General features: G+C 33.6%; 12 protein-coding genes and 1 long non-coding RNA gene across 15 annotated transcripts; 8 read left to right on the plus strand and 5 right to left on the minus strand.

Moving 5' to 3' along the window:
• The first annotated feature begins 10,707 nt into the window (after window positions 1-10,707).
• LOC105783358 (dolichyl-diphosphooligosaccharide--protein glycosyltransferase subunit 1A) lies at window positions 10,708-14,517 on the plus strand. The gene is made up of 10 exons (XM_012608765.2): window positions 10,708-11,169; window positions 11,398-11,442; window positions 11,581-12,215; window positions 12,295-12,442; window positions 12,522-12,698; window positions 12,993-13,061; window positions 13,192-13,281; window positions 13,471-13,629; window positions 13,722-13,946; window positions 14,147-14,517. Exons 1-10 carry the CDS (start codon window positions 11,074-11,076, stop codon window positions 14,336-14,338), a joined length of 1,836 nt encoding a protein of 611 aa, XP_012464219.1. The 5' UTR covers window positions 10,708-11,073; the 3' UTR covers window positions 14,339-14,517.
• A 97-nt stretch (window positions 14,518-14,614) lies between these two features.
• Window positions 14,615-16,445, minus strand: LOC105783367 (peptidyl-prolyl cis-trans isomerase FKBP18, chloroplastic). Its single transcript, XM_012608777.2, has 6 exons — window positions 16,142-16,445; window positions 15,993-16,063; window positions 15,834-15,920; window positions 15,600-15,749; window positions 15,437-15,496; window positions 14,615-14,879 (listed from the first exon to the last, which is right to left on the minus strand). The coding sequence occupies exons 1-6, from the start codon at window positions 16,398-16,400 to the stop codon at window positions 14,817-14,819; spliced, it is 690 nt and encodes a 229-aa protein (XP_012464231.1). The 5' UTR covers window positions 16,401-16,445; the 3' UTR covers window positions 14,615-14,816.
• An 8,215-nt stretch (window positions 16,446-24,660) lies between these two features.
• LOC105783379 (MLO protein homolog 1) lies at window positions 24,661-28,412 on the minus strand. Its single transcript, XM_012608801.2, has 14 exons — window positions 28,281-28,412; window positions 28,143-28,200; window positions 27,781-28,049; window positions 27,581-27,697; window positions 27,435-27,495; window positions 27,227-27,312; window positions 26,567-26,641; window positions 26,379-26,467; window positions 26,244-26,293; window positions 26,119-26,159; window positions 25,864-26,037; window positions 25,745-25,780; window positions 25,531-25,659; window positions 24,661-25,111 (listed from the first exon to the last, which is right to left on the minus strand). The coding sequence occupies exons 1-14, from the start codon at window positions 28,398-28,400 to the stop codon at window positions 24,713-24,715; spliced, it is 1,704 nt and encodes a 567-aa protein (XP_012464255.1). The 5' UTR covers window positions 28,401-28,412; the 3' UTR covers window positions 24,661-24,712.
• A 2,545-nt stretch (window positions 28,413-30,957) lies between these two features.
• LOC105783394 (uncharacterized) lies at window positions 30,958-33,324 on the plus strand. The gene is made up of 5 exons (XM_012608824.2): window positions 30,958-31,165; window positions 31,942-32,050; window positions 32,277-32,373; window positions 32,682-32,768; window positions 32,918-33,324. The coding sequence occupies exons 1-5, from the start codon at window positions 31,105-31,107 to the stop codon at window positions 33,050-33,052; spliced, it is 489 nt and encodes a 162-aa protein (XP_012464278.1). The 5' UTR covers window positions 30,958-31,104; the 3' UTR covers window positions 33,053-33,324.
• Window positions 33,325-33,783: 459 nt separating this feature from the next.
• Window positions 33,784-36,175, plus strand: LOC105783386 (glyceraldehyde-3-phosphate dehydrogenase B, chloroplastic). Its single transcript, XM_012608811.2, has 9 exons — window positions 33,784-33,951; window positions 34,030-34,143; window positions 34,255-34,422; window positions 34,527-34,694; window positions 34,801-34,961; window positions 35,071-35,132; window positions 35,221-35,270; window positions 35,366-35,772; window positions 35,862-36,175. The coding sequence occupies exons 1-9, from the start codon at window positions 33,853-33,855 to the stop codon at window positions 35,995-35,997; spliced, it is 1,365 nt and encodes a 454-aa protein (XP_012464265.1). The 5' UTR covers window positions 33,784-33,852; the 3' UTR covers window positions 35,998-36,175.
• Window positions 36,176-47,931: 11,756 nt separating this feature from the next.
• Window positions 47,932-51,724, plus strand: LOC105783398 (serine/threonine-protein kinase/endoribonuclease IRE1b). Its single transcript, XM_012608837.2, has 6 exons — window positions 47,932-48,264; window positions 48,455-48,689; window positions 48,885-50,302; window positions 50,407-50,579; window positions 50,698-50,944; window positions 51,158-51,724. Exons 1-6 carry the CDS (start codon window positions 48,140-48,142, stop codon window positions 51,606-51,608), a joined length of 2,649 nt encoding a protein of 882 aa, XP_012464291.1. The 5' UTR covers window positions 47,932-48,139; the 3' UTR covers window positions 51,609-51,724.
• A 573-nt stretch (window positions 51,725-52,297) lies between these two features.
• LOC105783405 (glucan endo-1,3-beta-glucosidase 12) lies at window positions 52,298-54,016 on the plus strand. Its single transcript, XM_012608848.2, has 2 exons — window positions 52,298-53,771; window positions 53,857-54,016. The coding sequence occupies exons 1-2, from the start codon at window positions 52,433-52,435 to the stop codon at window positions 53,886-53,888; spliced, it is 1,371 nt and encodes a 456-aa protein (XP_012464302.1). The 5' UTR covers window positions 52,298-52,432; the 3' UTR covers window positions 53,889-54,016.
• Window positions 54,017-65,296: 11,280 nt separating this feature from the next.
• LOC105783432 (uncharacterized) lies at window positions 65,297-67,706 on the plus strand. Of its 2 annotated transcripts, none has more exons than XR_008196630.1 (7): window positions 65,297-65,584; window positions 65,751-65,864; window positions 66,540-66,605; window positions 66,842-67,003; window positions 67,099-67,172; window positions 67,268-67,340; window positions 67,435-67,706. It is a non-coding gene; the product is annotated as an uncharacterized LOC105783432 (long non-coding RNA). The 2 variants fall into 2 exon arrangements; XR_001130081.2 differs by having other exon boundaries at window positions 65,308-65,584; window positions 66,948-67,003.
• Window positions 67,707-71,400: 3,694 nt separating this feature from the next.
• LOC105783413 (probable protein phosphatase 2C 27) lies at window positions 71,401-74,891 on the plus strand. Its single transcript, XM_012608857.2, has 4 exons — window positions 71,401-72,422; window positions 72,765-72,959; window positions 73,512-73,717; window positions 73,993-74,891. Exons 1-4 carry the CDS (start codon window positions 72,231-72,233, stop codon window positions 74,543-74,545), a joined length of 1,146 nt encoding a protein of 381 aa, XP_012464311.1. The 5' UTR covers window positions 71,401-72,230; the 3' UTR covers window positions 74,546-74,891.
• Window positions 74,892-75,248: 357 nt separating this feature from the next.
• On the minus strand, window positions 75,249-78,408 carry LOC105783424 (uncharacterized). Its single transcript, XM_012608873.2, has 9 exons — window positions 78,182-78,408; window positions 78,023-78,049; window positions 77,864-77,943; window positions 77,048-77,120; window positions 76,661-76,718; window positions 76,117-76,168; window positions 75,951-75,975; window positions 75,782-75,873; window positions 75,249-75,579 (listed from the first exon to the last, which is right to left on the minus strand). The coding sequence occupies exons 1-9, from the start codon at window positions 78,275-78,277 to the stop codon at window positions 75,549-75,551; spliced, it is 534 nt and encodes a 177-aa protein (XP_012464327.1). The 5' UTR covers window positions 78,278-78,408; the 3' UTR covers window positions 75,249-75,548.
• A 5,234-nt stretch (window positions 78,409-83,642) lies between these two features.
• LOC105783453 (F-box/kelch-repeat protein At5g42350) lies at window positions 83,643-86,568 on the plus strand. Its single transcript, XM_012608931.2, has 2 exons — window positions 83,643-83,867; window positions 84,470-86,568. The coding sequence occupies exon 2, from the start codon at window positions 84,550-84,552 to the stop codon at window positions 86,287-86,289; it is 1,740 nt and encodes a 579-aa protein (XP_012464385.1). The 5' UTR covers window positions 83,643-83,867; window positions 84,470-84,549; the 3' UTR covers window positions 86,290-86,568.
• A 698-nt stretch (window positions 86,569-87,266) lies between these two features.
• On the minus strand, window positions 87,267-91,545 carry LOC105783463 (U-box domain-containing protein 44). 2 transcript variants are annotated; one of them, XM_012608939.2, is made up of 4 exons: window positions 91,093-91,545; window positions 89,909-90,463; window positions 89,502-89,811; window positions 87,267-89,101 (listed from the first exon to the last, which is right to left on the minus strand). In XM_012608939.2, exons 2-4 carry the CDS (start codon window positions 90,461-90,463, stop codon window positions 87,525-87,527), a joined length of 2,442 nt encoding a protein of 813 aa, XP_012464393.1. In that variant the 5' UTR covers window positions 91,093-91,545; the 3' UTR covers window positions 87,267-87,524. The 2 variants fall into 2 exon arrangements, with proteins under 2 accessions (XP_012464393.1, XP_012464403.1); XM_012608949.2 differs by having other exon boundaries at window positions 89,909-90,467.
• A 13,824-nt stretch (window positions 91,546-105,369) lies between these two features.
• Window positions 105,370-106,770, minus strand: LOC105786799 (uncharacterized). The gene is made up of 4 exons (XM_012613277.1): window positions 106,479-106,770; window positions 106,100-106,238; window positions 105,667-105,898; window positions 105,370-105,483 (listed from the first exon to the last, which is right to left on the minus strand). The coding sequence occupies exons 1-4, from the start codon at window positions 106,768-106,770 to the stop codon at window positions 105,370-105,372; spliced, it is 777 nt and encodes a 258-aa protein (XP_012468731.1).
• Between the last annotated feature and the right edge of the window lie 8,902 nt (window positions 106,771-115,672).

The following is a 115,672-nucleotide window of genomic DNA, read 5'->3' on the forward strand; positions in this document are numbered from 1 at the left end:
GGGAAAGATACGATCACATTTGATGCAGTCTGTAGTGCGTTGTATAGATCTGAGACTCGAAAGAAAGATAAAAAAGATCACAGAGATACAACTACAAAAGTTTTAATAGTAAGAGATAGTTCATAGCAACAAATCTGGTAGAAGGAGTAAGTCCAAAGGGAGACCTGCCAAAGATGAATGTGCTTTTTGTCGTGAGAAAAGGCATTGGAAAAAGAATTGTCCTAGGTTACAAAAGGGCAAGGTTATTTCTGATGCATGTGTAGCGGAGCATGATAATGAGTCAGACTTTAGCTTGGTTGGCATGGCAATGACTTGTCATACAGATGAGTGGATTTTGGATTCAGGATGTACTTACCATATGTGTCCTAATAAGGACTGGTTTTGTAGTCTTAAAGAACTAGAATGTGGAGTTATTTTTATGGGCAATTATAGTGCTTGTAAGACAATGGGAGTAGGTACAATCCAATTGAAGAATCACGATGGCTCAATTCAAGTCTTGACAGATGTTCGCTACATACCTAGCTTGAAGAAAAACCTCATCTCATTAGGGGTTCTAGAATCTAAAGGGCTCACAATCACTTTGAGAGATGGATTACTAAAGGTAGTAGCTGGGGTATTGACGGTGATGAAAGGCACAAGAAGGAATAACCTATACTATTTAAATGAAAGTACAGTTATTGGATCAACATCAACAGCATCTGCAAAAGATGCAGATTCAGAGGCTACCAAGTTACGGCATATGCGATTGGGACATGCTGGTGAAAAAGTTTTGCAGAGTTTGGCGAAGCAAGACTTGTTGAAATGTGCAAATTCTTGCAAATTGGAATTCTGTGAACATTGTGTTCTGGGCAAGTAGACGAGGATAAAATTTGGTTGAGCAATTCACAATACAAAAGGAATTCTGGACTACGTTCACAGTGATGTGTGGGGACCTACTAAAGTGGCTTCTTTGGGAGGTATGCACTATTTTGTTACTTTTGTTGATGATTATTCAAGAAAAGTATGGGTGTATCTAATGAAAAGAAAAAATAAATTTTTGGATGCATTTCTGAAATGGAAGAAGATGGTGGAGACCTAGACTGGTCGAAAGGTCAAACGACTTTGATCAGACAATGGTACTGAGTACAAGGATGATCCATTTCTACAAGTATGTCAAGATGAGGGAATTGTGCGACACTTCACTGTTCGAGATACACCACAACAAAATGGGGTGGCAGAACGTATGAATCGGACTATACTGGAGAAAGTTCGATGTATGTTGTCCAATACTGAATTGGGAAAGGAATTTTGGGCTAAGACAATTACATATGCGTGCCATCTAATTAACCGGTTGCCATCAGCTGCAATAAATGAAAAAACTCTTATGGAGAAATGGGCTGGTAAATCTACTACTGATTATGATTCTTTACATGTTTTTGGTTCCACTGTATATTATCATGTAAAAGAATCTAAGTTAGACCCAAGAGCAAAGAAAGTATTATTCATGGGTATAACTGGTGGAGTAAAAGGATACCGTCTCTGATGTCCGGATACAAGGAATATTGTTTTCAGTAGAGATGTGACTTTTGATGAATCAACCATTATGAAGAACAAGGATTCACAAAAGGATAACAAAACCAGTGGAGCTTGAAAAGGTTAATGATGATCCAGCTAATATTGAAGGGACAAATGATGAAGAAGTTTCGACCCAAGAACTTCTACAGCAACATGATTCAATTGCATATAGGAGGCCAAGAAGAGAGATTCGTATGCCTGCTCGCTTTAATGATATGGTGGCCTATGCACTTTCAATTGCAGATGATTATGTTCCTTCTACTTACACAGAAGCAAGAAGTAACCCTAATGGTGTAAAGTGGAAGCAAGCTATGAATGAAGAAATGCAGTCTCTTCATAAAAATAGGAGTTGGGAGTTGGTGACACTACCCAAAGGAAAGAAGGCAATTGGATGCAAATGGGTATATGCAAAGAAGGAAGCATTTCCTGGTAAAAATGAAGTTCGATACAAGGCTAGATTGGTAGCAAAGGGTTACGCTCAGAAATGCAGTCTCTCCAGTTGTAAAGCATTTATCTATTCGAATTTTGCTAGCCTTGGTTGCGCAATATGATCTTGAACTAGTTCAGGTCGATGTGAAGACCGCATTTTTACACGGTGATTTGGAAGAAGAAATCTATGTGACTTAGCGATGTGGATTCAAGGTTGCTGATAAAGAAAATTGGGTTTGAAAACTGACAAAGTTGCTTTATGGATTGAAACAATCTCTGAGGCAGTGGTACAAGCAATTTGATCAGTTTATGAAAGGGCAAGTTTAACAGTTGAAGAAGGCACTATCAAGTGTTGTTGACAAAGGCAGAGAGAATTGTGTGAAGATAAGATTATTTGAATCAAATCTTCAAGGTGGAGATTATTGGAAATCATCCATATTTATAGAAAGTCAAAGATATGGGTATCAAAAAGATATGGGTATCAAAATCTGGGATTTAAGGTACCAAAAGTGGGATTGAGATTTGGCATAAGATAATTGCAATTTTGATCCCTGAACATCAACTATAAATAGGCCTAACTATTTCTCTTCTTCATCATCCCAAATTTGCCATTCTCTACTAAGGCATTGTTTTCTTTCTCTCCCTCTTTGTAAATTCTCACTTGTATTTTGGAGTGAAATATATTTGGTAGTGCCCGAGGACGTAGGCAAAATTTGCTGAACCTTGTTAAATTCTTGTGTTCTTTATTGTATTATTCTGCATGAATTGTGAGTGTGATTGTAGTGATTTATTGTGATATTAAATTACGATTGAGGGATATTCTAGCTAGGAAAGACCTGGTACTTAAGCGATCCTTGTGATCCACCTCTCTTTCCTGGGAATTGAACTTAGTGTGATTTTTTAGTACAATAATTTTACTCTTTTACACGCTTCCACACAACACCTACTAACACTAATTTGTGCCTAAAAAGACTAATGGCTGATACAACTTACCTTTGTTGTCACCTTGAGGTAGAGACTGGCCTTTATGCTAGCCAAGATTGCCCAATAGCCCTACAGGTTTAGCAAAAATTAGAAATCAATTGGGTGATAAATCAAGCAAAGAACTCCTTGGTAAGTTGGATTAGACCATTATTCAATGGGAGTAATTATCTAAAGCTAATTATTCTTGTAGCAATCTGGGCAATTTGGCTCTCAAGGAATAGGTTGGTGCATGAAAGCAAACAACAAACAAGTTCTAATATTTTTACCTTTGTATTGGGTTATGCTAGAGAATTAGAAACATTGGCAGGGGAACAGTTAAAGCTTAACCCAACAGAGTCAGTGGGGTGGCGACCTCTTTTTAAAACTTTTGTTCAAGTAAACTTCGATGTGAACTTCCACAAGGATCTAGAAGCGTCAAGTACGGGTATTATCATCAGAAACAATGAAGGATTTATCATGGGCACAACTTGCTTATGGAATTGTTACATACCTCATGTTCTAATTGCAAAGGCCTTAGCAAGCACCCAAGCAATCAAATTCGCTCAGGAGTTGGCTTTCCAATGTGTAGAAGTAGAAGGTGACTCATTGGTCGTGATAAAAAAGCTTAAATCGACATGTATTGACAGATCAGTGATTAGTAATTTCATCTGGGAAGCGAAACAAATTTCTGTGGGCTTTGAAAGAATCAAGTTCCAACATATAAAGAGAGGGGGAAACCGAGTAGCCCACCTGTTGGCCAATGAAGGATTTCGGGTTTAGGGAGGTTTAGTGGATCAAAGAAGCTCCGACGGTGGTTCAGGGAGGTTATGAAGAAAGAGAGGCAGGACATCCATCATCCCAGCTGAATGTCACGAAACAAATGTGTTGAGGAGCTGGAAGGTCTTATTCATTCTCTTGTAGAAGAGTGATTGTCTCGGATTTGATCTGGTTCGTCGTTTTAATTTGTAATCTAAGATTTCGTACTGGAATGGGAAGATTCCTAGGGAATAGAAGAGGAAAGGATTTGGTTTTCTTTAATTTTTGTTTTTCTCGACTTGCTTGAAAACGTGTACTGTCTTTACTTTATGATAGTTACTTTTCTCTTTCTTTACTAATAAGAGGATGCCAATTTGCATTAAAGAAAAACACTAGAAAGTAGGAAAAAGAATCGAGATTCGTCTATTAACCACTTGGGTTTTTTGAACTGTATAAAGTTATATTTTGCCTTTTCTTTCTTTTTAAGGAAAAAATAGAAGAAAATGGTTGATTGAAGAATCTGTATCCAAGTTTTCTTCGTAAAATAGAAATGGAGTCAATCTGGAAGCCATTATTGACGGTGAGTTTCTAAAAGCATCTTAAATTTAATTAATATGCATTAATTAGTTAATAAAAAGGTGATTTGGACGAATATTTACTGTGAATAAAATAAAATAAAAATGATTAAAGGTTGATGGCACCGCTCACCACCATGAATTATGGACCGCCAATTTTTTAATTCAGCCATGGAAAATGGAATTACTGCACATATTTATTATAATCGGTTTGCTATATTCTTTGCCAATATTGCACATATTTATTATAATCGGTTTGCAATTGTCGGCCATACCACTTTCTTTGCCAATATTGCTACAAACCATTCTTAATTTCATGTTGTCGATTAAGTTAAATCTCTATAATAATTGGGTTTAAATTTTTATTATTCAAATATCAATCTATATTTAGTAATGTATAAATGAGGGTTTTTAAAATAATATTAAAAGAATAATTATGTATAAAAATAGAATGTGAAACAAATAAATTACGAAAATAGTCGTAGGTAGCATTATCCAACTTTTTCTCCAATCATGACGTTTTAAAAAAAATTTATTGGTATCGCTTGACACAGTATTGACAGCAATATATATGTTTAAAAATACATGTATGTTCACAAGTATACACGGTGGATAAAAAATATGAAAACAAATATTTTTTTTATCGGTGTCGCCTGACACACCGATAGTACTGGTTTATTTTTTTTAAATAGCTTGTTAGAAAATAATTAAAAAAAAACTGTTTTATCTTATGGTCAAGCAACACTGGCCTAACGCCTACCATAGATGTGACCAATCGGTCATGCCTTGGTACAATCGAGGCACCTTTTCCTTTTTTTTTCATCAACTTTTTATTTTTTTATCAACCATTCTTTTTAAAATTAAAATGGTATCATTGATGTGTCAACAACATCAATAACAAATGTATATTTTCATATTTTGAAATCATCGTGTATACAATATAAAAATACTGATAATTTCTAAAAATGTATTTATGTATCGTCACAATGTCAAGCACACCAATAAATTTAAAAATAAATATTATAATTACAGCATGATTAAAAAATTAAGTAATACCGCCAACCAATCGATGACACCGAAAAACACTATAACAAATATTTTTTTCATAATTAATTTATTCCCACCTTAAAATAAGAGATTTGTGTTATATTAGTTGAAAATTTTATGTAGGACTTTAGTTAGTCTAAGAATCTTTAACTCAACTAGCCATGAGGAATTTAATAAAATACCTTCCCGTCTCTTAAGTAATTTCATTATTTCTATAAATTTAGAAAATCAACCTACCTTTTTTATTTGCTATTACAAAACGAGTTATAAATTTCATTAATATAATATAAATTTTAGTTTGCAAAGTTTAAACATTTTGTGAATTTTTAGATTTTAAGTTTTTAAAAATTTTGAAATAATTTTTTTTAAATTAAGATCAAGTTATGTAAATATCGAGAATTTAAATTGTTATTATATCAATCAAAATTATATATAATTGATTGAAAATATTAATTAACGTGATTACTTGTTCTTAGTTATTCATTTCCAAAATTAACTGAAATTAAAACCCTAAATAGAAGTTAAGCAAAAAACCTTCAATTAATTTAGGAGCGATCGAATTTTACAAGGTTCCTAATTCAAAATTAAGTTTAATTCCAGCCCTAAAATAACTCTTAGTAACCAACCAAGACATTTAATTTACAATTAATAAACCCAACTGGTTTGATTAATTATTTAGGTATATATGTTTGGAGAGCACGGGTAATTAAATGAAAGTGTAATTATTGAGAAAGTAATTACACTCTTTTGTAATTATAAAGAACTGTAATTCCTTAGACATGTTTGACTGATAAAGTATAATTACACTCTATTCCCTTATATCATGTTTGGTAGTACAAATTGTAAGTACATAGTTACATAATTCATGTTTTTAAAATATTAATTATTATAAAATATTAGTATAATAAAAATAATTTCTAAGTGAGTAAAATAAATTAAATCAAATTTTCATATGTATTATTTTAGTCTTAAAAGTAGTTGATAAACACGATTACTAATAAAAATTGCATGAAAACTAAACATAATATGCAATTTTATCTAATTGTTCTACTGCATATTTGTTGGGTTATTCACTTTATAATATTTAACATATGCTCCTTATCATCATCTATTGATCATTGACTGAGGTAATTATCATCCGAATTTAAATTTGCGTCGTTAAGTTTAGGGGTGAGCAAAACTCAATTAGATTCGAAAAAATAGAATAAAATTTGAATTTCGAGTTGATCAAATCGAGTTAATCAATTTTTTTCGAGTAAACTTGAATAAGTAATTCGAGTTTCAAGTTCGAGTCGAGTTAAATTTTACAATTCAAATAACTTGAATAATTCAAATAACAGATTGGTGTAAATACCTCTTTGGTCTCTATCAGTTTTGAAAAATGAGCAAATGGGTTTCTCTTTCAACAAAAATTACACAAAAATTAAAATATTTATAAAATTCCAAATATTATATTTTAAAAAATTAAAGAATATATAAAGAAAGTTAAAAGTTTAATTTTTTTGAAAAATAATTTTAGGACCTAAATAACCTAACTAATGATTCAAGTTTATCATACAAAAGTATCTTCTTCTTTTTTTTCTTATTTTGCTTTGAAAAAGTTTTAAAAATATATGGTTTTAAATTTGTGTGCTCTAACATGGAATTTGTTATATTGTAACAATATTTTAATTTGACATGTTTAATTTTTTTAATTTAACTCGAACAATTTCACCCGATTGGATTAAAAAAAAATCAAATCGAGTTAGGATGATAAAATAGGACTCGACTACTTGATTAACTCGAATTTTTTATTCTTTATTTGATCAAACACTCGTCCCGAATTAAGATTATCAAGATTTCCTTCTTCCATGTATCCTATGAAGTATGAACCATCTCAGTTCCACCTATGGTTGAAGTTATGAAATATGTAACATGCTCTTATATTATACTAAGGTGATGTTGTTAATATGAGAAATATTCTTTTAGAACAAAAAAAAATCTTCTCAACCATATTTCAAAGCCTTGAATATCTCAAACTAAAGAGTTTGCGAGTTGTCTATAATACTTGTGTCTAGCACTATTTTTTCAAATGGTATCACACCCTAGGATATGATGCAAGAAAATTTTTTCTATTTACATAATTAGCACCAATCTTATAATATTTGGGTTTACAGTTCAAATAGTCTGTAGCTTCAATTATAAAAACTTATATATACTTAATTTGGAGAAAGACTTATACTAGGTCATTTTCTATTTTATTATACGTAAATTAAATAAAAATAATTTATAATGTATAATGTATAATCTTTATAAAAGTTTTATAAATTGTCCAAAAGTATATTATTTTTATAATATATAACATGGACAAATAAATAAGTTATGTCCATATTTGGTCATAACTTTTTATAAATAATTTTTTATAACACTATTATAACATGTAAATTATTTTATAATAAACTTTCGACCATTACTTTAGAATATTTTTAAGATTTAAATAATGTATTTTTATAACTTCATAAAACACACACATTATTTTTATAATATAGTTTTTTAAGATTTATAAGATAAGAAAATTTTGACCATTACCATCCCAAACACCAATACATGTTCATGTTTATAATATATTTTTTATAACTTGTATAAAAATAATTTTTTAAAATTGGATTTAAGTGTAATTTCTCCAATTCTGACATTCACACTAAGAACTGGGAAGTGTAATGAGATGTTCCAATTACACCCAATTCGACGAGACCACCAATTACAATAATTATCCAAACATGCCAGCCTTACATAATCACAAATAATTGCACCAAAATCCAATTATTATACCACTTTCTAAACACTACCTAAATGAATTTTCCCAATGCAATTAAAAGATTTACCTTTTGTCTTTAGCCAATTATCAATAAATTTAATCCAATCAGAAGTTTATTTAAAGATAAGTTTAAAACAACTAAAACTAAAAAGGGTAAACTACCTAGTTAGTCACTCAATTTTTAGGGTGCTTTCATTTTGATTACTCAAAATGAAATTCTTACAATTTCACCACCTAACTTTAAGTACTTTCATTTTAATTATCCAAACGTTAAATCTTTAATGGTAGTTAACTGTACACGTACATCATGTTTACACTTTCATTTTGGTCACCCAATTCCTATGTCACTTTCATTTTGGTCACTCAAAAAATATCTTCTTTTAGTATTGATCGGGGTAAAAAAAATTAATAATTAAAGTGAAAACAATAGAAACTGAAATAATGCACTAAACATTATTAAATTGTACTTGTTTATCCCATTGTTGAAAGTTTTAATTTTTTCAATATTGAAAATTATCAAAATAAATTAAATAAATTATTGAAAAATTTTATCCCTTGAAAGTGTTAGTCGATTTGTTACTATAATATTGAAATTAATTAATTTAATCTCCTAAAATTTTAATATTTCAAATTAAAATCAACTCAAATAACTCATATTTAATAATTGTTTACGAAAAATAAATTTATGTTGACTATATGATCTTGAATTTTCCATGCTAAACTAAAAGTAAAGAAAATCCTTATAATTAATTAAATTAATTAATTTTATCTTTCATGCCAAACAAAACTCATAACTTTTTTCATCACTTATTTACCCAAACAAAGAACAATCAATTAATTTAATTAATTGTAAGGACTTTTCTCTTTACTTTCTTAACATGAAAGATTGGAGATTATATAATCAAAAGAAACTTAAAATTGTGAGGCAACTATTAAATATGAGTTGTCTTCATTAAAGATAATTTGGAAACATAAAATAAAATTTTAAAATTTAGAAGGAAGTTAAATTAATGACTTCCAATATTATAGTAACAAATTGGATGACGATAAAAATTTTAAAAATTTATTTAATTTATTTTGATGTTTTGAATTTTAAAATTTCAATATTAAAAAAAGAAATTTAGATTTTTCGGCAATGGGATAAACAAGTATAATTTGACAATTTTTGTGTATTATTTTAGCTTCTACCACATTTTTACTTTAATCCTTGATTTTTTTTACCTCAACCAATACTTAAAAAATGATATTTTTTGAGTGATCAAAATGAAAGTCACCTAGAAGTTGGGTGACCAAAATGAAAGTGTAAATATGATGTGACATATATAGTTAACTGCGTATTAGAGATTCAACGCTTGAGTGAGTAAAATGAAAGCGCACTAAAATTTTGATGATAAATTGCAAGAACTTCAATTTGAATGATCAAAATAAAAATGCAGATTAGCGAATAAGTAGTTTACCCAAACTGAAAATTAGCTCATTAAACAACTCATTCTTTAACATGACTTTTGAAAAAGATTGAAGGCATCTGATAAGGATAAAGACGAAGAAAATCATGTGCTAAAAATAAGTAAGGTCTTTAAATTAAAGATTTTAGATTATAGAGTTTGGACCCTCACTCACCGTGTCTATTTTCTTTTTCCCACTTTATACTCTGATTTCTATATGAGCCTACAAATAAAGAGGGGTTTAATAATGATAATAATATCCATGGTCCTCTTGTTTGACCCTGCCTACCATTGCAACCCTAGTAGTGATACATGCTCCTCTTCCTTGATTCCTGGGGCTTAAGCAAAGCAAAATTATCATTTAAGTGGAAAGTGGAAGGAGATGATGACACGTCTCTTCCTCCTGAATTCCCTCTTTCAGTTTCAGCATACTGCCTATATGAATCTCATCTTCCTCCTTCCTCAAGATTCTGCCTCTTATACATTCACATCAATCATCTATCAAATCCTTGCTTCAAACTCCAATCCCTATCTGACACCACACTCATCTCTTGACACAATGATGTATCAAGTTACGTATTATCCATCAAATAAGATAGTTGATGAGGTTTAAATTTTATTAGTTGTTAATGAGTACTTAATCAATTAAATCTACCCATCACTTCTAAGCATCCTTTTAGATAGGTGGTGTGTTTAAAAATAATGGTTGCGATGGTGAGATTAGATACTATAATTGTGAGATAAAAAGAAAATAAAATGCACTCCATTAAAACGCACCGCCCATTCAAGAGGGTTTTAAATATTATGTTCCATCATACGAGCATATTAATTGAGATTTGAGGGTCCAATCCAATCATTTTCCCAAATGAAACGAACCTGAAAGAGGAATTTTCAGCAACAAATTAGAAAACAAAGAAAGAAAAGGCTCCTAGGAATTGTTCTAAAACTTGGTTACGCAATTAAACTAAGCCAGCAGGCAGAGAGCATAAGAGAGGAATGTGAAAGATAATGATTCACAAAAGCCAAAAAGCTGGAAAGAATCAAATGAGTGAAAAAAGTTATAACAATCTTTAATCATCTAAGTCTAGTACAGTAATGAACAATGACCTTCAATGGGGTCGACGATAAAAGTTGAAAGATCACTCGGAAGAATCAAAGTCCAAAAAGCTCAAGGATTTTGAGAAACAACGTGCCACTGCCAATGGGTTTCGGAAAAATAATTACTTTCTTTATTTGTTTGATGGAGGGTATAGTCCAAATGCAAAAAGCCTGATGATTGATTGGATTTGGATGAATTTGAGGTGGGCTAATGCTAGACCCATTTTCAGAGATTGTACTCGACCCATTCATTCATCTAACCACTTCAGTTCAAATTCAATTCTGAAACTTATAAACACAAGTGAAGCGAAGAGATGAGAGAGTCTCGATCAAAAACAAACAAGCGTAAATACTGCTGTGAAGCCGCAGAGGTTTGAAGTGAAGTGAAGTGCATTCTGGCTGGTCGACAATGGGGATTTCGAGGTTTGTTTTGCTCGTGTTTACGATCTCAATGCTGGCATCCCCGGCACTCTCCGATCTGGTTCTCTCCAAAGTCGATCGACGTGTGAGTTTCCATCTTCTCAGTTCAATTTTCATTTCTCTTCCTTTAATGGATTTATTTATGATGATTATGTGAGTTCGGTTCTCCGATTTATTCACTGCCTCTTCCTCTCCGTTTTCCTGTTTCTCAAACTTAATATCCTGGGTTGATCGAAATGCTTCCATAGCTGTGTCTCTACCATCTCTTCAAACCGTACCTTCTATGCTAACTTCGTTTCGTGTGGTCTTGCAGATTTATTTGACATCCCACATTGTTCGAATTTCTTCAACTTTAGAGGTGCTTCACAATACTTTCTCTTTTTAGTCTCAAGTCTCAAAGTTGCTAATGTTACCTCTTTTTGATTCTTTGTTCAAATCACTATCTCCTATTCTTAAACTTTGCTTCTCTTACAATGTGCTGTTATATTGTTTCTAGGTGGAGAATGCAGGTCCAGAGACTGTGTCTAAGGTTTTGTTGGCTTTTCCTGACCTTCAAGCCCAAAACTTGGCATATTTGATGGCTTCCCCGCATGAAGCCAAAGCGAAAGTCAAAGTCTCTGTTGTTTCTTTCCCTATTGATGTCGTCAAACCAGAAGATATGCCTCCTGGTGTAACATTCTATTCGGTATCATTGCCACAGGGATTAACCGTGGGCGCTAGCTTCACTTTTGATGTTTTGGCTGTATTTACCCAGGCCTTGCGACCCATGCCCGAGCAAATCGGTCAGGCTGATATTCAGCTTGTACTGTACCAGGATAGTGCATACTATCTGTCTCCTTATGTTGTCAAGGTCCAGTCTCTAAGTCTTAAGGTGCCTGATTCTAGAATTGAATCCTATACAACACTGCAGAGCACAAAGGTCCAGGGTTCAGAAATCAAATATGGTCCTTATGAGAATCTCCCTGCATTCTCATCCTCACCTATAACAGTTCATTTCGAAAACAATCTGCCCTTCGCAATTGCTCAGGAATTGGTGAGAGAAATAGAAATATCCCATTGGGGTAATGTGCTGGTCACTGAGCATTACAAGCTCATCCATGGTGGTGCGCAAAGCAAGGGTGAATTTTCCAGGTTACTTTCATATGTTTTCCTTCACAGTTTCTAGTCTAGGTTGGAGATTCGTTTCTGATGTATTACCTTGACATTACAGGCTTGAACCCCAAGCCAGAGAAAATGTTCAAGGTCCTTCAGCCGTTAGGTATCTTGTTGCACATTTGCCTCCTAGGGCTCATTCTGTTTACTACAGGGATGCAATTGGCAATATATCTACGTCCCATCTGCGGGGTGACTCCAAAAAGGTTATATTGCAGATTAGGCTTTAAATAGTATCTGTGACCTGATATTTCATTTTTACTGAAGTGCTACTCGTCTTTGCAGACAGAATTATTGATCGAACCAAGGTATCCCATGTTTGGTGGCTGGAGAACAGCTTTCACCATTGGATATGGCTTGCCACTTCAGGACTGTTTGTATGAATCAGAGGGGAGGCGCTTTCTTAACATTACATTTAGTAGCCCAATGATTGAGTTGGTTATTGATACTCTCATTGTGAAGGTTGGTAGCATGTCTTTCCTTAGGCCTCAGAATTATGGTGCAAAGAAATGATGGGAAATGTCCTTCCCAACCTTGGCTAAAACTTTGACTTAAAAAGTGTATTTAAGTACGTATTACAACTATTATTCAACTAGGATATTATAATGCTTTGTCCTTCAAGTACTCAAATTGGCACCTATGCTTCATTAGAATTAAGATATTTGCATGTGTAATATAGGAATTGCAGTCTGGTGAATAAAAAGAAAGTTGCTTTCTTAGCAGCCTTACTTTTACCTGGTACTTTGACTTTTATAGGTTGTGTTGCCTGAAGGTTCCAGTGACATATCTGTAGCAGCTCCATTTTTCATGAAGCAGTGGCAAGAGGTATTAGAAAGCTTAAGATTTGTGTTTGTATTTGACCATCTTTTTTTTAACCTAGGGCTCGTGTTTGAGTTGAATTTCGAATCTGAAGTTTGTTGTCTTTTATGTATAATGTGCTTATGGTTGTATGCAGACCAAAATCTCCCACTTGGATATTGTTGGTAGAGCAGTAGTTGTGTTGGAAAAGACCAATCTTGTGCCAGAGCACAATCAATATTTTCAGGTACTCTTTTGTTCTCCATGTTCAATTGAAAAGGCATGCACACTGGTTCTAGCATATTAGTTTGAAGCCTCTACTCTGGTGCCTCCATATATAGAATTTTGTATAGTAGGATATATCATAACCCTATATTTTACAGGGTTATGTACTTTAATGGTTTACTGTTTGTTCTTGTGTTTGTTTACCTTACAGGTCTATTACAAATTCAACAGATTATCGATGCTTAGAGAGCCACTGATGTTAATTTCAGGAATTTTCTTCTTTTTTGTTGCTTGCATTGTTTACATGCATGCTGATACATCAATCTCCAAGTTTTCTGCTTCTTATTTAGCTAAACAGCAGTGGGAAGAGGTGAGTAGGATATCACTATGCCATTTACTTGGTTCACCCAAATCACCATCTACAAATGCATTGGTTATGGACTTTGCTTTCTGCAATTTCAGGTTCGGGTTGCGATTCAGCAGGTTCATAATATCATATGCCGGTGCTTGGCAACACATGATAAGCTGGAAGCATCTCTACGCGACCTTTCTAGGACAGGAGAGGTGCAAGCTTGTAAAGCTGCTCGAAAATCTACTGATGGTTTGTTAAAAGAGCTGTCAAAAGAGTTGAAACCGTTGATGACCTTCTTGCAATCTTCCCCATCAGCTGTTCAAGTATTATCCAAGGTTCACTTGTCTTTTACTTGTTTCTGTTTAGTTTGATATCCGTCTTTTTGCATTTTTAGTCTTACTCTGAAGAAGTTTGTTAATTAAGCCTTCATAGGTGACAATGTTTTCATTGCAACTCTGTTTGCTGTGGATGTCAAATTCTGATTTGCATTTTAGGCAGTGTTGTTTAAGTGATTACTTTGGTGCTGTCTCTATAGGTGGAGGAGCTCGTGGCTAAGGAGAAAGAATTGCTAGAAAAGTTGATGGCAAAGCACTCAACAGCAGTGGAGGCCTATGAGAAGAAGTCAGGGGCCCGGGATATTGAGAATCGGATTGCTTTGCAGCAACAGAAAATTACAGCATTGAGGCAGGAAGTTGATGATCTTCTCGAGTTCATTGATGAAATATGAAGTAGGAATAATATTTTGGTCCAAACTGCAGAATTTTACCTCCAATCTGCATCACTTTGTTTCACTGTTTCAGTGCTTTCTTTTGATTCTTTGTTGAACATTGTTTCTTCCTTAATCTATATATGCAAGCGTCTGCCCAAATTATTTTCGAGAAGAAAAAGGGTAGACATTTAAGTGAACTTCACCTACCTACACCCATCAGCCATGGCCTAATGGTCCTTACAGTAGCAGAGGAAATTTGGTAAGCACGTTATTATTATACCATAAAAAGCGATATGGTACCCAAAAAAATGAATTCAAGATGTATACATGAACTTGAAAAAATTTACACAAAATAATTATTAGTACATTAAAACAATCATGACACACCCATACACATGGTTTAATTAGCTATAACTTATGAATAAGGGCAACTCGAATGTAAATTGTATAGTCCAATATATTAATCAATGGAAAGTAGGAATGCAGCAGGTGGGCCTTAATTCTCCGGGGGTGGCATCACTTGCAAAAGCTCAATATTTAGCTCGAATTCGGCTCCTGGCTGCAGAAATTTAAAAAAAAATGAATGAATTATTTTTTGGCCACAATATGAATGATATCCTACAATCAAATCTACCATCAAAGTCTTGTACTAGGAGTTAGATTGTTGTCCCCTTCACTCAAAAACTGAGTAAATTAATTTTTATATGTTAAATTAAAGAACAAGCTGGTTCTTTATATTAAAATTTTATATATTTCTATCATTAAAATTAGCTTAACTGACAAAATAATTAAATAGTCACACCTAACATAGTGCATGTAACTACATGTAAGGATCGGGTTTTAATAGTAAAACTAGATGACATTTTAACAGAACAACTAATTTACTTTTTAATTAACATATAGAGACTAATTTACTCATTCTTCGAGTTGAAGTCACAAAATGCAATGATTTTAGGTCAAATCTGCCTGTGTATTTTAACTTGTGTATTAACTATTCTTCTTTTACAAAGCTATCCAATTAGCAGACACAGTAAGCTTGTGCTTGATGAATGGGGGAATAACTATTAGGTAGCCTCACCAATAACAAAGCTTTGCATAAGATAATTGGGACATTACCGGGATCTCATTCATTCCTTTCTGCCCATAGCCTGCCTCTGGAGTAACAATGACAGTCCTCTGAAAATTAAACTAAAACCATGAGGTGGTGATGACAAAAAAAGAAGGGAAAAAGGTCCCAAACTACTAAGGTGACTGAAAACAGAGGATTCTTTAACCAAACCTTGCCCCCAACTTTCATTCCTTCTGTGATATAATACATAGCTGGTGGGGGCTTTGGTGCGGCTTGTGCTGAAAACAGACCATTTGGATTATCTACATATTCCCGTTTCCTTTCCTTCCCTGGAGTAGCTCCAACCTTGAATTCATATGGCTGAGTAAAAGATAACACCAGTGTTAGACTTTGAAGATGATGTTTGTTTTTTTTTTTAATTGAAGAAAACTAGTGTGGTATAACCTGGGCAATGATGCGATTCCCAGCTAAAAGCTTAGACTCCCGACTTGAAACAGCAGTAATACCACGATATATGCAGTCAAAGTGCACCTGAAATAGCAAACAAAAGAAAAGGCAAGGAAGAGTGATGAATATGAATCCATGAATTACAAATTAAGACACCTGTACAGTTGATCCTTTCTCTGCTACTGGACCCTTCCCTTCCACAATATCATAGTACTTCAATCCCTCGGCTGTTGAGTTCAACAAAAAAATGGGAATTAATTGTAGAAAGAAACAATGCAGAAAAGACAATGATAAAAGCAACTAACGGGTGGTGAGATAGTCTTCAATGGGGATGGTCTTCTTGTTGCGTCTCTCCCTGGCTCCCGCCTCAGAGAAATGGGGCAGTGGAATGAGAGTGAGAGTAGGCACTGAAGAGAGCAATATGGCACTCCTTCTGGAAATGGGCACTGATACAACGAGATGGTTTGTGTTTAGGGTTTGATTGGCAGTGCATTTGGGGCAGAAGATTAGTTTATGAAAATCAAGGATCCATCTCTGTAGAATAGTGGCTGAACCTGAACCCATCGTTTCTCTTCTGTTAAAAGCTTAAGGTCGTTACACCTTTAGACACCAAACCCCATCCATTTTCCTCCTCCAATTACCTTTATACCCTTCACCCAACTCTTTCCCTACAGTTTTTTTTCTCTTTTAAAACTATGAATTAGTTATTTAGTATACATTTGTAAATTGCTTTCGAAAAATGATTTATGAAAAGTTAGTTTTTTTGAAAGTTAATATTTTTTTGGTAGTTGAATAAATTTGTATAAAATATTTTTCTTTATTTGACAAATGCCATAAATTTTTTCATAAAAATTGTTTTAAAATGAAATAAACATACAAATGAAAATTTATTGTCTTTTCATTGTTTAGTTAAATTTATTTTATATCTATTAAATTTATATTTTACATTATTTTTACATATATTGAAATGATTTATTTATAAATAAATATAAATATATAATAGAACTCAATTATTAAACTAGAATATTAACAATCATAAATTGAAAACAACTAAAGCCGAGTAGATACTCTTGATTGTGTTATAAAAAACAAAAAGCAAAGATTAAATAATAATAAATTAGCTTCCAAATCATAATTAGTACTACAAATTAATACTAAAACATACATAATATAGAAATGTTAACCCTAATCCCTAAACCTACCTAATATTTCTAGCCATATAATCAGTCCACTTATATTGTGCAATTTCATCTCTCTTAATAGATCATTCTCTTGCTTTTTCTCTTTCTTCTCGCTCCATAAGAGTTGGTATTGTCAAATCAGACTCAGACTCCTCATATAATACTTGACTAATTAAATCATTAGAATCAACTCTCATTATATGATTATGCATGATACAACAAGCCAACACTATATCTACTTGGGTTTGGAAATTTCAAAATGGTTCAGCATCTAACACATGAAATTGTTTCTTCAAAATCTCAAAAACGCGCTCAACAGTGATTTGCAATGATGAATGACGAAGATTAAAAAGTTCATTTGCATTTTCTGGCCTCTGATCACAAAACTCTTTTAAATGATATTGGACACCACGATATGGAGTAATACATCTATTTTGGATGCCATATCTAGCATCAACAAGATAAGATTTACCTACGATTTTACAAAACATAATTATTACTGATAAATTATGAGCTTAATTGAACTATTTTGTATAATTAATGTTAATTCTTACATTCCGGAATTCTAAATCCTCTTAGGCGTGCAAGTGGATTACTAAAAACACGAAAATCATGTGCATTACCTTTCCAACCAACTAGAACGTAGAAAAATTTTAAATTAATTGTAATGACAGCCAATACATTTTGTGTTGTCCCTCCTTTACGGCTACTAAGTATAAAAACAAGTTATTTCTTATTCTAGGGCATAACATGGAATTTTGTAGAGATAATATGTTTTTCCCCAGAATTAGTTTGTCTTTAATCAATATTTATATTTTAACTAAAAAAGCTTTTTTTTTCAAAAATGGAAGTTTTAAACTGAAAAAAAAAAAGCTTCATTTTTATTTGTTCTTGGTTTTGTTGTGTTTACCACTCAAGATGGACAAGAAGATATGAAGCCCATCTATGGGACAACAGTTGCAAAAAGGACGAACAGAGCAGGAAAGGATGAGAAGGTTTTTGGAAATTTTAGAATTACTTTTTACACCATTTTAAATTGAAACGCCTTTACAAAGAGGAAATGATTACATATAAAATGGGATCCAAAAGAAGGGGGAAGAACTGTTGTAATAACTAAACCCAAGAATTCTTCACCTCATCATCTTTGTTTTCTATTGTTAATATAAATCACTTCAACTCAAACAAACTACCAAAAACACCCCATAAGAAAAAATCATCAGAAACATTAGAATTTAGAAAGCTTATTTATTTTCATCAATGATGCATTTTATCAAACACTTTCTAAGTTGAACCCAATCTTTACAGAACACAAAAGAATCCCAAGACCTCCAAAATTGCCATTTGAAGATTGACCAATAAATTATTGATTATCATAGGGCCATAAACAATTTATTAACCAATCAACGCAATTTCAATCTTGGACTCCTCAATAATGAAAAATTGTACTTGCAACTCAATCCAGTTGCTTAACCTTTCTTTTCTTTATACTCGATACTATATAATGACCTAAAATTTACGGGCATCGGAAAAGTATGATATCAGGCCTCTGTCTTAGTAAATTGAGTTCGAAAATAATTATTAGAAATATTTACGAGACTAGTTGTGTGTTTAATTAGGTTTTAGATAGGTGAATTTAGCTTAATTAAGAGTAATTAGGAAAAGGGATTAAATTGAATAAAGGGTAAAAGTCTAATTATAGATCAAAAGAAAATAAGAGGGACTAAATAGGTAAATAAGCCAATGGCTTAAAAGTAGGCAACAATACATGGAAAAATCTTAGATTTTTCTTGATTAATATTATAAAATATTATTTAATTAAAACATTATAAATTATATTAATTAAAGTTAAGATATTATATTATTGGAAATAAATAAGATAAAGACAATTGTATGGTAATAAAATTTGTACATGTGTAATATATGTATTTGTACACTTGTAATATAATTGTATATTTTCTTGAATTTTAAGTAAAAAGATATTTATTGTTTATTATAAGTATTAAGTTAAGAGATATTTATTAATTAAATAATTAAATTATAAGATTTTTATGTGATAAATAAAATAAATGATGATAAATGCATGGTATAGATTATATTGTACATTTATAAATAATATAAATATATATATATACGTGTGTACATTTGTAATATTATTATTTGTTGTTAAATAGATTTTATTAAAATAAATAAAATAATTGACAAATAAATGGTATAAAATTTATACAAGTGTAATAAAATAAATATGTACAAATGCAATTAAACAATTGGTTTACTTAATATTTAAGCATAAGATATATTATATTAATATTATATTAATTATTTAGTAATTAAAAACAATAAAGCAAATAAAATAAAGTAAAAGAAAGAAACAGAGAAGAAAAAAGAACAGAAGCTCTTTCGAAAACGGGGAAAGAAAGAAGAAAAGAAAGAAAAAGGAAAATAAGGTTTTAAAGCTTTAAAGGTAAGTCAATCAAGTCCTTTTCTTTTAATTTTGATGTTTTAGAAGTCTTAGAACAAAGTTTTGTTGAAATTAAGCTAAAATTTTGTAAGTTCTTAGATTTTTGAACATGATTCATGTTGAACAAATTGTTAAATTAGGGGTTTGGTTGATAGAATTTCTAGTTAGAATTGATAAAAGGATTAAATTGTAAACTAGGTTATAAGTTTTACATATTTGGGATTAAGTTGTAAGAAGTTTTAAATTAGGGTTTTATTATGAATATTGAATAGTTGAGTTAAATATGGCAAAGAATTAAGTAGAAAAGAAGTACAATTAAGTTAGAAAAGTAAGTAAACTTAGTAGAATTAAATTGGGAATAAGTAGGAATTGAATAAAATTTAATTGTTATTATTATTATTTTTATAATTTAATGCTGTAATTAATAGTGAAAATAATTATTATTTTCATAGCTAACAAAGAATTCGAGGCATCAACATCGAAAGGAAAGAAGAAAGCTATCGAGGACTAAAACGGGAGATTTACGGTTTGTATTACCATAATTCAAGTTATTATTATTAAATGTTAAATTTTAATTTATGTGTTTGGTAAATGAAATGTGAGGTAAGTGTTATTATTATTATTATTATTATTATTATTATTATTATTATTATTATTATTATTATTATTATTAAGATGAGTGGGAATTAAATGGAATAGTTGATATGAATTAATATTTGAATTGTTTGTTGATTGAAAGCGGGAAGTGAATTTGAATCGAATTGTGACTGATATTAAATTGAATGGAAATGTATTGAGTTGTGAAAATGTGTGAATTTATGGATTAATTATTGATTGAAAGGTGGAAAAATGATTGAATTGAAAATATGAGAAATTGTGATTGAGTTGAGGTTATATGTGATTTAAAACCCTATTAACTAGTCAGGCTGAGTCGGATATAGTTGGCATGCCATAGGATTGGAAGAGTTCAGGGATACTTCGACCTTGAGTCGATGAGACACTGGGTGTCACTATATTTCTTCGGATAGATTCGATGAGTTACTGGGTACCAACTTTCTTCGGCTTGGCCGATGAGACATTGGGTGTCAACTATTGCTTCGAATTATCCGATGAGGCACTGGGTGCTATACTAGAGTGTTTGGTTGGATTCGTGTATCCGCCAAAGTCCGAGTTTTGTTAATAGGGTAAATAATGAAATGATAAACTGAATGAGTTGATCAATCGAGCTATTGAAATGAAATGAAAAGTTGAATTGTGAATTGAAATGTGATATGAGATTGAGAAATGAATCTAAGGTTCATGATGTGTTCAAAGCCCAAATTGTGGATATATGATATTAATTGATAAATTGTTATTGTTGTATTATGAAATTTGAGTTTAAACTTGTATGTATGATTTGTGCATGATATGTGCATGATATGTTTGATGATTATGTTTTATTGTTATTATTATTATTTGAATTATGGTAATACCACTGAGTATGAAATACTCAGTGTACGGTTGTTTCCGTGCGCAGATCGATAGAAATCAAAGGTTCCGGTTCAGCATTCAGATCAATCCCGACTCCAACATAAAGATTTTTGTGATATTTTCTTCCTTAAGTGAAAGTGGCATGTACATAAGGATTATAATGGTTATTTTGGTATGTTTATATAATTTTGTTGTAAAGTAAGATTTAAGTAAATAAATGCCTTGGTTGAAATACTGGAATTGGGTTGATTGTGTTTTGAAATTTGCAGGGGTTTTATGTAAAAATAAGCAGAAATATTGTCGAAATTTTTTTAAAAAAATGAATGAAGCCAATTAGCATAAATTTATATGAATTTATAATCATTTTATAATATGTTTGTTATTTATTTAAGAATTATTTGTAAATTGTCTGAGATATCCGGTAATACCTCGTAATCCTATTCCGACGACAGTTTGGGGTTAAGGGGTGTTACATACTAAGCTCCTTAGGTTTTAAGATAAAATACACAAAACTTTAGTACACCAGTAGAGACAAACTTGGAATAAAGATAATAGAAGCAAATATCAATAAACTGCATAAGAAACCAACAAAGTGAATCAAAGCAACCAAGCCAACTTAAACGCCACCCAAAGCATTAAGAATAAAAAGAAGGGAGTTGTACAAGATATATTGGCAAGTATTTACTTTAATTGATTTACGCAAATCAGTTTAGCCCAAAGTAAAAAAATATATAATAAAAATAATAAATTCACTTAAAAATAATAAACAGACCTATTTCGAATGAAGCAATTAGCTTCCATTTCTCTAAAAAAAATAAGTTGAATGCAAAACCTTGATATGAAAAAGACAATGATGTACCTTGATAAGACTAGAAAGATCGTTTTTGTTTTTGTTTTTATTTTCATTTTTGAGGGTTTCTTCGAAATGCAAACAAGAAAGGAAGACTTGGTAAGAATGACGGTCAACCGACAGAGATGATAAGGCAGAGATGAGGATGTGAGGCCAACGGGTAGAGATGAGGAGGAGAGGTGGAGGCCGACGGATAGAGATGACAAGGAAGGGAGAATGACTGTTATTCAAGTCTGTGATGAGAGTGAAGAGGAGAAGGGAAAATGTCTTACGGGATGAAAATCAATAAGACATTTTCCTTAAGAATGCATTGGTTTTACCCCTGTTTTGGAGAATGTTTTCCTTTGAGAATTCATTTTCCACCAAATAAACACCGTAAAACAATGAAAATATTTTACTGGCAAACAAACGAACCCTTAAACTCATTGATTTTGAAACGAGATCGGTGATCAAATTAGTCAGGTCACCAATTTTTGATTCGATGGTCAGTCTAATTTTAATTAAATAAATTATTAAAAATTATAAAATTTGAATTAACTATCAACTAAATCAATTTTTATCTTGATTCAACTGGTTCGTAGGTTAACTAGTTCTTTCCCTTTCTCTAGACTAATGTAAGATAATAATAATAATCCTTTAACAATAATTGATAGACAAAAGTTAATGACGATTTGAAAAGAAAAGATATAGAGTGTAATGTGGGTGACAAAATATTTGTAAGAGTGTTGTCTTGAAAAAGATTCTTTGATTTGATAAGAAAGGTAAACTAAATTTGATACTCATTAGACCTTATGAGCTACTTGAACATATTGGTCAAGTGGTTTATCGATTAGCTTTACTATTTAATGTGGATATGATTCATAATGTTTTTCATGTCTCTATGTTAAGAAGATATAGATCAAACTCATATCATAACTTTTGAAGAAGTTGAGATTTATCTTGATTTAACTTATGAAGAGGAATTTGTGAAAATACTTACTCAAGAGATCAAGGAGCTTAAAAATAAAATAATTCCTTTGGTAAAGATATTGTGGAGATATCATGATATGGAAGAGACAATGTGGGAAAATGAAGATACGATGAAACAGCAACATTTACAGCTATTTGAACCATACTTCTTAAGGGAAGGAAAGAAATGTAATGCCTTTAAAACTCTGAAGTTATAAATGGTACTATTATAAAAGATTACAGGAATAAACTTGTAAATAATGAGCATTGTTTTAAATATCTCACAATATATTATTTTTCTTTCATTAAGAATATTAAAATCTTCGTATAGAAAATCACATATTTTAGATTGTTGCTTGAACAAGAATTTTGCATGCCTAAACTACTTAACCTCCAACGAAATATTGAATACGTATTATGAAACTAAAAATAATTATAATAAAATAGGTGACAAAAGAAAGATAAAATATGAGGGAATATTTCTTCTTTTTTTAACTTTGGATGCGTGCTCTATTTATAAAGCTTAAATCACTACCCGTTACAAATACATACATAAAAATAAAAATAAAAAAATAGAACACCCTGTACATTTTTTAGAAGGTACAGGAAAATAAAATTTGAGGTTACAAACTAAAGGTGTGCATGGGCCGGGTCGGATTTAGATCGGGTTCAACTAAAAATTTAGGCTCATTTGTTAGGCCCGGCCTAAAAAATTGGCTTAAAATTTTGTTCAAGCCCGACCTAGATAAAAATGTTAAAACTCGGGCCCGACCCGGCCCGTCCATATTAATTTTTATATAATTTTAATATATATATGTAATACATCAAAAATACTAAAAACATCAAAACAAATGTTTCTCAACAAATTGAAAATAAATTTTAAAAAATATATATACTTAAATAACACTAAAATAGATGTAACTTAACAAGCAAATGCCTCTAAAATAATAACAAAATTAACAATAAAATAAGTTTTATACAATATCCAAACAATAACAATAAAATAGTAGTAACATAATAGTAAAATGGTAGCAAAATAAGGAGAAAACAATAAGAAAATAATATTAAAAAGTAAAAAAAAAAAGATTTTTTTTGTTATTTAGTGAATTCGGGTTGGGCCAAAAATGCCTTGTCCGAGGTCCGGCCCTTTTTTAAACGGGCCTTATTTTTGCCTAAACTCTTCCACATTTCGAGCAGTCCTTCAGACTGGGCCGGGTGGCCCGACCCATAATCAGATCTATTACAAAACATAAGCAAATTTAGGGGTACACAGGGGCACACCCCGCCCCGCCCAAACTGTGGAAAAAATTTTCAGCCCCATTATATTTTAAAATTTTTATTTTAATATTATTAAAAAAGGAAAAATTTTGTGTTTAGCCCTCGAAGTTTTTAAAGTTTTTTATAATTTGATTTCTTTTATAGAATTTATAATTTTAGTAACTAATTTAATAAACTAATATAAAGTAGCATCTAAATATTAATCTAGTAAAAACAAAGTTCAATAATTGTAATACTAAGTATGAATAGTATCTAAATATTAATTAAGAAACTTAAATAATTATAATACTTAATACAAATTGAGTATTAAACTTATTTTTTATTTATTTTGGGATTAAGATTATTCCAAATTTAAAATATATAGTTGAAAGTAGACTTAAACCATTCAACATGTATATTTTATATAAATATATTTTCCCCTTTCAATAATTTTCACTTCACCCTAATTACGATGTTATAAAAGAAAAGTTTACCGCAATACTTGGATTAAAAAATATGATTGTTTTTCATAAAAGAGTGCATGAGAGCTTCAAGGCAAATTCAAATTTTGTTTAATTGTTTATTGTACTTATCCCAATAAAAAAATTTGATTTATTTTTCATAAATTATAACTATTGGTGAGTAATCCTAGCACAGAAATTAATTAAGCAATTTAATATTGTTTGGATTACAATGGAACTAGTGAATTAACTTAAGGCTTGTCAAAGGAAAAATCAATATTATGTTGATGATGATGATCATCATCATCATCAAGTTGTGTTGAATGTTGAGGAGGAGAAAGTGCGGCAGCTTCAATATCAGAGAGATCAGTGTCGGAGGGGTAAGAGAAGTTGGAATGGGTGGGGGAATTAAGAACCCCATCGGTTTGATCACTGGCGGTGGACCTATGTTTGTGATTGTGCAGAAAGTGTAAAGGCGATGTCCCTCGGCTCGGTGTGGTGTTACCGCTCATTGACACCGACATTGGGCTACTCATCCCTCCTCCTCCCTTTTCCTTCTGCTTGTTTCTCTTCTTGGCAGCCTTCCGCCAATTCTTCAGAGCTTTGGCTGTTTGCTCTTCGAATATTGCAGTTTTCATGTGCGATCCCATCTGCATTCATTCCAACATATAACTCAACAACAGATCCATCATCATAATGATAAATGTTAATGCGTTTTGGTTCAACCCAAAGTTTTATGGGTTCACAAGTCAGAAGAATACGTCAACAAGTTTGGTAATTCTTGACCAGGGTTTTATCTCTTTACTCTGCCAGGAGTCTTACAAGTTTATAGAACGAAAGTGACTCGTAGTGTCTTGGCAAGGTTAAAGTACTCAAGACCTCTAGCATATAGAGAATCTCGAAGGAGGGTATCACTTGAGTTAAGCACTCTGAACTTGTAAAGCTTTTGACAGAACAGGAAAACAAAATCCTTATTGATGTGCTTCTCAACCTGTAAACTCATGGGAGTTTCAGCAAAACCAAATCACATGGACAATTAATAATGATAATCACTTGTTCTACTACTCACTTGCGTCACCAAGGAATAGAGCGGGAAGGTAATGTAGCTGCATAGAATTTGAAGGAACAGCCCAACAACCACCCTTCCCACTACAAAGTACGGTTTCTCGTGGATACAAGAACCTAGGCTGTACTTAAACTGCACCATAAAACATATGAATCACTGTATATGGAATTTCAGAATAAATAGAGTCAAACATTGAATAGAGGAAGACACTACTTACCACTACCCAAAGGAAATATGCCATCTGGAATGCATTCTGCATAAATATCAATCAAACTTAATTAATAAACCAATAGATGTCAAGCTGGTAATTAATTAAGGAAAACATGATTAATTTACCTGAAATAATGTATAATGTATCAAGAAGAGAATCCACCGGGGTCGATTAAACCAGAAATACTTGTTATTTGGCTCCACCACTGGTGCCCCTCTTACCACTGCACTCCTTTCCTGGATTTCTTCCGCCATTTCCATTATGATCAGTTCAAGCTTTGTTCCAACCAATACAAGTATCTACACAATTCACCAAATCTTTCTACTTTTATTTCTCAATCCATAACAAATAAAGTTTAATTAAGGATGTGGGTGGCTTACAGTCAGTGGGACTAAAGACAACCAGGTGAGAGTTTGCCATTCTGCATGCACCACGTATATTATATTATAAATACTCCATTTATTAATTTATGATATGCTAATCAGAAAGGGGTAGAATTACAAACTGTAAACGTTTAGAAGCAAGAAGATGATAGCAAATGCCCACAGAGGTGTGCTGCAACATCCCAAAAACCAACAACCAATAAATTTCAGAGTAGCAATATAAAGTTAATTTAAATTTAAAGTGGCTTTAAGCAGACCTGATACCGACAACGACTTTGAAATCGTCTTCCATGGATCTTTTGATGTATTTATGGAAGTCAAATTTTGTGTTAGCCGCAAAATGTGCCTGCATTAACCATTAATATTTGGTGATTAAAGTTGAACTCACCAGCTGAGCAATTTGCTAATCAAATTATTAGATGATGTACGCCGGCCAATTACTTACGTTGATAAAGCCATTGCGCATGGTCAAATAGTCCACCTTGCTCACCGAACCAAAGAATTGCCTGAAGAAGGCCACCTATAATTATATTTTTAGATTTTTTTTATTCCAGCTAACCAAATATACTCAAAAGTAAATTTTATAAATCCCTTTCGTTTATTAATATATCAAATATTAATCAGAAATGTAAAACTGTAAAATTGCATAACTCTGTTTGTCTCTCTACTTATTTACACTCCAATTTTACAAAAAAATTTATTTATTTAATTTTGTCTCTTTTATGCTTTGAATTTACGTTATTTGTTAAATCACCTTCAAATAAATGAAAAGTTTAATGTTTGTTAACTTTGTTATGCCACACCAACAATTAATTAACTTTTATAATTTTAATTTTTAAATTTAAAAAATTAATTAATTGTTGCATGATATCTATACGTGTGTCACTTCAATAAAGTTAATAATTTTTTATGTAAATTAAACGAAGGGTCAATTAAAATGAGAAAGGATTATATGAAACTGTAATTTCACATTATCCCTATTCCTTTTCAATAAGAGAATGACAAATCAAATTTTTCCAACTAATTTTTAACATTTTTAGTTGGATTTGAAATTTTTTAAAATTAGGTTTGACGAAGAAGTTGGAAGAAATTGGAAGAGTCTTACTATCCATCTCATGCCCGGAATTGTGGAGAAACCAGAATGACGTTTGACGAAGGAAGTTTGATGGGTTAATCTGAACCTTGAAGGATCTGATGTGTAACATATACAAATGCAAGTATCAATATCAATCACAATTTCCAAACTTTTTTCTTTTCCATACAACCTTCATAATTTAGACCTAAAAGGCAAGGCGAAAAGTAGAAAGACTAACCATTTCTGTACTGATACTCGAGAGTTTTAGTTTCTGATTCCCAGGACTCCCATTTCTTCATCTGTTCAAATTCAATTCACCACAACTATAATATCAGCTCTACAACCAAACCGGTTGATCTTCAAGGGGAAAAGAAAAGAACTTACTTTGGCCTTAGCCATGAGAATGGTGGCTACACTGTAAAGAACATGAAAGACAGCAAGCGCAAATATGAATATGTGCAAGTCGTGCATCCCGCTTTGTGTAATCAGGGCAACTTTACCCTATCATTTCATACAGAAATTAATGATCAGGTTAATTATCAACAATGTTGAAAATAGATTAAAAAAAAGGGCCGGCGGCATACTTTAGGGCAAGAATCTTTTCCTTTGGATGAAGCCAAGACTCGACGCCAAACCATATCTTCAGCATAAGAAAGTAACTTTCTCCGGCGATCTTCATCGCCGCCGCCGCCGCCGCCCCCTTTGTTGCCATCTTTACCACTATCTCCTGCATACCCAGGCTTCCGTTTGCATGGAAGCATCGTATATCCTATCTTTTCTGGGATACATATCGCTGGAATGGAATATGTTCCTATAGTAAGTAGTAAGGATATGAATCCTAGTAGCATCAACTCTGCAAATTATAATGGAATTTAATTTATTAAGGATTAGACTGCATTTTGCCTACAATATGATGAACAAGTACTATATATATATATAACCTAACCAGCTTTTATTTTCTCTAAAGCTTCCATCATGGCTTTCTTCTGGCGTTTTTGAAACCACTGCATGTCATCAACAAAGGTTATAATCATAATCATAATCATAATTATTAGTATGAAATTTTCATTAGTAGATTAAATACCTTTCCCAGAGAATGAATTCCATGTTCTATGAGTATAGATATGATCACAAATATTGCACACACAACTGCAACAGCCCATGTTGGCGTTTCCTCCAGTGACCTTTCCTTAGGGGTAGCCATTTTTGCAAAAACCAAAACGCTTAGTAATGTAAAAGTATAACAAGAAGGCGGAAAGCATATAAAAATGGAGTGAAGAAATGCAAGTGGGCAGCGCGTTTGGATTTGAGACACGGTTTCTATGAACAAAAGTTTGTCATGATTTGCATGGTTTTATGTGGAAGGTTGGTGATGGGCAATATGGTGATCTAAGTTAACAATCCCGTAGCTTAGGACAATATAGAATCAAGCCGGCCAATGCAGCCAATCCAAGGGAGAGAATTAATGTAATAAAGAAACAGATATTGGGATCCACCGGTGGTTATTTATATTCAATTATCACTTAGTATTAATCAACACCCATCTGATATATATTATATTTTGTCTGAGATTGAAAGGTGTTGGACTGTCTCAAAACCGTGGTCCACAAGCCTGACTTTCTCCGGGCTGAGAGTTAGACGATATAACGGCCGAACAAAGTAGTTGACTCGATTAACTCGACAACTGCTTGAAATTGATAAAAATAAAAAATCAAGACAAAAATCAATAGTTAAGCATGTTCAACCGGTTTAGTAATTTTTAAAGTTTTTTATGAATTTTTATTACTTATTTAATTATTGTTGATTCAATGGTCAAATTGATTGAACTGATTGAATAAAAAATGAGTGGTTTGATCTGTTCAACCACCAGTCTAATTATTAAAATAGTAAATAAGACACGTTGAGATTATACACCACATCATCACCTAAAATTTTATATAAATTTTTAAGTAATGATGCAGCATAATCTTAAAATGTTTAAATTTTTATATTTTTAAATTTAAATTTAATTGTCAAATTTAAGTGTTAAATGAACAAAAAGAGTACATATACTAAAATGAAACTAATTACAAAATTAAGAGATAAATATTATATTATTCCGTATATTTATTAATGGATGTGGGATTTATATTTGTGGATCTTCCTAAGAAAAATATTCTTCATTACCTGGAGGGAGGGAGTTTAGAACACGTGTACCTAAGGAATTTTACTCCTTACACTTTCTCTACTCCCCTTCTTTCTTTAACTAAGTACTAGTACAATATTTATTTATTTATGGGTCCTATTAGTTCTAAAACATAATGATTTTTTCCTTCAACTTAGAAAAATTTAAAATATTAATTTTTTATAAGTTGTATACTTTTAAATCATTTGAAGATTTTAATGTTTTAAAATATTTTTATAATTTTATTGAAATTCTAAAATTTTAAAAGTAATTAAATATTGATGTACATGTGACAATCCACGTATATGTTACATCAATAAAGTTAAAAATATTAATTTTTCCATTTATTTTAGAGTGATTTGACAAAAAAAATTAAAAATTAAATGGAGATTAAAATGATTTTTATGTAAAGTTGAAGAGGGGCGAAACTAGGGAGCTGACAGGGACCTGGCCCCTCTAAAATATAAAATTTTTAAAAATTTAAATTAGTAAAAGTAAAGTTGTACTTTGGCCCCCTAAAAAGATAAAACTTTGATTTAATCCTTTAAAATTATAAAGATAGAGGTTATTAAAATGGTAAACAATTTTTCGACTTACCTCGAAGTTGAAGTTTTATCGTACCAAAAAGATCATACAAACTAAAAGAAACAACTAATATGTAAATTTAATTGATGACATATATATATAGCAAATGAGATTGGTTTGTTGGGATTTATTTAGTATAATGGTAGATTTGTAGGGTATTAATGATGAAGGATTCAAACATATAATAAACCTTGTTAACATATAATAAATTTCACTGTCCATTTTGTTTTGTATTTCTTGTTAACATGCGCCTTCTATAATTAAGTTTGAACATTCTTTTGTTTCTTAGAAGGTATTGAATACAGCATTGCTCCTCAGCTTCCTATTTCCTATTTCCATTGCTAGAGATGACCCCATCAAACATCTTTTATTTTAAAATTAATATATTGATAATATATACAGTGGCTAGTGAATTGGACAATCTTAAAATTAAACTCACTAAACTTAATTAACCGTCCATAAAATTATATAATACCTAAGTTTTTGTTACTATCTGTGTATTAATTCTTTAAAATTTAAAATTTCTCATTAAATTTGTTAAATTAAATTATACCATTTTCATAATCTTTTATGCAAACATATTATTACACGGGTAATACCATGTTAGTTTACTATTTCCACATAGTACTTATAAAAAAAAGTTGTATCATTTTAATTGATGGATTTAAATGATAAAGACTAAGAATAATCAAATCGGAGAATAGAGACTAAATCCAAAACTTATACATAGTATGAGACTAATAACAAAATTGGTCAAACAGATTTAACTGGTTCCATTTGGGTTATGATTGAAATTTCAAAATTCAAAAGATAGAAGAACTAAAATTGACAAAATTAGAGTAAAAAGACTAAATCGAAACTTATGAAAAAAAATTTTAAACAATTCAATACAAAATTTATTATTCTAGGTCCAATCCAATAAGAAGAAGGAAACAGTCCAATCTAAAAAGTTAAGAGATTGGGCCGAAAGCAGAGCAACAGATCCACGGCGAAATTTGGTCGTCAAGCTCGTAGCTGAAGGGCAAAAGGCAGCATAGGTATCATCGAACTAACTCGTCCGCTCGCTCACTCACTCACAACTCAGGAGGAGTAGCAACGGGGTTGGATTATTTATTTTGTTTCCCTCCTCGTTCAACTGTCTCGTTTCATTTCTTAAAAAATGACTACCCTTTCAAATTCTTTGGTTTTATCGACAAATCCTCCCCTTCAACTATTTTCTGGTAACAATCCCTTCACATTTCGTTTTTCTTCACTCTTAATTGTTTTATTTATAATTTTATTGTTGTTCATGGTAATTGATTCGATCTTTTTAGCTTCTTTTATTTTTAATGGAGTACGATTTAACGTCTAATGCATCATGATTGAGAAAAAAGAAGAAAGTTTCTTAGCAAAATATAAATCCATGCTCGCTGTTTCCATGGACTTGGATTCATATCTCAGTGTTGAAGTTGTTGATGGGTCTTAGAACATTGGCACCTTGAGGCTATTGATTCTAAACTAATCTCCTATTTGCAGATTCAAGCCTATAATTTATTATATTTCCTAGCATATTTGTCTTCTTTTTTTTTGTTTTTTTTTTTTGGCATGCTATTAAACCTAAGGTAATATTGACTGCAAGTGCTGTCAGGTAGAAACGAAAGAAAGATGCCAATAGGATTTGTTGAAAGTACTTTGGTTGTGGAATTAATTGTTAGGCTTTATTTTTCGTTATTTCTCATTTTAGTTCAGCATTTTACATCTTTTGATGCAAGAATCTGGGTTTAACATCAATTCAAATTTTCAATTTTAGAATTTGTTAAATCATAGCATCATCAACATGTTATTTTCCATCCTCTGAGATCATAAGATTGTTTTACCTTTGAGATCATAGCATCATTAACTCTAATTTTTGTTCCATCCAAGCTATGTTTTGTGCATTTACAAGTGCACCATCCATTTGGTTTTAAAAGCTTTGAAAGGCTGTTCCTTACCTTCCCTGCGCAAATTTTTTTGCTAGGTTCTCATGGGAGTGCCAGCTCCACCAACTTGGCATTCAATTCTGGTCATTTAAGGAAACTGCATATTTCTACCTCTAGAAGGCCTCTCACTGTTCAAGCTTCATACAGGTATCATCTTTCAGACAATTTGAGCCAAATAATGAATGATTATTCCTGTTAATTTTCCTATAACTGGGAGATAATTAAAGAAGTACTAGCAACCGTATGCTTAGGTTTGTGTGTGTGCTTGTGTACGTGCATATTCTGTTCTCTCTTTTGTGTTTTTTTGATATGTTCTGTTGGGAACATTAGCATGTATTATTACCCAAGTTGTCGGCTTCATATGTTCTTACAGTGATGGCGAAAGGTCAAGCAGTGCTAATGCCTTTGTTGGAGGTTTTGTTTTGGGAGGGCTCGTGGTTGGTGCACTTGGTTGTGTATTTGCCCCTCAGGTGATATTACCGTTGCAAATTGCTGTAGAAATTATACTAAACTATCTCCTTGCTCTCCTTTATGTATATTTGTTATTTTGACCAATTAAAAAGCCCCCATATAATTTTCAATGGATTACACTCTACAGCTATAGTTTCATAATTGACTAACTCCCCCCCCCCCCCTTTTTGATGTCTAAAACATACAGCCAGAACTCTGGAAACTATTTATGTTTGACTATTATTTTTCCTATGTCAACTTACTATTAATGACTTATATGATGGTGATTGTCGACTACTTAGATTCTTATGCTGTTTGCCTTCTATAGATCAGCAAGGCACTAGCTGTAGCTGATAGTAAGGACCTTATGAAGAGACTGCCTAAATTCATATATGATGAAGAAAAAGCTTTGGAGGTGAGCACTTACTCTGTTCAGAGTTATTGTCCTCTAAATATTGGAATAGCCTGAGTAGTGTGTGCTTTGAAGTTGATGGACCAGCATTTATGTGTTGTCTAAAGTTTATGGGTTTAAAAGCAGAATAATGAGTGACCTTTAATGTGTAGAAAACTCGGAAGGTACTGACTGAGAAGATTGCTCAGCTGAACGCTGCCATTGATGATGTTTCCGGTCAGCTTCGATCTGAAGATGCCCCGAATGGAGTTGCTGTAAACTCTGATGAAATTGAAGCTGCCATATGAATTGCCTTACGAATGGTGGTTTAACTAGTCTGTTTTAATTTTCCTGTTTTCTCGACAAAACAGTGTAACTCTGTCATTTGAATATGTGGTGATTGTTGCTAAAAACATGAATACTTTAAAAACTTTTGCCGTACATGAAGGTAAGATGCTCAAGGTTTGCGACAAGTTTTTCAGAGCAGCATTTGAGGTGTTTCCTACTTGTAAGGTTGATTTAATACTTGGAACAATCTTTACTTAAAATAAATATCCTGCATTTGATGTTTGGAAGAAAATTTTAATCGAATCTCTTTGTTTGGAAATAGAATACCCCTCTCTCAGTCTCCGATGTGGGGTTTCATTACTATTAGCCTCAAAATTAGTTTATCCTTCGAACGTACAATGACATGGATATTTTAATTTCATCTAAATGTTCACCACCATCCAAAATAATCTCCTCGTAGCCATAAAATTATTGCTTGTACACATCTTGGGCACTGCTCCATTGAGCTTGAGTCCTTTCTCTCTTGACGACTTGCAGATTTTTTTTTTTTTGTGGTCATTTAACACAGTGCAAAACTGCTAATGCACTTGAGAGAAATGACAAGGGATGGTGCTGTGGCTGAAATTATGAGCTTCAGTTCTCCCATACAATCTTATCACATATATCTTGAACACCCTCCATATTCACCACACGTTACGTTAATTCACTTTCAACCATAATTTATATCCAATGATATATTAACCAAAACACCAAATTCAAGTGTATAAATAGTAGTGGGGAGGTTCGTTGATCTTTTAGTTTTTAACTACAGCCATCAGCCATGGCAACAAACGCTGCTTTAGCTCCTTCAAGAATCCCTGCCAACACCAGGCTTCCATCTAAGACCACTCACTCTTTCCCCACTCAATGCCCTTCCAAGGTCTCCCTCTTTCTTCTGCTTTTTGTTGCTCTTTAATTTGCTTCAGGGTTTTATTTTCATTTCGGTTTTGTTGTGCAGAGACTGGAAGTGACTGAATTCTCTGGACTTCGATCCAGCTCATGCGTCACCTTTGCCAAGAATGTTAGAGATGCTTCCTTTTTCGACGTGCTGGCTGCCCAACTTAGTCCCAAGGTTCCTGCACTCTTCTAAATAACTTTACTTTTTAAGAGATAAGATTATCCTGCTAATCTTACTACTGTTGCATATGATAGTGCTGATGGCTTGAAACTGTTTGAAATTTAGGGTGTAGGGGTACCATCAACATCTGTTAGGGGAGAAACAGTTGCCAAACTGAAGGTTGCAATCAATGGATTTGGACGCATTGGCAGGAACTTCCTCCGATGCTGGCATGGCAGGAAGGACTCACCCCTCGAGGTTGTTGTTGTAAATGACAGTGGTGGTGTCAAGAATGTAAGTAACTTAAGTTTCACTTGTCATGCTTTATAAGAGCTAACCTATGAGGTTTGGTTTGATTAGTTTCATTCATTAAACTGCGGTATACAATATAAACACAGGCTTCACACTTGCTGAAATATGACTCCATGCTGGGAACTTTCAAAGCTGATGTGAAAATAGTTGACAATGAAACCATCAGTGTTGATGGGAAGCCCATCAAGGTCGTCTCTAACAGGGACCCTCTCAAGCTTCCTTGGGCTGAACTTGGTATCGACATTGTAATCGAGGTAGGTCCTTTGCCCTTAAGTGCCCTTAAACATATCCTGCAATCTATTATTCAGCTTGTTCTAAAGAGTATTAATTATAATTGATCATTTGACATGCACCTTAAAGGGAACTGGAGTCTTTGTAGATGGCCCTGGAGCTGGAAAGCACATACAAGCTGGTGCCAAGAAAGTTATCATAACCGCTCCAGCTAAAGGTGCAGACATTCCAACCTATGTTGTTGGAGTCAACGAAGGGGATTACGACCATGAGGTCTCGAACATCATCAGGTCAGTTTTGAATGAAGAGTTGCATGCTAATAGAGCAGTAACGAAAATCATTCCCCTTGTTCCTTCTGTTCTAGTGGTTTAGAATTTGATTGCCATTTTGTACTTGCAGCAATGCTTCATGCACCACAAATTGCTTGGCTCCTTTTGTGAAAGTCATTGATGAAGAATTTGGTAAGCATTTCTCATATTTATGTATCATTTCAAAGCTTGAACATTTTGAGAATGATCCTTTTCTCACTTTGCCAAAACTGATTTGCAGGCATTGTGAAGGGTACAATGACAACCACTCACTCTTACACTGGAGACCAGGTAATCATACTAATTAACCAAACACAAACACTCACACCCAATTGAATTGCTTGAGCAACGAAGAAAACTAAAATTATTTGTTGGTGATGGTCCAGAGGCTATTAGATGCTTCGCACCGTGACTTGAGGAGAGCCAGGGCTGCAGCATTGAACATTGTACCAACAAGCACAGGTGCAGCCAAGGCTGTCTCTCTTGTGCTTCCTCAACTCAAGGGAAAGCTGAATGGCATTGCACTTCGTGTGCCAACACCAAACGTATCAGTTGTTGACCTTGTTGTGAATGTTGAGAAGAAGGGCATTACAGCTGAAGATGTGAATGCTGCTTTTAGAAAGTCAGCCGAGGGACCATTGAAGGGTGTATTGGAAGTGTGCGATATTCCTCTTGTCTCAGTGGACTTTAGGTGCTCTGATGTTTCTTCCACCATTGACTCTTCCTTGACCATGGTCATGGGAGATGACATGGTCAAGGTGGTGGCCTGGTATGACAATGAATGGGGTTACAGGTGAGCTTTAGGCAAGCAATCTAAAATCAGTGTAGGTGATGTTTATATTTGATTTTGTAGATTAATAACTGTTACAATGTAATATGCAGCCAAAGGGTTGTTGATCTGGCACACTTGGTGGCAAGCAAGTGGCCGGGCATGCCTGTAGCTGGAAGCGGTGACCCCTTGGAGGATTACTGCAAGACAAACCCAGCAGATGAGGAATGCAAAGTTTACGAGGCTTAAATAGTTGCAACTTTATGATTGTTTTTTTCTTTTACTCGCAGATGGTATAGTTGGTGGCCAAGGGTTTTCCAATGTTCATGTTAACAAAAAAAATAAACAGCTCATTTTGTAATGACAGCAGAGTGACATGAACATATAACATTTCAATGCATGCAGCTGCAATCATCTTTTGAATTAATTACTTGTTGCTGTGTGTAGTCCTTCTATCAATTGCATCCTACTTTCTCATACATACATACATACATACATACATACATACATACATACATACATACATACATACATACATACATACATACATACATACATACACTTCAGCTAGTTGGAAGAAACGAAGCAAAAACTGAACACCAAAGTGTATAGTTGTGTTAAGCTTTAAAAGTTTGAAGAGAAGAGGCAGAAGGAGAATGGGGCCTACCATGCATAACCCGACAACAACCATTTGCATTTAGCATGTGGTGATATAGAATGTTAGGCTCTTAATCAATATTCAATCATAATATCCTTAATTATAAAAAAAATCCTAGTTTATACATAATCCAAATAGAGAATTGATTATCAATGTAAAAAACCCTCGAGCCCAGTCCAATAATGGTCGTTGAGTTCTTGCTTTGCTGCCAAGAATGTTGAGCTCTTCAGCAAAAATCTTCTTTATAATTACATATAATCTTCTCTTTTGTCACAGTAGCTACTCCATCTCTAGCATCACAAACCAAAGGGTTTCTTACCAAACAACCACCATAATATTCACCTTTCCATCGCCAAGCATAACACTATACATGAATTGAATGCCTCACAAACACAATTTCAAAGCCCTCCATCATTCATGAACTCTTTAACAAAACATGAAAAAGCTTCAATAACAACAGCACCTTAAAATCTGAAAGAGACAACAATCCTCACTTAGCAAAACATGAAAATGAAAGCATTAATGTCCGAACTCAGTATTAGTAATGACTCCTTCAAGAGTACAAGAAAGAATGATGTTCCCATGAAGTTTATAACTACATATGCAGAAGTTTAAGATCATATACCTCACAAGGTAAGTCACCACGCTCACTGTATTTGCCATACTTGAAACTAAAATCCCTATTTCACTTTGAGTTAAACACTATGATATCATGATGGACTCACTAAACCACGGAAACGAACACGAAAGGTTGTATGTACTGACTCAGTCGCGGAACTACATATGTGATTGTAAACTCAACTGGTTCAAAAAAAAAAATTGCTTATATATATATATTTTTAATTTATATAATTAGTAAATTGAGCTCACAAAAAAATTGTAAAATAATCCACCAAAATTTTTGAAAATTTTATTTTATATAAAAATAAATTAATCTCTCTCCACTCACTTTCTTTTAAATTTTGTCTCAAATTTCTTTTAATCTCTCACACATTCTCTAGAATTTTTACAAGGTAAGTGATCAATATTTCAATACTTTCAAACAAGTCTCCCTAATTTGGTAATAATTATTCTTTTCTTTTCAAGCATCATTAATTAATTTCTAAAACATAATATTGTGGCTTTTTTTTGTGATAGATTAAGATTTTTATACAATATTTAGTTTTTATTGATTGAATGATTTTGAGATATTGATTTTGTATGAGATCTCTAGCATCTTGATTGACTAATAATTTTTAAAAGTTGATTAATAAAAATCCCTGTAGAAAGTAGGATTGATTATCTTTATAATGTTGAATTTCTTAAACATTGATTAGGAATTGTGACCATACCATGTACAGAACGTTGTTTTCGGCACATCACTAACTTTCACTTTTAGTTGATAATATTCGAATCTCAGATCAATTTTGGAGAATACAATTACACCTTTCAATTGATTAAATATGTTGGGAATTGACCCGATTAAGCAACAAACAAGTAATTAGAGCTAGTTCAATTTTCGTAGGTCAGCCCGTTCAGAGATGGAAACAACAATGTTTGACATTGAGAAGTTTGATGGTGTCACAAATTTCAATCTGTAGCAAGTTCGGATGATGATAATTTTAATTCAGACTGGGCTGAAAAAGGTCGTTACCGGGAAAAAGCTCGAGAATCTAAATCGGTCTGAATGGGAAAAGCTTGATGAAAATGCCTTGTCTGCAATCCAGTTGTGCCTCGTGAATAGAGTATTGCAGGAGGTATTAATGGAGAAGACCTCATCCACCTTGTGGAAAAGGTTAGAAACTCTTTATGCTAAGTCTCTGGCTAACCGTTTAGTGTTGAAATAACGTCTATTTACGTTTCACATGAACAAAGATGAGCTTCTTAGAGATCACATCAGTCAATTCATTACCCTTTTAAATTATTTAAATAACGTTGAGGTTCAGATTGATGATGAAGATCAGGTTATGCTATTATTGTATTCTTTACCCCCTTCATACAAGTCTTTAAGGGAGACCCTGATTTATGACAGAGACAAACTCTCGTTCGAGGATGTGAAGAGTCATTTGTTGAGTAAAGACAAACTCAACAATGAGTTTGGTTTGGATAGCAAGACAGATAAGCAAGCTTCTGTTTGATAACATCAAAGAAGCGAGACAAAAGGTGCCACTATTGTAAGAAGTTAGGTCACGTCAAAACAGATTGTTTTAAACTGCGAAATAAAAGGGCTACTGAGAGTAACGAGGAAGATGTAACTGGTGCTAATTTGGCCAATGAAAGCAGTGATGATTTCTTGTTAGTGTCAACGAGCGAAAGCTCCGAACTTACGTCCGAATGAACCCTAGATTCAGGATGTTCTTTCCATATGTGTCCCAATAGAGAATGATTCTCCACATACAGTTTGGTTGAAGGTGGAGTTTTGCGCATGGGAAACGATTCATCCAATAAGATAATTGGTATTTGTACTATTAAATTTATGATGCACAATGGGGCGATTAGGACACTCTTAGATATTAGGTATTTTACGAAAGAATCTCATCTCATTGAGTATTTTAGACTCAAAAGGTTGTAGAATCAACATTAAGTCGAAAGGCATTAAGGTGCCTCGTGGGGCTCTTGTTTTGTTAAAAGGTAAAAGAACCGACAGTCTTTATATTCTGGAAGGTTCTACAGTGACCGGTTTAACGACCCATTTTTAGTGAAATCGAAATAGTGGTTTCGAGACCACAAATTTGAAGTCAAAAAATTTATTTTAATATTATTTTGTGATCTACAGCATGATATTATGATTGCATAAAAATTTCGTTAAGAAATTTTACTGTTTGTATGCTCAATTTGTGAAAAAGGACTAAATCGCGTAAAGTGCGAAAGTTGTGTTCTATTAGCTAGAGGTGTTAAATAGCTATATAACTTTATAGTGGAGGTCTTTATATGGTAATTAGACCATTAAATGTGATAGTGGATGTACATGGATGTACATGGCTTGGTAATTGTGTAATTTTTAAAGTTAGGTAAGGGTAAAATGGTAATTAAGTAATAAAAGCTAAATTAAATCAAATGAAACAAAATAGGCCATCATATTTGTGTGTTCTTCCACCGCAGCAAAGAGGAGCCTTTCAAAAGCTTGAAAATTTGCAAAGAAAATTCCTTGCATGTAAGTGATTTCTAAGCCCCTTTTTGATGATTTTTATGTTTTATGGATCGTTGTAGCTTAACCTAGCTAACTAGGGGACTAAATTGAAAAACTATTGAATAGTTTGAGATTTTCCATTGATGAAAATTCTAGGGCTTTGAAGTTTAATGGAAGAAAATAAATCCTTATTGTTTGTTAAACAACTTTTGTAAAGAGATTTTTAATGGAATTGTCAATTATGGGCTAAATTGAGAAATATAAAAATTGTGTGTTAAATGTGTGGAATTTTCAAATGTATGGGCTACTATATGCACATATAAAATTTGGCTAGGCTTACATAGGGGTGACATTGCATAAATTTCATTTTACGAGCCTAGGGACTAAACTGTAAAGAAGTTAAAAGTATAAGGGCAAAATGATAATTTTCCCATAACATGAATTTTGGATTGAATTTAATAGAATGATGCTTAAATTAGTTAAATTTGATTATATAGATCAAGAAAAGCCACATTCAGATTTAAATCGGGGAAAGGATAAAGTCGTGGATTAAACGATCGTATTTCTCCGTGCGAGTTTAAGGTAAGTTTGTGTAATTAAATTGTGTAGTTATATACTTTAATTGAAATATATGTATGTGGATTGTGTAATTTCAATGTATAATTATCGAATGCATAATCGATGAAGTATGAAGAATACCGAGCCCCATTTGAGCCTTAAAAATTCGTAGGATACAAATGACATGTCATTAGGGTTACCAATTTTGTTTGAGATCCTGCATGTGTTGCGGACTCACCACAGCTTGTATGAGCTTACCGATTTGCAGCTCATGAGAGCTTACCGATTCTCAGCTCGTATGAGCTTACCGTATTTTAGCTCGGAATAGTTTACCGATTATGGCTCGTAAGAGCATACATGTACAGGAATTGACGGACTTACAGTTCAATACACCTCGCATGTACTACTCGCGTATCTAACGATATTCTAAGCGGTTTAACGGGCATAGTGTTATTACGAGATTATACAAGTTCGATACAAACTAGTACAGATATTTACATGGAGATGATTTATATATATGATATACGGATATACAGTAGAGATGGTTTAGTAATTGTTGAATTCATACATGATTCTCGATTTTTATGTGTATACATGACTAACTTGGTGAATGGTTATGTGATAGGCTTTGGCCAAATTGAATTGAGTTATGCTTTGAGTTACTTACCTAAAATTGTGGTTATATGGTAAGTTTAATTCCATGTTTTACGAATTTACTAAGCTTAATTGCTTACTCTGCTTATTTTTCTGTGTTTTATAATGTCTTGGAAGCTCGTTCGGATTAGAAGTCGTCAAGGGTCGCATCACACTATCAAACAATATTTTCGTACTTTTAACTTATATAAATATTTGGGTTAAATGACATGTATAGGTCTTTTAGCTATTGGAAACCCATATGTTTTGTTGTGTTATAGCCATTTAATTTGGCTTGAATTTGGCTATATATATTTATATATGTAAATAGCCTTATAGTATATGATGTATGGAAGTTATATGAATTTCTTTATTTTGAGTTGGTATTTTGGGTATCAAATGGTTGAGATTTATAAGTGGCATACATGCTAAGTTTTAGGCACAAAGATTTCATATATGTGTTTGACCAATTAGGTACATTTGGATACATAGTTTGCATTATTATGAGTGGTCATTTGAGGTGCCTATATGTATCATGATGGTAGGTGATATTATTACATGTTATAAACTTGAAATTGGTTGGTTTTGAATGCCTATTTATGTCATGGTTGTATGCATATTGATGTGTGTAGGATGGTACCAATTTAGGTGAGAAATATGGTTTGAAAAATGGTCTATTTTTGTCCATACGAGCAGAGACACGGGAGTGTGTCTTAGTCGTGTGTGACACACGACCAGGTGACACGGCCGTATGTCCCATGTAACTTTCTTAGAAATCAAATCAGTAGCTTCACATGGCCTAGCACATGGGCGTGTGGTTTGGCCATGTGATACAAGTTAGTATACCGTACAGTTTTCACACGGCCTAGCACGTACTGTAACAACCCTATACCTGATCTAACCATACAGACCCGGTATAAGACTATTACATTTGGTGCCAAAACGATTATGGCTAGATATTGTTTAAACAAAACATTTATACATAGCATTATAACTTACCAACCATATTTGCAAAGATACATATAGTTTTACTAATTCATTTTATATATATCAAAATACGTAAAATACCTAAAAATAGATAGAAGTCCAAGAGTTTACATTTTAATTCCTAACACATGGAAGCATAACTGACTGTCTATGTACATGCCATTTTAATTCAAAATATGGTACCTACTTCTGAAGCTCTTGAAGATGTGATGAGATGAGGGATCTTATTTCCTGACTTTACCTCTTCGACTCAAATTGTACCTACGCGTTAAAATTAAACGCGTTAAGCCGGTGAAGGCTTAGTAAGCACTACAAGAATAAACAAATAAATAAATCTAAACAAAATATGTCAAACTCATTCATTATTACGTATTTACGTACGTATAAGCTTCATAAAACTTACCTTAGCATTTTAATGATTCGCTTTTCCACAAATCATAATCTTAGCCCAAAGTAGATTTTATAGAACACACCGGATATACGAACAAATACAGAGGTGCATTGGTATGCACTAATGAATGAGAGCACTAAAGTGTTATACAGAGAGCACAGATGTGCTAAGCAGAGAAACATCGACGTGCTAAAATCGAGAGCACCAACGTGCTAGTAGTCAGAGAGCACCAACGTGCTAATAATCAGAGAGCGCGCTAAAGTTCCTTAATGGCATGCCACTAATATCCTGATACTTCTAAATTCCATCTACTTGGGCATTAAAATGAATCTCATTCAATTAAATACTTTATAGAATTATTTCGAAAAAGATTTCTCATTTCTCCATCATTACAATTTAGTGCACATTTCACAATTCACAATTATCACACCATTTTCACATATATACACTTTTGTCACAATATTTACTTAATGTTCAATCAATATATACCACTACATACTTTCCATCTATAATTTTCTTTACAAATTTCATAGTTCCATAATCTTTTATTTTACTTTATTTTATTTTATTTCTAAATAATTCTATACTATAATATAAGCATTTAAATAAAATAATTTAAAAAATAAGCTTGTAGTACTTACAACAAAAGGTTGAGATGATATCTTTCTTCACTCCTTAGCCTTCTCTTTTCCTTTTCTTCAATTTCATATAAAACACATAACATTTATATATTAGAAAAACAATCAAATAACTTTCCTATATGATTTAATAAGAATAAACATATATGATATAATAATTTCATAATTTCTTACCTTAGCTAATATTTCAATTTAATTCATAACTAAAATTATTTCCATTTCTATCACAATCTATACATTATTTTTACTTAAATTTTACTTACAACTTGACTTAACTCTCAAATTTTCACTAATAAACCTTAATTTCAATTTCTTATAATTTTACATTAAACTTATAACTTATTTCTCAATTTAATCTTTTTCCCAATCCTAGTTTGAATTTCCATCAACTCAACCTCTAATTCATCCACTAATTCAATATAAACTACATAAAAAATTCTACTAACTTTCAAAATTTCAACATATACTTGCTAGTATTTTGATCTAGAATCATAAAACTCAAAGATTTCAAGAAAGGGCTTAATTTGACTTACCAATTTGAAATTAAACCTTAAAATCCCTAATTTTCTTTACTTTTCTTTCTTTCTTTCTCCCTGTTTCTCCCCTGTTCCGTTTCGAATTGTATTCTGTTTCTTTCTTTTCATTTCTTTTTCTTTTGTTTTATGTATATAATAATAATATAATATTATAATAATATAATATAATAACTTACTTATTAATTAAATAACATAATATAATATATATATATATAACTTAAATTAAAAAAATATCTTAGATATTTCATTTGTTATGCCGCCTCAATTTTAGAAAAAGGCATAATTGCCTATTTGGTCCTTTTAACTTTCTTTAATTTATAATTAAACTTTCATACTTATTTCAATCTAATCCTTTTTCCTAATTACTTCTAATTACATCAAATTCTCCTAGTCAAAACATAATTAGACACACAACTAACTTAGTAAATATTTATAACAAATATTTACAATTCGATTTACTGGAACAAAGTCCCGAAATGTATTTTTTTATTTAATCTATTTAAATAAATTTTACCATATAATCAATAAAGTTTTATTATCAAAATTTTCATGCAACCTTCCTATCATAATATAGACCATATCACAATATCAAAATAAATTTTCTTTCTAACTCGGATTTGTGGTTACGAAACCACTATTCCGATTTACTGAAAATGGGTCATTACACGTACAGCCTGACACACAGGTGTGTGAGGCCATCTCGAAGGGTACACGGCCTGGCACACGGGCGTGTGGGTTGGCCGTGTGACCCAAGTCATTGAGTTACACGGGGTCGGACACGGGCTAGGACACGGCCGTGTATCCCTATTTTGAATGCCCACACTGCTTGAGACACGTGCGTGTCTCTTGGCCATGTGAGACACACAACCTGGCCACACGGACGCGTATACCCTGCACTTTGAAAATTTGTAATGTTTTTCTAAAAATTTCTTGAGTACTCGATTTAGTCTCTAACCACTTTTAATGTCTATATTGGGCCTCGAGGGCTCATAATTGGGATCATATGAATGTTTATGAATGGTTTTTGAATTGAATGAGAAATGTACATGAAATGTTTGATTGATTGAGTTATAAGTCCAGTAATGCTCCGTAACCCTGTTCTGGCGTCGGATATGGGTTAGGGGTGTTACAACCAGTGAAATCGAACGTCCCTCGTCTGTTATGGAGTCGAAGTCAACTCATTTAGAGCGGAGGCAACTTGGTCATAGGAGGGAAAATATATGTTCATTTCGTTGAAGAAGAGGTTCTCTTTTGGATGCAGGTTTTGAAAAGTTAGGGCATTGTATTCGTAAAAATTAGACCCAGGTTAGTTTTGATTTGGCACTGTACAAGTTGAAGGCTAGAAGTCTTCCAGTTTCTAAGCACAGATTCGACTCAGTTAATTCCCTGCATAGTTCAAGATAGGCCAGTGACGGGCTTTGGCAAAGACGGCGTTGTGGAAATATGATTCAATTTGGAGATTTGTTGAGTATGACTCCTATTTCAGTCAAATTTGAGAAATAATCTTCCAGTTAAACTCTGTTTATTTATTTCAATCAAACTCTGTTTATTTGTTTTAATCAAACTCTAATTAGTCTAGATTATTTTATTATTAATTGATCTATGAATTTAGCCTATAAATAGGTTCTTTTACAACATTAAAAAATAAACCCATTAGAGATTAGAACTCATAACACTTTTGGAGAATTTTATATTTATGTTTTGAGGGTTCATTGTTCTTTTGAGTTTCGGGGTTTAGTTTTTATCTCCATCTTTGTACTCTTCGTTCTTTTGCTATTATAGTAAAATTATCTTTGCTTGTGGTTTTTTTATCCTTTTTGGAGAGATTTTTTCACATTCAATTTGTGTGTTCAATTTCTCAATTTCTTCCGCTATTTTTACTTGTTCATTGCTTAATTGGGTCGATCCCTAACAAAATAGATTGTCAATACACGGAAACAAATATCTATTATTGATTGTCAACTTATTCAACTGCCAATAATTAATACAAAGTGGCATCGACCTATCTTGCTTTCTAACAAAAAGCACCGAAGCTCCCCAATATGATATACTAGGGTGTGTAAAGCCTCGGTTTAGGAGATCATGTAATTGAATTTTCAACTCTTTTAGCTCCGTTGGTGTCATACGATATGGAGCAATAGAGACTAGAGTTGTACCTGGGTAAACCTCAATTACAAATTCAACCTCGCGATCAGGAGGCAATCATGATAATTCTTCTTGAAATACATCCGAAAACTCGCATATTGTTCAAATCTTACTCATTTGACTTTCATCCGAACTCGAGTTAATAACATAGGCCAAATATATTCCACAACCTTGATTCAGAAGTTTATTAGCTCGAACCAACGAAATGATATGAGTAGAATCACACAATCTTATGCCCTTGACTTCAATGATGTCAACTTCAGGACTTTGGATAAAGAACTTCTTTTTACGGGATTCCAAAATCATTTTATGCTTGGTTAACCAATTCATTTCTAAAATTACATCAAAATCACCAAAACGGCATGATCAATAGATCAACTGGAAATGATTTATTCTGGATTTCTAATAGGAAACGCTTGCATACTTGATCAACGAGCACTATTAGTCCCAAAGAACTTGAAACGGATATTGGTATGCTTATAACTCCAACTTCAATTTTCCTGATTTCAAGAAGCTAAAATTAATGTATAAATGCATAAAGTTAAAATCAATTAAAGCATGAACAGGTGCAAAATATAAAAGGAAAATACATGCCACAACATCGGTAGCATCATCCTCTTCTCTGTTTCAGAGCTCTAGCTTCATATTTTTTCCCTACTTTTTTCTTTATTTTCATTACTTTTAAAATGTTGTTTTATTATCTCAATTATTTTTCAAAAATAATAGACTTGTATTATAAATCAGATCAATTATCATTTAATAAGCAATGTATATTTTAAAAATATATTATTTAATGAATTTTAAAAATAAAATCACGTGTGATACACTTGTCATTGTCCAAAACTTGATATCAAACTAAGACTTCATTTCTAACAAAAAGAGATAAATATCTTTAATTGTATTTTACACGGTATATTTGATTTGGTTTGATATTTTCATAAGTATTACTCAGATACTGTGAAAGCAGGGTTATTACAAGTCAACATAAACTGGCCGCATTTAGATTAAACATAATGGAAAACTAAACATAAGTCTACTGTTCCCTACCCATTTCTTTCGCCCTGCTCCATTTTAAAAAAAAGTTCATATTTTTTGGTGTTTAAATGAATTTATGTAAACAAATTTCGTAAAAATTTCATAAAAGCTGTTTTCAATGAAACAAACATGCGTATGAGATTTTCTTGTCTTTTCATTGTTTAATTGAGTTTAATTTATATTTTACATTTTCTTTGTAAAACAAACACAATATAAATATATTTGTTATAAAATATTATAATGTAATTTTTTAACAATCGAAATTTATTTTATAATAAAAATATTTTATAATAATCAATCTCATATATAACCTTAATAATAAGTAATGCTTAATTAAAACTTAATTTAAATTGCATATATAAGAGTACATATTGACACATTAGAGTTGCAAGAGATAAATGAAGCTAAGCATTATTTAAACAAATGCTTATATTTATATAATTAAAACATTCATATTATTATACGAGGTTAAAATATGTTATAAGTCCTTGTACTCTTCAGAATTTGAAATGTTGTCCATGTACTTTTATTTTTAGGTTAGTCCCGCTTTTAAATATCAAAATTGTGTTCAATCATTAGCGTTATTAAAATATTTTGTTAAATTCATATTCATTATTACGTCATTTTTAGTTACATGAATACCGAGTATTTTTTATTTAGAACTGTGACATCAACAAAATTGAAAAATAATAATAATGTTAACAATTAGACTTGATTTTCAAATCTAAAAAGTAGAGACTAAATTCCAAATTTGTGAAGAGTACATAGACTTCTAGCATATTTTAACTTTTGTACTACAAAACATTTATTATTAATATATTTATAATTGTAATAAATATTTATTATTAAAATATTAATATTAAATATTTTCAATAATATTTGAAGAATATTATCTAAAATTATTATTTTAAAATTTACTATTAAAATAAAATTGAAATATTAAATATAATAAATTATATTAATAATTTATTATATGATTAGATATAGATAATTAAATATGTATGTTTAATAATATTGAAAATTATAATATTATATATTAATATTTTATTAATTTTAAATATTTTTAAAATAAAATTTATTATTAATTTTAAGCTTGAAAATTAATTTTATATAGAAAAAATTATCTATAAAGGAGTTTTTTTTTTGTTAGAAAAGGTCTTATGCTTTGTTTTAGAGGAAAATATTTTCTGTTAACCTGAATAAACCAAATAAATATAAAAGAAGAGAAAAAAAAAGGAAGGTGTTAAGTGTGTTTCTACTAAATGCTTATATTTCCAATTGAATGAAGGGGCATCTCCTATTTAAAAAGCCATTCCAATGTGATCCAACTGATTGACAACATATAAAAGGTATTTAGATGTTATTTATACCAAAATTTAGACATTTTTGTTAAATAAAGATTGTGAAAATGCAAATAACCAAAGTCTGCAGTCGGAACACAACTTTTATAGTTAACTCAGCTGACATGTGTGTGGATATGATTGGTTAGCATGGCAACGATCGGACCAGGAGGTTGGACTTGGACACGAATCAATTGAAAATACGCCAAGCTCGCCAGGCTGCCTTGCCACCCCTAATTGACCTTTCCCCTTCTATTGCGGTATTCTGCAAAATTTCCCAATTCCATAACCCTAGATTCAGCATTTCCCAATTACACTCCCAACATTTTTACCATCCTTCATTACCAAACTCTGGCACGATATGAGGCGATCTCGGATTTTCCTTTTGCTGTTAGCCATCTTATTTTCTCCGTCTATACGCGGCTTCTTCTGCTCTCAGATCTCGCAAACTGCTCTTTCCAATCGTTTCCTGCCGCCCCCTCCTCCGTAAGTATCTTCAACTCCTTATTCTCATTGGATTAATGCATTTAGGAAAAAAAAGACCTGATCTTTGATTTTTTTTTTTGAATTACGAATTTTGCTATATCTGTCTATAATGGCTGCTGCAAGCTATGTGGAGTTCGCTTAAAACCCTGAAATCAGTTCTACTCAAATTGTATTTTGTGTCTTTATTTAGTGACGATGGATTAGCAGTGGTAGTTACTCTGGATGGAACAATGCATTTAGTGGACAGAGGATCAAGGAAAGTTCATTGGTCGTTTGCATCGGGCAGGCCTATTTATTCATCTTATCAGGCCTTCCTTGACCAGGACAATGATAAGCTTAATGCATCTGGACCCAACAGTGATTTGTATGTTGATTGTGGGGATGATTTGCAACTCTATGTTCATAGCAGGAGCCATGGAAAACAGGTATCAATGCTTATCCTGCTTCTCTTTCTTACAGTTGTCTGTCGCATACTAATTTTGGGGTTTCTTAGTCATTGATTCTATTGTCTATGATAACTATTAAATTTGACTGATTGATTAGCTTGGAAATCTTGTTTATATGCTTTATTGCTTTCATACTGATAGCATCTTTTTCATCTCAATGGTTTTGCACTCTAGAAAAAACTTGAACTGAGCGCTGAAGAATATGTTAGAAGAACACCCTACATAGCAGAGGATGGAGGGATCACTTTGGGAGTAAAAAAGACCTCTATTTACCTTGTTGATGCAAATTCTGGTAGAATAGTACAAACTTATAGGTCAGATGATCCTCCCTCTACGCTAGATATTCAGAATGATGCAGGTAAAACAGTTCGTTGGACAAAGGGTGCTGATGCACTGGTGGAGTTTGGTCCTTTTAACTCAACAACAGTCAAGCAGTTTGTCTATATTATGAGGACAGATTATGTCCTCCAGTATTATTCTCCAAACTCTGCTGAAGTATTATGGAATGTGGCATTTTCTAAAATTGATGCTGAATTTCGATGTCAAGGACCAGAGGAAAAACTTTCTGCAGATTACATGCATGATTTTGAGTTGCAATTGCCATGTCAGAAGAGACCTGTTGTTATCCAAGTTCGTGATCATAAATTGTTGGAATCTCTCCCCATCTTTGGCTGGCTTGATGGAATAATCCCACTGCCTTCTTCAAATCAAAATCCTCGCTTGCCGCCTGCTGATGTACTGGCTCTTCCTAGTGACAAACCATGGCTTGCTTTGCCAGCTTCTGAGATGGAAAACCCTCTTATGTTGGATACCGCTAATACAAACATCACTACAAGGTTTGACATCGCTGGATCAAGCATACAACCTTTCATTTCTTTCTTTGCTACCCTATTGACTATCATTGTCTTTGCCTTTTACCGCTTAAAACGAGGTAAGGGGAGTAAGCAGGATCAGGAAGTTAAATTGCAATCAGTACCTAAAAAGAAAAAACCTAAGAGAGTTGGGAATAGTAAGAGCAGTGGCAATAACGAGAAAAAGAACAAGCCTGTTTCAGAGGAGAATAATGTTGGAAATACCAACACACTTCCTTATATTGAAAGGAATGAAGTGAAATCATTGCTGAACTTTACAGATCTTGTTGATGGCCGAGTAGATGGGCGCCGAATTGGTAAGTTACTTGTTTCCAACAAAGAAATAGCAAAAGGAAGCAACGGTACCATTGTGCTTGAGGGGATTTATGATGGTCGTCCAGTAGCTGTTAAACGTCTTGTGCAGACCCACCATGATGTGGCTTTGAAAGAGATTCAGAACCTTATTGCTTCTGATCAACACCCTAATATTGTTCGCTGGTTTGGGGTCGAGTTTGATCAGGATTTTGTTTATCTCTCTCTAGAGCGTTGTACCTGTAGCTTAAATGACCTGATCTATGTATGCTCTGAATCTTTTCAAAATCAAGCCATTGTCAAGGATGAAGATTCAAATTTCTTCAATGAGTGTAATGTTCGATTGCATAGTGTGATGGAAAATAACAAGGTTATTGAACTCTGGAAGCCCAATGGACATCCTTCGCTCCATTTGTTGAAACTAATGAGGTAAATTTCATATCCTTAAAGCTTTCTCGTTCTCTTCTGCTCGTGGGTGGGTGTTTCTTTGTGTGAAATTGGTCAGAATTTGACATTGTTATCTTTTTCTGTAGAGATATAGTCTCTGGGCTTGCCCATCTACATGAACTTGGCATCATACATCGAGATCTAAAGCCTCAAAATGTTTTGATAATCATGGAGAAGTCTCTATGTGCAAAGCTTTCTGACATGGGCATTAGCAAACGCTTGACTGGGGATATGTCTTGCTTAACCCGCGGTGCTACTGGTAAGCTTATCAATCACGTCTGGCATCATTCAGCAACAATTAAACCATGCACGTTTCGTGATACATTGCTTGTGTAAAGATTGGTCAAATTAATTCTTTATAATGTTGCTAAATGTAGGTTATGGAAGTTCAGGCTGGCAAGCACCTGAACAACTTCGTCAAGAACGCCAGACACGCGCTGTGGATTTATTTAGTTTAGGCTGTGTTTTATTTTTTTGCATCACTGGTGGTAAACACCCATATGGGGATAGTATTGAACGTGATGTAAATATTGTGAATGACCGAAAGGACCTCTTCTTAATAGAGAGTATACCAGAAGCAATGGATCTTTTCTCTCATCTCTTGGATCCCAACCCAGAATTGAGGTAATCTATCATCCACATTTTGATGATCCTATAACTATGCATTCGTTGAATGCCCCTGGGTTTAATATTTGAGCATTCAAATCTTCTTGTCTATCTGCACATAGAAAAGCCTGTGAAGTGCATTCTTAAACATAACAGATGGAAAATATTTAAGCTTATCAGGGGTTGTACGCAACACGTCTCCTCTAACAACTATATTTTGATATGTGGTAGGCCAAAGGCACAGGATGTTTTGCATCATCCGTTATTTTGGAGTTCTGAGATGAGGCTTTCATTTCTTCGAGAGGCTAGTGATCGTGTTGAATTGGAAGACAGGAAGAGTGCATCAGAAGTATTAAATGAATTAGAAAGTATTGCAGCAGTAGCTTTGGATGGGAAGTGGGATGAAAAGCTGGAACCTGCATTCCTTAATAACATTGGACACTATAGGAGATACAAATTTGATAGTGTTCGGGACCTACTGCGGGTAATAAGGAACAAGCAAAACCACTACAGGGAAATTCCTCAAGATATCCAAGAATTATTGGGGCCACTTCCAGAAGGATTTGATGGTTATTTCTCTAGTCGATTTCCAAAACTGTTGATTGAGGTTTATAAGGTACTCTATAAGCACTGCAAGGAGGAGAAATTCTTCCAGAAATATATGAATAGCAGTATAATCTAATCTAATTTTCATTTGTTCCTCTCCTCTTTAACTGCTGCTCTTACTGTATATAGAAATTGTATCATACTGCAAACAAGTGTCAGTGATTAATGTAATATATTGTAATTTAACCTTAAGTTTCATTTTGTAGTTTCATCTCTTCTAACCTTAAGATAACAAAGGCAGTTCATGAAACTAACCTTGTGTGTTTCTAGATCTTTGGCAGCTTCATATACCGCCAAAGTGGAAAAAAAAAATCTAAACAAAAATAACAGGGTTGGCTTGGCATAGAAACAGGTGAAGAATTATTTTTATTATTTTAAATGAGAGTTAAAAAAGATTCTTGTATGATTCCCCAGTCCGTGACGAAGCATTTCTTATACTTTATACATAATGGGTTAATCCGACAAACCTCAGTTTTAAAGCTTCTGCTTATCATTATAGAATACAACAAGGGCATGTATAGAAAATTTCAGTTTGGAGAAATAAATGTAGGGTCTTCTTATTAATTATGAATTTATATACTCCCCTCAGGATAAGTGTGAGAGACGCGTTTCATAGGTGGGAACACAAACACATTGCTTTGTTGTGGGATATAGTTGGATCCTCTGCTAATGTTGGTGTGGACCCACTGATCAGCTTCAGTAGTAATAATATTTTTGACAAAGGTGGAAAGATACTGTTCCTCCTCTGAATTTTTCATCACGTTCTGTCCCCACATTATCTGACATCCTCCCAATTTCTCTGCTCAAATGCATTTGGCATTTCATGCCAGGAAACTGTGGGTACTACACATATCTTCACTTCATTAGGAACATCAATACCTTGATCCTTTGAACCACCAAATGGCTCTTCATCTCTTCCACCTCCTCCTCTTCCTCCTTCTCAGCCCATTATCTTATGTCTCTAGCGTTGGCATTAACTATGGCACTCTAGGAAACAACCTGCCTTCTCCAAAGAAAGTTGCTCAGCTCCTCCAATCTACGCTCATTGATAAAGTTAAAATCTATGACACCAACCCTGATATCCTTGAAGCCTTTTCCAACACCGGAATTGACCTTATTGTTGCCGTTGAAAACTACCACGTCGCCAACATTAGCAAGGACGCAGCCGCAGCCGACGACTGGTTTGCCACTCGTGTGCAACCCTTCATCCCCGCCACTTCCATCGTAGCCGTTTGTGTAGGCAATGAATATTTGACCTCCGATGATAATTTGGACCCTGATGCACTGGTCCAAGCCATGCAAAACTTACATGCTGTGTTATTAAAGCGTGGTCTTGACCGTAAGATCAAGGTCACTACCCCGCATAGCATGGCTGTTCTTGCTTCCTCGTTTCCACCCTCGGCTTCAACCTTTGCCACAAAGCTTATTCCCACCATGAGCTCTATTGTTGGGTTTTTGGCTGATACTGGTGCACCTTTCATGGTCAATGCCTACCCTTATTTTGCATACAGGGATAACCCCAGCACAGTTGATTTAGAGTATGCATTGCTAGGGAACTCGACAGGGGTCCATGACCCTAAGGGTTACATCTACCATAACATGCTGGACGCCCAGATTGATGCTGTTAGGTCAGCTATCGATGCCATTGGCTTTGGGAATCTATCAATGAAGATCACAGTGTCAGAATCTGGATGGCCCTCAAAAGGAGATTCAGAAGACACCGCAGCTACACCCAACAATGCAAAGACTTACAATACCAGGTTGATTGAGCGTGCACAGTCTAATAAAGGGACACCCATGAAACCTAAGGATAACATAGAGATATTTGTGTTTGCTTTGTTTAACGAGAACAAAAAGCCAGGGGGTGCGAGTGAGAGAAATTTTGGGATTTTTAATGGGGACGGGTCTAAGGTATACGAAGTGGACTTGAGCTGCGAGTTCTGCAGCAATGGAGGTGCATTCGAGAAGATGTCGACAAGCGGCCAAGTAAGGGGTCCGTCAGTATGGTGCGTGGCTAAACCACATGCAGATGAGAAAGTACTTCAAACTGTGCTGGATTTTTGCTGCGGCCCTGGTGGAGTTGACTGTAGGGAAGTTTATGAAAGCGGTAAATGTTTTGAGCCCGACAAGCTTCACGCTCATGCATCATATGCCATGAATGCTTACTACCAGATGCACGGCAGGAATTATTGGAACTGCGATTTCAAGGGTACTGGCCTAGTCACCTTCAGTGATCCAAGTAAGTTGATACAATTTAAAACACCAATACTTAAATCTTTCTTTCATTTTCCCCCATTAACTTTCAATTAATCTTCCTGGGTCAGGTTATGGGACATGCCGGTATCGACAACAGTGATTCAACAGCTTAGATGTGGTTGATTGACAACTCTTTTGTATTTGATTGCTGGTATTGTGGATTTGAAATTCGAGTAATGTAACGTGAACCAAGTTCAATATTATCTTATGGAAAGAGTTTGGGTTTAATGGGCGCCGAAAGGCAGAATTGATTGAATTTTGATTTGATTGTAAAAAGGGTGTTGCTTTTGTGGGAAGAAGGTGGGACATTGGCACATGGCCTCTAGGCTCCACCATTAAAGGCTTTTCATCTTCAAAGAGAAAAGCTCTTCCTCTTTCTTGGGCGGGAATCTTGGCTAGGCCTGTGGACCCGTCTCGGGGACTGATAAAATGGGCCATCGCATCCTGTGCCGGACCCAGAATTTCCACTTATCCTTTGATTTTGCAACTTGTAGGCTGAAAAACGAAAATGAATTCTTAAAATAGATTGATTTTTTTAAAAATATTAATATTTTTAAGTGTTTAAATAATCCTACATAAAATAATTTTTTTATTCGGTAAATTTTCATAAAATTATTTTTTTAAAAATAGTATTTTATATAATATTAATAATCATATGTATATATATGATCTAAATAAGGTTTCCATGCAAATAGGGGCAGCACCAAAGGGGCTTGGTACGAGCTTGGCCTCTCTTAGTATATTTGCGTCTTTAGTCCTTTAAATAGTGATAAAATTTAATTAATAAAGAGTAAAATTTTTATTTTGATTTCTTAAAATTTTTCAATTTAATTCCCGATTTTTAATTATAAATTTTTTGACTTCGACTCACGATGAGGACTATAATGAAAACTTTCCTCTAAAAAAAATGTATAAGAACAAAAATATGATGGATAAATCTGAAACCCTAAAACATGCCAAAGCAACATTTAATTGCTAACTTGAAAAAACCGGTCGCAACAACTCTTTCGCCCACCCATCAAAGACCTGAAGACGAAAACTCTTAATTTCGATACTAGTTTATTTTCAACCCATGTCCCGCAAACTAACATCCTTCCTACTTGTGATTTTCATTCCTTTTTAACAACAAATATTTTTTTATCTCTTCTGCCTTCAATTTTTTTCCCACAAAATTCAATCTTCAATATTTTAGTTGTTTTTAATCTATCATTCAAATCTTTTTAGGAGAGGCCCTTTTCTTGGGTTTTTTTTTCAAACATTTCATTTTGAATTATAAATTTTGAAATATTCAATCTCAATAATAAAATCTTGGTGCCCATGAATGTGATACCGACTATTACAATATCCCGCCCCAAAAGCTAGCTTGCAATTGGCACATAACAGTTTACCACCCTCCATAGCCCTATCACCCATGCGGGCTGGCTTTGTGCTGGTTTAATCTAGCATTGTCAGAGTCACCACCCGCACTACACAATTGTAATTGGAAGACATAATGGTTGACTTTAATACCAATTGATACACACTTTTAAAGAACCACACTTCAAAAATTAACTATTGAGGTTGAAGAGACTAGGTCCATATAAACTGTACTAAAAAATCTCATAATTTACTATATAAAATCCAAGTCCCTGCACATAATAAAACATTCCAATCATAATAAAAACTTGAGTATTGCCTTTTCCAATGCCTAAATAAAAAACATAGGCAATGGTGTAAGAATCTACACAAAAATCATGAATGAACAAAATTGATAAACTAGGATCAAGATTCAAAGTTCCCATTCCCATGCAAATCGGAGAAAGAAAGACAAAGAATAGTTGTGTGATTTTTTCTCCTTCTTATAATAGTAGAAATAATTTCAATTCTCATGGTTGTTTTTCATTAATAGTTATCACTTGTAATGTTTCATCTATTTTTGGAATCAATTATATTAAATATTTTTATTTTACATTACTATAAATGTTGTCTGATTTTAGGTTTCTAATTTTTTTTGCACCATTTTATTTTTTCATTTGATTTTATTACTTCTATAAAAGTTTAAAACCCCATAGAATAAAAATCATTTTAATAAAATTATTAATTCTTTAAAAAGAAAATATCATTGTAATACCCTTCATCCGATCTGATCACAGATTCGAGCAACAGATGTTACACGTAGGCACATAATAATGTTTTGAAATCACATTCATACATTTGCGTTGTAATATTTCGAATATACATTTATGGTTCATATTTATTCTACCAAACCTAAGTACATGTCATTTCTAAAGTCCAAAATCATATATCAAAAGAGTCTTGAAACTTTAAGAGTTGATGTGATCCTCATGAAGAAGTACTTCTTGTATCTTCAATCTACTTTCTTTCATCTACGTGTTTAAACAAACATGTTAAGTTATGTGAATAGCTTAGTAAATACTCAACTAAATTCAATCTTACCATTTATATACAATTTAAATAAATTTTGAATAACATTTATTCACACAATTTCTTTCACTAATATATTTGAACTTTTAGTTTATTTTACCAAAACATAAAATCATTTAAATTAACTTTATAACTTATAGTTTTCACTTCAATATATATTATCACTAATTAATTTTCATATTCATATATCAAAATCTTTCTTGTTTCATAAATGTAACATAAACACTTGATTCACATATTTCATTTAACACTTAATTCACATGTATTACTTAAACATACATATCACTTTTGTAGTCCTTAATGAATCTCATAGAAGTTCAATAATTTCGATACATTGCAGAGATCCAAGCCAAATACAAACTATCGGCCTATAACGAAACTCTGATTATGGGAACTCCAGTAAACATATCATATAACCCAATACTCCTCTCCTAATCCCTTCAAACTCCCGTATCACCAACCTAGTTCCCATCCGAACCCCCAACCTCTCTCAACTCCAAAATCATTTCATTATCATATATCATATTTCTTCTGAGTTCACTAAGGCATTTATTCACATATCCCTTTCATATAACATACTTGATATATCACACATATATCACTTAGTATCATATTAGTTATTCACTTCGAATCACATAAACACATTCACTACATTTTTATTTCACATACACTTACTATTCATAAAAATACAAGCATAACATATATTGACAACACTTAGCACTTTAGATTTCAATTCACTATCATTAAGCACTTTACTTTCTTATAACACTTGCTATTTTAGCACACATAATAACTTTTGAATATTTTACAATTTAGTCCTTAAATTCATGAGAATTCAATAATCATTATACCACTTTACACTTCATTACTATCACATAATACTTCATTTAAGTGTTTAATTACAATATTGGTTTCATATAACACCTTCTATATACTTTGCAATTTAGTCCTCTCTATAGTAATTTCACTACACTACATCTATTCACTTATCAATTTATGACAAATACATAATTTTTACTCTTTATAATTTAATCCTTAATTTCATTAAATGTACTAATACTTAATTACCACTTTATCATTTCTTACAATACTAACATACCTTTATTTACATATTCAATACCAAATTCAATATTTATAATCATATCTTATTTATTAAAATTTTAAATACTCAAATGTTAAAAATAAAATAAACAAGCTTGGATTCAATTAAGTATTTACCTTCTTTTTTTCACTTGAACTCAACCTTTTTCTTCACTTTCCTATGTTTTCCTTTCCTTTTTCCTTCAACTAATTGATTTCCATGGTAGAAAATGATTCCATAACACTCTAGGATATGAAATTAGGCTATGGTTTTAAGATAAAATATCAAGAATTTTTTTTTGCTTTCCTTTCTTTCTTTCCCTTTTATTTTTATTATCCAAGTTGCTTCCATCCCACTTTATCTCTCCTCTAGAAACCTCTACATTTTCTTTTCTTTCAATTTAATCCTTATTTCACCAACCAATTTAATTCCTCCACTTTTCATCCATAGTTACCACATTTTTTCCTTAAAACTTTACAACTCATGAGCTTAGGTGTTTTAACATCATCATTATGTTTCCAAACATCATTAAAAATGAAAATTTTGCATTTAGCTCCCTCCTCCACAAAATGAGAAAATTGCACTTTAATCATTTTACTTTTCCACTTTATTCAATTTAGTCCATATATATGAATTTTCCAACTCCACATATCAATATATATCTCCATGTCACATTCATAAAAATTATTTCTTAAATTTTTCCCTTTTTTCCAAAATAGTAAATTTATACTTTTATTCCTTCAACTTTTAAAATTTACAATTTAGTCCTTACTAAATTTCATTATTTATACTTTCTCTCCAAATACTTAATCCACCTTTAAAATAATTTTCATTTCTTGAAACCAAAATTTTGGGATATTACAACTATTATTGATAGGAACCATTAACTGTAATAATAATATAAAGACATGACACATAGAACAAACGATAAATAAATCATTGCAAACTAATGCAGAAATGTCATGTCTATAGAAGAATCTAAAAAAAAGAGAAGGACAAACTGTCAGTAATTGCAACACTAGAATAATTCAAAAACAAACCAGAGATGTATCAACTTGATTAAACCGCTGAAATTTGCATCCTAGCCCCGCCATTATCAAATCAACCTGATGATGGACACTAATAAAAAAATGCTAAAAGCCCCAAGAAACCCACCATTAGACATGTCCATTAGCCCAACTCGAAGGCCTACCCGAAATGTAGGAGGGTTTGTGCAAAAATATATTCCCGAAAAAGAGGTTTGGGCTTAAGAATAAAGCCCATTTAAAAAATAGGTTGTGTTTCGAGCAAGGTTTGCCCAACTGGGCCCGACTCGACCCAAATTTTTTAACCTTATTCCTAGACTCCCAATCCCTAATTCTCTTTCTCGACTATTAGTTCGTAAAAAGAAAACCCCTAGTGTCGCTCACCATCTCCACCAAGGACCTCCAGCACCGCTGCTCATCCGTCCATCTAACTGTCCCACTCCACCCCATTAGCGTTACAACTTGCGTTGTCCATCTTCCAATTGTTTCCTCTATCATTGGCGTTCACCACTGTTGTTTTCTCTGTCGCCTTCTTCGCTCCAACCTTCATTCATCATCGTTGTCTTCCCATTGGTTTGCTAAGTATATATGCACCATACTTCCACTGCTTCCACTATTGCTTCCACAATTAATATATTTTGTTCTTTTATTTTTCTTAATATTTTTTCCAAATCTATTTTGCTTTGCTTCAATATATTTGTTTTCCAAACCTGATAAAATGAAAGATGTTAATTTGCAAATTCACAATAATATGATTTCAAGTATTGTAGAAGGATGAAAATTGTAATTTGATTAAATATTAATGTTGAAATTATATTTTATTAGTTTTTAGTTTTTAGAATAATAAATTTAATTTATTTCTATATACATTAACTTATTATAAATAGGTAATTTATAATATTGCATACAATCATTACTATTGAACAACTTTTTTTTATAAATTTCATTTTCCATATATTTTGTATTATTAGTGATTTTTTTTATATTTATCACACATCGTATGGGGTATTTTATAATCGAAATAGTGAGATGATTATGATAGTAGTAAGGTGAGTTATTATTTGGTTTTAGGTCCTATGCAACTGAGAAGATTTATTATGTGTTTGTCGCTGGTGTTGAGATTTTCGGAGTCAAATTGGTGATGATGTTTGGGATTCAAGTTCACCTACCAAGATGAATTTACCTTTATTCTTTCTTTAAGGGCATCCCTATATTAGGGTCTTGGTTATATGCAATCGAGAAAATTTATTATGTGTTGGTTGATGGTGTTTATATGAATTTACTAGCCTATTTGCCATCTCTTCTTCCCAAACACCCAGCTTCACAAGTTGGCCAATGTTTGATAGGTGCTCAAGATCGAATTTTAAATAAAATTCATGCTTACTTTCACTCTTTTACATTTTCAAACCTTTTAAATAATATTTTGATTATTCAATTAATATGTTGCATTCATGCTAAAATATAAAAGCATGAGTTCATATTGGATTGCAAGCATTGAAATATATTATGCACCAACTGCTGAAATATATTATTTTGTGTTCAAATTTGGAATGTTAAATATGTATGCCTACGAAAATGAATGATCAAAATCCACCATCAGTACTTGTACTTTAGCAAGCTTTGAAATCATGCTGTCATAGTCAACCATATATGTATTTAAAAATTGATTCTATTCTTTTTTTATCTTTTATATATTAATTGAGTTTTTATGATTTTAAGACTTGAATTTTTATGACAATGGCTAGTTCGAACATAGTTGTGGATGATAGGTTTAATGAATACGAAAGTGCTCTCAAACGTCAAAAGTTTACTACTTCAAAGGTGTGGGATGAAATGACAAAGCTTGAAGGTGAGAACAATGAAAAATTGAAGGCACAATGTAATCCCTGTATAAGTATCTTTCCTGCTAAATAGTCTAGTGGAACCTCTCATTTAAGACGTCATTTAAATAGTTGTTTGAAAACATTTAATAAAGACATCACTTATTACACCATAGCCATTCAATCATCTTTAGCATCTATAAAAGCCTACAAGTTTTATGCTGATAAGTGTCGTCGAGTTGTTTCTACTTTTCTTATGTGCGGCAAGCATTCATTTAGGACAATTGAAGAATCGTGATTTAGATACATGATGAGTATTGCTAGTCATAATTTTAAGAATACAAGTAGACAAACAGCTACTAGGGATGTCCTAATGTATTATGCAAAAGAGAGAGATCATGTTGAAGAAGAGTTGGCTAAAGCACCTAGTTTAATTTGTCTAACTCTTGATAAACTTTGAACATACTAATGATGAATACATTTGTAATATTGCTCATTGGGTTGACAAAGATTGGAAGCTACAAAAGAGAATCCTGAGGTTTAGAGCTTTATCTTCTCTGTATGATGGTTTGCACATAGGAGATGAACTTATTTTATGTTAATCTCAGTGGGGTATAGACAAGAAAATTTTTAGCATCATTTTAGATAATGCTTATTATAACGATGTTATGGTTTATAGTCTTAAAAATTATTTTTGTGCAAATGAAGCTCTTTTGTGTGATGGTGTTTTCTTTTTCAAGTTAGATGTGCACATATATTGAATATTATAGTTAAAACTGGTTTGGAACTTGCTGATGATGTTGTTGATAAGATTCGAAATGGAATTAAGTACATAAAAAAGTCAGGAATTCGTAAGAAAAGATTTTATGATATAGCCGCCAAAAGCTTTCATTTGAATGTGATCAAAAAGTTACATCAAGATGCGTGTGTGAGATGGAATTCTACTTATTTGATGCTTGAATATGCTCTTTACTTTAAAGATGTGTTAGATTATTGGGGCCCACGAGATAAAGATTATCAAATATTTGCACTTTCTGATGAAGAGTGGAGCAATGTTGCTATTGTTTGCAAATTTTTGAAAGTATTTTATTATGTGATTTGTGTTTTTTCTGGTTCTAATTATCCAACGACTAATCTTTATTTTAGAGGAATTTGAAATGTTCACAAGGTCTTAATTGATACAGTTAAAGGCCCTCATTCTTTTTTAACTCCAATGATTATGCAAATGCAAGAGAAATTTAATAAATATTAGGTTGAGTATTCTTTGATATTGTCATGTGCTGCAATTTTTAATCCTCGTTAAAAGTTAAATTATGTGCAGTATTGCTTTACTACAATCTATCGGGACTCATGCTTCAGACTTTGTGCAAACCATGATTAGCAATCTTAAACTCTTGTTTGATGAGTATGTTAAGAACTCCAAATCCACGTCTTCCTCTTTAGTCGAGAGTTCCAATGTTTCAGATAATGATCCTATTGATTCTAGTTTGCATCAACTCAATGTTAATATGGCTGATTTGGAAGGAGATTATGATGAGAGTGATGATTATAAACATTACTTAAGTGAATCTAGTACTAAGATTGAAACGTCACAATTGAACATTTATTTGGAAGAACTAGAGCTTGAGTTGAATAGCCAAATAGATGTATTGGATTATTGGAGCAAAAGTTCAATTCAACTGTAGCTTTCATTTTTGACTTGTAATCTTTTGGCAATTCCAATATCGAATGTAGCTTCCAAGTCGGCTTTTAGCATGGGGAAGAAAGTTATCACATCTTTGAATAGTTCCCTTAAACCAAAAATAGTTCAAGTCGTTGTTTGCTTTTATGACTGGATGCAAGCTAAGGGGTTTTCAACGGGTAATTATTATTCTCGTTTTATTGTTATAATTTTATAACATTTTATCAATTTGATTATCTAACTATTTTTTCTTTTTTTCATATTAGAGATCGATTTCAAGAATGATGAGAATAATGATGACGATGAGGATGATGATTCTTTGATTCCTTTCTAGGTATATAATTTAGCTTAGAAATTATAACTTGTTATATAAAATCAAATATGTTGATTGCTTGATATATAAATATTTTGATTGGTTGATTACATTTTACAAGTTGTTTTTGGTGCTATTTTGGTTATTGTCACTGTTGTTCTGATGTTGTTTTTAATGTTCCGCATCACTTTTAATTTTGTTTGTATATTGTAGAACATTTGTTTTATGTTAATTTTGCTACTACTTTGATACCTATAATGAGATTCTAATATTTCCTCTTTGTTTTCTCTTCCTCAACTTTTTACCATCCAATTATTGGATTTCATGTTTTTCAATGTGACACTAAAGATGAAATCTATTGTTTCTATTTATTTCCATTTTCATGGCTATTTAGACTCTTAATTTTGTAGTTTTTAGCCTTCAAGGAACATTATTGGAACTTAGCTTGTATTTTCATGGTATGTACCATAGTGTCAATCCTATCAAAGGGAAAAACAGAAGATTGAATTATGTTATTTAAAATAACCATGAAAATATTATGAAATAATCCAAAACAAATGGTGTAAATTGTAAAAGCAATGTCTATACCGAGCACCCTTGGTGAGTGAATCTAATGCGGATTGTGGTCTATCACACTGCGTGTATAACTCAGATGTCTTTTTTTCTTTAGTATAAATATTTTTTAATGTACTTTTAATTTTCTGAGAAATATTTATTTTCATATTTGTAGTGTATTTGATATACTATATTTTTTAAATTTATTTTGTATAATAATATAAATTTTAAAAAATGGGTCGAGCCCAGATTTAACATATATAATCTGGGCCAGGTTTGGACAAAAATATAAACACTACACCAAAACAGGCTTTTAGCGACGTTTTTAGTGGCGTTTGAACAAAAAACGCCTCTAAAAATCAAGCATTAGCGGCGCTTTAGGAAAAACACCGCTAAAGATCCAGTATTAGCGGCGTTTTTTGGAAAACGCCGCTAAAAATGAACATTAGTGGCGTTTTTCAAAAAGCGCCGCAAAAAACCCAAGCACAACGACATCTTTTTTTTTATTTTTCAGGGCTTTAGCGGCGTTTTTCGAAAAGCGCCGCTAATGCTCGGGTCTTTAGCGGCGTTTTTGAAGAAGCGCCGCTAATGCTCGGGTCTTTAACGGCGATTTTGAAGAAGCGCCGCTAATGCTCGGGTCTTTAGCGGCGTTTCTTAAGAAGCGCCGCTAATGCTCTGGTCTTTAGTGGCGTTTTTGATAAAGCGCCGCTAATGCTCTATTTTTAGCGGCGTTTTTTGAAAAGCGCCGCAAAAAATATTTTTAAGTTTTTTGGGTACATTATTTAAAATACTATTATTTAAAATAATTTTTAAGTTTTTTGGGTACATTACTGAGTGTTTTTTAATTTACATATTAAATAATTTCTTATACACTGTTTTGCTTTGTTCATGAGCACTGCTTAGCTTATTAAATTAGATGCATTGTCTTTGTTTGGTCTTATATTAACCATCCATTGAATCTTAATGGTTGAATCTCTTGACTGTGATTATCTCTAAGAAGTATTAGAAGAAATATATTAATAAAAAAGTTCACAAGGTTAAAGTTTATAGAAAGTTATTCCACTTAAGAGGTAGACTGATCTCTAAAATAAATATTATTTTTCCATCTATCTGCTAGGCTAGTTACAGAACTGCTGAATTTTGGATTGAAATCCATTTCTTTAAAGAACTGCTAGAATGTCCCTTGAAAGTGCTTGATTAATTTTGCTATCTATGTCTGATTCTTGTTAATATTTGTGATTCCAGCTGGCATTGATAACCGTAAGTAGTAGATCTTCATAAGCATTGGTTAATTCACAAAAAACTTGCAGTGCTTGAGTGTATGAGGTTCATATAAGTGAAATAAAAAATAGTATAACTATCTCAAAGTTTTAAGTGTCTATGACGTGTTTGATATTTATATATTAAAAATATCTTATATAATCGTAAAAGAGATTGTATTAATTTTAAAATATTGAATTAATTATCATTATAGTTTAGGGATTATTGTTTATGGTTTATGGTTTAAGGGTTGGAGTTTAAGGTTTAGGGCCAGGTTTAAGATTTAGGGGTTAGGGGTTTAGAGTTAATCCTGCCATATTCATTAAATCATCCAAAAAAAAGCATTTTTATTTATATTTTATTGATGTTTTTTAATTTATATATTAAATAATTTCATATATAATTGAAAAAGATAAGATAGTATTAATTTTAAAATATTTAATTAATTATCATTATAGTTTAGGGTTTATGTGGTTTACGGTATATGGTTAATTTAATATTTAAAGCCAGTTTAGGAGTTACTATTTTAAGGTTTGGGGATTATATATAGATTTAGGGATTATGGTTTAAGGGTTGGGATTTAAGGTTTAGGGGTTATGAGTTAGGGGTTAAGAGTTAGGGATTTAGGGTTTCAAGGGTCGGGTTAGGGTTTAGGGTTTAGATTAATTAATTTTTTAATTTATATATTAAATATGTTCTTATATAATTGTAAAAGAGATAATAATAAATTTAATATATTGAAATTATGAGTATAGTTTATATTATGTAAGAGATATATAATAGATAGACTTTATGTATATTGAATGGTTAATTTAGGGTTTAAGGTTTATTTGAGATTTGTTAAATGATACAAATTTATACAATTAATTACTGCTTTTATATTTAAAAATATTTAATTTAAACCATTTGATATATTTGATATGGATATATAGGTAATTATTTAATTTGGATAGGACCAAATTATAAGAAAAAATATAAAATAAAATGAAATAAGAAAACTAAAATTTATAATATTATTTAATTCTTTTAAATATTACTTAAAATTTTAATAATTCTTTTATGTATAATTTATATGAAAGATACAATAATTAAATATAAAAAATATGAGAGCTTTAGCGGCGTTTTCAGCAAAAAACGTCGTTACTATGTATTAATATTTCTCAAAACGACGTCGTTTCAATAAAAGAATTTAAATTTGTTAGTGGCGTTTTCAAAAAAACGCCACAAAAGGTACATTACCGGCGTTTTTTTTAAAAACGCCGCAAAAATAATTTCACTTGGTGCCGTTTTATCCCAAAATTTCCCTCTAAAAACCCTAATTTCACTTTTAAAAATTCTCCCCCCATTTTATCCCCAAATTTCCCCCGTGAAACCCCTAATTTTCCCTCCTAAAACTCTTTTAACTTTGCAAACACGCCGTCTCTCTTGCTTTCTGTCCCTCCCTCCCTCCCTGCGACATTATAAAAAAAATCAACATATGCTGATAATGAGAAGATTTACTGGTTTCCCAGGCAAATACAAAGAGGTTACAACCAGTTTCTGGATTATTATCGGCTTTACTAGTAAAACAGGTTACAGAGGTTTCACAAACAGGTTACAGAGGTTACAGCGGTTACAACCATTGCTGTACCTTTGAGGTAAGAAATAAATCCCAGTCTGCGATTGAATCAGTATTTGGGATTATATTTTTAATTCACACTTATCTTTTTTTTATAGTAATTGATTTTTTATAGATTTTTAATTTTTTTAAATAGAATTTAAGAGAGACATCTGAAGTAATTTGGGGGAGTCTTCGTTTTACAGATTATTGGGTTTTGAGGGACGATAATGGGGAAGTTAGAAGGAAGATATCAGCAGCGTCAGCCAGAGCTCACACCAGAAAATCTCATCAAAGTTCTTCTTTTAAGCTTTCTCCAGGTGTGTTTTACATTAGATTTATGTTTCATTTGATCCATTCAAATTTCAAGCTTTTCTGCTGGCGGATCATGATTTTTTTTTCTCATTGCGTATTTGGTTGATAAGCAGATATGAAAAGAACAACCTTTTGAATTCATTGTATTTGGTCACTGTTTCGAAAGGATAAGAACAGATTGTTCTTTTCATTTCTTGGTGACTTTGTTTTGATTGGCTTAGGACTTTGTTCATTTAGACTTCCACTGATTTTATACCTCAAAAGTGGTAGCATTTTAGGTAATAGCTGTTGAATGAGTGTTTAAATTAAACCATTTGAGTAAAAGGGCAAAATGTAATCCAACTTTTAGTACAGGGACTTCCATGATACTTTTACCATAATTTTTATATAATTAAATATTTTTTTATCTCAATACAGATTGCACGCACACGCACACTCACAAGCATATATATATATATACACATACACAAAATACATGTGGGGTGGTAAAAACTGTTGTCCTTGTTTGGTTGTCGATTTCTAGAGGGATGATTCTTTTTTTTTTTGCTGTAACTATCATATTCTATTAATGTATGAAAAAGAGAATATAGTTTAAGTGAAAGTAAAATAGTAAATTAATCACCTACTTTTTCTTTTTTTCTGACTTGTATATATATACATATATATATGTTATATGGCAGGTGAGGAAAGAAAAATTAGGAGACAGAATTACAGCACTTCACCAGCTTGTTTCACCATTTGGGAAGGTATAAAAAACTTTAGATATTTGCAAGAAAAGAAAAAAAAAATATGTTTTAACTCAGTTAATTGCAATCATTTTGATGAATAGTTTAATTTCGGTAGATCACTGGATTTTTTATATTTTAAGTGTAGGCACATGTTGATCACTGGATTTTTTATATTTTGCTCCAGTATGAAGTACAGACATTCTTTGTTTCTTTTCTTTATCTAACACATACACTATTTTGTGCTTACTTTGAAGAGTGCAAAGGAGAAGCAATTCTTATATGATATTGTTGCAAATGGTTAGAATGGAATTGATGTGGATAAGTAAGTGAAACTTAATATACATGCTACACCACCTGCAGGTTCATGGAGACTATGCGAGTTTTGGGTGATGAGATCTGCTATCGTGCTAAAGACTGTTAGTATCATCTATTTCATTTACTTGCAAAATACATGTTTAGTTCTTTTAGTGTTTTTTTACTCCTTAATAATGGTAATGGGTGCTCTTGCTAGATCTTAGTATCCACAAGTTATTTGCTACTCGTGCTGATCTTTATCGAACTGTGTACACCCACTCTAAAGTGAAGGTATTCACAGAGTTAACTCTGGGTTCTATATTATCTCATTCAAACGTCTTTTTTACATTGTTATTTTTTCTCATCTTTTTCTTTTGTGTAATTAGTTGTGTAGGCTTCTTATATGAAGTGGTGAGGTCTGATTTCATTTTTATTCAGGATCCTTGTGAGTACTGGAAGGTTGGACAACATGCTTAGCATTCTTTTGAGTTGCTAAAAATTTGGAGTCCAAATGTATAACATGCTTTGCATTCTATTCTTTTTTTGAATCCAGCTAGATCACACAATAATCAAAACCATCGAGACAGCACCAGATGAAGAACTCCGAGAATCTAGAGATCCGATTCTGCACATTCGTAGGAGAAATTTGTATTAGGTGGAGAACTTCATTTTTGTGTTTTGATCATGGTAGCATGCAAACAAACATGCTATTATTATTATATCTAAAATGTGAAAGACAAAACATACGGTATACTGTGTTATTTTCTGTGTTAGTTCTGTAACCAAGATTTACTTGATTAAGAAAATGCATTGTATATTTTATTACCTTGCATATGGATCATTTATTTTAGTTTTGATTCTAAATTTTTATTTTTACTTAAGTGTTCTAACTTTTGGATTTTAATTGTGTTATTAATTTATTATTTTAAATTCTAAATTTAAATTCATTAATTTTTATATTTATATTTAGTTTTAAAGTTAAAATTTTTGTAGAAAATTTAATTTAAATAATATTTTTTTATTTATCCTTAAAACATAATATAATATTTATTATAGAAATAAATATTATTTGAAAAAAATTAATTTTTTTAAAAGACATATTTTTAGTGGCGTTTGTTTGAAGAGCGCCGCTAAAAGCCATGGTCTTTAGCGGCGTTTGTGGTAAAAGCGCCGCTAATGGTCATAGTCTTTAGCGGCGTTTGTGGTAAAAGCGCCACTAAAGGTCATGGTCTTTAGCGGCGTTTGTGGGAAAAGCGCCGCTAAAGGTCTTGGTCTTTAGCGGCGTTTGTGGGAAAAGCGCCGCTAAAGGTCTTGGTCTTTAGCGGCGTTTATGGAAAAAGCGCCGCTAAAGTTAGCGATGCTGTCATTAGTGGCGTTTTTAGCGGCGCTTCTCAAAGCGCCGCTAAAGGCCTAAAAAAGCGCCGCTAAAAGCCTGTTTTGGTGTAGTGAAACCCCTTTTCTGGGTCAAGCCTACCAGTCGGGCCAAAGAATTTGGTCGGCCCCGACCCATGGACACCTCTACCCGCCACATTACTAATGCACAAAAAATCAAGTCTTAGATGGCCTATCCTTCTCATCATCATCTCAGATCTATCGCCATCACTATAATCCATCATGATAAAACCCTTCGAGAATGGTTATTAATAAATTTGTCTAATGGAACTAGAAACAACGGAGAATCAACATCTTTATTCTACCCTATTTTTACATTCTCTATTATTGGACGCAAATTAGGTCCTGAATTGGGTTCTCTATAAGAGTATTTCTCTTGGTGAAGCAATTAACTATTCTTTGCCTTTAAGTTGTATTATTGATTCTTTTAGAAGCTTCAACCAATTAACTATTCTCCAAGTGCACCCTATACTCGTCAAGCATTCGTTGGATCCTTCTCATTATGGGAGTGTTGGATGTCTAGTAAGCTCTCTTTGAAGCGATGTATATACTCCATGAGATCTTCTCTTAATTTCCGATGCTTCCGTGCCGAATCAATCAAAGTAACATCCTTTTGGCTTTGCAACTCAACGGAATTAGGAATAAGGTTGACATACCAAGTGTATGCCTTCTTTGTCAAAGACAAATTTCTTTTAACTTCAAGTCATCGTATAACCCAACAATTTCAAGTTTGAATAGAAGTTCATCATGTGACTAAGGATCAAACATTTTAAGAACTTATAATATTTTAGGCTTATTTTCTTTAATAAAGCAGTATGATATGGAATATCTTTTGCTGAACATTCTTAGAACACATTATTCTTAAAAAAGGTTGGTTCATAATTATTATTTTTATTAGAGAAATATTATTCCAAGCAAGAGGGTCCTTTTACTCAAAATAAACAAAATTACTAAAGTGTGATTAGTAATATAATTCCATATTGGCCCCACAATAAAATTTAAATTTAAGGCCTAAAATTACCCTTTAAATACAGCCCAATGTTAATTCCAAGAACACAAAAATTATATCCAAATTCACTTGACATGTCTTGTTCCCTCATGCAAGGATCTCAAACAAGTTGCAAATTATTTCATATCAGGATATGGTTCTTGCTGGAAGTAAAAATGTTTTTATTTATCCAAAGTAAGCAAAGATTTTGCTCCGTTTTATGTAGTGCTGCAAGAAAAGACAATGGTTAGAATTACAAAGGCGAAGCCACCCTTGATGCTGCTAATGCTATAAACGTAATGCTTTTCAATTAACTCCAAAGAACTTGTACCATCGCAAGGCTGCAAACCCACATGCCATAACTGACTGGGAAAAAAAGGGCATTCAAGCACCCTTTAGAATATAACTCTCAACCCATGGTGAAAGAATTGGCCAACTTTATTCCAAAGAACCCCAAGTCCACCTTCAGCTCTAGGATTCTGCAACTTTATCATTCAATGCTTCATCCATTACGCAGTGCGGATGCATTCATTTCAGTTAACTACAAATCAAGTTGGTCAGTGCCCAGATGTATCCCATTAATAAATTCAGAAGATACCTAGCTCTACTTATAGAACAAACAAAAAGCAGTGCTCTAAGATGCAATTCGCGAAACTCTTCACTGTCATGGTTTTGCTTGTTCAAGCATCAACAGATGCTTTTAGTCTTTCTTCTAAACTCTGCGCAAAATCAAAGAATAAAACCTTGAGGGACATGATACCTTCCCATTAATAATGGAAAAGCCATGTTTATTACGGTTAAGAAGAACACCATCAGTTCAACCTTATCTACTTACTAACCTCAGTGCTTCATTGTATTTCTATATATTGATCGGAAGGTATATATGATTATACCTAGAACATATGCATGCTAGAACATCATCAAGGTGACAGATAAAAGAAAGAATATATATATATATATATATATATATGAAGGCAAAGGAACGTAGTGGAAATCAGAATCGGATTCCTGGATCAATCAAAACCAATAATAAATTTAATATATATATATATATATAGCAAAATAAGCCATCAAGAATAGCATATTATTTAGCTAGCTATAATAAATTAAAAAGGGGCAGATGATATAAACTGATCAGCAGCCCGAAAAGCCAAATCAAAGAATGAGAACTCGGTACTTTCACCTACAGTAGCTATGGCTATGGGGGAAGCAGGCAACATCACGTGCATTGCATTGCATGATCAGAATGAAAAATGGAGGGCGGGGATACCCTGATTTGATTGGCTGAAATGAAGGAACGAATAAAGTTAAAAAAAATATTGGATTTAAGAAACCCATCATTTCTAATTACCATTTAAGTAATATTATAATCATGCACAATCACAACACAATATCTAATACTTATTATCCATTTAGTACAAGTTGAAATAAAATTAAGAGTTGGTTAATCAACAATGGCATATGGTAGTATACATAATTATGGGTATGAATACCCAGCTTGCTTGCTTTTTGTTTTGCCTTAACACACTACATAGTATCTCCTATTTAACTAGTAATTTAATATAAAATAATTTTAAAGCTCATAGCCAATATCACAAATTTATAAAATACAAAAAATTAATTAATAAGCTACACATAATATCATCATAAACAAATATAAACGTAATAAATGAACCCCAAAAAGAGCACATATACCTAATATAATTAATCATTAAATAGAAAAAGGAAAAAGAGTTATACTTAGTTGTGTGTATATATATATATGTGTAAAAGTATCTTAGCCGAAATTAGAAGTTCTTACCAATGAAAGGCAGCCACGTCAAGCCCGGGAATCCGAGGCTCCATTAATTAACGGACGTTAACGAACCTAACCACAGAGCTGTGAGAGGCGTTAAAAAGGCAAGACAGAGAGAGATCCAACGGCTGGGAAGCACTGGCGGCAACTAACTAAAAGAAACCCATCCGGTCAACCTATAGTTCCCACCAATAATTGAAAGCCACTTGGATTAACACCATCCTCGGCCCGCGACAGCTTACAAGATCCAGCTGATTACCTGGAATCGCCGGTGGCCAACCACATAGCAACAAGGAACAGCAACAACTTTTTCCTTTTAATTTATAATTTTAATTTTATTAACTTTCTTTTTCATCGTCCAATTCTCTCTTTTCGACGCCTTTTGCTTCTCTCTCTCTACCTCTCTGTCTCTGTCTGTTTCAGGGTTTTCTTTCTCTTGGATCATCATCATCTTACAGATTACCCAAAGACAAAGCACCAAAGCATCATCATTTTCTACCCTTTGTGAGAGTTTCTTTGCTATTTTTTTCCTTTTCGGCTTACTCCAATCCTTGGAGCTTCTTGTTTATTGCTCTAATCATCTGGGTTTTTTTTTAAAAAAAATTTGTTACCTTGAATGAATATTCTGATGTTGTTTTCCTCGATTGGGTGGGAGTTTTTGGAGTTATGATCTGGGGTTCTTTTGGAAACATGAAATTACCCCAACTGCTTCAAGTTATTATAAAAAGAATAACCCAATTTTTAGATGGTTTGCTGGATACCTTCATCAAAGGTAATTAAGGGATTGGTATCATATTAAGTTAGGATTTTTCTTGTTTTGATGCTATCTGCGTAAGGGTAGTTTGATCTGGGAGTTGACTTCGATTCGGATATTTTAGAAATTTTCACAGCTTTCCACAACCAACTGGTTTTCTCAGATTTTTTTATTGCTTGGGTGATTTTTTATTAGCTATTTTGTTTATCCCTGGACCTTTGATTTTGTCTCAAGAAAATATAAGTTGGGATAGTTTTTGAATATTCAATCTTTTATTCGGCACATATCTGAGAAGTTGCTATAGAATTTGGTTGTTTTGGCAGAAGTTACTCCAATAAATTTATATAAAGGGGTTTGGCTTATTTTTGTTTAACTTGAAAGTGTTCTTCGAGGTCTTTGATTTATGGTTGGGAAAGGAATATGGCTGCCCGTATGGATTTTTCACCTCCATTTGCAATCATAGAAGGTGGTTACACTAACGATAATGTACCAGACATGGATAATGAAAAATTGGATAATGAAAAACAAGTCACTCTCGGGAAACCTCCGCGCCACCTCTCCATTATGCAACATTGTGTGAGTTCAGGGAGGCTGATTGCTGAGGCTAATTTGGTATGTTTAATTCCTTTCTATCTGACCCTTCTTTTCATCATTATGAACTGAGGAGCCTGAGCTTTAAGGACTTTCTACATTAGCATAAAATCTGAATGCAGCTTAGTTATTAGTTTAAAATGAAAACTCTGAAACATTTGTGATTCTGATGATATATGTTCTTGTCACCTGCATTTGTGCTGCATAACCTTTTGGCTTTTGACACTTTTAGAGAGAATAACTATTATCCTGTTCATATTTTGTTGAAAATCATCACCTTGGGAAAGGTTTTACATTGTTTTATTTGATGCTATAAAAGTAGTTTCCTGAATTGCTTTTACTAACTACTTTCCTCTTCTCTAGGAATTGGATGTTGGTATTGTAGTCCACAAGTCATCTTCTGATGAAAAGACTGAGTTTTTGCCGGTCTTGCGATCAGGAAGCTGTGCTGAGATAGGACCCAAACAGTATATGGAAGATGAACACATTTGCATAGATGATCTTATTGGACATCTCGAGACAACTACAAAAGTCCCTTCTCCGGGAGCTTTCTATGGGGTATGTTTATTTGAATCTACCATATATGACCTGCCAGATGTGGTTAATAAGTAATCTTGGTGAACCATCTTAATTTTCATTAGAAATAGCAAGTTTTGTTAATGCACTTCCTTCTGACTATCTGTCTTGATTGCTTGTCTGTAGTTAAAAACTCGTGTCCTGCTATAGCTTCTACTGAGATAATATAATATATATACCTTTGTGTGGTTAGTGTTGACAAGGTTTGGATGTGGTGTTTGAAGCATGTTCTAGGAAAACGGATCCTGAAGATATTATCCAGGCCAAAAGGAAAAATATGTAGAAACCAGCACATAGTTGTCTCTAATATTGTGAACTGCAGCCTGGTTTAGAGTAGCAATCCAGCAAGTTTTTGAACATTACAAGATCCTTTTTCCCTTAGATCTGCTGCCTCATTATAACTTGCTACTTAATTTCTAGGTTTAAGGTGTCTAAACATGTCAGTTCTATTCCATATACAATTAGCATGAAGGTGGTTTGGGAATCTTTATTGGCCATACTTGTGAATTGAACCTTGCCAATACGTGTGAACAGGTTTTTGACGGTCACGGAGGAACAGATGCAGCCATATTTATTAGGGAGAATATCCTTAAATTTATAGTTGAAGACTCTCATTTTCCAATTTGTGTGGAGAAGGCAATCAAGAGTGCTTTTCTGAAAGCTGATTATGCATTTGCAGATGCTAGTTCTCTTGATATATCCTCTGGCACCACTGCATTAACTGCACTTATTTTCGGAAGGTGAGTGACCCACTTATCTGCAATGGTAATATTCCATTTTGACGTTATTTCCTTAAATCCTCTTCTAGCAGCCTTTGTTTTGGTTTAAGATGATCTGAAATCCTGTGCGTTCAGTGATTAGTGCTGGGTTGAAACTGGAAATAATGTGTTATCAGGATATATTATGCATTAGTCAAACCTGAACTCAAGGTCTTCTTAGTAGTCTTTACTGTTCTGTATTCTGAAAGCCAGGAATTGGGTCCCTCTAAACTCTAATATTAGTTATCTTTTCAAAGGACCTTGATAATTGCAAATGCTGGAGATTGTCGAGCTGTGCTGGGAAGGCGAGGTAGAGCAATTGAAATGTCCAAGGACCACAAACCTAATTGCACATCTGAAAGACTAAGAATTGAGAAACTTGGTGGAGTTATTTATGATGGCTACCTGAATGGGCAATTATCTGTGGCACGCGCACTTGGAGACTGGCACATGAAGGGGCCGAAAGGATCTGCCTGTCCTTTAAGCGCCGAGCCAGAGCTGCAGGAGACAGACCTTAGTGATGAGGATGAATTCTTGATAATGGGCTGTGATGGGTTGTGGGATGTAATGAGCAGCCAGTGTGCCGTGACTATGGCGAGGAAAGAGCTGATGCTTCATAATGATCCTGAAAGATGCTCAAGAGAACTTGTCAGGGAGGCATTGAAGCGCAACACCTGTGATAATTTAACAGTGATAGTGGTTTGTTTCTCTGCTGAGCCTCCCCCTCGAATAGAAATACCACAATCCCGTGTTCGGAGGAGCATATCATCAGAAGGGCTAAATTTACTAAAGGGTGTGCTGGACTGTTAACTGATGAAACAAGCGAGGGTTGAACCAGATTTGTGCATGAATGCATTGGAGGGCGAAATGGTCGTGGCATTTTTCTACTGAGTAGCTGCAGCTGCCCCCTTCACACCATGGCTAACATTCATCCTTCATCCAGGGACATCCTTGTCGTGTAAAATATCATTCTTTTTGGTTTTTAAATCCTGTACACCTGAGATAACTCATGATGTAGCTCCGATTTGCAGGATTCATTGTTCTTCCTTTCTTTCTTTCTTCATCTGCTTACTCCTCTGTAAATAAACTGAATCTTGAGAGATATGTTCTAGCAGTCTTTCACTAAATCAAATAATTTGATATCATTGACCATTAATGGTTAGATAGTTATCTGGGTACCATGCCTAGTTTTTTACGTTGGAAGATTTTCCGTAATTACCATCTCAGAGTTCACCAAGCCAAGGAATACGCAATTATGCAGGCAGCAGTAGCTAAACAGCAGCTGTCGAGTCAAGTGTCGAAGAACTTTAGGTCATGATTGTCATGGTGTCATCTCAAGTCTTAATGGCTCAGTATACTGTCATGGTGTCATCTCAAGTCTTAAAGGCTCAGTGTACCCTCTGTGCAATTGGAAAAACAGCAACACTATTGCAGTGTGGTTCTTTTTACTGGATATCAATCCAGCAGCAATAACAAATTAAGCTTTCGTGTCAAACCATCCAACAAGGAGAAGGAAAAGTAATACACTACCAGTTTATTAAGCTATTAACGAGAAGAATCCAAGAGGTTTTACTTAAGAATCAAAAACAACGCAAGAAAGTGACTTGAATTTAGAAGTTGGAAACAGCAAATACATGGTCCAAAGAGCGAAACTTGGTTTCAAGTTACGGAAATAAGTCTCAATATGGTCCATAGAGCAAAATTTTGTTTCAAGTTACAGAAAGAAGTCTAAATTAAACAGTCGCATTTCAATACTGCAGCCACCATGGAAACTTTTTTCCATACAATCTCTTCTCCAGCTGAACCACAATAGTTATAGTTCATCATTATCGGAGTCTCTATCACTGCATACAAACAAGTGTCAATGTCAGAACACCAGAAACCTAGGAAAGATTGTCTGTGCAAGTGCCACAAAAGTAGGCTGTTCTTTTTTAGATATAAAACAAAGGTAGACTGTAAATCTATATAAAATAGACTTTTAGGATAGAGTCAGAACTGGTTACTTGGAAAGGGGGGAAAGAGAACAACAAATAAAATCAAGGATACCTTGACCCGCTGCAGTGCTCACTCAAGTCCTCACATAGAACTTTGCTTACATCTCCTTGCTTAACGGATCCTTTCTTTATCAATCCTGTTAACTGCATGGGTTTGATAGCAAAGTAAGAATCAATATTTCAGATATGCATTAAGCTCACAAGCAGGTTTGAAAACTCACCTCATCTTCAGTTTCCTCCAGTAACCTATACCAGAACAAATATAAACTAGGTTATTATAGTTGACATTCACAAATTATATTATATCAAACAAACTACTGGCGAAGAAATAGAAATTCATAAATGAGACATAATACAAAGAATAGTGCAAGCTCCATGCAGTCTCACCGTCCACAATAAGAGGATATATCTTTTGAGTATGCCTTAGCTTCTTGCTTATCTATCAATAAATTAAAATGCAGAAATAGGGAAATAATTTAGAACTTAGGAAACGATGGACTTTGGAAACAAAAAGAACTAGAAATTAACAGCATTTCTAAGAACACGATAAATATAGAGGCAGCCAGTATTATGAAAGTAAAGAAACAATGGCTTGGTGAATGGCTAGGAAGAAATACAGAAATCCTAGAGATATCAAGCAAAACCATCAGAGAAATAGCATATGCACATGCATAGGCAACTTTTGCCTCATATATATTAACAGTATATGCAGAAGTGTGAATCAAAGATCAAGTCCTTGCATTTTTGTGCACAAAATCAGATTAGGGGACTAATTACATCTGCAGAGAAACATATGATTTCAGCCTGTCTCTGATAGTGCTTATGATTGATCAAGGACTTCACCAGCCAGTTTTATTGTGCACCAACCATAATTAGATTATTTATACTTGCCACTTCCCAAAATAAAAAAAATAAAAAAAATTATCAGTACCAATAGTGAGGATGTCCCAATTATGCACTTTGATCCACTCACGTCGAGATGAATCTAACTGCAAAGTAAAAAATAGATATGAAGATATATGCACTTGCATGCCTGAATACAACATGTCATAAAGCATAATCAACCATAAAACAGGTATCAGAGAATATGAACAATTTACATATGAACACAGTAGTGAAACCTATAAATTTGCATGTTTTGCCAATGCTGCCACAAGTTCAGTATCTAATGCTACATGTTAATAATTATATTGACGGCACAGTTGCTACAAGATATAATAAATATCTGAAATTTCAAGGGAAACATAATATCATGTTTAAAGATGTGTTTCTACCACGAATAAATGCAAGTAAGAAATAGAGTGCAAGTATGAGCTACCTTTTCAAGAGTGTAATCTTGCATCTTTTCACAAAGTCCATCCAATAGCTCAACAGCTCTAAGCTCACTCATCCTAAATAGAAAAAGACAAAAAAATTAGCAAAGTTATCACTTGTACAGGGTCCGGGGAAAATAATCCATTGATGAAAAGTAAACACCCGTGCATGAGGTATCCATGCAATCTTTCATCAATCACAAAGGACTAAGCAGCAGCAAATATGCAGCACCCATCAATTAGGCATGTTTTAGTAAAACATTCCCTTCTGAAACATGTTACTCATATGTCATAATATAGCAAAAAAGCTATCATTTTGTGTTAGATTTTGCTAAAGAATGTCATTAGGACTCTTGTTAAGGCTAGTTAAGTTAGTATTAATAATAGTATTTTATTTTATTGCAATGGTAAATACTTGTTAGCAAAAACCTACTGGTACAAATTTCAACTGTTGTCAGAGCTGAACCGTTGGTGGTATCCAAAATGTCAACTATTTGTCATTGTTAAAATGTTCATTATCAACTTTCTTCTCAATTTTCAGACGAAATTTTTTAGGTTCTATTTCCCTATTAAAAAGTTTATGCTCATTGTTCAATGTTTTGCTTAATTCTAATGCTTCCTTTTATTACCATCGTTGATGTTTCACTTATTTTTATTGCTATTGTCTCATGATGTTCGTAATATATTCTTCAACACTAAGCCCAACACCAAAAGAAAGACCGGAAGCTCCGTTAATTCAATTTCTAAAATTAAGAGTTTAATCGAGACTAACTAGCGCATGCAAATCTGCAATGTTGGTTTTCCATGAAAATTATTATTACCTGTAATCAATAACCTTTCCTTGGCGTTGACCTTTCGAGTCCAAACGATGTCTCATATCCAAATGGTTCCTGGGTTTTTCCTACATATAAAAATTCTTGTATTAATTACCAAATTACAGCTCAATTTGCAGAAAGTGGCGTTGATTAAAGGTTTCTTACCTTCGATAGTTGAATCTCTAGCTCTGCCTGCAAATCATCGAACGAAAACAAAAATCAGCTGATTTATTTCATAAAGAGGGGAAAGGAAAAAGGATGGGATCGGTGTGGTTTTGATTGTGAGTGAAAGAGCATATGTTGATCAAAGGTTTCCATTGTTACCGCGACGGCATTACAAGCGGCACACTTGTCATCGATGCAAGCGGCGATGGACAAAATGGAGAAGATGGAAAGGAGCCACAACATGGGAGCTGCCATCTCTGGTCTTTTGTTCAATGTTCTCGAATTTTCCCTTGGCACGGGAACCGCGATCGTTGAGTTGAGTTACTTATTTTGAGGAGCCAAGGCTAGATCCGTGTTCGGGCCTTTTCTTTACAGCCACCAACAGGCCTTATTGCATGGTAAGTTATATTCCACCCCACCCCTATGAGCCGAACTTTATTCAAATGCAAGTATTCAACTTAAAAAATTGCAAACTGATCGGTTTAATTTAATGGCACAATAATAAAATTAACCCTTAATATTTATATTTTATCAATTTAGTCATTTTTTCTTTATTAAACTAAATTGACCTCAACCTTTTAAAAATGAATTGAATTGTTTTTTGTTTAAAATACTAACTAAAACGTTAAATTTTTAAACATAATAGCTCACATGATGATCATATGTACTTCATATATTTTTAAAAATTCATGAACTTTTTATATATTTTTTAATATTTTATAAATTTTAAATTATTTATTGATGTATCATATCAACATTAAGTAAACATAGGTACTTGAACTTAATCTCATGCTTAAATTTAAACATACTCCAAAATGTTTAAAATAAATTCCAACCTCAAAACACCGTCATTTTGTTATTCAAAATTTTAAATATTTAAGTGGTAAAAATCAAACTCAATTTAAATCTAAGTCACTTAAATAGAGGATAAAATGTGTCTTATCACATTCAATTCACGTCCTTCTATACAGGTGAAATTAGAAAAAAATTTAGGGGTTGAAATTAAATTGTAATTTTTACGATCAATTTCACCATTTTAATAGACTATATCTTATTATTTTTAAAGAATTAAATTATTTTTTATATTTTAGGGGGTAAAGTGTAATTTTACCTTTACTAATTTAAATTTTTAAAAATTTTATAGGGTCATATAAAAAATTTTATTTTAGGGGCGGGGCTTGTCAGCCTCCCTAATTTCGCCATATAATAATAATAATATCAAATAACATTTAAGCTAAAATTCAATTGAGAATTTGAATTTTTATTTATATTAATTATAGTTGATAATAATATTGTTTTCAAAAGTTGAAATTAGAGGATTTTACAAATGGAGGAGATATTGCACATGTCTAATGGTTTTACTTGCATGCTAAATTTCATTTAGATTTTTTCTATCATTTAGATTTTTTTAATAAAAATTGTTATAAATTGTAAATGTAGTGACGAAGTTGAAATCAAGTATAAATTAATGAAATACTGGTTTAATGATAAAAGTGTTTTTTAAGGAAGAAGTTTGAATAATTTCAATATTTTACATTCGGTTTTATCATATGTAAATTTTTGTGTGAGGTTTTTAATTAATTCTCATTTTGTATGCATTTTATCTAGATTTATTTTAATTTATATTTATATTTTGTTATTATCTATATTGTAGTTATTCATATCTATATTGTTTTTGGTTATAATTGTATTTGTATATTTTTTATTTTTAAATGACACTTAACCTTAAATTTAATCTTTCTCCTACGTTCAAATTGAAAATATCAAGCGCTTAAGGAAGCCGAACTTGTGTCTCTAAGTTGTTGCAATAAAAATAATGTTATATAAGCTAAGACTAATCAACCATATATAATAACAACATAATATATTATATTGTCTAAAATATATATATACAGATCAATTTTCTCTATAAGAGTCTCATTCGTCTATCCAAAATTTGTCTATTATGGAAAGGTGGTATTATACACCTATAACAAGATGCTATTATAGAGAGATAATTGTTGTAAGCTTATTATAAAATTCATATCATAAATTTCCATCAAATAAACAAAGTGAGAATTATGTTAAAAAAAGAAAGAAGATGGTGGGAATCAATTAAAACAATTAAAAGACGTTAATAGGTTTAATAGTTCGTTTTTTAGTGGTGTCGAAAATGGCGGTTTTGAAATCCCATTTTCGATGATTGAGGTATTAATGTTAATTTAAGTTTGGTCATTTAATTTTGTCAATTAGATAGTTAATTAAAGTAAATGGACTAAATTGTAAAAGTGGTAAAATTTTATTGTTATGGATTTTCAATTAATCAAATGACAAATTGAGAAATTCAACCAATTGTTAATAGCCAAACGGTGGTGGATGCATAAGTGTCATCCACAAATTTTGTTGATCAAGCTTAATATTAAATTAATTAAGATTTAGTTAAATAATTAAGTTTAATTAAACGTTAAATTATGTATTTAAGATAAATCAAAAAGAAATGAAAGGCATTTCTTATCATCTTTTCATTTCAAGAAAACAAAGATGGAGAACTATGTTCTTGTAATTTTATGTTTTAATGTCCCAAGAGCTTAATTTAGTTAACCTGTATCGATTTTGTAAAACTGTTGAAGTTTTTAAAAGTTGTTATTGATGAATGCTTGATGAAATTGGTGTTAAATTGTTAGATTTTAAGCTTAGAAATGAAAAGGGACTATTTTGTAAAGTTTAATTACTAGTTTTTGAACATAGGAACTAAAGTGCATAAATTTTCAAATTGATGTTAAAATTATATAATTTTAGATAATATAGGATTTAAAATGATTAATTTGAGATCGATTTCAAATCGAAGGTCAAATTTAAAAGATATTACAATTTCAGTTTTAGGGACTAAATTGAATAAAATGCAAAATTTTAGGAAACATTCAAAAATAAAATTGAACTTACATATGCATGTAATAGGATGTTATAAGGTAATTGGAATTGATAAATTGAAATGAATTATCATATAGATCGAGATTTGAATCAATCGAAGATAATCGAGGAAAAGAAAATTACAGATTAGTCCTTGATATTTCGTTTGTTGTTGTTTTTTCAGGTAAGTTCATGTGGGACTTACTATGTTATATGTGTTATGTTTGAATTATGTTATAATGTCAATTAGTTTAGGTTAATTGTAATTTGATAATGTTGGCATCTAAAGGACTAAATCGTAAAGTATGAAAAATATAGTTATTCTGAATAGATACAATGTATTGAATGCATGTGAAATCGTTATGTTATTTAATGATATGTATATGATGATATTAAAATCTTTGAAATGGTACGGAAACTATAACGATGCCCATGTGAACTTACTAAACGATTAAGATATGAATGACATGCCATTAAGGTCCAAACGGAAAAATGGATGGTTCAATCGAAAAGAATGAAAAAGGGTGTTTGATAAGGGATTAATACGGTGGCTTGAGATCCAACATATATTTCGAATTCTCTAAAGCTAGTGTTAGCAACGTCAAACTAAGCTCGTATGAGCAACCCTAGTCTGAAGCTAGTGTTAGCAGCCCAAATATGTCAACTCGTATGAGCAAATCAGTCTCGTGTATCCGAGTTCAATTTTCTATAGTTCCCTAGGCGAAACAAAAATGAAAATGGTAATTAAAAATGGAAATGAAATGATTGATCATGGATTGAAATGTTATATTTATAAATTGAGTATAGTTTAATAGTATATGTTATAATATGAAATGATTATATATGTATATGATTTTGGTATTATAGTTTCATATGCAAATGAACTAACATAGTGATTGTGTGATTGAATTGTGCATGAAAGTATAAGGTTGCCAAAAGATGCCATGTTTCTACCAATGTGTTTCAATTGCTAAATTGTTGTAATGTTAATGTAAGTTAAGTAAATTCCATATGGGCTTACTAAGCATTTAAAATGTTTACCTAGTTGTTTTCCTTTTTCTGTAGATTTTTGCTTTGCGAAATGTGTCGGTTGGATCACCTCTAAGCTCACACTATCTTGCTATTGACTCGATAGACTTTGCTCGTTTTAAGCTCGATTATGTGGCATATACATAGGTGTTGTTATATATATGTTTACCTCGAATGATAGTTGGACATAAACCTAGGATAATGCTTGATTTTGGATTGGTATTGGTTATATATACGTGTATGTATGTTGGTAATATGTTAAGCTATATATGTAGTACTTGAGTGTAAAATTTGGAAGTCAAATGGTATGTTTAAATGATGGAATTGAACGAATTTGCAAGTTTGGATGGTTTGAAATTTTCAAAAGTTTAATTGATAGGTTTAAGTACCTTATTGATATATAAATGTTTGACTGATTGAGAAGTTGTTGAAATGAAGTGTTTAGGTAAGCTTTGAATTGGTTTTTTGCAGGTTTTTAGTATGCTTTTAATCACTATTTGAGTTTGAGTTGGTTTGGGCATGAAATAAGTACAAAAATGTAAGTTTTGACATATTTGGCACTGAGGTATCGATACCCTAGATAAAGTTATCGATGCTTAGTGATTTTCTTCAAGTTTTTCAAACTTTGAACCTTAAAATGGTATCGATACAAAAGGTAAAGTATCAATACCTTGAAGAAAGTGTCGATACTTTAAGTCTGGTATAAATACTTTTGGTTTTAAATTGATTTTTTTGAAACATCAAAGCTCAAAATGGTATTGGTACCTAGCAAGAGTATCGATACCTATTTTGAAACTTTGAAAGCTTTGCAATTTGATCTTATTTCATGTTCGGATTAGTAAATGAGCTTTCATAAGCTCGATTGAGTCTCGAAAAAGTTTGTTTAGCATGTAATGACTACATGTGTGGAATATTCGAATGTTTGATTAATTTATTTACAGTGTTTTTTACAGTAGTTGCTCCGGAAACGACTATAGCATTCCCATAGCTCAAACTTGACGACCGGATCGGGCGATGAGTGTTACAACAGGTGCATGCATTATTACTTTTATGCATTTTTTTATTTTACATTCGTTCACATGATTAATTATAAAGTTTATAAATCTAACAAATTTAATTAATCAATATGAATTATCAAATTATATTAATTTTTATATAGTGGGTTACTAAATTCAACTAATCAATTTACAAGAAAATGTATTAATATATTAAAAATAAATAACTTTTTAATTTAAAAATAAAAAGAATTTAAATGTTGTATTCAAAGGTGGAAATTGGACGATGAAACATGGGTCCACACATGTAACTACCCTAGAAAATAGACCGCCACTCTCACGCCGGGCTTTTCGCTATATCACTCACTTACCCTCACCCACTGCTGTGTGCGTGCATCCAACGTGCTGTAATTAAAACACCGAGCCCAACCCAACCAATTTTTAAATTCTTTGATAATTTGATTTACTTTTTAAAGATTTATTTAATTAATAAAAAGGAAAAGAAGAAACAAAAATATTACTACTGTCTGTTACCTTGAGAAACCTGACAGCCGCGAGATCATCGAGAGCCGAGCCCACTAATGCGCATCTTCGAAGTTGGTGCCCAATGGATCAACGGCTGTGATATGGCTTGCACCTTAACAATAAACATTGTGAAAGGCGTGGATGGAAACTTCAGAGGAAGAGGATGAATAATATGCTTATAAAATTAAAATAGAGAGAGGCAGCAGATAATGGCAAAAGGGTAAAGCGAATAGCTGAGTTAGAGCTGAGCTGAGCTCACGAGTCGCTTTTTTCATTCAGTGCTGAGTCGCTTTACCAACCTAACACTTTTTTTTTTCGATTAAATTTCCATGGGTTTCTAATAAACGATCCCTTTCTGCTTAATTATTTTTCTTGATCGTAATCCTCCATTCCTCGCTTGCTGCAATGTAAGTTTCTTCTTTTTTATCGTGTGTGTGTGTGTGTGTGTTTAAGATTTAGGTTTAAGACGAATTAATCTCTCTCCTTTAAGTCATTTGTTAAACTAGATTAGTGCCATTTATTTACTTTGAAACGTAATGGGAAACGAAATCTGCCGATCTCATTAGGATCTGATTCAAGTGAGGGCTATGAATCTTTCCAATTCGAAAATGGAGTCTATGGATCTGTAAACGACGATTTATTCCTGAAAAAAAACTTTGATTTTAGCTAAATTCTACCTTAATGTAATGGTATTCATCGTTGTTCTTGTTTTCTTTTTACATCATTAATTTCAATTTGCTTTCATCTGCCTTTGCGTTATTTTCTGATTCTTTTAAGAAGCTCTTGCTAATCAAACTAATTTTTATTGTCTTTGTATTCAATATTTGGATATTTGTCTATTTTGACTCTGTTCTCTGATATTATGTTCATTAGCAGTATTAGGCAGGCTAGGGTTTCACCCTTTCTTGTTTAGCATTGCTATTTCATAGTTCTAATGCTATATGTTAATATTTCTTTCCTGTTCTGTGTGTATGTGTGGCTGCAATCTCATCAGTCTGTTTTTCTGTAGATGCAAGAGTCTTAACCAAAATGCCGCCGGCAATATAGAAATGTGTCTGCAACTTTGCATGCCCTGAGTTGGAGACCATAATGTTTTCTGAGAGTGTGAGTGAGGAAGCGCTTCGCCAGGATTTTGAGACGCTGACTGTGTCTAAACGACTTGTGAGGAGTGTTAGCCAGAAGTTAAGGAAAAAAAATCATAGAGGTGAAGGGGGTGAAGAGGATAAGGTGAGAGGGGTTTCCTTGAAATGTCTTACTCTATATGGTAGAGGTGGTGGTTGCAAAGTGGGTGCTGACACAGGTGAGGAACTTGGTGATCCAAGTTATAGGAGAAGGTCAAGTGCCAGTGAAGAAGGAAAGGTGTACAAGTCAATTTGTGGTATAGAGGACAATAATTTCGATTGCTTCTCATATGGTGTGAGGGAGAAGTTTTGGAAGAAAAACAATAGAAAGGATTTAGATCTTGAGGAATCAGTACGAAACAGCAGGATGCATATCTTTCTGCCTGATGACATTCTAGAGATGTGCTTGGTGAGACTACCATTGACCAGTCTTATGAATGCCCGGCTTGTGTGCAAGAAATGGAGACACTTGACCACAACTCCTCGGTTTTTACAGATGAGACGAGAAGGTTCATGTCAAAAACCATGGTTGTTTCTCTTTGGTGCTGTTAAGGATGGCTATTGCTCTGGGGAGATACATGCACTGGACATGTCTCAAGATCAATGGCACAGGATCAGTGCTGATATACTCAGAGGTAGGTTCATGTTCTCAGTTGCCAGTATGCAGGATGATATTTATATTGTTGGAGGTTGTTCAAGCTTAACCAACTTTGGGAGGGTAGATAGGAGCTCATTCAAGACACACAAAGGTGTGTTAGTCTTTAGCCCTCTCACCAAATCATGGCGTAAAGCTTCATCTATGAAGTTTGCTAGATCAATGCCTATTTTAGGAATATCCGAGGTCTGTTCAGATTTTTCGGTCATTCAAAGCCATCAGAATCGACATGATAGGCAGTTTCCCAGATCCCGAGTTGGTGGGGTGTCAGATGTTTACGAGGATCCTCACAGGCTTTCACTCAGACGTCAGTACAGAAATGCTTTTGATGAAAATGGGCCTTCATTATTACCAAATAGAAGATCATACAAGTTTATTAGACAAAGAAGTGAACAAGCAAATATGAAGGGTTGTAAAAGGTTCGTGTTGATTGCTGTTGGAGGTCTTGGATCTTGGGATGAGCCACTGAATTCTGGTGAAATCTATGATTCTTTATCAAATAAATGGACTGAAATCCAGAAGCTGCCTATAGACTTTGGGGTCGTGTGTGCTGGTGTTGTTTGTAATGGGATGTTTTATGTTTGCTCTGAGAATGACAAGTTAGCGGGCTATGACATAGAAAGAGGTTTCTGGATTGGAATCCAAACCTCTGCATTTCCTCCCCACGTTCATGAGTACTATCCAAAACTTGTTTCTTGTAATGGTTCCTTGTTTCTGCTGTCTGTCTCTTGGTGCGAGGGAGATGGGCAAATTGGTCGGAGAAACAAGGCCGTGAGAAAATTGTGGGAGCTAGATCTGATGTATCTTACATGGACCGAGGTCTCAGTACACCCTGATGCTCCAATGGACTGGAACCCTGTTTTTGTTGCTGACAGGAACTTAATATTTGGTGTTGAAATGTTTAAAATATTTGGTCAGGTTTTGGATTTCTTCACAGTGTGTGATGTGTCTGATGTGGAGATGAATTGGAGCCATATTTCTAGGAATCACATGGCTCATGAATTAGATGCTTCTTCTTGCATGACTAAGACAATGGCGGTGCTACATCTATAATGTCTTCTGCTGCAATGCACTGTAATTCAACCAGAAAATTATAGAACATGAGATGAGAGCTGCTCATTTAGGGGATTTCGCTCATGCATTCCTACCTGTGAATTTTCTTATTTATTTCTTGGAATTTCCACAATTTGTACAATGGCGACCACCACATCTGGTCTCTAGTACTTAGCCTTGCTAGTAATTTCTTCACCATTGTTCATAAACTGATTATGTATTTTTCATCTTGCTTCTGTTGCATTATCTGTAATAAATTTCTGTCCGTTCATTCATCAATTTTCTTGTCCTTATGTTTTCTTAGATCAAGTTGCATCATTTCTCATTTCTAATTATAGAAAAAATGTGCTTTTTTGGAGATTGAGAATCAAAAAGCATCACTATTCTTGAATTCAGAAATTTAAGGATTGATTGAATGATGTCAATGCTGAACTTAAGGATTGATTGAATGAGCTTATCACATATAAAATACCGTTGCTGCGTCCATTAAATGAATGAATACTGACATTATATGACTAGTGCTCGGAAGTTATTTGAGTTTGTCTTGAAAAAAGTTAGAATTTGATTCAGTCATTATTGAGTTAAACTTGAGCTATTGATCGAACTGAATTCAAATTTAATAATATTTGACTCGATAAAGTTTTTATTCATATTTTTATATTATTAAATTATGTTAAGCTTAATTATTAGCTTGAGTATAAAAATTGGTAAACGAGCTTAATTGAGCTTGAACTTGAGTAGTTCAATTATATCTCAAGCTGAGTTCAAGCTTAAAAATAGATGTTCGATCAAGCTCAAGCTGAATATCGAGTTTGAGCTCGAACTGAACGGTATTGGAGCTCGGCTCGACCCGATTACACTGCTAATCTTAGAGGGGAGCTTACCTCTATCTAATTTCTAGTAAAATGGCTATCCCAACCTCATTCATTCATTCCACAAAAGGGGCCTCTAAAGTGTTAATAAAAATGAAAAGGCAATAAAAGAACTAAAGAGGTCTATACCATTCAATGCCAAAAACAATAGTAGTTCGTATAAAGAAATGAAGGTCAATGAAAATAGCATCATTAAGAACAAATGAACAATTTCTTGAAACCCTCTACAAGTGGGAAATCCATCCACATATACAGCAATATATCTACTTTCAAAACTATCCACGTAGGGAGACAAAAGGATAAAAACTACATACACGTTGCTACTCACCCAAATATGCATGAGAAGCGTGCAATACAAGAAGCTTATCCCATGTTTGGAAAAATTCCAGAGAAGTTTGGGATCTTGTCAACGTGCTTCAGGGCGCGCTCCGCAATCTGCCGGGTTCTGTAGTCGGCATGGTGGAAGGCATCAACAAGTGCAGTGCTCACATTTTGATCTCCAGAAACTTCATAGGCTATATCATCATTCCTTAAAAGTCTCTCTACAACCCAAACGGCTCTTCTCCTCAAATTCTCTGTTTGTTTCTCGAGTAACACGTCAAGTATGGGCTTAATTCCCTCTGCCTCGCACAAAACGGACACACCTTGCTCAATATCAACACCATCATCCAACAAGGTGGAAAGTGCAGCAAGTGCTGCTTCAACCACCTTTGCGTTGGTGTGATCCAAGAGAGCAACCAACTTATGTACAGCCTGTCCTTCCAAAAGACAAAAGCTCTCTTTAAGTGAACATGTCCCCCGGTGGACGCGACACAATCCTGTTATAACGGCCTGTTTGCTGAAACATGGAAATATAGTAGCACAAAATCCTGGTGGTGGCATCTCCGGCAATCTTGTCAAATTTTTGGATTCTAGAGATAAGTTCTCCAGAGCTGCGGCAGAGACCATCTGGACATTGTCAATACCATTGGTCTGAAGCAAATCAACGAATAACGCTGCAAGACCATACTCACGGCAAAGAGCAACAGCATCAGGCTCATCTGATAAGACAAATGTAACCCTTGCAAGCACCCGAACAAGTCCTTCAAGGAATGGTGTTACGAAGCGAGTGCCCCTAATATCTCCTTGCTTGATTTTAACAACTCTAGAGATGATCAACTGAAAAGCACCTTCATCTAGCATTTGCCTTGTGAGGCCCACATCCCTCTCTGGGAGTTCAGCTAAGAGGCCAGCAGCTGCTGCCTGTTCTTCAGAAATTCCTGTATTTTCTGATATGACTCTAATTAGGCTGCTGAGCTGACCAACTGTTCCACGTAGTGCATCTGCTAATTCCTGACCCATGTGAGGAGAGAGATTCTGGAGAAGTTTTATGGATGCCATCCGCAAATCCTTCTGTGGAACCTCTATAAACTGAACCAAACTGATAGTAGCTCCAGAGCTTTTAATTGCAGCAACAACATTCAGAACTGTTGTCGGAGAATTGGTGAGTCCAACAAGAACTTGAAGAAGTTTGCACTCGATTGGTGGACCAGTGTTGCTGATTAGATGAAGTAAGTTATGGACATTGTCTTCAGAAACAAGAGTCTGATGGTCCAGCCCAATAGGAATGGAGTCAACATCATATCCTGAGTTTACAACATTGGACAGAATTGTGGCAGAGACTTCTTTAAGTCGCATGGGAAGCAGATTTGCACCAACAGTGAAGAGGTCTCTGACAAGAGGAGGAAGTATTCCTGCCTCAATCAACACCTTCGAGCTTGCATCAAAAGATGAAATCTGGTTAAGTGCCTTCAGAGCAGCTTCTCTTGATTGCATGTTACCACTTTTCATGATATTGATTAGAGATTCACCTACAGTTTTTGCAACGTGTACCTTCACATCATTATTCAGAACCAAGTCACCAAGATATGCAGCCATGGAATGCTTTGTTTCAGGTGGACCTGCAGCAATATCATTTTACATCAACTATAGCAATGTAAATGATTAGCATGAAAATTTCAGATGTCAAAGGTCAAACATAAAATACTTCCAGCTCAAATATTTCATCCCAGAGTGAGCAGCAATAAATAACTAGCAAGTTACAGGGTCAGGACAAATGAACTAAGGACTATATCTGAACACTAGAAGGCAATCATTGTTACATAAAATGATCTGCAGTCAACTGACAAATAGTGTATTGACGAGCACGTTTGCAGGTATAATAAAAAAGGGAGCATCAAATTTTTCAATGAAACAAAGACAAAGCCAATAGTACATGACTCCGCCCCCAAAAAAATGGAGGACCAGTATGCTGGCAGCAAGTTAGCAAAAGCATAAACATGTCAAGGAAAGGGAAAGCACCTTCAAGAATCTGGGTCAAAAGAGGCTGCAGTCTACCATTTTCAGCCATCTGTCGGACATTGTTCTCACACTTCTCCAGATTTTCTAGAGTTTTATCAGCTTTCTCAACAGTTGAAATGTTCTCAGATTTACTGCTGGTCATTCCAACTAATATAAGAATTGCTCCATTAATAGAACCAATCTTCTCACACAAGGCTTCAGATTTTGAAAGTTCATACAGCAAAGAGACAGCCTCCTCCCTCTCCTTGGACTGTTCATGGGACAAGAATTTAACTATTGTGCGCACAGTGTCCCCCTCAGCCAATATTGCCTGAAAAATAATGCAATAGTTAATAATCCAGTCCTGGATGCATACACTACAATGATCTCATTGTCACTCAACAGGAAAACATCAAACCTAGAACAACCTTATTATCTTCATCTTCCTCGACCACTGCAAGGAGTGTCTCCAATGCTTTGCACCGAACTTTACGGCTGCTGCTCTTTAACATGTCAACAATCATAGGTATCAGATCAGCATTGCGTACAGCATGCTTATTTGATCGGTTCTTTTGGCAGATACGCTGGATAAACCTCAGAGACAGCAGAACATCATCTTCTGAACTGTTCATATTTAATGATCTACGAGCCATATCAAGCTGGGCTGCTTCATTCCTAGTAGTCCACTCTTCAATGGTGTTCCGCAAAGCGATACTCGGGTTTAGATCCGCACTTTTCAGTTCTTTTTGGGTCAATGGGCAAACCAGCCTCCTTCCACTTTCCCTGCATTCCTTGAACCATTTTTCAATTGCTTCACGTTCAAATGTTTGGCCATTTTCTAACGTCACAGGGTCACGCATAACTTGCTTAGTCAAAGGGCAAACAAATGCATCATAAAGGGGCTCTATGTGCAGTCTCTCAAAATGATGGCTATCATCTGACTGACTGCCAGGGTCGTAACTTCCGTCCCAGCTCCCAGCCATCTGACTTATATAGTCACCACACAAAATACAAAATTGCTTAACAAATAATCAGCTTCTTAGAAACTTGTACTATTAACAGAGACAACAACAAACTGAATAACCAATGAGATAACAATCTTTAGAAGGCAGGCAGGGTACAATTAGAAACAGCAAAATCAGAGCTCAAAGGTTCAACCAAATTCAAGCAGCTACAGAGTGACCATAAACAACACTATGTTTTTATATGGAAAAAGAGTGTATGAAAAACACGATTCCAATATTAACCCTCCATTAGCTTGCCAAGGTGATGCAGGATACTAGAAGAAACTAAGTGCTTATCTAGAATTGGTTGTATCAGAATTAAGACATGGAAATAAAGCATTACAGAATACATATATACAGAGAAAAAATCCCATCACAAAATCCCAAAGCTCAATTTCCAAATCTAAATTAAGTAAGTCGACTGAGCAATGAATTTAATGAAATTAGATTAGAATCTAAGTGGAAAAAATGGAAATCAAAGAAGTAGCAACTACTTAACCCCAACCAAATATAAAGTGAGAAAAATTTAGATTAGAAAAGCAGCAAGTTCCGCAGCTGCAACTCAGAGCTGATTTAAAGAAAGAAAGAAGGTAAGAAAGGAATAATACCCTTTTTTAGATTTTGAAGAGAGACAAAAAAGGAATAGGAAGGATGCGTTTGACAAAACTCTAGTTCTAGTTCGAAAAATCGCTGCACAACTGAGGTTGGAATAAAGGGGCGAAGTGGATTCTTCCCATAAGGTGTTTGACTTGCATGAAATGATTAAAATCGGGGGAGTTTAGAAAGAATTTGAATTAGGGTTTGGATCTTGATGTTGAAAGTGCTGATGATGGGGTTTCTTCTTTTGCTGAGAAGAAAAAAACAAATGGGAATAGGAAGAAACGAAAGAAAGCAGTGGAGAAAATTAAAATTAAAATTAAATTAAAAAATAAGATTAAGAGTTGGAAAAATAGGAAAAGTTGACCCAAAACGAGTACAGTAGTCATCCCATCTCATTTGCCAAAGAGAGAGAAAGGGGGGGGCGTATGGAATGGAGGCACCAACTCACCATTCAACCTCCGGTGACCCCACTCCCCCATCAGTGCTCCAACCATACCCCCAACCCCCCAAAAAAAAGAAGAAAAAAAAAACCATGAAATATATTTGCTTTTACTTTTGGCCATTTTGCTTGGTATCCAATGATACAACTGCAACCGGAGGGATAGAGGGAGGGTGGCTGCCATTGCCTTGCCGGATGTATTTTAAGAGCAACATTGATTCAACTCTATTTCAAAGTCAATCTATGTGCTCAATTAGAAAAATTCTGTTCAAACATAAATACACTACTCACTAATTACTTTAATTTATTACACCTATTTATAGCAATACTATTTTCAAACATAAACGCAAGTGCTTCATTTCCCGTCTTTGTTGGGCTAACAATGCACTTGCGCTAATGTGCAATAGATGAAGTGAATGCACTTTCCAAAAATTTATCAAAGCAATTGTGTAACTTGCACTTAAACTTATAATCTCTTAAAATGGGTTACAACCATCATCATACTCAATATCTTTCTTATTGTTCACTATTGTAATGTGATTTCTTTCACTTTTATCATACATTCTTTTAAATTAATTTACTTATCTCTCTCACATTTTATAAAATATGATCTTTTTTTATAACTATCATGAAAATGCTGGACCCCAACATTGTACCCATTGGCCAAGGGTGATCATCCCATCTCCAAAATATGGGAGCAATTCGCAAATTTAACTTGTGTGATAATGTAATTGTATGTGTGAGTGAGTATGTGAGTTATACTTAAATGATATATATATACATAAGCTATCTTAGAAATGCTACAAATAGTGGTTCAAATGTTTCATTCGAGACCTTTTGGTCATTTGACAAACTTGAGCATTCTACATTCTTTTTATAATTTTCTCATTTACAATCGCTACAACCACCACAATGATCTCTATCCTTAGCCATTTATCATCTTCACAACTATCATCTAGCACCGCACTTGTTCTTCGGAGTCTGCCTTGATCTTTCTCTTTATCATCTCTCCATGATACCTCATTTTTTTTAGTTTATAACGCTTAATTACCTTAACAAAATAACCATTTATGTTTTGGAAACTCTAATAAGGGGAAGCAATTACATGTAATGTGACACTTTCTACCTTTTTTTTTCTTTAAATTTCATTGAAAATCATAGTGAATGTTGGAAATTCAAATACTCTATCCCTTCCTATATCTAAGATTTAATGAAGATGATGAAAACAAATGAGAGAAATGACATAAATGATGGAAGAAAATAATAGGAAACATGATCGAAATTATCTATCAAGTTATATGATTTTCAAACATCACCACTCCCCAAAACTAACCCATAAAAAATATTTCCACTGAAGTTACCCTATCCAAAATAGTAATGTAGAGAACACTTGTCTAGCCAAACACTTGGATTTCAATGGCAAGTGTTGTACAAGGAGTTGTGCCAAGAGTATTAGGAGCTAGGTTAGTACTAAGGAGAATCTTTTAGTACTGTTGAGTAATTTTTTATTGTGTCTCATTAAATGGGACAATCGAATATTTATATACATGGTTACTGTTCATGGAATTAACGTTCTTAGTAGACTCTATGCATGTAGGACACGTGTATTGTTTTGGGCTGCCTATTGGACTTTGTGGCCCCTACATGGGAACTTATTGGGCATATACGAATTGAGACAGCAGGCTCCCCTTGCGAGCACCCCGTGGCATGTGTGAACTGAGACCGCGAGCTCCCTTTGCAAACTTAAGGTGGACGACCCAGACCTTATCTAGTTCTCGGGTTGGTGATCATAAGCACATAACAATCTAGTCTCCACTATTAGGTTTAAGGAGGGCTATAAAGTGGCGTTTCTTAGAGCCATCACTTCACATTTATACAACCTTGCTAAATATGCAACGACCACTGAGACGTGATGTTAACTTTGACACGTGTACAGGTGGATCACATCCGTTTATATCTGGCTGTTGGTGCTCTTCGGTCATTTGAATTGTCAAAACGCGGGAAAGAGAAACTTATTTAAAATGGGGGGTTTTTAGAAACCCTAAACTTACAATCTAAACTCATAATCTTAACATTTTCTGCAAACAAGCTTGATGGAGACTTTCTTCAAGGTAACATCTTCTATCCTTTTCTTTTCTTTCTACATAAAAAACATGTCAAAAATGAAATGTGATGGTGGTCGAATAATTCCTCGTTGTCCACCGCGAGTGCATGCTTCGAAGGTTCTTGTAGAAGCCAATTTTTTCGTTTACACTACAAAAGAGGAAGAAATGAGTCGAGTTCTGAGTGCACAAGGGATTCAAATCCCCAATTTTGCTTACAAATTTTCCATCCCTGATGGGTCTCACAGGCTTAGTGATACTAGTGATGGCAGCTTCCTATTCCCCCTCTATGCTCTGGAAGTGGGGTTCCACTTGCCTTTACATCATTTCTTCTGTCATTTTCTTCAAGATTACCAGATTGCTCGCGGTCAACTCTGCGGGTTCTTTTGGTGGATTGCGATGGTTTATTTTATTTATTGCTGCTGACGTAATGAAACACCATAGCTCGCAGTGTTCCAAAGCTTATATATATTAAATGCCCAAAATCGAGGGAGCTCATCAGGTTTTTACTATTTTTCTCCTCGCGATAAAGGCAAGACCATAATTGCGAACAAATGTGCTAATCTTTGGCTAAACTGGGGAAAATATATCAGGGTGAGATGTAGGCTCGTAGATGGATTTAGTTTTCCTACAGAGTGGTCCACGCCGAGTATAGACATGTGTTCATTTAGGCGAACCGTTGGGACAGATGGTTGTTCAGCCCAGTTGGAAAGGCTTCGTGCTGGTAGTTTATTGGTTATCAAAGATCTTATAACCGTGAGAAACATATTTTGATATTGTTTAGAGGGCCTTAGTCCTAATAGATACAGACGAGGTGACAGCAGAAAAGTTGCTGATGCCTTAGGTGCAAACCCTGAAAGACGGACATGTCCCTATATAGCCAAAGATGCCCACGATGACTTGGGTCTAATCCTGACAGGATTTAAAGAGGAACCCAAGAAATTCTTTTACAATTACTGTAGGATGAGGCATTGACCTTAGATTCTGGTGGTCTTATCGCGGGCAAAAAGCAATGCCAATATTAATTTGATAATTGCTCCTATTGATACTGGGATTGTTGGTGGTGCAGATGTAGCTCGCAGTTTAGGAAGCGATTATGAGGAAACTACCAGTATATTACGAGAAATTAATGAAGCTATGAACCTTCGAGCTACTCTGAGGGACATGTGCAAGAAGCGCAAGATTGAAATGGGGGATGTTAACGTGGTCACCAGCAGCGAAGAGGAAGCAGATAGTGGCAGGTTAGAGTTTCGCCGTAAAAGGAGGGCAAACCATGCTAGGCATTTTGTTGTGATGGCCACCACTCCTACTGCTCCCTCAGCGAGATCACACTCTACAGCTCATAAAAGTTCTCCTATTATTATCGTGGTAGTTCCCTTCCTCTTGCTCCTATCTGTATCTCTCTTCTTCCTCTACCTCTCGCTGATGAGCCATCTGCTGAAGATGATGGCGAGCTGGTCCTAGGTCGCAGGAATTTAAGCACAAGGGAGTTGCAAAACATGATTGAAAAGTGGAAAGCTTTTGTGATAAAAGCTGTAAAAAGGCAAATGTGTGCCAGTGAGTCATTAGGGAGTTCGCAGAAGTCTAATTTATCGAAACTCAATTCCTTTCTGCAAGCTCTCTTGGCCAAGGCTATTGTGATCAGTTTGGGCCTTGACAAACATCTTGTTGGGGCAGAGGCTAATTAGAAAGAGCTCGAAGAAAATCTTGAGAGCACTCGGGAGCAATACTTGAAGATGAGGGATGAAAACAAAGTACTCTATACGTAAAAAGAAGAGCTCGTTAAGAAATTGAGGGTTGCACAAGTGAAAAATGATGAATTATCTAGCGAGGTTATGGTTGAAAGATAAAGAAGTAAGGCCTTAAATGTTGAGTTAAGAAGAACTATTGAAGAGCACAAGGAAACTGTGAGTCGAGTCGTTGCTGAGTATGAAGCTGCAATGGCGAGTTAAAGCACAAATAAGTCAAAGCCTTTAAAAAATTTAAGGAGACTTTAGAAACCATGAGTAATCTCACTTCTGAGCTCAAGTCCAACATTCTTCTGCATATTCAAGTTGTGGTTGGACCCTTCAATGCTTGCCAAGTTGACTTTGACGCCCTCTACGAGGTAGATATGGATAAACCTTGTTTTGATGTTCGCTTCCCTTCGGGAGTTGGTTGGGATGAGTTTGCATCAAAGTGGAAGAACTCAAAAGATTTTTACCTTGATGAAGGTCCTTCTGAGCCGATCGTTATGCCTACTAATGAAAATATCACCACCACACCTGTTGAAAATATTGAAGTTGTAGAAAGGGAAGATGAGATCACTAGGGATCTTGAAGGGGGGAGGATGCACCTTAAATGATTGTAAATATGTTTTACTCTTATTATGATCTTAATAAGAAAAATTGAAGTTTAGTTATCAGTGTTATGGTATTCTATCATTCTGCAAACTCGAGCAAAATTTTCAATTTAATCAAACCTTGAACTTAAGCATGTTTTAAAATTAAAGAAATTTTAGGCTTAAGTGAATTTTTGAACTTAAGTATGTTTTAAACTTAAGTAAATTTTTAATTTGAGTAAATTTCAAACTGTTTTCTCTAAAATCCTTAAACAACTTAGTGTAACTCGAGTCACTAATTGCATTGGAGCTGCGAGCTCGAATTTGTGAACTTTTATACAGTAAGTTGGGAACGTAGGTCTGCTACTTGTGTTGGAGTTGTGAGCTTGAGCCTGTAAGCTTTTAGAGTTGTTTTTAGAGGTTGCGATCATAAACCGACAAACCTTTATAACATTAGCTGGGAGCGTAGGTCTGCTAACTGTGTTGGAGATGCGAGCAAGCTCTTAGAATATCATCTGGGAACATAGGTTTGCTAGCTGTTTTTAGAGGTTGCGATCATAAATCGAAAAACCTTTATTACATTAGTTGAGAGCGTAGGTCCACTAGCTGTGTTAGAGCTGCGAGCTCTTAGAATATCAGCTGAGAATATAGGTCCGCTAGCTATTTTTGGAGGTTGCGATCATAAACTGAAAAACCTTTGAATAATACTAAGTACGAGTGTATGTGAGTGAAATATTTTTATTCAAAGAGTGAAAAATTATACATAGTACTTTTTGAGGTGGCGAGCATTCCATAGCCAATTTTTTCTATGACATTGTATGATCCTTCCTAATTCGGAGCCATTTTTCCTTGCTACGAAGTTGGAAAACTAGCCGCAGTATTTCTTAAGACAAGATCGACTATTTGGAGCTGCTTTTTTTTACCTTGGAGGTTTAATAGCGAGCTACTTGTTGAGCACCCGCGGCGTTCTTGATTTCTACTGCTTTTCTGAATTCATAGGTCAAATCAAGGTTAAGCCTGATGGCTTCCTAATTGATTTCTTCATCAAAACACTGGGTTTTGTGCGATCTCATGCCAATCTTAGTAGGGATTACAGCCTCTATGCCGTAAACAAGAGAAAAAGTTGTTTCTCCTGCTGCAGTGTGGGGCGTAGTTCGCAGAGCCCACAAAATTCATGGTAGCTCCTCTAACCAAGTGCCTTTGGCCTCACCAACTTTCTTTTTCACGGCTGTTAGAAATTTCTTGTTTATCGCTTCTACATGCCCATTCTTTTGTGGTGTTTTAATTGAACTCTGAGCCAAAGCTATATGAAGGTTAGTACAGAAGTTTTTGAATTTTCCCTGAAACTGTGTACCATTGTCTGTAATGATCAAATGAGGTACCTTAAACCTGCAGACAATTGACTTCCAGAGGAAATACTCCATTTGTTTCTCTATAATGGTTGCTAAAGCTTCAGTTTCAATCCACTTGGTGAAATAATCTACAACCACCATTATAAACTTCTTCTGTACCGTGGCTATTGGAAACGGGCCAAGGATGTCTATTCCCCAGGACACGAATGGTTAGGGGCTTGACATAACCTGAAGAGGCTCTAGTGGTTGCCGCTGTACCTTGGCATATCTCTGGCAAGAGTTGCACGTGCGAACCAACCGATGTGCATCCTTTTGGATTGTAGGCCAGTAATATCCTTGTCTGAAGATTTTCTGGGCAAGTAGTCTTCCACCCAAATGATCACTGCAAACACCTTCATGAATTTCTCGCATCACATAGTCAGCATCAGGTGGTGATAAACATCGCAGCAGTGGATATGAAAACCCCTTTTTATATAATATACCATCTAAAAAGGTACACCTAGCAATTATAGGACACAATAAATTGTTTTAATCTATCATGTAATTGAATAAATTGACAAATATCTACTTAGTGTTCAGATATCTAATTCACTCAGTATGAATATTTTAGATATTTTTAGTTTGCAATAATGACATACCTTGTAGCTTTGCATTGGAGTATTGCGAGCTCCATTTTTTTCCAGATTATATTGTGTGCCCTGGACTGTGCGAACTATGGGAGTCATCCAAGTCTCCTCCTGATCTACGCATAGAACTTGTGGCAGATCATAGCTCAGGGCATCCCTATGCTAGATCAGGATTTTTCCTCTTTGCTTAATGACAACAGAGGATACTAATTTGGATAAAACATCTGTATGCGTGTTGTCACTTCTTGGGAGCTGCTTAACCTGGACTTTATCAAATCTTGTGAGCAATTGGGCTGCAATTGCATGATATTTTTTTAGCATCGCTTCCTTTACATCGTAATCACCATTCATTTTCTTTGCCACCAACTGTGAATCTGTGTGGATGGCTAGATCCTTCACCCCTAGTTGGCATGCTAGCTGTAGTCTCGATATCAAAGCTTCATACTCTGCAGTGTTGTTGGATGTTTGAAACCCAAAAGATAGTACATATTTCCAACTTCCTTCATAGGTTGATTAGTCATGACAACGACTGGATGAGCCTGAAAGTACGAATGTAACTTAAGAGCTGCAATAATCAAAGCGAAGATACACTTTTCTATTTTTGAGTACCTTAGTTTGTCGTTTTAGAGTACCTTGTTGATGTAAGACACTGGAAATTGGCAAACATACTCTACTCTGACTAACACTACTACAACTATCTCCTCCGAGGTGTCCAGATATAGATCGAAGGTTTCTCCCACTAGTGGTGACTTCAGAAGCAATGGAGAGGTAAGGTACAACTTTAGTTCTTTAAAAGCTGCCTGACACTCTTCAATCCATGAGAAAGAGGTTCTCAAGGCCTTGAAGAAATTGAGGCATTTGTACGACATCCTGGAAATGAACCTGTTGAGTGCCACGACTCTACCTGTGAGGCGTTGAATATCTTTTATTGTTTGCGGGGAAAGCATTTCCAAGATCACGCAGATCTTGTCTGAGTTTACCTCTATTCCCTTTTATAAAATCATGAAGCCCAAGAATCTGTTAGCTCACACATGGAAAGCACATGCTCCTCCATAGATCCACTTTTCACCAACATGTCATCCACATAGACTTCAAGTCCGTGCCCTATCTGGTTTTTGAAAATTCTGTTCACTAATCTTTGATAGGTTGCTTTTGCGTTTTTGAGACTGAAAGGCATAACTCGATAACAGAAAAGTCCTTATTCGGTGATGAAAGCTGTCTTTTCCTAGTCACCCTGATCCAACAGAATCTGGTTATAGCCTAAGAAAGCGTCCATGAAACTCATGAACCTGTGACCTGTAGAGGCATCAACTAAATTATCAATCGAAGGTAGAGGGAAACTATCCTTAGGACGCGCCTTGTTGAGGTTAGTGAAATCAATACACATTCTTCATTTGCCATTTGTTTCTTCACCATAACCACATTCGATAGCCAATTTGGATACTCAAACTCCCTAATAAAACCTTTCGATAACAGTTTAACTACCTCTTGTTTTACTGTTTCCACCACCTGTGAAGCGAACTTCCTCATCTTCTACTAAACTAGTTTTGCCTCTAGGAGCACATTCAACTTGTGAACGATCACCTGGGGGTCCACCTGTAACACCCCATACTCGGTCAGGACGCCAAGCCGAATATTGAGATGCCACACCACCGTCTCACTACTTGTTCATCTAAAACGACATGTTATTTCTCATGCATCTATTTTTTTTATTAATAATAACATAGCATTATCATGAATTATAAACCATACATTCACTTTTTGTTGATAACCCATACCAAGAATTCATAAAATAACATAACATAGGTATTAATCCTGCATTAGGACCACTTATCAAATTTTCCCAGGAGTGTTACGTAGGCATCAATACCACGTGGAAAATTGATACCAAACTATCATTCTATTTCTCGCTAAATTTCAAAACATCAGAAAATATCAGTACCTTTCGTAAGGTATCAATAATTACACCTCGAGTATCAATACTTGGGCCAAGGTATCGATACCAAATTTAATTCTGACTTGCTGCACTTTTGAAAATACAGAGGTATCATTTTAAAAGCCCTGATATCGATACCTCTACTTCAGGATACAAAATTTTAGCATATAAGAGCATTTAAATTATTCAAACTCAATCCTTAAACATCGTGTTTCATTCACCTAGTCATATAAGCATCAAAATGTCTAAAACAATAGTCTGAATACCATATCCACGTCCACATGCTTCTAAACATACATTATATGAAAATAATCCCAAATACGTCTTAACAAACCGATATAAATGTCTACCACATTACCTTTTTATTTCCTAAAACTAGAATAAGCAAAACACCTATTATAATGAATAAAGAATGGTTTGGATCAATCCCTCGACAGCCACACCACTCACACCGGGAATGCAACTACTCTGCAAGGGATAAAATGGTGTGGGTGGGATTAACAAGCTCAGTGAATACTTAGAACAACCACTACTCAAACAAGTCATCATGCATCAACCAAACAACATACAACATATTCCCAAAACATCATTAACTAAGTTCCATAATTCACATATTTAGCCATAGTTCATGCATTCTTTTACACATTATTTATATGAATGTTTAGGCATATATATATTCTGACACACATCAATCACATATAAGCACATATAATTACATACAATCACATTTAATCAAAGTGTATGATAATTTGGCACTTGAGATTATGAAACGTAAAGTGGATTCTATTACCACTTATCGGATACACGGATCTCCATCACACCACACACATACATATCCTGATGAATGAAGCTTTGCTTACATTCCCTTATCTCTCCAACATTTTCCTTGGGTTTCAACACCCATATATCACAATCACAAATAAGTGAGTACTCACAATCCTATGGCATGCAACTATATCCAACGATCTCATTAAGTCACAAGGCCAAAATATCCATATTAATATCACACATTTACTTACCTATTTTTCGCACATATTCGCTGCATTTCCATATTATTAACATAATGTAATCTCTGTCATAAGGCATGAATAATGTACTCTCATATTCACTTCCACAACAGTAAACATAAACTCATAGCACATATCATAGCATCTCATATGTTCATGATTTCACAATTTCACAATTTCACAAATTCACAAATTCACAAACAAACATATCTCACATTTAATCACAGGTTCGAGAACACTTACACTTGAAATTTAGAGTAGGGGTTTAGGCTACCTCTAAATTCCCAAATACATAACGAATCATCTAAGAGTAGCAATTCTAAAACACTCACCAAACTATTTGCTTTTGCCGAAAAACCGAAAGCTTAGACATGTTTCCCTTTTCCCTTATCTCTACCCTTTAAAGGTCCTATCGAGTCCGACACTTCAACAAGACAAACCACACATATATTTAATCAACAATCAGTTAATAACTCACCTCAAACAACCACAACCACAAACAGAAGCCTAAGCTGCACTCTTCTTTAACCAAAACCTTTAGCACGACAAGCTTAAAATTTGAATAACTAAGTTTATCTAACACGCTATACTCAGCCTGATTGCCAAGCCCGAATATCAGGATGCCACACCACCGTCTCATGTCGTAACCAACAAGTAAAAGCTCATTCCAACGAAACATCTATCAGTTTGCTATTCGCATCGTTCTTAAGTCAATCATACTAGCTAGTTATCATTATCACGTACTAAACTTATATTGAATAGTCTTATAAACATATTAATACATGCATAAGGTCAATTCAGCAAAATTCTCAAACTAGGTCCGTAGGTATCGATACTAACACAAAGGTATCGATATTTTCTTTAAGTGGTATCGATACCACCTAGAAAAATGATACCAAACTTGCATTCTATTTCTCGATTAAAAATCAAAGTCTCAAAAATTATCGATACCTGTCGTGAAGTATCAATAAATTTACCCCGAGTATTGATACTCGAGCAAATGTATCGATACCAAATCTCTATTCTGACTTCCTGCACGTTTCAAAACACAAAAGGTATTGATTTTAAAACCCGATTATCAATACCTTTGCTCCAGACCTCAAAAAATGAGCATACATATGTAACTAATCCATTCGAATTTAGTTTCTAAACATCATACATAAATTACTTCGACAAATAATCATTCAACGGCCTAATTAACAGTTCGAGCAAGTAGCGTCAATCCATTCTCATGTTCATGAACCCAAGCATCACAATAACATGTAATCCTTATAAACTGAACCAAAAACCAGCATAATGTCTAGAAATCAACAGGGTTGTAACGAGTCTACCACATTGCCTTATTCCTCAAAACGTAAATAAATATAGAACACCTACGAAATAATGCAAAAGTCTTACTTAGATCACTTTTAGGAACCACACCGTTCACACTGGCACACAACTAATCTGTAATGGTTAAAGAATGGACTGGGTGAGCTTAACAAGCTCAGCGAATGCCTAGAAGAACTACCATGCAAACAGTTCATCAAGCATTAATGAAACAACCATATTGCATAACCTTAATAGTTCCAATGTTAGTGTCATAATGTACTTACTCATGTGATATTATTAGTTCTTTTACATGGTAAACATATTCACTTTTAAGCATATATCCTATTAAGCATATAATCACCTAACATTCAAACATATATCACAATATTAAAAAATAGGTTTATAGATAAATTGCATAATTGTCACATACTCATTTAGGCATACATCACGTTACATATATATACATTTTAAAATAATTTGGCAATTGAGCTATAAAACATAAAAGTGAACTCTATCATCACTCATCGGATACGCAGATCTCCAACACACCAAACATAGACTCCTAAAGTCAAACATGTCCCAAAAGTGAAGCATAAAGCTAGCACTCTCATTATTTCCCCTCACATGTCTCGTTGAATGGAGCTTAGCTTACATTCCCTTATCCCTTCAGCATGTCCCAGGGCTTCAATGCCCAAAATCACTATACATATAGCTGAGTACTCACAATACTATGGCATACCAACTATATCCAATTATTTCAAAATCCCAAGGCCAAAATATCTGAATTCAAACACATATCACTTACCGATTATCCGTGCATAGCCGTTGCATATTTGCATCTTTAGTAAAACACTTTCACTAACATTTAACATATACATAACATGTACATATTTTCACTTTTACAACAGTTATCATAACCACATATCGCGTGTAATAGCATCTCTTCTCAATTCACATATTCACAAACATATAAGCACTATGTTCACAAGATAACATTGGTATGAGAAAGCTTACACTCGAAATTTGGAGTAGGGGTTTAGGCTACTACTAAATTCCAAAATAATGTATTGAATCATGTCCGCAAGTAATTATTCCAAACACTCACTAATTACGCTTTCGTCGAAAAGCCGAAAGCTCAAACTAGCTTTTTGTTGCCTTTATCTCTACCCGTAGAAGGTTCTATCGAATCTGAAACTTCAACAAAACAAATTCACACAACAATACATCCAAAAATTAGTTAAGGACTCATTACAAGCATACAAAACATAAGCCTAAACTAAGTTCTTATGTAACCGAAACCTTTAACATAGCCAACTTAAAACTCAAATATCTTGGTCTATACTCAATCTTTTCGCCTAAAACCAAATGCGTTCATCTTATAATTCACCTACGAATAATTCCCAACCTTTAAAATACAATAAAATACTCAATTCATAATATCAAAATTTTCGACATGTTTTATGGTTATTTTTTTAAAAATTCATTAAAACTCAAGAATTCTTTAACAAAACTTCAAAGTAAGTTTAGAAACCTTCTAATTATGTTAAAAAAAAGTTGAAAAACACTTTGAAACTATATTTTTATGTAAAATTTCGAAATCCACCATTAACGACCTAATTTTCGGCTTTTATTTAAAACATCCAATTTAATGGCTAAAAACTTGGTTTTAAAGAATAAATAACATTTAAACTAATAGGAAGATGAATCGTTGATAAAAAATTGAGCGTTTGATTAAAAACTCGAAAAAACCCACAAGCTTGACGATTGAGGAATCTATGGTGTTTTTAGGTGTTTTTCTTAAAGTATTATGGAGGTTTAATGTTGTAAGGATGATGGAAACCAAAAGACTTGAGTTTAGAAAAAAAATAGAATGAAGGGGAAGAATTAACATGTAATATATATAAGTGGGGGAGGTATTAGGTTGAATTTTAAAATTTAGTTTAATTGCTTCATAAAGACTCACAATTTTGACTCTTCTGCAAATCAGTCCTATTTTCAAAATTAAAGGTATTTAAAACTCATTTTCAGAAATTTATTTAATTTTCTAATAACCATAGTAAAAAAAACATTACCGATAAACCATGTTGCAAAATTCCGAGCACTCTAAGGCTAAAATTCTTAAAATACCCATAAAACTCCTAGGCCCTATTTTTAGGTGTGACAGTCCATGTCTAATCTTTTCGTATGAAACAAATTCCATTCATCTACATATTCATCTACGACTAATTCCCAACCTTTAAGCTTCACAAAACTACGAGTTTTAAGGTACCAAAATTTTTCGACAAGTTTTGGCCATTACAGCGAAAATTCATTAAAACCTGAGAAATCCTTGACGAAACTTCAAAGTTACTTTAGAAAGCTTTTAATTAGGTTAAAACTAATTGAAAAATACTTTAAAACCAAGTTTTTATCCACAAACTCGAAATTCACCATTAAAGACCCGATTTTCGGGTTTTAATCAAAACATACATTTTAATGGCTAAAAACTAAGTTTTAAGGACCCAATAACATTAAAAACTAATAAGAATGAGAATGGTTACCTTTAATAAGAGGAATAATGAGTTTTTCATGTAAATCTAGAAAACCCACAAGTGGAGAAGATGATGGAATTGGTGAGATTTTTGGGTAATTTCTTAAAGATTTAGAGAAGTTTAATGCTTGGAAATTATAGAAATTCAAAGTATTATAGTTTGGTAGTCAAAAATCAATTGAGAGAGTGAAGAGGAGTAAGGGTTGGCAAGTAGGGCAATGGGGAATAAATCTATCGTGAACAAAACTGGGAATGGAGGGTTTAAGGGTTCAATTTCAAAAATCAGGTAAACTGCAACATCAATGCTCTAAAATTTGAATCTTTTACAAAATATTCCCATTTTCTAAAATTAAAGACATTTAAAACACATTTCCAAAAATTGACTTAACTTTATGAAAATCATTGTCGAAAACATTATTGAGTACCAACCTTTCAAAATTCCGAGCTCATATACGCCAAAATTTCTAAAAGACCCCTAAAACTCTGAGGCCCTATTTTGGGGGTGTGACAACTCTCCCCCACTAAAAAGAATTTCATCCTCGAAATTTACCTGAGCTAAAAAAATACGGATATTAACATCTCATCGCTTCCTCGATTTCCCAAGTGACCTCTTCCACCTTATGGTTGCACCACAAAACTTTAACCAATCGGACTCTTTTGTTTCACAACACTTTCATTTCATGATCTAAAATCTCTATTGGTTCCTCATCAAAAGTGAGATTAGGTTGAACCTCAATCTCTTCTACTGGCACAATATGCAACGAATCCGAAAGATACTTTTGAAGCACAGACACATGGAAAACATCATGAATTTGATCAACTTCTGGCGGTAATTTGAGTGGATACGCTACAGGTTCAACCCTCTCGACAACCTCATTTGGTCTGACATACCTTGGACTTAACTTACCCTTCCTTCCTAACCTCAAAACCTTCTTTCAAGAGGAAAATTTCAAGAACACCTTATCGCCAATTTGAAACTCGTTGTCTCGACGATTCAAATCCACATAAGATTTATACCTATTTGTCGCTTCCTTCAACCTCTCGCATTTCAACTTCACTTTCTCTTCGGTCTCTCGATCTAAATCCACTCCAACAACTCGCTTTTCATCCAACTTCGTCCAACACAAAGGATTTCTACACTTCTTACCATACAATGCCTCAAACGGTGCCATGTGAATACTCGCTTGAAAACTGTTATTATAAGCAAACTCTGCTAAGGACAGATATCGCTCCCAACTACCACTAAACTCGATCACACAACTTCGTAACATATCTTATAGAACTTGAATTACCCTCTCAGATTGGCCATCAGTTCGAGGGTGATAAGCCATATTGAAAGTAAGTTTCGATCCCAAAGCCTCTTACAAACTCTTCCAAAACCTTGACGTAAACCTCAGATCCCTATCAGAAATAATCGAAACTTGAACCCCATAAAGACGAACAATCTCAGCAATATATAACTCTGCCAACTTCTTCAACGAAGAATTGGTTCTCACTGCTACGAAATGCGCACTCTTCAAAAATCGATCAACTATAACCCATACCGAATCTTTCCTTGACAGAGTCAATGGCAAACCCGAAATAAAATATGTAATAATCCTTTCCCACTTCTATTCAAGAATCGCAATAGGTTGTAACAACCCTGAAGAAAATTGTTGTTCAACTTTCACCTTTTGACAAACCAAACATCAAGCCACAAAATCCTTAACGTCATGCTTCAGCCCTGGCCACCAATAAATCTTACGAAGATCGTGATACATTTTACCATTACCAGGATGCATAGGGTAAGGACTACTATGCACCTCGTTAAGGATCACTTGCCTTAAATCCACATTTTGTGGCACACACAATCTACCTCGAAAATTCAAAATACATTCTGCATTAATATCAATATCTCCCTTAACACCTTGCTCCACTTGTCGAATCTTTTTCAACAAATCTCCATCTAACAGTTGTTTTTCCTTAATCTGTTGCGACAAAGTTGGCCTCACTTGAAGTTCAGCACACAAACCACCAGCACTAGCTAAACTCAAGCGCGCAAACGTAACTCTCGACTCTGTCATTGACTTCCTACTCAAAGCATCGTCAATAACATTCGCCTTACTAGGGTGATATTCAATCACACAATCATAGTCCTTTAAAGGCTCAGGTCCTTTTTAGAGAGGAGGTACTTAAGACTCTTTTGATTAGTGTAAATTACACATTTTTCTTCATAAAGATAGTGACGCCAAATCTTAAGTGCAAACACCACAACAGCTAACTCCAAATCATGAGTAGGATAGTTCTGTTCGCGTGTCTTCAACTGCCTTGAAGCATAAGCCACAACTTTACCCTCTTGCATCAAAATGAAACCAAGTCCCGAATAGGAAGCATCACTATAAACTACAAAATCTTTTCCAGGCTTCGATTGAATCAACACAGGTGCCTTTATCAACACTACCTTAAGCTAATCAAAACTCTTCTGCCTTTCATCAGTCCATTCGAACACCACACTCCTCTGAAGTAGTTTCGTTAAGGGTGCAGCAATGAGATAAAACCCTTCAACGAATCTACGGTAGTAACCAACTAAATCTAAGAAACTCAGAACTTCAGTGACACTCCTAGGCGGCTTCCATTCTAAAATTTCCTTAATATTCTTTGGGTCCACATGAATCTCTTTTGCCGAAACCACATAAACTAAGAATGCCACTTTCTTAAGACAAAATTCACATTTACTTAATTTTGCAAACAATTACTTGTCCCAAAGAATCTGTAGAACAACCCTTAAGTGCTCGTCATGATCCTTCTTAGAACGAGAATACACCAAAATGTCGTCTATGAAGACAACCACAAACTGATCCAAGTATAAATGGAATACTAGGTTTATTAAACCCATAAACGCAGCAGGGGCATTTGTTAATCCAAACGACATTACCAAAAATTCATAATGCCTACACTGAGTCCTAAAAGATGTTTTTAACACATTCGGCTCATTCACTTTTAATTGTTAATACCTAGATCTTAAATCAATCTTGGAGAACACTGTTGCACCTCGAAACTAATCAAACAAGTCATCAATTCAAGGCAAGGGATACTTATTCTTAATAGTTAACTTGTTCAACTGCCTATAATCAATGCACATCCTCATCGTACCATTATTCTTCTTTACAAATAAAATCGGTGCACCCTAGAGAGATACTCTCGACCGACTAAACCCTCTATCTAACAACTCTTGCAACTAAATCTTTAACTCCTTGAGCTTTTTTGGTGCCATGCGATAGGGTGCAATAGACACTGGTGCAGTACTAGTAGATCTAGAATTTACTAAGGCAAACAATGGGAAAGATCACAAAGTGAATGTACCTGTAATAACATCAGTTGGATATTGATCATCGAGTTCCTTAACAGCATGAACCCGAGCGGGACCACTAGACTCAACCTGTGAGGCCACAGTGCGAGCAAAAATCCGCTGCCCAACCGGTCTCGCATTACCTCTACCACGACCTCGGCCTCTAGCAGGCGCAGAAATAGGTGCTAAACTCTGAGTCTGCAAAACCTCTACTTTATTTAGGCAATCCCTCAGAAAATGTCCCTTTTAACCACACTTAAAGGAGCCTCCAGTCAACTTATGGCACTCACCAGGATGCCTACGATCACAATGAGCACAAATCGGCCATCCAGAACCACCAGTGCTAGGCACAACATTATTCTGTTGTTTAGACTGACTCAGTCGAGACCCACGTCTCGCATCCCTACTAGAGCTGTAATTATCACGCCCCTCTTGGGCGGACGTCTAGAAGCTCCATCGGAAGCCTTATTACCAGTCTTAGCCACAACAGAATAAGCTGGCTCAACCAAGTCTCCTCTACAACCTTGGCTTTTTCCACAAGCTCATTAAACAACTCTGTATTTTGGGCCACTAAATAAACCTGAATCTCACGATTGTGCCCAAAGCGGAACCTTTTACAATGATCCTTCTAAGTCAAAACCATCTCAGGAGCATACTGACAAAGGTGCACAAACTCTGCCTCATAGTCAGCCACAAACAAGCTACCTTGCACAGGATCTAAAAATTCCCACCATAAGTTCATCAAACAACTCTGTATTTTTTGCCACTAAATAAACCTGAATCTCACGATTGTGCCCAAAGCGGAACCTCTTACAATGATCCTTCTCAGTCAAAACTATCTTAAAAGAATACTGACTAAGGCGCATAAACTCTGCCTCATAGTTAGCCACAGACAAGCTACCTTGCACAAGATCCATATACTGCTCGCCCATAAACTTTCTTCTAAAAACCTCAAGGAAGTAATCCCAAGTTAAACGATCAATTGTCGTACCTCTCTTAACCGTTTTCCACCAACAATGCGCCTCCTCATCAAGTAAGGACACGGTACAACCCAACTTCTTATCGTTAGAACATGACATCTGCTTAAGGATCCTTTCCACTCATTCCAACCAATACTCAACTACGGTCAGATTAGTCCCTTTAACCCCAAAAAACTCTTTACCACCTAATATTTGAAGACGTTTAAACGATAACCTACGATTCACAGGTGTAGGATTGATAGGTGCAGGAGTAGGGTCATCATCAGGAATCCGTTCGAACGCTCGAATTATCGCTTCTATCAGAGGGCCTACGCTCTCATTAGGAATATTCACTCTATGCGGAAGCATAGAATGTGTAGAGGATGTACTATCCTCTTGAGCACTAGCTCTCAAATTCACACGTCTAGGAGGTATATCTAGTAATCTACTATACACAAACACAAAAACAAATAACAAACGGTGTGAGTGGTGGGGAAATGATCCAAGTCTCATTCCTGCAAGCAACTATAGAATTAAAGGTAATGTGTTCCCATTCTTACCCCACACGCATTACAATCAAGAGACATATCATGCAATTCAAACATTCAACATAGTTTAATAACTTGGGTTTCCAAGATCTATGGGTTGCGAAACCGCAATCAACAGATCAACAACAATCACCTAGGTTCGAGAGTTATTGAACTTAAACTCTGAGACCACCAAATGTAACACCCCATATTTGGCCTGGATGCCAAGCTGAATATCGAGATGCCACATCACCGTCTCACTACATGTTCATCTAAAACGGCATGTTATTTCTCATGTATCTATTTTTTTCGATTAATAATAACATGGCATTATCATGAATTATAAACCATACATTCACTTTTTGTTGATAACCTATGCCAAGAATTCATAAAATAACATAACATAGGTATTAATCATGTATTAGGACCACTTATCAAATTTTCCTAAGAGTGTTATGTAGGTATCGATACTGCCTTTATGGTATCGATATTTCCTTTAATTGGTATCTATACCACTTGGAAAATTCTGTTTCTCGCCAAATTTTAAAACATAAAGAAATATCGATACCTTTTGCAATATATCGATAATTACACCCCGAGTATCGATGCTTGGGCTAAGGTATCGATACCAAATTGAAATTCTAACTCCCTGCACTTTCAAAAATACAGAGGTGTCATTTTAAAAACCCTAATATCAATACCGCTACTTCAAGTTACAAAAATTCAGCATATAAGAGCATTTAAATCATTGAAACTCAATCCCTAAACATCACGCTTCATTCACCTAGTCATATAAGCATCAAAATGTCTAAAACAATAGTCCGAGTACCATATCCAAGTCCACATGCTTCGAAACATACATAATTTGCAAATAATCCAAAATACGTCTTAACAAACAAATATAAATATCTACCACATTACCTTTTTATTCCCTAAAACTAGAATAAGTAAAACATCTACTATAATTAATAAAGAATGGCTTGGATCAATCCCTCAATAGCCACACCGTTCACACCGGGAATGCAACTACTCTACAAAGTATAAAATAGAGTGGGTGAGCTTAACAAGCTTATTGAATGCCTAGAACAACCACTATGTAAACAAGTCGTCATGCAGTAACCAAACAACATACAACATATTCCCAAAATGTCATTAACTAAGTGCCATAATTCACATATTTAACCATATTTCATGCATTCTTTTACACATTATTTATATGAATGTTTAGGCATATATATATTCTGACACACATCAATCACCTATAAGCACATATAATTACATACAATCACATTTAATCAAAGTGTATGATAATTTGGCTTTTGAGATATGAAATGTAAAGTGGATTCTATCACCACTCATCGGATACATGAATCTTCATCACACCACACACATGCATATACCGATGAATGAAGCTTTGCTCACATTCCCTTATCTCTCAAACACTGTCCCTGGGTGTTAGCGCCCATATATCACAATCACAAATAAGTGAGTACTCACAATCCTATGGAATGCCAACTATATCCAACTGTCTCATTAAGTCACAAGGCCAAAATATCCATATTAGTATCACACATTCACTTATTGATTTTCCGCACATATTCGCTACATTTCCATATTATTAACATAATGTAATCTCTATCATAAGGCATGAGAACATACCCTCGTATTTACCGTCACATGGCATGAATAATATACTCTCATATTCACTTTCACAACAGTAAACATAAACTCATAGCACATATCATAACATCTCATATGTTCATGATTTCACAAATTCACAAATAAACATATCTCACATTTAATCACAGGTTCGAGAACACTTACACTCAGAATTTAGAGTATGGGTTTAGGCTACCTCTAAATTCCCAAATACACAACGAATCATCTATGAGCAGCAATTCTAAAACACTTATTGAAATATTCAATTTTGTCGAAAAATCGAAAGCTTAGACAATCTTCCCTTTGCCCTTATCTCTACTCGTTGAAGGTCCTATCGACTCTGACACTTCAACAAGACAAGCCACACATATATTCAGTCAATAATCAATCAATAACTCACCTCAAACAACTATAAACACAAGCCTAAGTTACACTCTTCTCTAACCAAAACCTTAAGCACGATAGACTTAAAATTTGAATAACTCAGTCTACGCCTAATCTCTTGGCCTAAAATGAATTCTATTTATCTACTTATTCATCTACGACTAATTCCCAACCTTTAAACTTCACAAAACTACGTGTTTTAAGGCACCAAAATTTTTCGACAAGTTTTGGCCATTACAATGAAAATTCATTAAAACTCAAGAAATCCTTGACGAAACTTGAAAGTTACTTTAGAAAGCTTCTAATTAGCTTAAAAATAATTGAAAAACACTTTAAAAAACCAAGTTTTTATCCATAAACTTGAAATTCACCATTAAAGACCTGATTTTCGGCTTTTAATCAAAACATGCATTTTAATAGCTAAAAACTCAGTTTCAAGGACCCAATAACATTAAAAACTAATGAGAATGTGAATAGTTACCTTTAATGAGAGGAATAATGAGTTTTCAATACAAATCTAGAAAACCCAGAAGTAGAGAAGATGATGGAATTGGTGAGATTTTTGGGTAATTTCTTGAAGATTTAGAGAGGTTTAATGCTTGGAAATGATAGAAATTCAAAGTATTATAGTTTAGGAGTCAAAAATCAATTTAGAGAGTGAAGAGGAGCAATGGACGATAAGTACGAAAATTGTCATATTTATTTATGTAATTAATTTTTTTATTTTTTTACTACACCTTATAATATATTTGTTTAATCCTTAATCCATTTGTGAAGGTCTAAAAATTCTCTTGGCAATGTACCAAATAATTTTCTATATATATTAATAAAAGAGTAGTAATTTGATACATCATCTGTGAAATTTTTAGACTCCACAAATGATTAAGGGTGTAACAAATGTCATATATATATTTTTTATTTTTACTACATCTTATAGGATACTTAAAACTTCATTGAGGATGTATAAGATAATTTTCTTAATAAAATAACACTTAATTTATTATTGCTCTTTTATTTATTTATTTTACACATATTTATCCTTTGGTGTCAATGCATGTGAATATTATTTTCCTTACACCAAGAAAATAAAATCTCATGTACTTGGTAAAATGTAAACAATTGTGTTTGGTTATTAACAATCTTGACACTAATATTGCAAAGTAATCACATTCCTAGTAGGAGCACTTCTTAACACACTCAAACAGCATTTATTGGCACTTTATGTGAATGCTGAAAAAGATGTAGAGCTAATTTTAAGAGTAACATTCTATATTGAGAAGCTTGTAAAGCTAACTTTAAGAACAACACTCCATGTTGGAAGTGTTGTGGAATTAACCTTCGCAAAAAAAAAACATATTCAGAAGGCTTTAGAGATAACATTAAGAACGACATTATATGTTGAAAAGGCTATAAAGCTAAACTTAGGAAGAATATTGACATGATTCTTGAGTTTTCTCTATTGGGGTGTCTAGGAGAGCATGTCTTTGAGATTCAAATACAAACATTATTAAAAAGTTTGTTTCTTAACATTTCTTTGGAAAACAAGGGTTCCTCTCCCTCTCATTGTTGGACAAATAGTGCAGTTGTATTCAAGTGTGCAAGTAGCATTCTCCTTGACAAAATGTGCTATTTAAGTGTAACGCCCACATAATCACCACAATACCCACTATCTTTATAACTTCTTTCTCATTACTCACTACTGGTAACACAATCACATGAACATGATTTTTCACATTCTCATTACCCATCACCTGTAGCATGTTCTTGATAACTTACCTCCCTCACCTAGGTTCTATAAAATATGACATTTCTTTTGTAACCACCTTTTTGATAACTACCTTGGAAAGACTATTAATTGAAGGTCAAAGATGAGTATGTATAAGTGAGGATGACCATCCCTTAGGGAGGTAAGTTAGGGAGCATAATAGCTATGACACCTTATACCCGATTCAATTGTTGGATCCGAATATAAAATGCCACATTTCATTACTGAAGCAACTCACTTTTTCATGTTGTTTTTAAAAGGAAATGTAGTGGTAAAATTATTTTATAAAAATTTTGATAGCATTTTTTTCTATTTTACATAAAAACCCTTGTAAGATTTAGATTTCACAAAATATCCACATTCAAATAATCTCCCAAATCAATTCCCAACACTACGATTTCTCAAAACATATCAATAAACTAGATTTCTACGCTTTACTATTTTATCAAAACATTAGTTATAAAGTACTAGCAAAGAAAATGTAACGAAAATATTTAAATTCAGTTTACGACATAATATTATATATATACAAGCCTAAGTACATGCCATTTACATCATCTATAAAGTAAATTTTTCACCAACATTGTTTGATCTGAACTTCGGTACTTCAGATGCTGTTGGAACGACCTAACGAATCTAACTACCTGTGTACAGAAAAATAGACAAACCGTACGCTGAGCAATTTTTATGCTCAGTGGTGCTAATATAATATAAATCATTACATAAGTATTAAACAAAAATTAATTGATATAAATAAACTAAAACATGATTATAAATATCATTAATAACATCACAATAAAAGAAAATTTTAATATTAATAAACTTTAATATTTTGATATTGACAAATCGAATAAAGAAAATAAGCGTTTTAATCAAATTCAAAATCATGTAATTAATTTAATTTGCACAATATGAAAATAAAAATAAATTCAATTTTTGTTTTTGCTTTTCTTTAAATTTGGACCCCGTACTAAAGTTTTGACTTTTAACCAGATACACAAATCCCCCATCCCGATTTGTTCGGCAGCGATGGCTATTAGAGTAGTTCACGATCCTATGGGAATTGGGATTGCCCACGACCCTCTAGGAATTGGGGCTAACAATAATAATTGTTCAACTTGGCCTGTTCTCCCTCGACCCTCTGGGAATTTAGGAGATTTAAATTTTTTGATATAAAGACTCTATGACATGCCAACTATATCTGATTTAGTCTAACTTAGTAAAACTGGGTAAAAACCAAGTTTCATGATCCATTTCAATTCTGTTTCATGTTCAAATCACATATCGCCTAATGTAAAATTAGGCTTCCAATTCAAAACATATTAATCATTTCTTGCTCAATCATCTAAAATCATAATACTCAAATCCAAATCATAACCATGAATTTGCTAATTTGATCATATGAAAAATATAGTATTCATCTCGAAACATAATTTTATAAATATTAACTAAATCATTCAAACTCATCCAAAACTCATAAAAATAAAATAAAATAAAATAAAATAAATATAACTAATCATAGTAAACTAAATATTCTAAAACTTTATGTAATGAAAATAAGATATTAGCAGAAACTGAAGTTTCAATCGCTTTACTCCTCTTCGCCTTTCTCCTTCAAGATGTTCGCTTTGATTTTAGCTACAATAAGAGCAGTTCAATACGAAACAATGTCATTTATCTATTCTAATACTAAAACTAATAAAAACAAACTTAAATATGCATGTTTAATCAAGTTAGCAACTTAAGTTTCCTAGTCCGAAATTCGCATATCTTTCGACTCGATTATCCATTTTCAATTCCGTCTTCACCAGTGTACTCACTACTTCACAAGCTATCATTTAGCACCAATATTACACAAAGTGGCTAAAGTTCTTTACTTCCTCCTTAACATGGTCAAATATACTAAGTAAACTTTCCATCCATTTTTATTTCTTTTTCACACTTCTAACAAGCTAGAACTCATTTTCTAATAATTTCCTATCCAAAAAAACATAACTACTTCACTTAAGTTTTCTAAGCTTCCATCAATTTTCTTTAATGGCAACTTTCAAAATACTAGATTAAAAAAACTATTGGTGTATATATGTAAAACAAACTTCAAAGATTCAAATTCTATGAAAATTTTGAAGAAAAATCATATCTTAAGCTTGAATTTGAAGGAAAAATAGTGAAAGAAATTTTTTCTACCCCTTTTGATTCCGTGAAAAAAAAGATATGAGAAAGATTTCATCTTTTCTCTCTTTTCTATTTTTATATATTATAATATTAATTAATAAAATATTATTACTTATTAAAATATTATTAATAAAAATATCATTTAAAAGTAATCATGAAACCATTGAT

Source organism: Gossypium raimondii, chromosome 1, assembly GCF_025698545.1.
Source record: "Gossypium raimondii isolate GPD5lz chromosome 1, ASM2569854v1, whole genome shotgun sequence".
In the NCBI taxonomy this organism is placed as follows: domain Eukaryota; kingdom Viridiplantae; phylum Streptophyta; class Magnoliopsida; order Malvales; family Malvaceae; genus Gossypium; species Gossypium raimondii.

Coding starts and splice junctions, on each gene's coding strand:
- LOC105783398 (XM_012608837.2), top strand. CDS start 48,140: ATGAGGCGATCTCGGATTTTCCTTTTGCTGTTAGCCATCTTATTTTCT. Junction 48,265..48,454: donor TTCCTGCCGCCCCCTCCTCC/GTAAGTATCTTC, acceptor GTCTTTATTTAG/TGACGATGGATTAGCAGTGG. Junction 50,945..51,157: donor GATCCCAACCCAGAATTGAG/GTAATCTATCAT, acceptor GATATGTGGTAG/GCCAAAGGCACAGGATGTTT.
- LOC105783424 (XM_012608873.2), bottom strand. CDS start 78,277: ATGGCAGCTCCCATGTTGTGGCTCCTTTCCATCTTCTCCATTTTGTCC. Junction 77,944..78,022: donor TAGAGATTCAACTATCGAAG/GTAAGAAACCTT, acceptor TTTTATATGTAG/GAAAAACCCAGGAACCATTT. Junction 77,121..77,863: donor GGAAAGGTTATTGATTACAG/GTAATAATAATT, acceptor TTTTCTATTTAG/GATGAGTGAGCTTAGAGCTG.
- LOC105783463 (XM_012608939.2), bottom strand. CDS start 90,463: ATGGCTGGGAGCTGGGACGGAAGTTACGACCCTGGCAGTCAGTCAGAT. Junction 89,812..89,908: donor AGGAAGATGAAGATAATAAG/GTTGTTCTAGGT, acceptor ATTATTTTTCAG/GCAATATTGGCTGAGGGGGA. Junction 89,102..89,501: donor TTTGACCCAGATTCTTGAAG/GTGCTTTCCCTT, acceptor ATATTGCTGCAG/GTCCACCTGAAACAAAGCAT.
- LOC105783453 (XM_012608931.2), top strand. CDS start 84,550: ATGTTTTCTGAGAGTGTGAGTGAGGAAGCGCTTCGCCAGGATTTTGAG.
- LOC105783367 (XM_012608777.2), bottom strand. CDS start 16,400: ATGGGTTCAGGTTCAGCCACTATTCTACAGAGATGGATCCTTGATTTT. Junction 15,921..15,992: donor AGAAAGGATCAACTGTACAG/GTGTCTTAATTT, acceptor TTGCTATTTCAG/GTGCACTTTGACTGCATATA. Junction 14,880..15,436: donor AAGGAATGAATGAGATCCCG/GTAATGTCCCAA, acceptor AAATTTCTGCAG/CCAGGAGCCGAATTCGAGCT.
- LOC105786799 (XM_012613277.1), bottom strand. CDS start 106,770: ATGACAGAGTCGAGAGTTACGTTTGCGCGCTTGAGTTTAGCTAGTGCT. Junction 106,239..106,478: donor TCCTTACCCTATGCATCCTG/GTAATGGTAAAA, acceptor TATGGGTTATAG/TTGATCGATTTTTGAAGAGT. Junction 105,484..105,666: donor AGTTTCAAATTGGCGATAAG/GTGTTCTTGAAA, acceptor GTGCTTCAAAAG/TATCTTTCGGATTCGTTGCA.
- LOC105783394 (XM_012608824.2), top strand. CDS start 31,105: ATGACTACCCTTTCAAATTCTTTGGTTTTATCGACAAATCCTCCCCTT. Junction 31,166..31,941: donor TCCCCTTCAACTATTTTCTG/GTAACAATCCCT, acceptor TTTTTTTGCTAG/GTTCTCATGGGAGTGCCAGC. Junction 32,374..32,681: donor GTTGTGTATTTGCCCCTCAG/GTGATATTACCG, acceptor TGCCTTCTATAG/ATCAGCAAGGCACTAGCTGT.
- LOC105783386 (XM_012608811.2), top strand. CDS start 33,853: ATGGCAACAAACGCTGCTTTAGCTCCTTCAAGAATCCCTGCCAACACC. Junction 34,144..34,254: donor CTGCCCAACTTAGTCCCAAG/GTTCCTGCACTC, acceptor TTTGAAATTTAG/GGTGTAGGGGTACCATCAAC. Junction 34,423..34,526: donor ACAGTGGTGGTGTCAAGAAT/GTAAGTAACTTA, acceptor ATATAAACACAG/GCTTCACACTTGCTGAAATA.
- LOC105783379 (XM_012608801.2), bottom strand. CDS start 28,400: ATGGCTACCCCTAAGGAAAGGTCACTGGAGGAAACGCCAACATGGGCT. Junction 27,313..27,434: donor CGAGTATCAGTACAGAAATG/GTTAGTCTTTCT, acceptor GTTACACATCAG/ATCCTTCAAGGTTCAGATTA. Junction 26,294..26,378: donor AAAGTCGTTGTCGGTATCAG/GTCTGCTTAAAG, acceptor GGGATGTTGCAG/CACACCTCTGTGGGCATTTG.
- LOC105783413 (XM_012608857.2), top strand. CDS start 72,231: ATGGCTGCCCGTATGGATTTTTCACCTCCATTTGCAATCATAGAAGGT. Junction 72,960..73,511: donor CTCCGGGAGCTTTCTATGGG/GTATGTTTATTT, acceptor ACGTGTGAACAG/GTTTTTGACGGTCACGGAGG. Junction 73,718..73,992: donor ACTGCACTTATTTTCGGAAG/GTGAGTGACCCA, acceptor ATCTTTTCAAAG/GACCTTGATAATTGCAAATG.
- LOC105783358 (XM_012608765.2), top strand. CDS start 11,074: ATGGGGATTTCGAGGTTTGTTTTGCTCGTGTTTACGATCTCAATGCTG. Junction 11,170..11,397: donor TCTCCAAAGTCGATCGACGT/GTGAGTTTCCAT, acceptor GTGGTCTTGCAG/ATTTATTTGACATCCCACAT. Junction 13,947..14,146: donor CTGTTCAAGTATTATCCAAG/GTTCACTTGTCT, acceptor CTGTCTCTATAG/GTGGAGGAGCTCGTGGCTAA.
- LOC105783405 (XM_012608848.2), top strand. CDS start 52,433: ATGGCTCTTCATCTCTTCCACCTCCTCCTCTTCCTCCTTCTCAGCCCA. Junction 53,772..53,856: donor AGTCACCTTCAGTGATCCAA/GTAAGTTGATAC, acceptor TTCCTGGGTCAG/GTTATGGGACATGCCGGTAT.